General features: G+C 41.2%; 7 protein-coding genes and 2 long non-coding RNA genes across 9 annotated transcripts; 5 read left to right on the top strand and 4 right to left on the bottom strand.

Annotated features, from left to right (window-relative positions):
* Positions 1–13151: 13151 nt before the first annotated feature.
* LOC133626196 (uncharacterized) lies at positions 13152–34090 on the top strand. The gene is made up of 3 exons (XR_009819333.1): positions 13152–13270; positions 14101–14196; positions 33957–34090. It is a non-coding gene; the product is annotated as an uncharacterized LOC133626196 (long non-coding RNA).
* A 3205-nt stretch (positions 34091–37295) lies between these two features.
* On the top strand, positions 37296–43278 carry LOC133626221 (uncharacterized). Its single transcript, XR_009819374.1, has 4 exons — positions 37296–37416; positions 37953–38000; positions 40228–40401; positions 43199–43278. It is a non-coding gene; the product is annotated as an uncharacterized LOC133626221 (long non-coding RNA).
* A 1182-nt stretch (positions 43279–44460) lies between these two features.
* On the bottom strand, positions 44461–47822 carry LOC104552712 (pancreatic alpha-amylase). The gene is made up of 10 exons (XM_010205307.2): positions 47652–47822; positions 46992–47138; positions 46584–46781; positions 46130–46360; positions 45870–46003; positions 45662–45784; positions 45464–45563; positions 45137–45258; positions 44902–45027; positions 44461–44650 (listed from the first exon to the last, which is right to left on the bottom strand). The coding sequence occupies exons 1-10, from the start codon at positions 47820–47822 to the stop codon at positions 44461–44463; spliced, it is 1542 nt and encodes a 513-aa protein (XP_010203609.2).
* A 6242-nt stretch (positions 47823–54064) lies between these two features.
* Positions 54065–57432, bottom strand: LOC133626273 (cilia- and flagella-associated protein 144-like). The gene is made up of 4 exons (XM_062003948.1): positions 57300–57432; positions 56268–56327; positions 55369–55472; positions 54065–54338 (listed from the first exon to the last, which is right to left on the bottom strand). The coding sequence occupies exons 1-4, from the start codon at positions 57430–57432 to the stop codon at positions 54273–54275; spliced, it is 363 nt and encodes a 120-aa protein (XP_061859932.1). The 3' UTR covers positions 54065–54272.
* Positions 57431–59878, top strand: LOC133626276 (ATP-dependent DNA helicase PIF1-like). Its single transcript, XM_062003976.1, has 6 exons — positions 57431–57466; positions 57571–57696; positions 57784–57889; positions 57988–58113; positions 58210–58363; positions 59825–59878. The coding sequence occupies exons 1-6, from the start codon at positions 57431–57433 to the stop codon at positions 59835–59837; spliced, it is 561 nt and encodes a 186-aa protein (XP_061859960.1). The 3' UTR covers positions 59838–59878.
* Positions 59879–62562: 2684 nt separating this feature from the next.
* On the bottom strand, positions 62563–85426 carry CFAP57 (cilia and flagella associated protein 57). The gene is made up of 22 exons (XM_062003979.1): positions 85156–85426; positions 84762–85075; positions 82575–82861; positions 82239–82419; positions 81152–81304; positions 79952–80091; positions 79096–79261; positions 78696–78809; positions 77969–78181; positions 77217–77390; positions 75957–76118; positions 75336–75491; positions 73176–73269; positions 72274–72464; positions 71132–71305; positions 69864–70022; positions 69309–69452; positions 68030–68146; positions 66949–67083; positions 66723–66866; positions 63035–63161; positions 62563–62747 (listed from the first exon to the last, which is right to left on the bottom strand). Exons 1-22 carry the CDS (start codon positions 85424–85426, stop codon positions 62563–62565), a joined length of 3801 nt encoding a protein of 1266 aa, XP_061859963.1.
* On the top strand, positions 85409–90134 carry EBNA1BP2 (EBNA1 binding protein 2). The gene is made up of 9 exons (XM_062003773.1): positions 85409–85499; positions 85619–85702; positions 85957–86114; positions 86670–86793; positions 88163–88252; positions 88482–88557; positions 88815–88905; positions 89222–89384; positions 89722–90134. The coding sequence occupies exons 1-9, from the start codon at positions 85425–85427 to the stop codon at positions 89770–89772; spliced, it is 912 nt and encodes a 303-aa protein (XP_061859757.1). The 5' UTR covers positions 85409–85424; the 3' UTR covers positions 89773–90134.
* Positions 90135–90226: 92 nt separating this feature from the next.
* Positions 90227–93815, bottom strand: CFAP144 (cilia and flagella associated protein 144). The gene is made up of 4 exons (XM_062003774.1): positions 93683–93815; positions 92430–92489; positions 91531–91634; positions 90227–90500 (listed from the first exon to the last, which is right to left on the bottom strand). Exons 1-4 carry the CDS (start codon positions 93813–93815, stop codon positions 90435–90437), a joined length of 363 nt encoding a protein of 120 aa, XP_061859758.1. The 3' UTR covers positions 90227–90434.
* Positions 93816–94036: 221 nt separating this feature from the next.
* PIF1 (PIF1 5'-to-3' DNA helicase) lies at positions 94037–100560 on the top strand. The gene is given in 12 exon segments (XM_062003850.1): positions 94037–94516; positions 94604–94713; positions 94794–94933; positions 95030–95183; positions 95739–95853; positions 95926–96032; positions 96427–96566; positions 97240–97346; positions 98135–98222; positions 98819–98964; positions 99914–100105; positions 100510–100560. Coding segments are annotated over 12 exon segments (1830 nt in total).
* Positions 100561–134282: the final 33722 nt, after the last annotated feature.

A 134282-nucleotide genomic window follows, 5' to 3' on the forward strand; every position in this document is an offset into this window, starting at 1 on the left:
TTATTCATCCTCTCAACATGGGAGCTGCAGGCAGTAAGACAGTTGGAACAGTGAGCCACTCATTGGATAGAGCTATCTGACTGCAATTTCTAGTGCCAGCACTAGTGATCCTGTGTCATCCTGAGTATACAACTAGATTTGTTATTTAGAGGGTAAGATGTATGAATAAATGAGAGAGGTCTGAGTCTCAGGACCTATGTTCCAGTTTTCCCTTATCTTTTAACTTGCTGTTGTTGCTCAATTTGCTTTCTACAGAAAGACGTAAACTCAGAGTTTGTTGGACTTCTAAGGTGGTCAGATACAAGCTAATGGGGATAATGCCCATTCTCCTGAAACTTTAGTACCAATAGCTCAATTCTGCTGTGTGCTGGACTGAAGTACCATCCTTTGAATCTAACTCAGAATGATGAGATCATCTACATATGCAGAAAGATGATTGTGCAGTAATTATCTGTGGTTTTATTTGACTTCATAAAAATGAGAAAGGCAATATATTCTTAAGTAGTCTTTAGTTGTGATTAAAGATTATTTCACTGTTAACTCTTTGGTGGTTACCTTCCCTTTTTCTCCTTCCTCACTTTAATTCCATAGGCAACAGTATTTTAATTTTAATGTTGGTTTTTCCATCACAGACACTGGTGGGCTTTTTTCCAGAATTGTATCAAAATCATCATAAAGGTGGGGAAAAGTAAGTTTTTACATATATGCAAAATAAAACTGATGTTCTTTTTCTCCCTTACGTTAAGAACAAGATGAAGAAGGATTTCATAACATATCTAAACAATGCATGTTTTAGAGAGGGGGGGAACCCTCAGACTTTTCTGTTTACTGTGACTTTGAGATAATTAGTCTAATTCAGATTAAGTAACCAATAAATCAGACTGTCACTTGCTGTTTTGGGGAAATAAGGAATTAGGACACCCTTCTAATGAGTTAGAAGAAAACTCTCACTGTTTTTATGCCTCCAAGTCATCTTTACAAAGGAATAATTGTATTTGTCACCTTGTTGCTATTAGAAGATGAATTTATACGTAGGTTCAAAGCAATACTCTATAGTGCATGAGGATCTTTTTTAATGCTTTCCATGTTCTTGCCTAGAGATAGTGGTTATTACAGGAGGTCTCTTTTTTGTATATGCATTTCCTGAGAGAGTTTGTGATGAACAAAAATGAAGTAGAGTTAATACAATTACATTTTTTATTACTTGGGGTTAGCCAACTGGAAAACTGACTATCTTGCCTTAAACTGTTTTGCTGTTTCTATGTATCAGCACAATACTCTCAGGGATCTCTGTGGAATATGGCTTTTATTTAACAGGAAATACAACAGATAGCTGAGTGAGAGGTGGCACGTTGATTAGTAATTAGTCTTCTGAGGTGCTCAGCAGTTTCAAAGTTCACTGACACCAAAAGGTAGGATCTGGGCCAAAAAGAAAGGAAGCTGGTGCTGCCTTTGGCAAGATCCTGGTAACTCTGGAAGATGGAGAGCATTGGAGCATTAGAGAATTCGGCAGAGATGTTCCTCAGAAACACTGGACTAACCTAGTGTTAATACATCTACAGGATAGCTAAGGTGTTTTTATGATTGGCAGAGGGCATTTTGGGAGGTGGTTCAATCTGTACTAATGCTCAGTGTCTCTGTGGCATTGACTGAAAACAGCAGTAACTTATGGAAAGCAGTTGAGGTTAATGTTATGGTAATGGTGGAGGATAAGTTTGATGAGGAACACAACATGGATGCAACCATCAATCTGATATTCTTTTCTTAACGAGTAAAAGCCTCCAAAAGAGAGAAAAAAGGTGGCAAATTCACTGCCTTGTGTCACACAGGGGCATAGGAGATGGGATCTGCCTTCTCTCTCAAACTCTATGACAAAGTATAGCTTTAACTGCTCTGAAACTCAGGGGCTGTTTTTCATAGTAAGTGCACAGGCACTTACATATACTGATGTAAATCTGTTTGGCATGATTCCATCCTCATATTGACCTGAGTGAGAGTACAATGCAGTCAAGTAACTTACTTCAGGATAAAAAAGTAGAATCAGATCATAGTCGGGTTCCTGATCTGCTGTTACTGGGTTTTTGTCTCCCTTTTGATTTTGGATGCTTAAAAAGAGAGCAAATTACCATGCCTTCTCACTATGTTGCATCTTATCTAGCCAAATGGACTTGTGCAGAGGTAATGCACAAACTTAAAACAGATGATCACTTTTTTCTTGGAAATTGCCTCATTGTGAGCATCTCAGGATGCACATTTAACTGTCACAAAATCATTTATCTCTCATCTGCAATAGAAATTCTGTGGTACAGCCCTTTATCTTAGGATTAAAATTTCCTGCACAGGAAGGAGGTGAAACAAGATTTTCTTTCCCTGCCCTCAGATTCATTTGGTGAAGCCTCACTACTTCATATCATGTAGGGACTGATGACCCACCCTGAAAGTCCCCAGAGTCTCTTTACATTGCTTCTTGCAAAGACTGTGGGTCTATCCTGAGTGCTGCTGTGTTTCCTTCTGCCTCTGCTGTGTGGCTTATTTTATAGCAGCGATAATATAAAATATGATTGGGTAATAAGAATATTACCTATGGCTACCTCGAGATCAGCTACATTATTCATGAGACTTTGTGCCTCAAGTGGGATACTACACCAGAAAGAAAACAGTGAAATGTCAGATAAGAAAATTGAGTTATTCCTAGTTTATTCTGACAGGGATAGGGAAAAGTAAAGAAGGGGGAAAAGCAAACCCTCAAGACAGTGACTTTCATTTAAACCTTCTTGTGTGTAGCATCTTTTAAAGAGTGTGCATTTCTATTCAGCATGGTCACCAGCTCAAATGTTGCTGTTTACACACTTGGCTGTAGCGGTTCTGCTCAACTCTTACCTGTACACTGTCCTTTAAAGAAAAAAATATGTCTTGGAGACATTCTTTTTTAACAATAATCTCCTTGATCTGTCATTGCAGGTGGGGTTGAGAAAAAGTTAAGCTTTATGAAGTGTTGTGAGAAAACCTCACAAGCTTTAGGCAGTCCTGCAATTCCTTTGTGTGTTTCAAAATGTATTAAACAGGAAATAAATAGAAAAAAATTAATGCTGACCTTTAGATCATTTTTACCCAGAAAAAAACAAACTACAACAATTAGGCAACAGGTTACATTAATATTGTCTGTGCAGAAAGTCTTTATTAACAAATGCTGATATAGTATACAACATACATTTTCCCTGAAGAATGAAGTGTGTGTGATCTATCTATTAACAGATGCTTAAAGGTGACTCCATAAAACACTCACATTCAACTTTCTATGGATAGCTTCTTTTACTATAAATTGTGCCTGCATTTTCATTGCAAGCAGTGGCTGTTTAGGAGGAGAAATGCAACTCCCAGCATGAAAGGATTATTTTGCTAATCTTCCTTAAAGCTTCCCCCCAAGTATTCTATCAATATGGAGTCGCTGGTAGGAGACAACTTAAATAAACTTAACATAAATCCTTTTCTTCTAGAGCTGTGATTTGAAGTTGCACAGCATTCCACGGTCGTATGGAAGGGTATTTACTAGAACCGGGTTTATTCATTCTTTCATTTTACTGTCCCCTAAATCTAAGACCCAACAGGAACGATATTTCTCTGTAGCCGACCTGGCAAATATGGTTTTTATTACAGGAGATTCACATAGCTTTCAAATCCAATTAGACTCATGCCATCCTGCTGTGGCATGTATTAAAATTTAGCAAATGAATCTTATGGCATGACCTGCTATTCCTGCCACAGTATTCCTTCCTTTTATTAAAGAGGGTTTTTAGGGGTTGTTTTTTTTCAACCCGAGTTGTATTTTTTCTGTTTTCCTACAGTGGATTCTTTTAGGAAAGGGAAAAAGTGGAAAGACAGAAGGTGTATTCAGAGGCAATACTGTAAATGGTACAGTACATTGCACCTGTGATAACACAGATGACCCACTGCTTAATAAAAGGTAAAACCATTCCCAGGGCCCTGAACTAGCTGGCAAGAGAACCTGCAAGGCAAATAGTTTTGTAGGCAAAACAAAACAAGAGCAACACATCTCCACCCTCATTTTAGCTCTCACATGTGTATTGGACATCCATGTCTCATTCAGTAAAGGAAGTCACTGTCCCAAAGATATCCTGATTTCATGAAGGAAAAAAGACTTACTAACATTCTCCTTAGCAAAAGAGACCCGACGGATCACTGTAGCCAGAGTTGGACCTGACAGGTTCTTGGTGATTGACCAACTCTTCCTTTTGTTAAGTGTGAGAACTTTTTGTCTAGCACATCAGAATATGAACTGACACAGGCAGTATTTCATTCTGTGCAAAGTATCACAGGCTTTAAATCATCTTCCTCAAAAGTCCGTATTGAAAATAAAATAGGCACAAGTCAGGAGAGTAGGGGAGGAGAGGCATAGTAATCAAAGCATAAATAATCAGGATATTGACTATTAAAATTTATTATTAAAGCATGCTTTGTGAAATCTGTTACACCTTTAAAGGTGCTTTGCCCTGGTGAAGAGTTCTAGCCTGAGACATGGCATGTTTGGATGCAGCAGCATTAAAGCCCTATCATGCTCCAGTAAGTCCCACCATTTGACCTGCAAACTGCCCCAAGGCATAGCCAGAACAGGGGAAGTCTGAGCCATTTGTGCTGTCCCTCTGAATCCCTCTCTCATGAATCAGAGGATGGCTTCTCTGGGTGGCTTAGGGAAACAAAAGGTTCTCTGTGATTTCCCAAGGGTTGGCACTGGTGTAAGATAACAAAGTTTGTGCCTGCACAGTGATGTTCTTTTAACTGATCAGTTCATATGCCAGCTCTGGGATTCGGGAGCCAAACGCCTCCTTTGCCTCTGCCCTTCCCTTTGCTAAGCATCAGTATCTGAGGCTTGTACCTAGGTACTTTCTTCTTCAGATCTAGGACTGCAAAAGGAAATCCCACCAGATCTGGGAAGGACCAAAGATGTTTTAACACTTTGCTAAAGACTTTTCTGTTTGTAACAAAGCTTTCCAGATGGTGGTTTAGCTCTGTTTATCTATTATATGTTATTTTCACTCCTGCATTTTTAGTGCTTAATCTACTTTAACTTGTGTTGTTGTGGGATTCTTATATTGAGACCATGCTGTTTACTCATGCACTGAATTTGTCCCTGCAGCTGCAGTCTGAAAACCTTTTTGAGTTGTGGCTGTCTGACAGGAGCAGGCTGCATACACTGCTGCTCAAGAACGTTTTATGTCACATTTGCTTTAGTGAATGATCTGGTATCAGAGTGTACAGGAACTTTTTCTGTCACTTGTGTTATGGGTTTTTTTTTTTTTTTCAGAACATGGAGTTTGAACTGAATGTGTAGGGTTGGGTTTGTGTTAATTTGAGGTTTCTGTCTGGTTCCTTTGTGATGCTGTGGTTTGTATTACAACTTTGCTAATTCTTTATCCAGTCTATTCAGTTTCCAAGAGAATATGCCTGGAAAAAAATCATCCTACTTGCCCTCTGTGATACCTGTGCTTTCTTGCCAGTGACTCACTCAGCCACAGTTCTTATTCAGAACATGCAGTTTTAATAGAAATGCCAAAGGTAATGAGTTTATTTTAATGACTAAGTGCATTGGAAATCACAGAGTTGGATGCATTAGAAAGGAGTTGAGAGCTTGCCCCTGAAAACCTTTTGAAACTCCACCTTAAAAGCAAAACTATGACTGTGGGTATCTGTAGTAGGAACCCCTTTCATACCCTGAGGCAGCTAGTTTGTTATCTCTTTCCAGAGGTACCACAATATCAGACAATTTGCCTGCTTACAGCCTCTAATAGGCAAGTGGGTGGACAGGTAAAATAGATAGGGAAAGACTGCAGACTTTTTTTTCTCCTTCCTCCCTAAGTGGTCTTTGCTTCTCCTTTGGATGGATAATAACGTACTGTTCACTCTTGCTTAGGGATAAATACACAGTCAAAATCAACTTTCTGTCAGAAATGATGTGAACTAGTTGTTTTTTTACACAGATTCATCGATGGCACTTTTTCCAGCTGAACAAACGGTACTCTATCTAAATGTTCCTGTTTATGCTTTATTTACATGAGCTCCTTGCCGACAGGAGCAGTTATTAGCAAGGGATTCTTTTCCTCTTTCAGGATGGGAAAGGCTGTGTAAAGCTCAAGGCAGTTACAAAGGTGTGAGAAGCAGCAGGATGTATGCAGCCAGGCTCCCAGCTTGCTCTGCACAGGGCAGTCCCTCTGGAAGCAGGGCTCTCTGCCTGAAACACTCCTCCTTGAGCTATTGTCTTAAGGAGGAGTGAACTGACCGATGTATATCAAAGTTGGAAAGACCTCTAGAGTCACCTGCTCCAGCCTCTGAAAACAAAGGAGGCTGATGTGATCCTCACAGATGAATGCTTGCCTTGGAATCGGTGATCCTTTCTGACATATTACCTTCATTTTCTTTCAGTTTGTGCTGTTTAATCTGTATTTTCCCCTTTGATACTTCTGAGATGTTCCTATACTTCTACCTGCTTTCCCTGTGCTGCCAACGGTCCTCCCACGTCAACCTCCACCTTCTTTTTATTAATTCTTCTGAAGTACTCATAGGCTGTTATCATGTCAGCTTCTCTCTAGACAGGGCAAATTCAGCAGTTGATTTTCTTGCCTCATGACTCTTAATACAATAGTTGCTGTCTTCTGAACTTTGAGGAATTTTTTTTGTTTGCTGGCTGCCCTAGTTAAATCTTGTCTTTACTCTAAATCTACCACAATCTCCTCGTAGGGAATGCTCAGAGCAATGTCGGTGCATTCTTACCAGGGAAGACTGTGTAAAACATTATCTCTATTCCATGTATAATACTTTCCTACATGTTAGCCACAAGAACAGTAAATCAATGGGACAGCAGAAAAAACTAAATTTTAGAGAAGTCGAAGAAAAATCAAAGCACTGTGGAAACCAAAGAAAGATGAATCGGGAAAGAAAGATTTAAGAAATTCATAGATGGATGTACTATCTCCACAAGGCACTTTGGGTCATGCTCCTTTACTGATTACCAGCTCATCTTGAATGCAGGCAGCATTTTTACCCCAGTCTGCAGGGCACCTGACTCATACCACCATGCAGCAGAACACCCAGAGTGCCAGTTCCTCTGAAATGGGTTGTGCATCATGTTCTAAATCACAGTGTCTTCTGAGTGCAGGAAAAATAACATAAAACCAAGGTCCCATTTGAAGGAATTGGCTTCAGATTTGGTTTGGAGTTAAGAGTACATTGGTAGCAATGCAGTGCAAAGGAACATATAGCCGATCTCTGTTAAAATTGCTTTTAAACTGAGAAGATGGAAGGGTTGGTTTCTGTATACAGTATGTTTGCTTTCATTTTAATTGCAAATAATTTTGCATAATATGTGCTCAAGATTGTTTGAAACACATATACCAAACCTCATCATATTTTTCTCTCAATACATTGTGAAAAAATAAAAGGGGAGAAGGATATTCACTTAAAAACATAAAACTTTAATTAAAGGTGTCTATATGAGATGCATCTTTCTCCGGAATGTTATTCAATATTGCCACCTTCAGGCCAAAGTGCATTTCAGGAAATTTCTTCCACACAGAATCCTACCATTATGCACGTTTATAACTTTTAAACCATGCTATTTTTTTTCTTCTGAGAGCTGGGAGAGGGAGGGCTGGCAGTGGTAGCATTGTGAATTTGGAGAAGTTAAATTCCTTGAGCTTAATGAAAGAAAAGCAGAGGGAAAGAAGGCACCACAGTTAATATATTAAACCTATATAGTGTGTGGTTTCCGTTAACAAATCATCTGAGAGAATCAGAATTATGCTTGCTGGTCATCTGCAGCTAACTTTTCTATTGCCTTGTCTCTTGCAAAACTTCTCCCAAGATTTATCCCAAGATTTCCCCATTTCCTCCTATTCCTACCCTGGAAGTATAAATATTATTTGTAAAGTGAATAGAATTGGTTTGGTTGAAATTCAGATCACAGTTAAACCTTAATTTGTAAGAGAAATTCACTAATTTCTGGAGAGTCAATGAATTCTGCTGGAAACTTATGAAACAGTAATTAAACTGTGATCTTAATCTGTAGCAAAAGAGTCAAAGCTATTTGATTGTACCAAACAATTTCAGTCTCTCTTTAGGAGCTCAGTGAAAAAGAAAGAAAGAGATAAGTAAAAGCAACCCTTCTATCTAGGCACTTGAATTAACTAAAATTTGCTTTGTCCATGGTCTTGTCTCTGACAGTTTCTTCGGGTGCTAAGTAGGGAGATTGGTCCGTGGCAGGGAGTTATCGATTAAATGATGGCAGGATCCCATTTTCTGTGTATCCAGAGCCAAATCCTTTTGAAATATAGCATTACACAAACAATGCCTTCCACCCTGAGAAAAATGTCGTGCTGTTCAGTAACAACAATGGCAAACAGTCGCTTCGAACTGAGGCATAATGCTTCACTTCCCACTTAAATGGCTCTGCACTAGTGCACTAAAGAGCTGGCATTGCTCCCCACAGGTGGCTGCGTTGCAACGGATGGGTGAAGTGAGTATTTCATCTTTCAGCTGTAGTGAGTACTAAACATAACATAGGGCTCCTCTATTTCTACAGGCTATTAACCTTCCAAAACATTTGCCTCTGAGGCTAAACTTCACAGTACTTCAGCTCTTATTCCAAGAAATGTCTCTATTCAAAATCAAGGCGTTAAGTGAGCGTGAATTAAGTCCCCCTTGCAAGAAATGGTGAGCTATGCCAGAGCTAAGCAGGGAGGGAACCTTAAACAGCTTTCTGAACTCAGTCTTTCTCACAAGCAACATTTGTGGGTTTTAGTAAGTTTGAGCAAAACCTCTTCATCCTTTTTTTCTTGTGATGAGAGAATGGCCATAAAACACATATAACCTTAAAGAACTCCAGTCTGTAAAAGCATTTCAAAATATGGCACTTTATCAATAGTCTTTTGATCAGATTTACAAAACACAGCAGAAGTTCAGACTGCTGATGTCTCCAAAAGAAAATGGTAGATCTGCAAAGATTTATTGGCATCCTTGACATCAAACCCCTAGTTTGCTTCTGGGGAAATACAACCTTCATCCAGCTGACAACAGGACCACCTAAACAAATAGTTTAAACTTTATCCTGCAGATGGAAAGGGCTGTTCTCAATAAACAGCTGGGCTGACTAACCATAAGCACTTCAGAACCTTCAAGTGTGAGTACAATCCCAAGTGAACTTGGAAGGAGAAGCTCTACAGAGGAATGTATATATGTTACAGCTGGTCCGAAGAACATACTGTATACATCATATCCATAAAGTGTAGCACAAAACTTGCAGAGAAAGGTAATAGCTAAGCTCCAGTATCTCATTTTCATTCCCACTGCCATTTAGAAATGTGACTGAAGGGAAGATATTCTCTGGAGAATTATAACAAAAATGAAGGGTTGTAGCAGTTGGTGGTTAGTCAGAAATACTTTCCACATTAGAAAGAGGAAATAAAAGTTAAATTGGATACTAAAGGGAGGAAAGTACAGCCAGGAATACTTCAGCATTCAGCCACCGGCAAAGGGAGCTTAGCAGCCTTAACAACAGATTCTGATGTATTTAATCCATGGGATCTGTGGAATTACATATAGGAAGAGATGTCTTGACTGTTTTCTCAAATTAAATTGATTGAGGTCTGTGCATGATATTACGTGGATTTATTCTGGTTAGTTCTAAAACTGAATGTCTGTCTTCACAAGGGAGATTAAGAAACTCCATAACTTTTTTCTTTTTTTCCCCCCTTTTTGGGGGGATTGACCCATGGGTTTACCTCAGGGACACTGCAGCACTGTTCCTGCATCCATGGCAGCTCAGAAATTGGCATTGGAATTGGCTGCTGCCATGCACTTGAGAAGTTGCTGCAGTTCAATGTGGCTACATGGAGGCAGTTATAATACATTCATCGCAGTGGTATCTGAACACTGTATAATCTCCAAAGTGCTTGAGGATGAATGGCTTATATAATTGTGGAATATTATTACTGTATACTCTACTTAATTGGGACATACTGAATAGGGACAGCTGCTTTCCTAGGTCTATCTCCCTGGAAACTGATGGCAGCACATAGTAAGGACTGTTAGTTAATCAAGATAGTATCAGCATATGTTCTGAGTAAGAGGTTTCTGCTAAATAAAGTGTTGTTTAGCCAGGTGACAAATAGGTGTGAAATCCTTAACTGGTTTGGGTTGTTTTTTTAATATGCAAGTTTCCAAATAAAGCAGCAGCAGCATATTTTCCCAGATCCTTGTGTAGCTCACTCAAGTGTGGGCACAGCATCTCATCAACTGATACCATCCAGGAAACACTGTGTCACACTCCCCAGTCCTGGATCTGACCACTCCAAAACAACTCAGGTGCGCTTTCTGCTCAGGTTTCCCTAGTGAAAGACATTGAAGCTTTGGGAGAGCATGTTTCTCTCTTCAATAAGCTGTCTTGCATTTAACTTCTTCCTTGCCAGCTGCAATCATACTTGGGCCTGAGTAGACCTTCTCATGTCAATTCTGTAATTCTCCTCAGACCATCATTCAATGAAGTGCAAAGCAGGAGTTCTGCTAAATTAAACAGCAGGCTGTGGAAGAACTAACTTCCTTTTTAGTATTTAGAGACACTATGGCACATATGGAAGAGCTACTGCTCTCAGCATTAAACCATTTACTTGACTGCAATGTAACAGTCTATGAGTCCATGCATTTCTTCCATAATAATATTGATCTTCTCTCACCTGGCAAATCACATTTCACAGGAATGAAACACAAAGTCTTCGGTTTCTCTGTTAGACATATAATCGTGCTAGCAAGGGCGGCTAGCTGTGTCTTATTACAGCTGCTTGAAATGTACATTGTAACATTAAAATCATTCAAAGTGTGTTCTGATCCTGATTTCACAGAATTGCTGTAAAAGTTGAGTGTTTCCATGGTTTTCTTTTCATATCATCAGCAATTTCTGAACTCTGGAAAACTTGCTTTACTTCTCATATTTAAGTGAAAGACACTCTAAAAGCTCAGCAAACTCTATGATGTTATATTCTTCAGTTCTGAGCTGGAGTACAAAATTGTGGCTTGTCAACAAGACGTGGTGCCTTGTACATTATGTGATGTGTTTCTTGATACCTTGGCTGCTGAAATGATGTACAGAATCTCATCTGACTTAGACTGCCTGAAAATTAAAGCATCTAGTTTAAACTGGTTTCCAAAGTGCTCCCAGTTCTGTGCACAATTGTGTAAAAAGCCTGTTAACTGGAGTTCCAGGAAAGGTGAGGTGCAAGTCTCTTTCTGGAGGTACTTTTCTCTTTTTCCACTAACTTTGCCTGGAACTTTGCCTGGCATGCTTAGCCTAAACATTACCTCTTCCCTTTCTGAAACTCATTTTCTGGATCCTTATATTTAACTTCCATAACTCTTTTCATACTTTCTATTGTCTGCCTTCAAGCACAAAGTGCACTGGTTGTTGTTTCTCTTTGCAGTTTGTGTGGTTTTTATTCTCTATATTTCCTACTTTCTTCAGGTGTAAGTGAAGGCAAGACTGTGAAGGTCTGTTTCCAGTGCTCTGTACCCAGCAGGTACCTCTTTCCTGGATGAACAAGGTTATTCAGGTTGTTCAGTGCAGAAGTTCTCTGTGGAGCCATCTGGCTGCATTTCCTGGGACCAAAAAAGAGTCAGGGGTACTGCCTCAACAAAATTCTCAGCAGAGCTCATAGGACAGGCCATAAAAGTATTTCAGATGCAAATATTCTAGTCACAGTTTGCAGCTGTATGACCTAGAGGAGTACTTCTTGATTTAGAGATGTGAGAACAAAATGTAGCCCTATTGAACTTGGATGTTCCTAGGCTGTGAGAATGTCAATTATGAATAGTTTGGCCTTGGATAATTAGACAACAAACTTCTTGTTAACTACTAGTAGGAATAAATTCTTTGTGTGGTCTTAATTTATTGTGTTTCCCAGAGAATGTGAATCAGACTTGTGATTAGTTTTATTCTCTGTAATCACATTCAAATCATAGGATGAAATAAAGTGATGGCCGAGCCTAACGATGGACACGGATCAAGATGTTTTTTCTCTGTCGTGAAATGGAGTGTTATGAAAAGGTTTCCTTCCATTATTAGTTTAGGAAAGAGGAGTCAGGATGAAAAATAGAACAGAAAATAAAAGGAAAGTTATAGTTTGTACTAGGCAGAAAGATACCTTTTCAGCTCTTCTTAATTTGATAGGAAATATCTTTACCTTTCTCATCATCACCTTTCATTCCTGCTTCTCCTAGCTTATGTTAAAATATTTACTGAGGCTCTTTCCTAAAACCACAGCAGCTAAATCATATCAGTATGGGGTGAATTTGCAACAGAATTCTTGTAATTTATGCCCAGAGACTGGAAAGGATTGTGCATCATTATGCAAGTGGCATGTGTAACAGCCAGGCTAAACAGTGAAACAAAAAGGAAAAGAAAGGAAATCACTCATGGACATGCCTGCAAACTGATACAATAGTTCTCTCTGAAGTGATTCTGTCATATTGTGAAAATACATACCTAGACCATTTTAAAAGTTTTTGGTTTTTACTCAGCAGCCTGTAACAGCTCTGAAGGTTAAAGCTGTGTTTATTCAACAGACCAGCTCTGTATTTTTTGGTCTGCCACATAAATATGCATTTGAACAATTCTAAAAGGGCACATTTCACTCAATGGACCACAGTGGCTCCTCTGGAGCTTGTCATCTTGTATGATATTTTGTGGTATGTTGCAGTTCCAGTGTTAATACAGGCAGGCTCATCTCCATGGTCTGCTCTCTCAGCATGCTCTGAGGACTGATTCCCTTCTAACCACTCAGGTGCCTGCATGGGAAGGGGAATTGTTCCAAGCAGCATTAGCTATATGGTGCCAAGCTTCTGCCTCTCTTTTCAAAAAGACCTTCCTTCTGGAGGTAAGCAGGTCAGTAGGAACTAACGGCACTGTCCACATTTTACTGGAGGATCATAGAGTTAAACTAACATGAAAAAAATCCCAATTTCTTCCATTCCCTGGTACTCCCTGTGTGCTTCCTTCAGAAGGTTAGTTTTCTGGTGTATCTGTGAATGTCTAGATGACATTATCTTAATCACATGGAATTTACTGTCTTTTTAAAATTCTGCAGACAGTTGGCTTTGTCTTGCACTGATTCCTGTCAGCATCCCCCTGCAGAGGACCTGTATGTTTCTAGTGACCCAGAAGGGAAGGAGAAGCAAGCTGGAGTGTCCTGCAGAAGCCTGAGCTGAAAAGGTTTACTTCTTAAACCATAGCATCTTTTCAGATTGTGTGAGGAAGGAGCTGTTCTGTCAACAGCAGTCACTCCAGACTGCAAGGGGTTCCACCTGTGCCTAGCTTTCCTGCATAATGACAAAACCTGGGCTGCAGTTATATACCTCAAAGCCTGTGACAGGATGAGTATCCTGTATTAACTATGAAAATGCCTCCTCAGTTAAAATCTGCAGTACAATCTCAGGCCATGCTAGCTGTAAAAATGCTTCATATTGACACCTCTGCTCCTTCCTTTACTTTAGCGAAACAAAACTGATTAATTGTTGAATTGTTTTGGTTTTTGCCTCTTTTTGTCATCTTGGTTCTTCCAAAGCTACTGGCATTGCTGAGGCATTAACCTCAGTACGAGGGGAGTTTGCATATGCAAATGTTGCTCTCTTAATTAAAATCAGGGGCACTTGATTACACTGCTGAGCCCCAGAGCTGCAGATGTGTAAACAAAGGTTACATGCTCAGAAAGGAAATTTGAGCCCTAAGTCATGGGTTTTTGTAGCAGACTATTGTTAGTTTTTAGTCTGCTGTTAATGTGAAGCCCAATGCCAAATTAAATTCCTTATTCCTAGATTCAGCTACATGCCATTCCAGGAACACACGTTGTGGTTATTTTGTTTAGGTTTGGAACTGTTTTATTTCCATTTTGTATTTGCTCCTCTGACTTGAGACTCCCTTGCTTTCTGGTTGGTAGGAATAAAGCAGTTGAGAGCCAGGTATGGCTTAAAGAATGTGATGGGATGGCTACTAAAAATGATTTAACAGGAAAAATAAGCCATGGGTTTTCATTTATTTTTCAGTTGTCCTCCAGTATGTGACCTTAATCCTTCAAAATTCAGAGGATGCTGCACTTCTGCCTCCAGAAGCCATGAGGACTTTCACTGCTGGACCTCTAAGTATGATTTGGTGAAATGTTGTTTCTTGCCTACTCACATTCCTCAAAATGCTTGTTCCTGTCCTTGCACAGTGCTCTTTAAGCCTGCTCTGCTGTGTCACTGACACAACTGTCCTTCATAAATTCAATCATTCAAATGATCTGGTCAGAAGACACCAAACAAAGCCAGCAGAGCACCCCAGTACTATGTGCTTTCTCTAAAACAGGTAATTTCAGTCATCCAATTCCTAGCACAGTACCATAAACAGTGCTGGCATGATTGAGGGCCCTGCTGCAAGCCAAGGGACAAAAAAAGCTGGGGAAGGATAAGTTGAGAAGTAAGGATTTATTAGACTTGATATACCAGTATCATGAGTGTATTTTGCAAATGAACCCTCTCTGATAAAGGCAGTAGCATTGCATTTCCATTTTCCTCAGTGTTTCTAAGCACAAAACAGTGTAGCAGTGCAGAAGATTTGGTTTCCTTACAAACATGTGGCTTACTGGGCAGTCAAGTTCCTTTTTAATTTGTCAGTTACCTTTCAGTCTTAACAAATAAGACCAGTCCTGGAGATTATAAGATACTTGTACTGGTGTAGCTCCCAGAAACGCCCATCTTCCCAAAGTGTTGCCCTAGGAAGTCACATACATGGTGCAAAGTAGATGTGATGCTCTTTTATGTTATTTTGTTACACTTGCTTTGCAAGGCAAAAGTTATTAGTCAGTAGACAATGATTGTTGTTTTAGGTAAGAAACTGAGATTTTCTGAGGCCCTGTGTGATGTGCCCTGTTCATATTTGTAGAAAAGAATACTGCAGGGACTTATTTTTTCAACATTGATCTTAATTTGAATACTTTGAGGTCTTTTCTGCTCACTGTCTGATTGTCTGTGGGCTTTTGCTGACAAGAAAGATAGGTAACAGGATTCAGTGTCTGCACACATGATCCACCAGAAGTAGCAAAGGCTGATGTGTCACATTTCCAGTTTGCAGATTTCAGTGACTGGTTTCACTTAGGGATACGATTCAAGCCCTCTCTCCACACACAGCCTCTGATTGATGAGTAAGTAACTACGAAATGTGAGAAAGAAGTTGCCACAAATGTCACGGCATAACTGGCAGGGTCTAAGCTGGAGGCAGATCACAGCTACCCAAGTGCCTATCAGAGTATGGCCTTGGGTGAGATTTATCACCGTTAAGATAGAAAACGTTGATCAAACCACTTAGATTGAAGGTGTGTATTCTCCAACCCCACACACTGACCCCAGCATAACCAATGCCATTGCTGTACTCTGACCTGTAGCACAGACAGAGACTTCACGCCACCTGGAAAATGGATGTCTGCATTTTGTCTTCATTTTGCATGGTACTTAATACCCAGCCAAAGTAATGCCCAAACTAGATTATTAATTGAAAAGAATGCATTTCCTTAAGATGAACTAGAACCCAAACACAAAGGGCAAGTTTCTGTTATCAAGATAAAGTGTATTCTTCTGTCAGCTCCTGCATGCTTCACATTAATGTTAACGGCAGTTTCAGCCACACACTTGTACACCTCTCATTAACACTAATGGGCAGGACGTGCACATAGATCTCTGGTTAATACTGGTGGGAATTACATAGACATGCAATGCTCATTAACATTAATGAGGGTTCTCCTGTGGATACCTAATGATCGTTAATGGGAGTTACACACGTGTGTGTTTCCCATTAACATTAGTGGCACGTGCATCTCTCATTAATATTGATGGGAAATACAGGAAGCTGTACATCTCATTAATATTAGTGGGAGAGATGCACACACTGCAAGGAGAATGCTGCTCCTGCCATATCCTCAGTGAGGACAGTTTGAGCTGTTGTTAGTTCTGTTCCAAAGCAACCTGATTTTATGCTGTCTTTTGGTGAAATATCCAAGGTCTCTATGACTTTGGCCATAAGGCACAAGTCAGTTTCTTTCCCCCATGAATGAAGCATTTCTGAAAAAGCCTAGATGTCATTTTCCTTGGTACCAAACAGCATGTCATCTCTGAAGGTTTTTTTAAGCAAACATGTTTCTGAAGTGCTGCTATGCCAAAGAAAAGTCTGTCTATGCTTTTCAAAGCATAGGGGTGGCACACACCAGCTGCTCACAGGCACACAAAACTCGTTATTGTGATCGTAACTCCATTTTACATCACTCACTAATGCAGGATTGTGTTAAACTCTGACGTGTCTCTTGATGAATGGAATGGAGGCTAAAGGCTGTAGCTTCCCTTTGGTGTAAAAAAGGCAGAAATTTACTACTGTACTGAGCCTTTTATCCTTCTGATTACAAAGGGATGAAGCTTCAGCACCCCCTTCAAACATGCGTTCTCACGCCTGTCAAACTGCTTCCGTGGACTTTCCTGCAGGACTATATTTTAGATCTGCTTTTGAACACCTGCCATTGCTGTTGTGTAGTCAGAGTTTCATATGATGGGGCATCAGAGGGCTTTGCTCCTGGAGAGAAATTCCCCCTCTCTCCTCCACGGGACACCACTGCTTGGGTGGAAGAACCTGCAGCTCAGCAGCAGGAGGGCACATGATGTCCATGTGGTATGAACAGGGACAAGCAGATAGAGGTAAGGAAGAACATTGATCTCCCTATCAAGTTGCAAGTGTAGAGACAGGAGAAAGTGACTGATTCTGACCTAGGAATCAAGTGGTTTGTAATCACTTCTCACCTTCTTATCCCACCACAGGATTGATTCTTCTTTTGATATTCTTTGGCATGCCTGCCACCTTGTACCCAGGAATTACAACCTGCAGTGGGATCTCTAGATGCCACTGTAATGGCTTAGCTACAGCTGATGCTAACAATAACAGCCACATTAGATACAGGCTATTTCAAACAGAAAGCAATATATTTAGGTTTAAAAGTGCCCTTTGGTAAGATAGTCTTATTGTTTTTCTCATTACTGTACAGAATTAGAATATCCATTGTCCATGCAAATTAGTTACAAAAACCCAGTTTGCAAATAACAGATGAAAATTGAAGGATTCTGTTTGGCAACCACAACTGCACTCTGTGAGATTCCCAAGGGCTGGGGGAGGTGCAGGCTGCACCGTCCTGTGCCAGGAAGTCCCCTGCAGCACAGGAAAGCTTCAGCGCAGGGAGCAGCAGACTGTGTCACTGTGGCTGCTACTCCATTCCAGGAGAATTCCTTCCAGGCAGAGGGAGGGAGAGTCTAAGAGCTGTTGTAACTCCCACAAGAGCTGTGCAGACAAACTGCCCAGAGTGAGCCCTCCCCACCTGCCCTACCTCTGCCCCTGTGGCTGCATGTCTTGAGCACTCTTCTCTTGCATGCTGATTCCTCTTCATTACAGGGATGTAAGGGATGTTGTGGCTGCTTTCTTTACCAGCAGATGTTTTATTGCTAGGCCTCTTGACCCCAGCAGGGTGTATATGGGTCTTATATGTAATCTATTTCCATTCACATGAAAACTGACAGCAAATTTAGATACAGCAGTCATAAATGCATAAAACTCTTTATAAACACAAACACACACTCGGACCTATGCTTGCATAAGACACATACACACTTACCCACGCTCACATCCACCCAGCCTGGAAAGTCTAATGCAGGAAAGATAATTCTACTGCTAAAGGATGACAGATGTCAGAAGACATCAAGGAAAATCACAACAATAATATTCTGTCTGGCTACGGCCGCATTAAGGATTCTAATGTGTAACTACAGCTTTCACTTATAATTCAGAATTCAGCTGCTAAACAAACTAAATAATTTATCAAGTACAATATGTTCTAACTCTGCAGCTTGCAAACGCTTTAGCCATACCTTTGTTTCAAAGAGTCACCAAGTGGTGGAAATGTCAAGCTCTTCCTTAAAGTGCATCTTCCTCAATTCCCTTGATAGATAGTACTGATTTTTTTTTTCCTAAAGATGTTTTATTGTTTTTCTACTTTTCATCAGGGTGGGGTTGCCATGGCAATAAAGTAGGATGTCTTGCTGGATTTCACCTTTGCTGTCTTGCTTCATATGGTTTTCTCTCCTCAGAGCAAACATGGTGGATGCAATGCACATACAGATGTCTGATTTCAGATTTCTTTCTCAAGTGTGCTTGGCAGCTGCTCTCCTGAGACAGGCAAAGCAGCACTTCACATTCATCCTCCCGCTCTCTAATGGCTACCATCGTGTCTCCTCTGCTTTTTGAGCTCTCTTTTAAGATGGACAAAGCTTCTCATGAAAGACTTGGCTTCCAGTGTAAACAGAAACTTTTCTTTAAGCATTTCAATTAACTAAATGACCAAATCAATTCTTCTTCCCTCAAAGTTAGTTGTGGTTAAATAGTGAAATAGTAGGAGCTGGACACATCCATCCCAGCAATATGCCCAGGGCTGAGTCACAAGAAGGTTATGACGCTGCCTCTGAACTGGGTCTCTTGCTTCCTCTCTGTCAATTTTCACTGTCATCCTGATTTTCCCAGGTAGATTTGCAGGACCTCTCCCAGAAAAAAAAAAAGAGAAAAGGTTCAAAAGCTAAATGGCTCACCAGGATGAAGAGTTTTAACTTTACATACCTCTCCTACATCTTTCAAAAATAGATTACAAATCTGTCCTAATCCGTATCTGAATTTCACAGTGGTAGCATCTCAGGAATTGAGATGAAAAGGATAGTAAATGCAAACTTAAGTCACAGTCCTTCAATCTGAACCTTGAAGATCAGCTCTTCTCTCCTTGTGGAGTACCATCAGTAGGAAAAGCTGATATTTCAGGGTACGCTACTGAATAATGCATCCCATGAAAGCATCACTTACTGTCATCAGAATTTGAAACTCTCTGTTCCAGTAGCTGCATGTCACAAAAGAAATAAAAAAATACACAGCATTTTTAACATGATCTCTTTTTTTCCCCCTTTAGTGTTTGGATTTCTCTTTGCAGTTCAACCAAAGTAAAATGGTGATGTATGGCATGAAATCCTGCGCATTAGCCCTGATGCCTTTATTTGCTACTTTTCTATACTCTGCTTGTTAAAGGCCAAGCTGGGGAAATGTTTCCTGATTTCCAGGTCAAGGTCTTAAGCTCCGTTTTCCTTCTGTCTTACTCATTAGAGCTGCATTAAGCTTCCCTCTGATTTTACTAACTGTAAACAGAACACCAATGTCATTTTAAAACATCACTATAGTATTTGTTCTTCTGACTACGTAAGGATCTGACTGCCAATCTCACTTCTTCTTGAGCAGATGCTACTAGTATGATTATTATTCAAACACTGTAGCACCCAAGACACACGGGCATTATGGAGCTTCTCCTTTTAGTTAATGCCTTAGAAAACTTGCAGTCTGGGTAGAAGACAAAAAGCAAGATCTGGGTCTGAAGACAGAGGGGAAGAAGGGTGCAATGAGGCTGCATGGCTTTGCCTGCTAAGCAGCAATATCAGCACTTTGATATTATCTCTTACTTTTGGGGTGTTATGACAAAAGAAGAGATTGAAAGGGAACCTTCACAGATACTTGTGTAGCTGCCCCTTCAGGAGCTTGTTCATAGGATGTGGCAGAGCAAAGCACACAAAGTTATTTGTCTGCTGTTAGCCTGAGAGGTTGGCTTGTCAGATGAACGGCTGACAGGAATTGATTTCTTAATAAAGAACTCAGAAGACTTAAACAAACTTTTTTGTGATGTGGGAAAATTTAGTGCATGTTATTTTGCTGAACTGGAACTTCTGATTTCAGCCTGGTAGTGATGGCCTGTAAATGCAGATTTGCTGCTGTCATTGTGGCAAGGACTCTGTACTTTACTAGACAAAATTTGTTTACTGTTTCTGCCTCAAACTAGTACTTCCAAGCATGTTATGTCACAGCTACAGTGACAATCGTGGTTGTAGAGCAGTTGTGTCTCTCCATGTCTCTTTATCATTTCTATAATAGAAAAATGGAAGTTCAACCTGCATGAAGAGGTATCAGAACTGAGAACACAGTTCATTGCTTACCATATTTGCACTGAATGAAAGCAGAATTTAGTTTGTACCTTCAGTTGCATTATTTGAAACATCTCATGCTATTTCATTAAAAAAGTTTTATAGGCTCAGGGAGAGATGACTGAGCTGAAGTGCTGCAGCATGTTCTGGTGTGGTATTGCTGGTGTGTCAGCATGAGCTCTATCTATAGTTGATTCAAACAGAAAAACCCACGAGTCAGATGTCAGCTTTGTCACACATACAGCAGTCATGATGGTTGTAATATCACAGAGGTTCAGTCAGGTACTGCTGTATTCTCCCAACTCTGGATAACATCTATTTTTTGTTAAAAAAAAGAAAGATAGCTGCCTCAGATTGCCTTATTCTGAGCAGGAAAAGAAAGAATATCTACAGCTGAGAATGATTCCCAACTGCTGTTGGGAGAAAGAAGTTGTCATAGGCTCCACTGCTGTAGAATAAAGCTAACAAAGTGTAGCAATGCACCTGCGATTCTGCTCTTCCACATCAATGTGTCTTAAGGGTGACCAGATTGATGAAAAAAATGATAGTACTTCAAGCAGTCTTGCAGCCCACATAGTGAAATGTCTTACACTTTTCATATTTAATATTTCAGTAATGCTAACAATGGCAATGAATAGTTTGCAGATATTATAGCTTTCATGTAGTGAAGTTACTTACAGCTGTTATCTTTCTTTAAGCGGTGTATATGTGCATCATGCATTTATTTGGCCTCTATGTAAACAGGAGTATTAACAACTCTTGTCTAGGGTATGGGAATGACCTTTCTTAAGACAATAAATACTTAGTCACCCTTAAATTCACTTTCTACCCCTTCTGCTGAGATGTCCAGTGAGTCTGTTAATTGGTAGTGGTCACTCATGACAAGAGCAGCAGTAACTTGGGAAAAAGGGCAAGAACTGTGACCTCCTTCTTCCAGCAGCTACAAACTGCTGCCTGTTTAAGAGGATGATTCTGGCCCCTTTCTGCTGACCTATGCTGGTTTTAAATTGCTATCCTAAAAGTAAAAGCTTGTGCAAGGGCCATGTCAAACTTTAAATGTGTTTATTTTTAGGACCCTTGAGCAGAGGGCAAGCAGAGATGAGTAAGACTTTGAACCCAGGAGATTGCTGCTCTTCAACAAACAGTGACTATCTGACCTATAATTTCAGATAGATCATGATATCTTATTTCTTGTGGGTAGTGTAGTAACCACAGGTAGTCAAAAGAGGCAGAGGAGCTGTGATATTAACACAATTCATATGCTGATGAGCCAGAGATCTTTTGTTTAAAAACTGAATTACAGTTTATGCAACTGGCTGAGAACATTTCAATGCTGTCCATCAGTTGTGTGGTGCTCATAGTATTAACTGTTGTCTGTATTTCTGTACCTGAGTAATTCCCTTAAAAGGGATACAATAGTTGATAATCTTGAATAGTTTAGAAATTTGCTGGTATGTACTTGCAAATGCCTAAAAGTCTTGCCAAACAGAATCAGCCAGCAAATATCTCTTGTCTGGAAAATGGCTGAAATAAATTGAACAGTATCTGTGTGCATTTACTACTGCAACAGTATCAAACAGACCAGGGCTGACTGTTCTTGTTTAGATGCAATGCAGCTTAGAATAAGAAAGAAGAAAGTTTCCTTTCTGATAACCAGTACTGGGATGCGCAGGTCAGCCAGTGCTTTTGAGGCTCGTATTAGACCCACTCAGTGTGAATACAACACTGATGCCAATCTGCAGATTGAAATCTTGTTAGTTTTACAGTGGACTAAACCCACAGTTCTTGACAACTGCACTGCTCAACCTGAGAAAAAGTAGGACATAGTTCCCATGTTTAGAAACCTAGAAACTCGCTCTCTCTGAAAACAGAAACCAGTTTGTAGCAACAATAGACACCGAGAGATCAGGTGGATGTTGCACTGAGGGAAGTGGGCTGGTGGTTGGTAGGGCTGAGACAAAGCCTGCACTCCCTGAGCTTAAAAGGGCTCTTCCAGCTGAAATGATTCTAAGGTTCAGCTGAGCATCTCTGAGCAAACTCAGACAAACTCTTTAGTGACAAAGATTCAGCATTAGTGCAAATGTCACTAGTTATAAAGTAGTGAGGGGGAAAAAAGACATGCTGTATAGGTGAAATCTCAGCAGACTGATTCATTTCTTTTTTTCCATGAAGCATTAGCAAGGTTTTAAATAGCTGCAACCTGCATATTAAAAATGCCCATGTGTATAATACATGAATAAGGGCACCTTGGCTGAATACATTATGGAACAGAGCTGCCATCTTTACCCCTTCACAATCATACTTTTCCTTGCTTATGTGAATAGACAAGAATAGCGAGGAGCACGTTTCAAAAGTTAAATTAGATAGTGAATCTGTGGATTAAGACCCTGTTTTTTAAAAATAGTCATCACTCCATCAGTTTCTTTCCACTGCTTTCTCAAGTCAGACCATTTCTCTGTAGCTCTCCATTTAGACACAAAGCCTGGTAAATGATCGTGTTTTATCCACACACTGACTGGGGCTTTTTTGTGATTCATTTACCTGCTGCTCCAGCAAAGACGTAATCCCATCTTCATTTATGTACCTGGGAGACAATTCAAATACAGGAAAGGATGTGTGCTGCCAAAAGGAGGCTGCTACATCTGTGCTTGATAGATGTGAAGTGTGGCAAAAATCTCTCTGCAGCTGTTTGTATTTAGGATGAGAGGATATAATGATGCACTTGTAGGGCAGGAGTGACTCACTGAACATTTTAACAAGATATGTAGATGTTATGTTGTGCTGCTCAATAATATATATAGATATATAATTATTTTGATAAGCCATATATTCCTGGCCTCAGAGCCCATTTCAAGAAAGAGAGGCCCAGAAGTTTTGGATCAAAGTAGTTTGACTTTTTTCTTCCGAAGAGCTGATTCCCTGTGTAGCCTCTCTGTTGCAGCTCTCTGTGGAAAGACTGCTAATTCAGCTTTGTAAGGATGCACTCTCTCTAATGATGGAATTAAAAACCACAGTGGCAGGTTTGCTGGTAGAGGTGCCTCTTGTCTATGACATTGGTTTTTAGCTCTCAATTGAGTGGAACAATGTATAGCTCCAAGTGACAAAGCTTATGAATTGCTGTTATCAGTGAGAGCTTGCTGGGGAAATGGAGTGCATGTCTGCACTTCTATTTTATATTCCATGGAAATTAAAACCATTTTAGTGCAGGCCTTTACAGATATCTGAACTGCATTTTTTTTCCCATCTGACTCACATCTCTGTGAGTTATTTATAGCACTTTTGTACGCAGAGAGATTTTTTTTTTAGGCTATTTATGATTCTTGAGTGTACTTGGGTCCTCCTTTTTAACAGGAGTGGGGCATACAAGGGAAAAAGTTTCTTCTGGACAATGCTTTATGGGGGTAGAAATTACTATGGTGTCTAGAAAATGGAAATCGCTCCCCACAAAGTAAGGACAGGCTCTTACCTGTATTTATTGTATTTCTTCATAAGAAAGGAAGTTCAATTTGCCCCTTCTTGTGTGACTGTGACAAATCACACAATCTTGGCAACCCCAAGACTTGCAATGGCCTCAGAGCCAACTCAAAGTCGCAGGCTTCAGGCAGCAGTGGGATGAGCTGCCTCAGCCCTTCCTAGGCTGTGCTGGAGCAGGAGCTGGCAGGGGGCAGAGCAACAGAGATCATCAGCAACCCCGGCAGAGAGGATTTCGGCAATCTGCGTTGTACCTGGGAACAAACATTGGTGCTGCAGGTGTAAAACCAAAATATGCAACATCACAGAAATGGCAGAGCTGCTGTTTGCTTAAAGAAAAAAGAAAATCAGCAAAGGCACTGGCAAGTAAAGGACTCAGGGTTTATAGTTACCTCCAGTGGAGGTTTCACTGTCCTTGTGTTGTGCACCATCCTATTACACTAAGGGTATGAAATTAGATTTCCTTTCTTCTCCAGGACTATTTACAAGCTGCTCCCACGTGGACACACACTTCTAACTTGGAAAGGGCTGCCAAGTTGTGAAGATAAGAAAACAAACTGTTCAATTCCTGTTTAAAACCATCAGATAACAGTTATCAAAACCATTTTTTTTACTGACTGTCTTTTCAAGCCTGTGCTGAGATGAGGAGGGAGTGCAGTGTGAAAAAAACCCAAGGCCTTCATGACACCAGCCCTTCAGTAGGAAGGCTGGAAGGGTCTTTTCAGGACTTTATTTTGAAACACTTTATAAATAGAGATTAGAACAGACAAAAGAAAGGGGTGAGGCACCCTAAAACGAAAACATGAAACAATATTTAAATGACATGCGACTTTATTCTTGCCTAAAGGCATGTTGAGTTCATAGAGTCTCCCAAGGTATTTCACAGGCTGGTGGTGCACAACCTGCTTCCCTGACAGGTCATTACTGCATCTCATGCTGGGATCTGGTACACAGCAAGCTGCTGGGGCTTTACCTGCCTCAGTCTCTCTCCTGTAAATATAAGTCAAGGACTCCATCTGTGGAATCCCAAAGGTCCAGGCAGACTCACAAGACAACAGACAATTAATTTCCACTGCAGGACAGAGCTGTTGGAAAAAAGTTGTCTTGGATTCAGAGGGCTTATGGAGAAGTTCCTTGCAAGACCTACGTGTATAAGTTGGACAGATACGTGGGGCTGGCTTAGTGAGGTACTCTTTTCTGATTTCATGCAAAGTATCAGACTCTCAGTGACTAAAAGAAATACATTAGAAAGGGGGAGAGAGCTGAGCAGCAAATATAGGAGGGCTGAAGAGAAAACACGTAATAGGGATGCATTAGGATGAATGAAACTAAGGAAAAAAACACTTAATTAGTGGGATATGGTGAGAACACCCCTCACAGCTAGCAGAATGGCTCTTCTGTGGTGTGTGCTGTTTCTCAGGTAAGAAATGCAGTGGTTGATATGAGAGCTTTGCAAGGCTATTTGGAAATTTAGGCGTGGCTTCTCTGGACTCCCAGGAGGTGTCAGTAGCACTGCTGACACTGTGGAAGGTTCTGGGAAGAACTGTCCTCCTGTGAACCATCTTCCTCTGGCAAGAAACTGTCAGCTGACCCTGGCCCACATTCTGCCCACTCAAGTAGCAAAACAGTCATAGAGCAAAAATCCACAAGTACCTGGAGACTGAGGTGAGTTTGATGATTTAATCCCTTTATCAACTTTTGGAAGTTTGTTTGTGCCAACTGTTAGTGATTAAAATCTTTTTCATAGTAGCTGATGCATATTGAGAGCAGACTTGGACAGCAACCCAGTCAGATTTCCTGTTTGGAAACTGACACAGCTGGGAAAGTTTCAGATAGACAGGGATAGTGTGAAATATCATTTTGCTTCTGTACAATAAAATATTCAGCCTTCTGGAGGCAGGCAAATTGTTAAGGCTTGCAGGCATGATGGTTATTTAGATCTATTTGCATTTAGATTCAGAAACTGGAAAAATTAGTCTTCTGGCAGTATTGATACCCTCCTAAAACTAAAATGTCAGTTGGTAATAATAACAGACATATTCTCAAGGTGTGACCATGCAATGAGGAAAAAAAAACCCAAAACACTCAATTTTTATGCTAGATTAACAGAATTTTCCTTTTGACCAGTTAAAGTAATTCTTCAAATTCCCTGTGGTCTTCCTGAAGCTTTTCTGATTAATTGGACATTGAAATAACTTTTTGCATTTCAGTCAAAAAAACCCCACATCTACTTAAACATTAGAGAGGGAAGTGTAACCTGGGATCTCATTGTTCTGATTTTAAATATAAAGGAACATTTCTTATTATAGTGGAATAGAAAGTGTGTGAATCAATAAGTAGTGCTTCAGCATTAGCTGGCAGAATTGAGGGAGTGCAGCTGGGGATAAAAAATAGCTGAAGGCTGCCTTGTAGTTGTTACTAATGTACCTTGTGAAATCTTCACCTCTGTGCTTTTTCCTCCTTTCTTTCTTCTTTCTCAGAAACAGCCTCAGTAGGTTTATTGATTTGGTTTTACCTCACATTTTCAAATTGTAAAAGTAGTTGTGACTTCTGGTTTGAGCAGATGTCGTCACCTTGATGGTACTCACAGGCTCCCGTCACAGCTACTTGCTGTGTTTGGAAGAGTCCTCAGGTTATGGGGGCCCTGTTGGATGGGAATATCAGAAACCAAGATGATCTTGCTGAGCTTATTTGCAATACAGAATTCTACATCAGTGACTTTTTGAGAGCTTTATTCATAGTTTCGTCTTTGAATACTAGTGGTTCTAAACCAGTGGCGTGATAATATGACAAAGAGAAGACAGAGGGTGTGGAGGAAAATTATTTATCAATATGGATTAAGGAACAAGTGAAAGGGTCAATACACATTACATGAGGACATGACTAATCAATTCATGCTCCTTCTCTGTTTGATCTGCATTGCTGAGTTAAATCCTGCTCATTTGTGGATACAGAGGGCTCCTTTGCCACGCAGACAAGGCAGGAAAGGGTGGATGGCCTCGTGGGGATGGCCACTGGACTGCTAAAGGCTGACTTCCTTCTCTTGCTCACATGGTAGTAATGATCAGTAACTTAATGGAAGTAAATAGATGAAGAACTAATAATTCCAGAATAGGGATAAATTTAAGTGACCAGCAGGTAAATGTGTGTGTCATGGCAGGGAAGGAGGCTTCTCTGCCTCAACTTCCCTGTCCGTTAAGGGACTTGATTCAAGGTGTTTCTTGCCACCTAAAAATTTTTAAAACCACTCTATGGATCACACAAGTTTTATTTCAGGAGACTATTTCTAATTAGAAATGGTTCCTAGTTAGGGCACTTTCCTTCACACCCATTTACTTTTGTAATATCCCATTATTTCTGATTTCTGTATTTCATCATTCTCTCAGCCCACTCTCTTCAGCTTCTCAGCCACCGTGGTGACAGTTACCAAACCATCCGTGGTCAATGTACAGTTACATTGCATAATTCTCATAGATAATCCTCATCAGTCAAATTGTTCTGGTGTTTAAACATTAGCTTTGCTTTTGTGGTTTTTTTCTAAGCTCGGTCTCCCACCATCTATCCTTGCCCTCCATTTGTATCTTGTCAGCCAATTTTAAATCCATGAGACAGTGCTCGTTTCCAACCTAACTGAGATTGATTGGAAAAATAATCCAAATAGCCGTGTGTTACAGAATTGTGACCCCCACTGCAGTCACCCCATGTGCCGGTGTGTACGTCTGGGATCATCATTTTACTCGCTGCTGTTTATTGCCCATGCTTCTGCTGTCAGCTGCTTACTTTCCTTTAATAATAATAAAAAAGTCCCTCATTTCCATTATTTTCCATGGGATTGTAATGTGATTTACCAGATGATAATTTCCACAATTACTCTTTATTCATCTTCTAAAGTTCAGTGCCATCCAGCCATCTGGTGTCTCATTAGTTCTGCAAAAGGCCTAGTCTACAAAGAAAAAAAATTACTCACATGGCTAATTTTGAGTGTGTGAATCCTAATGATGCAAAGGAGACTGCTCATCTTTTTTTGAACCAGGCACATAGACAACTCTTGCAGGACCAACCCATAAAATACTTTCAAAAGATTTCTATGGTTGATGGTATAAAGTCATGAGCACAAACACCGCAGCACACTTCATACACAAGCTGGTGTTAAGGATTTCCATGTGTTTCTTTACTAGCTTTTTATCAATCACCCAGGCATCAAGTTTTTGACAATATGAAGAGCAGCATAAATCAGTTTTAAGCTGAAGCATGTTGATGGATGTATGCTTTCAGGAGATCCAGAATGAGATGCAAAGTCTTCATTTCTTGATTAACCATTTTGCTTTCTCTCTCCCTCATGATGCTAGAGACCCACATACCAGCACAGTCAGGTTAGAATCAGTGTGATCCATTCTTTGACAATCTACTTTAAATAGCAGATTTTTTTCTCTTAAATGCTTTGTCCTCACTGATACATGTATAAAACCCCATCTTATTTATCTTATATTCTATAACCATAATTCAGTTTCTCTGTCTAGAAAGGTGTTACTGCAAAGGAGCATCCCTTTTCCATACCCCTTTTTCTGACTATACCTGAGAAACACTTTTCAATTCGATAACACATTGCTCAGTAAAAACATCTACCCTATGCCTATTTTAGAGTGCCATTACTAAGGTGTGAAGCCTTTTGTGAAAGGCAGCTTGTTATTGTTATATGTCGTATATATCCTTCAAACACCTACTCTTTGAACTTGTGACTCATCAGTCTGGCATCTCAAATTCCCTTCTGCTAATTACAAAATACTGATCTTGCTCATTACCACCATAACAATAACAGCTAGTTAGGAAGAGAACCGCTGCTTCTCCTGGCAAACTGCAGTGTCTCATGTTTCATTGCTTTCTCACACTTAGCTAATGAAACCAGCTTGCACATAGCCCCTTTTCCACATGCCTCTGCAAAATCCTGAATGTTCTTTTGTAGGCTCCCGAATTAAAGACTGGCTGATGCGAAATATGCAGGATGAATGTTGCTTGCTCTTGTTAACTTCTGGAGCCTACCCCAGCTCTGAAATGCATTTAACTGTGCATTTTGTGAAGGGATTTATCTTTCTGAGTATGGATTAGTGAAACAAAGAGCAATGGGGGATGTGTTCTCAGGACCTGTGGTAAGTCTGCAAGTGAACTTCCTGAAACCTAGTAAATATCTTAATTGTGACACTGTCCTTCCTGGAAATGTAGAGCCTCTAAGCTACTTGCTAAGTGCTAGAAAATATTAATCAGAAAAGGTAGAGGCAAATTCCCCTGCCTACCTCTGCCTGATTTGAGACAGCAGGGAGTAGTTCTGGGCTACTTTAGCTGCTTTGATATTATTAATTTGTTACATGCGTTTTGATACAAGAACTGGTACTTCACCAACTGGGGAGAGAGGAACATCCCAAAGATAATTTGCTCAGGAGAAGTAGAGAGTGACCAAACTCTAGAGTTGGACTGTGTACAAACATAAAAAATCAGCAAATACTGCTTTGCCTAAAACATAACCAAATCACAACATATCCCCAGTGGGCTCTCTCAGATGAAGAGATTTGATTTCCAACATTATTTTCATTTAATCACAGTCCAGATGAGAAATTATTAACAAATTGAAAGTGTTTGTTTTAAATAACAATAGTAAATCCACTCTACAGACTTGGAAGTTTACATAGTTGACTGGCTGTGGAATAAACTCTTGAATGAACAACTTCCACAGGTCAGGAAAGAATTTGCATGTAAGCATCCTGATAAAAGAAAGCCACTTTTAGACGGCCTCTAGATTAAAAGCCCTGTGAATTCATTTTGGTTTTAGCATAACAACCCTGATAGACCAGCATGCTCCCTTGGATAAGAAAACAGAGCATCTCTAGAAAGAAGAGATTTTAGTGGAGCCAAGTCAGTTCAGGATCATTTAGTTCAAAATCTCCATGCAATTTCCTTTTATTTAAACCATTATTAAGAAATATCCTTCAGCTTATCACACGTGAAGCATAAGCTTCCGTTGGTATTAACTTTGACACTTGAGGGATTATATTAATTTTGGCGATAGTACCTGTTAGTGAGCATTTGATTGTCCTCATTGCAGAAGGATTTACTCTTGTTATTGATTTGTTGGCAAATATATTGGGTGGAAATCCCCTGGTATTGCTTGTAGCTGCGGATTCCAAACTTTATTGGATTTGTGTGCAATGTTCCTCTGTGTTTTAACTTGTGATCACTTTATAAAAAGAAGAACCCAAGAGAAAGGTGAAAAAACAAATGCTTGGTTTTATTTTGCTCAAAAGGAAAACTGCCTTGTTTTGCAATTGTTTTCCTGGTTGCTGATTGCATTAGTCTGGCTTTTGTCATGGCTATTCTTGAGACAGGCGAGGAGCTGAGAATCCCTTGCTACAGGAGCCAGCAAGAAATGAGCCATTACCTCTAATGGGCGAAAGGTCCATCATGGCAAATTTTGTATCAAGCAGAGGATAGAAATCAAATCCATGCACCCTTTGCTTGCTACAAATAAGTGTGTGGGCTGATGTGACTTCTTTTAGAGCACTGTTTTCCTCCTAAATAATTTTCCTGCATCCTTTAGGTAGGAGCTGATTACAACCAAGAATAAGCCAGATTGATCTCTTGCCACCCCAAGCCAGGCCCATGGGCACCCAGACAGCTCCTCCCCACTCACACACAGTATGGCAGGGGGCTGCCACTGCCTTGGGAGCAGGTACTGGCAGCCCTGGGAGTGTGCGCTGACAACAGTGAGTGGCTGGCATCCCCGTTCCCACACTGTGCCTTGCTCTGTGCTCCAGCAATCAATATATTCTTGGTCCTTGTTATGGAGTCCCCAGGAGAGGTAAGCTGATTTATCTTTATCTATTTTTTGCCAAGGCCAAATCCCTCTGCCCTTACACACCGAGATCTCTGGTTGAAATATCACAGAAATGTCACAAATCATAAATGCAGAATTGGGCCTCTAGGACACAAAATATCTCCTCTTTAGCTTTTCTTTAAGATTGATTCATAAAACTTGATCAGAATTAACAACAACGAGAAGAAAGGGAGTTTAATTAAACCCATATTGGGAAATGTCTAAAGAAATAAAGTGTTTCATTATGTTCTCTTATTATATCCTACAATATTCATGCAATTAAGGTTAGCACTCAAGTTATTTTTAAGATGTGGCATGAATAAGATAGCCTAAGTTATCATATGATTGCTCCAGCTGAGACATAATAGTTGAAAGTCATTTTTTTCAATAAAAATAACAGTGAACAGTGCTATTAATTCATGGTAATGATGCTACTGAGAGAAGTATATGACTTCCACTGCTGAATAATCAACAAAAGTAAATTAGCTTTAAGCAACAAAATGTGTGTGGATGTCTATGTCTGTGAGTGTAAATGACCTTGAGAATAAAGTATTGAGAAAAGCAAGTTAAATACAGTTTTAAGCATTGTAGGAAGAGTTGTTTAAGTTATGTATTTTGAAATGTAGTCTATGTGAATTCAAGACTCTGCAAGGCAAAATGAATTCTCATTCTCTTCTTACCTCTTTGCACTAAAATGCACAGATGTATATTTCTACCTCAAGCCTTTCTAAATTACAGCTCTATCACATGAAGACCTGTGGTTCCTAACACACTTAATTTTTGCTTCTAACTCAACAAAATCAGAATCAAAACATTAATTGTAATAAATCTGAAATTTCTTATCCTCCCCATTCAGCCCTCACTGCCTCTTTCAAGTGAGCTGTATTTAAAAAGAATTTATCTGCATTGTAGACATTTTTTATCAGCTTTTTCAAGCTGATTTCAAACATTCAACTTCTCCACATAGAAAGTTCTTCTTTAGCTGTATTTCTCTGTTAACTGGATTTCTTTTTTCTCTTGCTTTTCTGTGCCTCCTGCCTCCTGGAGGTACATGTTTTCCTGGACCTACCTGCTTTTCATTTCCAGTACATTCTTGCTATTTGGTTAAGTGTGTGCAATGCACATTTACCTGATTAAAGTCTTTAGTTGAAACCCTTCTTGTCATCTCTGAAAAAAAAAAAAACCCACGTTTTGCCTATTTTGCATCCATTTCTTACTTTTTTTTCCATATGCACTTGCTCTACTCACCCCCACTTCCTCAATGCTGCTTTGCATGTTTTCACATTGCTTTCCTTACAGCCCTTTATGTTGCTTCCACTTGAAGTCCCTCTCACCAGATCAGTAGATTGACAACTGTGCAGCATCTATACATATATATTTTTTTTCTCTATTAAACAGTCTTATATGTGAAATGTGTTGTTATGTGGAGAGAAGCTGCTGTGTTGTGAAGCTGATTGACACAAACTTTTACAGAAAAGAAATTCTAAAATACCTCATTTTGGAGATTTTGTGAGTTTCAGTGTGGAGTGCTTCAGCCTTCATAGCTGGAAAATTGGAACTACCTAATGAAGTGTTGATTATTTAATCTAAGAATATCCTCCAATAATGCCTCTTTCGTGTTTGTTTCTTTGTTTGAATATGGTAATTTCCCTAGGAAAATGTAGATAGAGATGCATAAAGTGTAATCACAGAGTTACTGAAATCTTGAGTTTTGTTTTAACTGGAAAGGAACTAGTACTTCTCCAACAGCTTATGTGCTGCAAATGTTCTGTCTGTGAATAGATATAAACAGAGTAGCTTTGTACCTAACATCAGAGGGGCCGTTGTGAAATGATTGTGTTGAGTTGGTGTACAACTGTTACTGACAATGGTTTTTGAAGCAAAATTTAGGGCACATGCATTTTGCACTTTCTAACTATAGCTGGGTGAAGAAGTGGTGCTTGGTAAGAGTCAAACTTCTTTTGGTGATTAATCGTGTGTTCTGCATTCAAGTGCCTGTGACTCGAGCTGTTGAAACTGTCTTCCCAGAGCAGAATAATGCTCCAGACTTTGACACAAACCTTGGACAATACTTCCAGGCTTTACAAATGGCCAAGTTTGAGGCAACACTAAATACCTTGTAATGGTCCTCACCTCAGAACTCCATTCCACTTATACTTTGTTGTGTATTTAGTCACTGTCTCTCAAATGTAGTAGGAAGCTTTTCATAAACTGATTTAGTGATTGTGGAACAACCCTTGGAATAGCATCGCACAGTGTAGCAAAGCTAACAGTTCAGAATTGAAAAGGAATTGAGATTGTGCTTGATTCACATCTTTTCAGTCCCCGTCAGTGTCTCAAAACCTTTTTTAATTTGACCTGTTAAGGCTTTGATTAGAGAAGTTCATATCCTAGGCTGAAAGACTGATTGTGGCTCCTGTGACTGTGGAAGGCAGGGCAATGATTACCATTGCAGATTTCTCCATTTCTCTAAAGTTTCTGACTCAGTCATTAAGATTGAGCTTAAAAGTGTCCATGCTCCTGAGAACCTTTCTGCTAAATGTAAGTTTCCATTCCTCTGATTTAGAAATTCGGCTGAATACTTATAAACACAAAGGTAGCCCTTAGGGAGCTCTGTCTGAAGTGTTCTCTGGATTATGCATTTTGCAAATGTGCACTAAACTTTTGAAGCTGGCATATCTTTGTAGGGCTCTTCAGCAGAAGTGCTGGATGTTCAAAGGGCTGGCAAATCTACTCACCTAACTCACATGTCTTCTGGTCTCCTGGTCAGTAATTCAGTAACATGTTGACAAATTCAATTTATAGTGCCATATTTTCTTTTATAAAAGACTCCTTCATCTTGGCAAAGATGTGGAAATTTGCTATTGACTTTTTAATAGATGTGATAAAAATTAGACAACTTCTGCCTTCATCAAGCATGCTGATGTAGAACCTTTGTTGAATCCCTTTTTGCCTGTCTTTAAGTCTCCTCTGTAAAGATTATGCACATAAAGAAACTCATACAATTACAAGCACACACACACATCCACTTTTCAGCCAATGTGTTGGGACCTCCAGAGGATGAAAGATACTCAAAAACAAAGACAATTCAACCCTTATTCTGGAAGGAGACCTTATTCTGGTCTCCTTCTACTCTGCCTTGTGTTTTTCTTCAAGGTCAAGTGTCTCCTGCTACTTCTCAAAACAAACACAAAAAATAAACCCTGTGCTTCAGTCCTCGTTGGCAGCACTAATGCTTTTTAATAGCAAATAAAAACAGAAACAAAAACATTTCTTGCCATAGTAGGGATCCTTTAACCTGAAAATCTTGTGAAGGAATGGCCTGGATTATATTTAAGATAGTATAAAGAAATACAAAGGCTCAAAATCTTTGTGCTTAGAGGCATAAATCATCTATGTTTTACTTTACTGCTTAAGTAAGAAGTGTCCTCACATCTAAAGAAGTTATCCTGTAATTTTCCCCCACGACCTTTTCTTGTACTTTCTGTAGGAGCTGGTCACTTTCAAAGACAGAATATTGGACAAGACATGTGGTGCTTCTGGTCTGGCACAGCAGATCCAATGCTCCAATTCAAGGCATCTCACGGTACAGCTGTTGTCCTTCCGTCCTGTATCCTGTTCCCCCTGTCACCCTCTGGTAAGGTATGGCAGTGACAAGTTACCTAGATGTATATAATGTGAAATGAAATATATTGCTTTTTTATTGCTTCTCTTTATTAATTTTTTATTTTAATGGCATGTCATCCTAAAATATATACTTGGAAATACTTTTGAAATAGCAAGTGTATTAGTCTACAGGGCACTTCATTATTTATTTATGCTTTCTTCCTACACTGTCATGCTACCAAAAATGCAGCAAACAGATTCTGATTTTTAGGAGAACTAAGTAATATCTCAGTGTAGAGTGACTAAAATCATCAATAACATCAGATATGATTCTCTTTTTTGAGATGTGTCCACCATTTTGGAAGACACATCTATGTACAGCCTGGTCCCCAGCGTGTTTCCCTTTTTGCACAGGAAAATTCTACAAGTTCTGCTAAATCCTTTCCTGTTCTGACCTTCCAATTCTCCACTGCTTCAGTAGATCCTGTTACATCCTGAGCTGTAGATAATTATGGTAAATTATGGTAAATCATGGCAGGTTATTTTGAAGTACTAAGGCTGTGCAGTTTTCTGTACACTTGATACTAAGAGCTGAATGTTCTCAGCCTGCTGCATACATGTCCTCCATCCCCATCTCATGGCATACAAGTTGAGAATTTGAGTTGGAGAGTGGCTAAGACAGCTCTTTGCCTAATCATCTCTACAGGCAGAATTCCACATAGGATGTGCAAACTTGTGAACAGGTGTGAATGCCTAATCAAAATGCTAGATATACAGGAGACAATTAAATTTCTAATACCTGTGTGGGGAACTGTTGCTTCTTTCTCAGGAAAACTTGAATTATGGTAGAGAAGTTACATTGAGATCAACTTTTTGCATTCATGAATAATGGATATTAATTGCTCCTGATGATAACTATGCATAACAATCTAGGCTAGAGCTGTACATCCACAACGCCTGAATGTTTGGACAAGCAGTGAGTATAAAAGATGGGTGCTTCTGCCACTTTATATCAGCTCTTTGAAAATAGTTCTATCTGCAAGAGTGGGATTGTGCAATTCAATAAATGAGACAGATGAGACCTACAGAAATAAGCAGGGTGAGATACTTGCTGTTGATTGTTTTGAACTTAATTGTTGTGTAATACAGTCAGTATCTCAGTGTCTAACGAGATTTTGGTTTTAAATGGTTTAAAATGTATTCTTAGGAGTTACTATTTTCTGGAAGTTCAGTAAGACTTTTCCATGAGAGTTGAGCTCAGTTCCAGTAAAACCAGGCATACTTAGGGCTAAGAAGTGCACTCTTACATTAATGTCAATAGCAGCTGTGCATGAGCATCCAAGGACAGACTTTTTTTCCTCAGGGTACGTTCTACTTTGATGTTCCTAGAATGCATAACCCCTTAAAGTTAATGGGAGTCACATGGTATAGTATGCCTCAAGGATAAAGGATTCACTTCGAAGTTCAATATAATAACACTCCTCTCCATAAGCCAGACCTGGGCACTCTCTTTACATTGCTGAAAAACATCCATTGGATGAGGCTCTGAACTACCAGTTTATGTAATTATTTGCATCTACCAGTGTAAACAGAAATAGGTATGTTGAGTTTGTCGTGGCAATTGGTAGACTAACAAGATTTTACTGCTCCATAACAAATCTTCAGTGTGGCAGATCAGCAGTTTACCGCCTCCAGCTGCCAGCTCCCTCACTGTCTGAGACAGGGGCTCAAATAGCAAGCAGGTACCCGCTGCAGGGAATTTCCCTCATGATTCTGGAGGCATGTGTGTGTCTAGGACTCCTCTTGCTGTTCTACAGTGTGCAGACAAGACTAGATATTCTGTATTTGTAACGTTATGTATGTGCTTAGAATAGAATTTCTTTATAATCCTTTCAGCAGCATATAAACATACACATGTGCTTATGCACATTTCTCAGGGTGTCCTTGTGCCTTTGATGAACTCTTTGCCTGCCTGAGACCACCTACCTCTTATTCTCATCACTTGTGAGGTTCTCCACCTCCCTTCTTTGAAATGCTGCTACATAAGCACTTTGTTGTGATTCTTTGTTTTACTATAAGAGACAATATCAATAACTATTTAATAACATGACCAAGCAGTGGCCCAGAAATGAGAATACGATGTTTCCCCTTGAGTATACACTATCATCTTGCTCTGAATGACACCTTTTGTCTGCAAAACATTGTACACTGATGAGGCAACACCACAGCAGCTTCCTTCATCTACTCTCTCTGCTGCCTGAAAGTGGCTGTAATTATTAACATGATAGCTAACCAACAAAAATAGCTGCCAGACACTATTTAATGTCCTCAAATATCTCTTCTCCAGAAACTGAAGACATGAAATGGAAAATGAACGTGCAAGGTGTTAACCAATTGCAATATGTTCATTCTTATCTCTCAGTGTTTGGTGTTGAAATCCAGCAGCGTTGTTCCACTTGAGCCTGAACCTGTTGTACAGTACTTGTTAAAAGGAGAATTAAAACAAACCCTGTGGATGCCACTAACTTGTGATTATCTTCATTGAAAGTACCCATCTTACACTGCAGTTGCAAACAAGTAGTGTGCATGCCATCTGCTGTCAGCTTTTTAGTGGAGTAAGCTTTATCTTTGAAACAGTATTGCCATCTTGTGGTTCTGAGAAGTTCTGTCATTCTGTTTATTTTTGCAACTTTTTTTTTCTTCAAAGTTGGTAAGAGTTCCTGAAATGCCAAGGCACAGACAACAGAGCCGGCACTGCTTCAGCTGTGAGACGTACACAGGAAAGAAATGCAACTATTTAATCAGTCTGTCCACGAGACAATTTCACTTCCTCCCACTGAAAGGAACAGGGTGGTTACTTAAGGTTTTTATTAGAAGGGTCACTGTGAGATACCTGTTTGTAAGAGCTTCTTGTTAATTATTGCCCACTTGTGAAATGCAGTTTGTTCCAGGCACATCCTTCAGCAAAAGTCTGTACCCTTCATCTGTGTCTCCTGGACCGCTCAGAGTCCACAAGGTCATCCATAGTCCAAAAAGAGACCTATACTATCTTAAGAATACTTTTATTAATGATAAGGACTCAGAAAAGTGTTCTGAATTCACAGTGGCAGAAGACCAATTTTATTTTATTTCTCAAAAAATGGTTGTTTTCTATGTTTTCACAGTGCTAGTGTTGAGGAAACACGCTCTGAGTCACTTGTGGACAATGTAATGTACCATTGTCACTGTTCTTAAAGGATGCTGTGTCAAGAGTTCAAGACATGCAGCTCATTTGGCAATGGACAGAACCACTCAGACTTCAAAAAGAGTGAATGCAATTAACCTCTTGGTCCAGAAGATTGAAGGTAAGATGCCTTTGTCACCTTAGGTGACAGGAAAGGCTCAAGCCTTTTTACTGTACCAGTCATTTGTCAGATAACTCCAGAGCTCTGCCTTGTCAGATGAGTTGCTGAGCACCTGATGTTACGTGGCTGTGACTTTAAAGAAAGGAAGGATTTTTTTTCTCTATCCCTTTTTTAATGAAAAATGTCAAGCTGCTGATTGTCTGCTCATACTTTTATAGAAAATAGCAAGCCTCATATCAGAACTACTTACATTCTTGGTATTAAATGCTCTGATGACCCAAGAGAGTGCCACTCATCGTGCCCAAAGCAAAGGCTTGCTGTACCTGAAGTCAAGGCCCTGTAAACAAACCTCCCTGAGGCTTTGCTCATTCCCGGTCATCTTGGAACTATTCTACCAGGCATAAAACCACTAGTTTTCAATATTCTGGAATTGAGTTTGTGTAGAAATCTGCTGAGGACAGAGCAGACAACATCTGTGAAAGTTCTTGCCCATGTATAGAGTAGATGAACTCATGAACTCGCTGTTTTGCTTTCAGGACACTGTTTCAAGTGAAGCCTGTGAACAAAGATTTCCTGTTTTGCAGGTAAGTTCCAGAGTCACTACATGGTCAGGGAAGAAAGTTTATTGACAAAGGGCTTTTCTTCATAAACCAAGGATTGTCTCCATGTTAAACTTTATCAAAGCTGTACACACCTGTGAAGTGCTTTTGATGAAGCAGTATCTTTCTATGAAACATCTATCTATAAACACTGTCTTTCCATGATAAACCATAAAGCAAATACATGAAGAGAAATTGAGATTTTTAACAATCTTTATATCATCTGATGGATGAAAACAAAACACATCATTCTTTCACTGTATTGACACTAGAAAAGAATTATCATGGATCAGGTCTCAGAGCACACTAACACATGACATACTGCACAACCTTTATACCTAGAACCAGATATTGGAGAGAAAGGATGGGGATTATTTATTCATTAATGCAGTGAACATCTGCCAAAATCTATCTAGTTATTTTACAATCTCCATTTCCACAAAGTTGACCATCTGCTCTGTCATCAGCAAAGATCTTGTTCTAAAAGCTAAATCAAAAGATCACCTGTCTTGTGCACCTTGTTCTCGCTTAATACAAACAAAATGTTAATGGTATCCATCTGTAGGGATGATGGTGACCTGAAGCAGGTACATGCTCATTGAGTCAAACTCAGCAGCTGGAGTTGCAGTAAGTAAGTAGAATGACAATTAAAATGTTTAGATTCTGTCAATAACTAAAAGGCATGAAATAACGTGTACTGCTTGAATCAGTCACTTCGTAACTGTAATGCAAAATCTTCAGATGCTTCTAAAATCCAGCGACACAGAACTTAAAATAAATATTAACCTTCCTTAAGGTGATGCTAAAGTCTCAAATGAAACTATTGAACTTATATTCTCTTTATATTTCAAGGTACACATTTAATAACACAGAAGGATTTTATCACTGCGTCAGTATAAAGTATAATGCAATAAACTGCCAAATTTGCATTTAATATGAGAAACTGAGAGGGTTTTTATGTTCTGGTTCTTAATATAATTGTTCAAACTACAGAGTAGCATATTCCATGTTTTGCTTTTTTCCTTGTTTCCCTCCCTGTCAAACTGAGGGAAAATAAGAGGAAGGTCTTAGAGCCTTTACATGATTTCAGTGCTGGCTTAGAGAAGAGGATATTATCATATTATTTGAGTGAGTTAATGGGCTTTTATGTTGCTTGTACAGCCATCACTGGCCTTGCAGAAATTTATTGTGTTAGTTTTACCAAGAAGGTGGAAGCTTTGCAGGACCATAAAGACTTGGATAAAGTGCTAAGGAAATTTGCCAGAACCAGTGATCATTAGGGACTGACCTCCTTGGCTGAGGCTGCTGAGGAGCTGCACTACTAGAACCACTGCAGCCCAGAACAGCTGAACCTGAGCCTCCAGACTGCTGACAACACTTACAATGTTTTGCCACTGTTGTCAAAACCCAAAGTTTCCTCTAATGATCAGACTGCAGCTAGCAGCACATTTTGGATGCTTAGCACTTGGCAGACAGGCAGCGTTTAAGCTACATGCTTATTTGCAATTCACTAGAATTGTTTCATCTAGCACATTCTGGGCACTAAGTATAGAACTATCAGCAGAAATTACATGACTTCATCAGTCTCTCTCAATACCAATTAGTGGTTATTTTCCAGAACAGTCCAATTTAGATTAAGCTAAGCTGTTACGTTATTAGTGCTTACATTATCCTGATGATCATGATCTGATTTCTTTAATTAGGCACATCAGCATGTCTGTGTAAGATTGCTGTTTTCTAGATAGTCTTTTCAACTTTTTTTGTTAGAGACTCATTAGCCTTACTGACACATCAGTGTGTATTCCAAGAAACACATAGTAGTTGGTCCTTGTCTCAGAGTTATATGTGGTCTTTGTGAAAGATGCTTTTTAATCAAACAAATAACAATTGCATTCAGTGAGAGGATGGGAAATTACAGGCAAAATTCTACTTATGCTTTACTACAAACAGGCTTAGGCTGTAGGCTATTAGAGATAACAGACTAAAGCATGATATTTACACATGATGAAAGCAAATTTACCTATGCCATGTCTCTTTCAAAATAGTCCTCACCACAGCACATTCACCAGGTCTGCCCACAGGCTGAGCTTTGCTGGGCACGGGAAGGGACCTGTGTAAAATAAAAGACCATTTGCTTTGTCTGAAGCAGAGTGAGGCAGAAATTCCAGATTTTGTTCAGGTAGCATTGTAATAATCTGATTTTTCTCTTCAGTTTTCTAGAGACTGGAGCCATGGCCAAGTGACAAAGCAGAGGGAGCTCCTGGTGTGCAAGGAGATCTGTGTGTGCTCCCTGGGACCTCAGCTCTGCCGAAGCAGCAGGGGATTCCCCAGGGCTCAGCCTGTCCTCAGCCTCTTCCCAAGGCACTGCAGTTAACTGATCAGCCAGGTAACACTGGGCAAAAAAGCCCTCTCATATAGTCAATGTACTCTCCAAGTAATTTTTTCTCCATACACAATGACTTGTTTGAATATATCAGGTGTCCAAATAGATGACATTAGCATACCATCTCTGAACAAAGCACTTCCTTCTGCATTAAGTTTTCCAGGTAATGGTAAAAAGTAATTCTGAAGGCATATAGTAAGTGTAATTGAAAGCATTCAGGGCACACCTGCAAATCCATCTAGGCTGTTGTAAACCATGCAAAACTACTTTCTTGGTGACAGTTTGTTGAGCATAAAAATGGAATCTGAAGAGCCTAAGGTATTTATTTCAATTCAATGAGAAGCTCAGCAAAGCTTCCAATTCAGTTACATCCTGTCTCCTGAACATACAGATGACGCCACCTATATTATGAAGATAGATACAATGCTGTCTATATACTATACACACATACTAGTAGTTAGAGTGAGATTGTATTTATCTTGCACAATTGAAATAATACTTTAAAAATTAGAGAGCAGTGAAATTGTGGTTTGGGTTTTGGTTTTTTTTTTTACACTGTCTCTGGTTTACTGCATATTGTTTCTAAAGTACAGCAGAACAGTTTAAAATGTGACCGTGACCTCAATGGCAGAACAAACGGCTATTCTAGAAGCTCTAGGTATCTGTTTTAGGAAATTTGTTCATTCCCACATATTAAAAGTTTGGGCTTTCCTAAGTATTTGTGAAGCTGTGTGGTATGGCTCCAAACTTAACAACAGGCAAAAGATGTCATGAATTTAAAGAGCATCTTTTTTTCCTCTTTTTATATACTGTAGCACTCAGAAAATTCAGTTCACATTTGAGATGTTGTCAGTTGGACATCCCACGCAGACTGAATTTCATGTAATCACTGTCATTATAGCAATAATTAAACATAGCTGTGAACAAAATACTTTTCTAATGACATGACACAAGGAGGGGTTTTTTGATGGCTTGTTTTTCTGAAAGCAGAATGCCTGTTATTTTTCAAGAATGATAGAAAAATGTATGGAACCAGAGACTGAAGAGGTGTTGCCAAGGTGCTTTACAGCAGCATGTTCCTAAAAAACTCCAAAGTGATTTTAATTAATAGAAGCACAAATGTTTCTTGAACAACTGAAAAATATCATCATGAGTTTGCAAATACTAATTAGTGGTCACTTTGTTCACATATAAACTAGATGAAGAGTGTTTCCTCAGAATTGCTTGAGGACAAAATTTGTCGCTTATAAAACACAGTTGTAAAATAAAACATTTATTAATTATCCATTTTCTGGTGGATGAAAAATGCCAATAAACTATCTTTGTTTCCAATCAGAAGGCTCCTTTCCAATAACAAAAGAATTGAGCTGTAGATTTTCTTGAGATTTTTACATTAGATCTACTCTTAATCTGGTTTGAAAATATTCTCTGTATTGCACAAGACTTTGAAGCACTGCTAAGAACATGGGAAGAAGAACATGAGATTATACATACAGTTAATCAAGTAGTCAAAAAGCAATAAAGTCATGAGAACAGACCATTGTGACATAATAATTGTCTCATTTTCACAAGATTAATTTCTTGACATTGAGTAGATGTTTATTTTTCATTGCTGTCCTTGGTGTTTAGATTGCAACTTTATCCAGCACTCTGATCGACTTACTGAACACCTGTTCCCCAAAACAAAGCACATTTTGTTGAAATCGATGTGACTAACACCTTGCCATTGAGGATATAAAATATTTTGCATTATTTAGCTTTCCATTTTAAAATGGGATACATACACACTTGAAAACCTTTTTGTCAAATACCTTCCATGAGGTTGCACCTGCAATTATTACAGGTCAGCTAACAAAGTTTGTATGTGTATAAATATCAGATCATGTGAGGCAAATAATCTACTGAATCCTGTATGATTAGAAAAATTCTATTATGAGATTTTTATGCCCATCTAGACAAAAACAAGGAAGGAAAAAATGGAAGTGGCTTTCATTTGGTGACAGTGAACTTACTTCTAATTCATTTGTACTAAACTGACATTCAGCATACACCCGGTTTCTTGACTCTTCAGGGGAAATATTGCCAGGAGAAAACAAAGCATAGTTTAAGGTCATTAAAGAGTAATGAACTATAACATACAAACATGAGTTTTACCTTACTGATAAAAAGAAATCTGCCCATGAAGTCCATTAGGCAATAGGATAGGTTTTCAGAAGCAGTCACTGATGCATCACAAAGCTACGTTCAAAGGAGATTAGATAAAGCACTTAAGAGATAAGTGGAGAGGATCATCTTGTAATTATAGAGCAACCAAAATTATCTTATTCGGCCTCTGATCTTTAAGTGTAGGATAAACAGAACATGGCATGAGATGCAATGAACAGAGAGCTACCTGGGACACCGGAAGATGAGCATTTTCCCAAAGCTAGCAGGCATGGAAAGAGCAATTGTATCGCAGCCATGAGTGGCAAGGTAGTTGCAGAAATTCAGGGCTAGATTACATGGGTTCCTTGTTTTAGAAAAAAAACACAGCCCTCCACAGTGAAGTTACATCACTTCTCCAGTTTGCCAGCTTTGTCGGGGGCTGCAGACTTGTTGAGACAAATCTCCAATCTCATGTGAGGTAAGAAAATGACTTGACTGGTTGTACAATGAGTTTATGATACTCAGTGCAACAAGAGAATATCAGCAGAGACAATATGTGACTTACCTCATGAAGAGAGGTAGAAGCATCATCCCACCATGTGGAAAACCAGGAAAGTGATTTTTATTGCAGCTATTTTGACTTCTTTTTTTGCAGATGGAGAGGTTTCTTAAGCAGAACTGCCATCTTCACTTCCCTTGGCAAGCAGCAGAGTGCTTATCTAGGGACCACAACGATTCTGATGGCGATGCTGGTGATGAATATGACAGCTATTTAATGTAAGAGATGGCTAATTTAAAAAAAAAAAATCTGTAGCAGCACATGCTGAAACAGATTCCAAGGAAAAACAGACAACTAAATCCAAATCCTCTGCTCATTGGTTTTTTCTGCTACATTTTCTTCTGCCTTGGATCATCTGAGGGCGCCTATCAAGAGGTGTCTTAACATCCCATTCCTCTTGCATAGCATGCATACAATCCTGACACCAGAATGTGGCAGTCTTATTGTCAGCACAAGGTCATTACTTCTAGTTTCACAGAGTAAATAGACAATTTGGTACAGGTTACAGCCCCATACAATTCTATCAATCACAGCTGTCATTTCTTTCCCCAGGTAAAATATGAAAGTCTTATCTTCAATACATAAACATGGTGCTTTCTGATCCACTTTAAGGCTTTAGCCTTGTCTTTTTGTTGTTTCAATCATCTGCAGTTCCTATCCATAGATACAGTTTGATGCTCTAGCCAAGCCCATCATATATGCTGCAACCCTTCACATGAGTTACCTCTCTCTTAAATTAAACAAATATAGAGAGAATTCTCTCTTCATGACTGCCTGAATCTAACACAGTCTCCCTGAGCTTTCCAGAGAACACAAAGGAAGATCTACTAGTACCAAAACAATAGCCTGTGTCAGAAGACGAAAAGCAAAACTGGTAACAGTGTGGCAAACTACATTAGAAGAGAGCAGAACAGAGGCCAGTTAGACCACCCATGCACTCTCTACCACCACAAAAAAGAAAAATCACCCTTAGAAGCACACCTGGAGTGTGCAGCTGAGCATACACACAGGGCTGCTTGGGGGGACGGAGGTGGGGGTGCAGGTCAGGCAGAGCAGCACTGCATTTAACTTATAGACTGTGGCTTTGGGTCTTGTTATCAATTTTTTTTCGTCATGTTATGTTGTGAGCAGGGAGGTGGAGTGCTACATTGCCTTAAAACCCAGCACTGCACTGACACCCTTTGTGATGTGATAAAGTCACAATCCCATTCAGTAAGGGAAAAAGCGTCACTCTTCTCTTTGATTGCCATTTTTATTCACCCAATACAGGCAAGCACCCGTCCTTGAACGCCACAAATCGCTTCTGGGCCAAGCGTTGACCGTACAGAACAATGGCACAACACTTTCAGCCGAGCTCTTTACAACTTGGCATTAACATGGATTGCAATAAATGGGTCTTCAGCACTGTTACTGATCTGGAAATGGGCCTTTCCATCCCCAGACACGGACACCTGTTTGCCAGTACATCTGTTGTTTTCCTTCTGTCCAGAGATAACGTCGCAGTAGGTACCCGCGGGCAGCCCAGTTTGCAGAGAGACGTTCAACTCCCTGTGTGAAAACAAGGGACTGCTCTTCAGCCTCTGTGTACAAAACAGAGCTTTGCAACCAGCTGGAGGCTGGTCTAAGCTGATGCTACTCCCTCCCTTGGAAGGGCAAGGCAAAGCGTCAGCTTCCTAAGCCCACCCCTCCCTGGGCCGGGGTGTCGCTCTGTGGCACACAGGACACTCCTCTTCCCGTCCTATTGCCGAGCAGGGATGTGACGCTTCCCCCTGGGGACACGGGCTCTCCCTCTGACTCACCAGTCATCGTTGTTGAAGACGATGAAGCCTTTATTGCCACGGCCAAATGCTACCTGGTTGCTGCCGTTGTCCCACCAGTTGGAGAAGGGCTGCCAGTCCACCACGTTGCGGAAGATCACCATGTTCCTGCCAAGGCCAGGGCCCACTGGCACTGCGGCTGCACAGTCTCCAGCACCACCACCAACCGCAGGCGCGGGCAACGGCTTCCACCAAGTGTCAAGCCACAACCTCCTACCTGATCTGGCGCCAGCGGTGCTCACAAACCCAGTCGTTGCCACAGGTTGTGTCTGCGTTGATAGTGACCGGCTTGATCGACCCATCCGAGTAACTTGGGGGGCCCATCCAGTCGTTCTCGTCCTGTTGTTAAACAGACAGCTTTACAGCTTCTTACTGAAAGCACAGACAGCCTGTGCGTGAGGAAAGGTCAGAGGGAGCATCCCATTTCCACCTGCGACACCCAGTGTGGCACACACAAACCACCTAACCCAGCCAAACGCTCTGCACTGCTGCTCTCTTCTCAGCCTCACTCAGCAGGAGGCCAGTTCCAGCATTCCAAGCTTACCTTGCCGTTGACAAAGTTTCTTGACCAGCGAAAACTCGACATGACGCGTGGGAACCCATAGGGATGAGCGAGCATGAAACCCACGGCCATTTTATAGAGCCTGGTCATCAGACACAGAGAGTCACAAGGTGTGGAAAGGGAAACTGTGACAGAGAAACCAAAGGCACAAGCATCCCCCACACAAGAGCAGCTCCTTACCTTGAGTCCCAGAAGGTCAGAATGGAAGCTCCACCGGCCCCGTGACCCCTCTGGTTGTCATGGTTGTCCACAAAGACCAGGGCTCTGTCGGCAGGCACAAAGCCCCAGCCTTCTCCCCAGTTCCTAGCCAAAAGAACAAACACTTGGAGCTCCCCTGTGCACTGCTGTCTCCAGCACATCTGCACAAGGCCAGCCCCTGCACCCTTACTTCAAGTAGGCCATTTTCTCGCCATTCCACTTGCGCAGCACCGTCCCCAGTTTGGCTCCGTACTTGAATTCTGTCACTCGGCCATTGCCAAAGTACTGGCTGCCCTGGACGGGCTCTCCACCCAGGTCAATTACCTGGAACACCAAGGAGAGAATGTGTGGTAAAGAGGAAGGAAGGTGCATTTCCCCTTTTCCTCTGAAGGGAGAAGGCAAAATAGAGAACAAAACTACAAACACCAAGGACAAAAATGCAAAGCTTACCTCCTGGTAAATGAAAGGCTTTGTTCCTGCAGGAAACCAGGCAGTATTTAGATTTTTCAGCTTGTCCAGAAATGCTTTGATGTCCCCAGGCCACATGTGCTTGGCAGCATCCAGCCGGAAGCCTGCGACGCCAATGTCGATGAGGTGGTTCAGGTACTCGGCGATCGTGGAGCGCACATAGTCCTTCCCAGTGGCCAGATCCAGGAGGCCAGTCACGCGGCAGTCCCGCACCTGGGCAAGGAAAGCAAACAAAACCAAACCCGAAAGACTGGAGTACTTCTCCTGTGCCTCTCATCACTGCTTCATTCACTTGTCACATGGCCAAGCACAGCATCGATGAGAAACTACCACCTTTGCTTTGCCTTATGGCAATGTTTGCACCGCAGCTTCAAGATTAAACACAAAGGGAAAAAAGAAAGGAAAAGGATTTCAGGCTTTTGCCAGAGAAGGTTACCTGATTTTCATCACCATAGTTTTCAACCTCTCCGCTTCCAGTGTGACATTTGCCATCATTGAAATCCCAGCCAGAGTAGGGCACAGCTGGAAAGCTCTCCTTCCCAGCATCAAAATAGCTGCCACAAGTGGAATGTGTGCCTGAGCCCCCCGCAGCCCCACACATGTGGTTGACAACAGCATCCACATAAATACGAACCTGCAAAAGAAATGAGTGCGTTCCAGTGTGTATTCTAACAACAGTGAGATAACAGGCAGAGCTTTCTCACCTCAGTATTTAGTCAACCCTTCTTTTCCCCCCTCCAGTTCATTCTCCATTCACACCTCCCTTGAAGACAGCAGCATTAACTTTCCTGAGCTGACCCAGCCCTCATTGCCAGAACAGACACAGGGTTCTCAAGGCACTTACTCCAACATTATTGCATCTCTTCACCATGTCTTTGAACTCATCTTCGTTTCCTGATCGAGTGCAGAGCTTGTAGCTGATGGGCTGGTATCTCTCCCACCAGGGTCTGTTGGGATTAGTAATGACGATGTTCTCATTCGGGGGTGAAACCTGCAGATGAAACCGTGTACTATGGTAAGGAATTGATTGCTTCTCTTTCAAGGCTTTAAGGGCAAAGTCTGCTCAGCACCACTGGCCTCAGAGGCAGGCTGGTGCCCAACCCCATTTGCCTCTCACAAGGCACAAGCTCAGCTCTGAGAGATGTCCCTTTTGCCGACTGGCAAGACACAGGTTTTCCTTTGTTCCTGTAGGCTGGCCAGATGCAGCATGGGCCTGCCTTCAGGGACAGCAGGACTCTTTCCAAAACAGAATGAAGGAGAAAACAGCTGGGCAAGGGCAGTGGTTCATAAGGAAGCATGCCCCTTTGCAACCAACCTGCTTGAGGCACAGACAGAGCCATGAGCCCTGCAGGCTCTAGGACTGCATCCAACAGCACTTCCTCCTTCCACCCTTCTTTTGCCAGCACCATTGCTCCTGGGAGCTGGCTGCCAGGTTGCCTTCAGGCATTCCGAGTTATTAACTGCACAACACCGTTTTCCTCCCTGCTTCCAGGGAACAACTCACCTGAACTCCTCCAAAGCCATTGGGAGCTAAGTAGCGCTCACACTCAAGAGCAATATCAGCCCAGCGCCATTCAAAGAGGTGGACAATGGATGTCGTGCCAGAGACAGTGTTGGGGTTGTACTGACCCCAGCAGAGCCCTGTGGTTGCCAGCAGGAGCAGGAGGCTTCGCATGGTGCCAGCAGTTCCAGCCTGCGGGCTCCCAGCTCCCAATTTATACTCCCGCAAGGTGACAAAGTTCCTCTTGCAGTTGCCCAAATTCCCACAGCCCAGTGCTATCAACCAGCTCTCGTTTGCATAGGCAGCTCCATATCACACTCCTGGTTTGTTTTGTCCCAGATTTCCCAACAGCTGAAGATAACACACCTTGTTGGAATGATTATACATGAGCCTGGGAGCACTGCACCCGAACTCAGAAGGGTACATTTTCAATCAGGTACACAGAAGTGCTTTCTCAAACTTAAGCCAAAACACAAGAAAGACCCTGAAAGGGGGCTCTAGAAAGCAAAAGGAGAGAATGGTGATGAAAAGACAACTGGAAATCAAACAGCTCTAGGGGAAGGAATGAGTCTGACAGCATCCAGAGGCATCCAGCTCTTGGGGTTGGTCTGAGTTTAAACCAGGGTAAACTTTCCTCACATGGTCATACAGAGCTCTGCCTGACTGAAAGGGATCAGAGCTGCAAGTGTTTTCCTCTGCAACAGATGCTCAGCCTAAGATTTCATCTCACTTGGAATGAGCAGTGATGATTCCTCTGAGTCAAGGAAGGAGATCCACAGTCAGATGCCAAGGGATACTGCAAGGAGAGCTTTAGCTACCTGACATAAAACTGACACTAAAGGCAGAGCTGTTGCCCAAGCCCCTTCACTCTTTTCCTACCATTTCCTCCTTCAAACTAATCTTCTAACTTTTGTTCAAGATTTAAATTCAGGTCATCGTTTGGAATTGAGGTCAAGGTGCCAGCAGCAAAGTTTCATGAATAAGCATGAATCATGTCAACGATAAAACAACACTGAGCATACAACCACAAAATCCTACATCTGATGAATAACTGGGAGGAAAACAAAAAGTTCACAAAGAAATGGCCCATCTACTCCCAGGGCAAAGCAAGCTCAGTGCAGCCTGTACCTGAACTGCCTCTAGTACACTTGCTTGTTTTTTTCCAGAAACCAGCCACGCCACTGAATATGTCACAGACATCCTTCTCTTTCCCAGAATTTGCCAAGGACAAAACACAGAAGCAGGGCCCATTTGCCCACCTGTTCGATTTCGTATCACAGACCTTATTAATAGACATTTTTCCACTACAAAAGGGAAACAGTAAAGTGCTGTCAATTACATTGCCTGTTCCTTAACAGGGAGGAACAAGAGAGAGAGGATTGCACCTGAGGATCACCAGTTCAATGAGAACAGACACTCCCTTCCACACCCCACAACTCCCCCACTTCCTTGCTATTGCCAAGAGCAACCTAAGGTGTCTGAGGTCAACTTGCACATCACCACTCCCTGGGGGCTTCCACCCTGTGTCAGTTCCCAGGGATAGCTGCTTTCTACTGGAAAACACAGCAATCAGCCAAGGCCAGGAAGGGCTCACCCTTGGTAGCCCGATGCAGTGGCTGCCCAGCCCACAGCAAGGGGACAGGGAGCCCTCACATGAGGGGCTGTTCAGCAGCTCAGTCTCAACAGCCTGCTGTTATAACCCCAGGGGGAAGCATTTCAGGTGCAGTTCCAAACACACCATCTGTTTTGGTACCCTAAAAAGGCTGGGTGCCTCACAAACTGGCTCTGATTGTCAGGGGACTTTCAGGGGAGGTGGAGCTTTAGGTAGAGGAGACATTGGAGGGGTTTGGCTTTGCTCGGAAATGCAAATTGTTCTAGTTCCTTGGATTCCCTAGGATCACTGGAAACCTGGTTGTGAGGAAGCAGAGAACGTGGGTTCTAGACCTTGACACGAGATCCTAAGGCTTGCAAGCTTTCCACTGTGGACCTAGAAAAGCAGGCCCTGTGTGGTCAGAGCAAAGCTCTGTCAGTTGAAAACACAATGCTGCACAGCACCAGCAACACCTTCCTAGCACTGCTGCAGCATCGATACACACACAAAACCTTCCAGTAAGTGACTAATAACTCCCCTCCGAGGGAAGAAGGCCCAGAGCAGACAGGCCAGAGGGACTAGCCCATAAAGCTCAGGGAGTAATGCAGACTGTGACTATCCACAGCTGTTGCAAAGAATGCTGACCTTATCTCAGCACAGAGGGCTGGAGGTGGCCTTTAGTTGAGATAAACAGCTCTGCCAGTTAAGTGCATCAGCTGGTAGTGTACCCGCTCAGTCAGGAGGTAATTAAGAGTGTGAAGGGCTCCCTGCTGTAACCAGACCAGCATGGTGAGGAGTGTGCACGTAGCTCAGCACAGAGATGAGAAAAGCTAACCAACCAACAAAAGATTCTCAAAGACAGTCATGGGCCTTAAGCTGGTTTCAACCCCCATATTCCCATTCAGTGCCTGGGGACACCCAGAGCCCCGATGGTGAGTGTATTCCAGACACTAGTAACTGAGCTCACGTAGACACAGACACTGTCACTGAACTGTGGACTGCAACTGTTACATTCAGCCAAGTGGAACTTACGTTTGTATTCTCATGGTAGTTTATTATTGGATCACTCTGCCAAGTCAGGAAAAGTGTCTACCATCAGCTATGTTCAAAGATGTAATTGTCATTGAATCACAGAATCTCAAGGGCTGGAAGGGACTCCAAAAGCTCATCCAGTGCAACCCCCCTGCCAGAGCAGGACCACCTAGAGTAGGTCATACAAGAACTCGTCCAGGTGGATTTGGAATGTCTCCAGGGAAGAAGACTCCACAGCCCATCTGGGCAGCCCCTTCCAGTGCTCCCTCACCTGAACAAGGAAGTTTTTCTTTGTATTTCTTTGGAACCCCTTCTGTTCCAGCTTGTCCCTGTTGCCCTTTGTCCTATCATTGGCCATCACTTGAGAACAGCCTGGCTCCACCCTCCTAACACCCATTCTTTATGGATTCTAAACATTAATGAGATCATCCCTCAGTCTCCTCGGAGCCACAGAGCCTCAGCTCCCTCAGCCTTTCATCCGAAGGGAGATGCTCTTTCTGAGAGGCGAGAAGTGCTGTGTCACCTTAAAACCCAGCACTGCACTGACACCACTAGTGACATGATAAAGTCACAGTCCCATTCAGCAAGGGAAAAAGAATCACTCTTTGATTGCTATTTTTATTCACCCGATACAGGCAAGCACTCGTCCTCGAACACCACAAATCGCTTCTGGGCCAAGCACTGACCATACAGAATAACGGCACACATTTTCAGCTGAGTTAGTTACAACCTGGCATCAACGTGGATTGCAATCAATGGGTCTTCAGCACTGTTACTGATCTGGAAATGGGCCTTTCCATCCCCAGACACAGACACCTGTTTGCCAGTACATCTGTTGTTTTCCTTCTGTCCAGAGATAACGTCGCAGTAGGTACCCGCGGGCAGCCCAGTTTGCAGAGAGACGTTCAACTCCCTGTGTGAAAACAAGGGACTGTTCTTCAGCCTCTGTGTACAAAATAGAGCTTTGCAACCAGCTGGAGGCTGGTCTAAGCTGATGCTACTCCCTCCCTTGGAAGGGCAAGGCAAAGCGTCAGCTTCCTGAGTCCACTCGTTGGCCCCCTGTGCCCTCGCTCTGGCTCCCCATGCCCAGTATGCCACAGAACATCCCAGGCTGTAGCATCGCTCTGTGGCACATGGGACACTCCCCTTACTCCAACGTTATTGCATCTCTTCACCATGTCTTTGAACTCATCTTCGTTTCCTGATCGAGTGCAGAGCTTGTAGCTGATGGGCTGGTATCTCTCCCACCAGGGTCTGTTGGGATTAGTAATGACGATGTTCTCATTCGGGGGTGAAACCTGCAGATGAAACCGTGTACTATGGCAAGGAATTGATTGCTTCTCTTTCAAGGCTTTAAGGGCAAAGTCTGCTCAGCACCACTGGCCTCAGCGGCAGGCTGGTGCCCAACCCCATTTGCCTCTCACAAGGCACAAGCTCAGCTCTGAGAGATGTCCCTTTTGCCGACTGGCAAGACACAGGTTTTCCTTTGTTCCTGTAGGCTGCCCAGATGCAGCATGGGCCTGCCTTCAGGGACAGCAGGACTCTTTCCAAAACCGGGTGAAGGGGAAAACAGCTGGACAAGGAGAAGGAGACTCCATACACTCCCTGGGCAACCCATGCCAGGGCTCCCTCACCTGAGCAGTGAGTTTTTCCTTACATTTAAATGGATCTTTTTGTGTTTCAGCTCATCCCATTACCCTTTGTCCTGTCACTAGATTCAACAGAAAAAAGAGATGCCTCTACCTCCTGACACCCATCATTTAGATATTTGTAAATATTAATGAGATCTCCCCTCAGTCTTCTCTTTTCTAGGCTAAACAGCCCCAGGTCCCGTAGCCTTTCCCCATAAGGAAGATGCTCCAGTCCCCTGATAATCAGCAGTTCCCTGTCTCTCTTGAGCTGAGGAGCCCAGAAGTGGACACAGGACTCCAGGTGAGGCCTGACCAAGGCAGAGTAGAGGGGGAGCAGAACCTTCCTTGACCTGCTGGCCACACTCTTCTTGATGCATCCCAGGATGCCATTGGCCTTCTTGGCCACGAGGGCACATTGCTGGCTCATATTTATTTTATTATCAATCAGACTCCCAGGTCTCTCTCTGCAGAGCTGCTCTCCAGCAGGTCAACCCCCAGCCTGTACTGGTGCATGGGGTTGTTCCTTTCCAGATGCAGGACTCTGCACTTGTTCTTGTTGAACTTCATGAGGTTCCTCTCTACCCAGCTCTCAAGCCAGTCGAGATCCCACTGAATGCAGCCTAGCCTCTGGTGAATCAGCCAGTCCTCCCAGTTTGGTGTCATCAGCCAACTTGCAAATGGCAATATTTAAGAAGATAAATGGCTAAAAGGGTACCTGACATAATACCACTCTCAGGCAATAGGGAACCTACTAAAACAACAGCAGATAAAAACAAGGATTCATGGCATTTTCTTATGAAAAAGGTGTCTTCAAAACTTGTTTTTTTTAATGATAATGTTGGTTGATAGAACTAATTATGTTGCCATAAGAGATTTATGCAAGGCATAATATTCAGTTTCTTTCAGTATAAAGTACCAGCCCCACAAAACTGAAACCTGCTAAGTAACAAAGTACAATGCTTACCAGTTTTCTGTATACAGATGCACTCAAGGAGTTGAAGTTGGCACCAATCACTAACTCAAGGCAAGATTCTCAGTACTCCACACTAAGACAAGTATGCCAACTGTGCTGAAAGTCACTGACTGGTGTGGGATGCACTAAGGTCTGAATTTGTTGGGCAAGAATAGTTGTTCTTTCAGTGCTTGTGCTGGGCTTTAAATGCAGCATGAGTTGGTGAGCTCAGGCAGCCTGCTCTGACACCATAATATTTTGTTGACGCCAACATGTTTAATTCAAGTCTTTAAACACAGACAAAATCTGACTGCTATACATATATCCCAGAGCTTGATCCTAAAAGCCACACAGGAAGAGGATAACTTCCAAGAATCTATTGCTAATTCCTGTCACCTCAATAAGAGGGAAGAGGTTTATGATGGCTGATGGGAGTCTGTCAGCAGATCCATGTACCATCTTGAGGGCTACCTGAGGAAAGTAATGTAGGTGATGATGCTGTTTGGTTGTTTTTCAGACCAAATGCCAAAAGACGATACAAGAATCAAAAGTTTGGGTTTGGTGGGAAGAAGGGCTCAAACTGGAACACAAAGGAGAGTTTTAATGATGTATCCAGCTTCCGATCAAAAGTGGCTCACAACAAAGGCCCAGGAAAAGGCAGAAAAAAGGCCCTCAATGTAAGTAAAATGTGGCATGCAAATGATCCTACTTGGCTAGGTAGCCAGTCCCTGATCTGGGAAAGCTGAGTACGTGATGGGTGCCTCCAGCATCTGGAAATGTCAGCGTCTGCCTTTGGGCATGACGTGTTTCTGCTGTCATCAAGCAGCTAACTGTGGAGCAAGCTCAAGGATTCCCGGTGGCAAGAAAGAAAGTCAGTGGAAACTAGTGCCTTATCATTAATTCCATCTTACTGTCCATTTTGTTGAAGGATTGTTTTCTAGTTGAACCTTCAATGTGTAAACGCATTAAATGGTTTGCACAGAACTATGTCTAATTCATGTTTAGCTGTGTTACGAGTGGTGCCTGAAAACTGCCCTTTGTTCCCTTCAATCTGGCAGCTTTTTTTGCAATGACATATGCTTGATGAACTTGAGTTCTGGGTTATGTTGCTGATATCAAAACAAGAAGTCTCAAGTCTGTCAAGATGTAAAAGTGTCTTTTACAATACTTATATAGATGGGTTTGGAAACAGCAGTGAGACAAATGCATCTACCTTGTACACTGGTTTATTTCTAGAACTGTTGTCAGGTTGCAAATCTGGAGGTTCTCTCTTCCCTTTCCTTGCTATCCTCTCTGTCCTAATAACAAGCAGGGCCTAAGACATTAGATGTCATTATGTGCTTCTAAGTTGTGTGGCTTGGCCACTCTCCTGCTGCAGGTTCTCAAGACTGCTCCTGCCCATGTCCCATGGCAGCTGTTTATTTAGTGATCTCCGTTCTGCGGTGGGGGAAGTGGAGTCTGCGATCGGTGCGATCCACAGGAACCTGGGAAAGAAAAATGATGAATAGTTATGTGCTTTAGTAGAGTTAGTAGCAGTAGTATTAGTCTCTCCCGAGAGGTGCTGAATTATGTCCTTGCTGCTGAGAAATGTCCAAGTGAAATGAGTAGGGTAGTACTTAATTGACAATATGCTGTTCACTGCTTCGTTAAGGTAGAACGCGGTGAAAAGGGAAAACATGAAGTATGAAAGCACTGAGAGTCCTGACTCCTTAAATTTAACAAATTTAATTGTCTCTTTCCCTACAGGCTAATCCTATCACTAGTATCTTAAGAGTGTAAAGCCCTGCTGGGATGCCTGTCTCTAGCCTTGTCATGAGGAACTAGTTTACCGGAAGTGTAATACGAAAAGCTGCAGAACACTGTTGTGTTTCCTTATTCGCCTTAGTTTTCTTTGTAAGGGGCCAAAATGAATCAGGCTCTCCTTTGCCTTTCTTGAAGTACCAATTACAAAGTCAGACATGATCACAGCTATTCAGATATAACTGATGTCTCGGCTTGTTAATAAGATTTCTTTTCCTCCTGTTGACTCACACTTTGCCAAATGGATCCTCACTGGTGTGTTCTGCCTCAGGTGTACTTAGCTGATTATTAATTTTATGGCTCTGCTGGCGATTTGTTTGGAAGATGCTATACAGCAGGGCATTTCTTTTCACAGTACTCAGGTATGTCACTTCACCTTGCTCACTGTGCCATCCCTCATGGCAGAATGCTGTAATAAAACAGCTGTGACTACGTATGTGGCACTTGGCAGTATGCTTGGGGTCGACTGTCATTGTAGATATTTTGCATGCAGGTTCCTCAGGGGAAGTCTACTGTTTCTGGGTCCACAAACATACCAGTGTGAAGTGTGCTCTTAGGTGTAAAGTTTAAAAACCTGCTGTCTGTGAACAGCTCTGCTCATTCTTAGTCATTCCTGTTTTCCCTATTGGTCACAAATTACTTTCTTGCATGAGTATCTTTTAGTGTGAACTTCTCTGAATCCTGAAAAGAGCCATCCTTAAACACCTTACTCACCAAAGGGGTTGTGTTCCAGCCAACTTCTTGGCTTTCAGTTTGTGGCTCTGAATATTTCTTTGTTGGCTCCAGTGCTGCATGGTGGATGAGATTCAGAAACTTGTCTGTTGGTTTAAGAGACACAAATAGAAGTTACAGAAAGCATGTTTAAAAACCAGTCACCTGTGGATGTGTGTTAGAGGAGACATCCTAATGCTGTCCAGGCAATAGCAAGAAAGCCAAGGTTGGAGGCCACTTCTGTTCTTCTCTGAACGATCTTGGAAGAGAATGCAGGGTGACATTTCTACAGAAATGAAGTTTCAGGACTTCCCTGCCTATATTGTCCTGTTAATTCTGCCATCCCTGTCTATTGAGCTGCAGCATCTTACTTTTCTTATACCACATCTAGTACCAACCAGAGCTCCACGTTAGCTTTCAACTTCCTCAGTTGCCTGACACCTGCTGCCTTTCCTTGCTTTAGTTTTCTTTGCTCCCTTAATCCTTGACTAGAGCAGGCCAACCTTAGCTGGCCATTAAGGTTTTTAGACAAAATGAGCATGTTGGAAATAAGGAAGCAGTTGCTGTGAGTTCCTGACTCGGCAGCTGTGTCAGCAGTTTACCGTGGTGCGGTGGGGAGGTAGAACCTGCAGTGACAGAGAAGTAGAATCTGCAGGCAACATCTGTGTGCAAAACACGTTTCTAAGGTGTTTTTTTGTTTTGCTCTTAGAGAGGTTTAGATTCTCAAGCAGAGAGAGTCCTTGCCCTACACTTCACAAAAATCATGGATGAGTGTAAGTTGCCTACAATGGCAGAGAGGCGTTTCCACCTATGTCATCTTTTAGACTAATGGGAATTTAAAACACCTTATTTATTAGTCATTTTCTTATGTGATTATCGCAAGCTGTTGAGATGTTTCTTACCATCTGCTGGCTCTTCTACAGCATCATGCCACGACATAGGCTTCCTGGCTATTGTGTGAACTGGAAAGAAAAGATACAGGTGAAGGACTTTAATGTGAATCACAACCAGGTAAGGATTACCTATCATTGCATGTGTTCTTTTTGATTATTCCCCAGTCTGGGCCCATCTACTTCACTGAAGCTGTAAAGGAAGAACATCATGTGAGCTGAATGAGTTGGGCAGGTCCAACTCATGTCCAGGTGGGTCTTGAAGATCTCCAAGGAAGGAGACTCCACACTCGCTGGGCAGCCTGTGCCAGGGCACCTTCACCTGAACCATTTAAGTGGAACTTTTTGCCTTCCAGCTTCATCCCATCACCCCTTGCCCTGTTGCTAGATACAATAGAAAAAAAGGGGTGTCCCAACCTCCTGCCACCCACCATTTGGATATTTGTAAATATTAATGAAATATTGCCTCAGTCTCCTCTTCTCCAGACTAAACAGCCCCGGTTTCCGCAGCCTTTCCTGGTATGAAAGATGTTCCAGTGCCCTGGCCATCTTGGTGGCCCTGCACTGGACTCTCTACAGAAGTTCTCTGTCCCTCTTGAGCTGAGGAGCCCAGAACTGGACACAGGACTCCAAATGAGGCCTCACGAGGGCAGAGCAGAGGAGAAGAACCTCCCTTGACCTGCTGGCCACACTCTTCTTGATGCTAAAGGCATCCAGGCTAAAAAGTGTAAAAAGCATAAAAGGCATCCAGGCTAAAAGCATGCTGAGGGCCCTTGTAGATGCTGCCTGCATTCACCACAGCAGTTCCAGCCCACCCCAGTGGTGGCCTGCAGAGGGACAACTTTCAGGAAATTATTATCCTTGGGTTGGGTTGTGGTTTACTGTAAAAACTAGACCTGAAAGAATCTATTCCTTCTCTGCCAGCAGGAGAGCAGAGCTGAGCGCTGCCGGGCCTTCCCTCCCTCCCGTCGGCAGCGCGGCTCGGGGCAACGCCCCCGTCGCCCTCAGCCCTTCACGCCGGTTCTCTGTGAGTGCGGGGCTCACCGCGGCGTAGCGGGTTCACGTCGAACCGCGTGTGCAGCGTCTGGCACTGCAGCTCCTTCCGCACCCGCTCGCAGAGGAGCCGGTCCAGCCGCACCGCGTCCAGCGGCTCCTTCTCCCCGCTGCGGGCGGCCATGGCCGCGCCGGGCGTCGCGGCGTGCCGTAGCCAGGCAACGCGTCACGTGGTCCTGCACGAGGCTGCTGATTGGCCCGGCTGGTGCTCCGGCCCCTCCCCTTCTGGGCGAGCCGTTCCCGCTGCCTATTGGCCGCCGAGTTAAAGCCCCTGGCTCCGGGGGCACAGGCCCTGCGGGGCGCGCTGGTGCTGCTGGGCCGCCGCGGGCTGCGCCAGCCCGTGCTGCGGGTGGTCGGCGGCGAGGCGCGGGGGGAGCGCCCGGCGGAGGTGAGTCCCTGGGCCGAGGACGGGGTTCTCGGCTGCCGGCCCCGCTGACCGGCCCTGCCCTCACACGCGCCGCTGCCCGTCCCGCAGGTGCCCCGCGCGGAGAGGCGGCCGTCGGCGAGGCTGTCTGCGGAGCAGGAGGCGGTGCTGGGCGCCGTGCGGAGCGGGAAGAGTGTCTTCTTCACTGGCTGTGCGGGTGAGGGGGACGGGACCGGACGGGATGGCATGGCATGGCTGTCACCGAGTAAAATCCTCGGGTCACGCCACTGACCTGCTACTTGTCCCTCTATTAAGGGACTGGGAAGTCGTTCCTGCTGAAGAAGATTGTGGGCTCGCTCCCTCCCAAGAGCACCTATGCAACAGCCAGCACTGGAGTGGCTGCTTGCCACATTGGTGGCACCACTCTTCATGCCTTTGCAGGTAATGGTCTGCCCAACAGCAAGGGGCTGGGAGCTCTCACTCCCTTCCCAAAGAGTCGGAAGCTTCCCAAAGCTTTGCTTTCTGCTCCCCTGCCAGGGATCGGCTCTGGGAAGGCACCGCTGGAACAGTGTATTCAGCTGGCAGAGAGGCCTGGCGTGCGGCAGCATTGGCTGGCCTGCCAGCACTTGATTATTGATGAGATCTCCATGGTGGATGGCAAATTCTTTGACAAGCTGGAGGCAGTGTCAAGGTCAGTGATTATCACGTGAAACAACTGACAGAAGTGAGTTTCTCTAAATTTAAAGGCAACCACTGGTGTAGGACTGGAAGGAAGCTTGAAAACATAACCAGTGTCTGGGCAGACCTTTATTCTGAGATGTTTGATCTCCTCCTCCTTCCCCAGCTGTGGCTCTTCTGGTTGCTGTTTCCACCTCTGGAGCCAACTGTTGCCTCTAGGGCTGAGTTCAGAATGTGGCTTTATTTATTCAGTGCCCATCAGCTCTCTCTGGCAGAGAGAGGCAGCTGTAGTATCACAGCTATCAAAGAATCCTACCAGGATTCTTTGACATCTGGGATGGGTAAGCAAAGCAAATGTAATGCCTTGCAATAGCATTGCTTGATTATTTGAGCTCTTTTGATGCAGCTGAGGATAATAGTGTTTTACCACAGCTGGTATATGCTTGAATGTACTGATAGACTAAGAAGTAACTGCTGAGACATGACTATGTCCAGCTTCTGGAGGCCATTCAAAACTTCCCCCCCTCTTTCAGGGCAGTCAGAAAACGGGATGAGCCTTTTGGAGGAATTCAGCTAATCATCTGTGGGGACTTCTTGCAGCTACCCCCAGTTTGCAAGGCTAATGAAGAAACCAAAGTCTCAAAGACATTCCTTAGTTTTATGTACTGAAAGGAAACATGATGTTGCAAGCTAGAGTTGGTGTGGAGGCAAGAGGCAGGATCTCTTAAGTAGTATATCCAGAGCAGCACTCAAACCTTCAGCAGCTACTGCTGATATGCAGCTCTTCCTGCAGCCGCTCTGCTCCTGGGGTGCAGGGCTCACTCACCCGTGTCAGATACTGCCTGCATGCCACAGCCCAGCTCTGTTCCTCACTCCTGCCTGGAACCAAGGTTTTTTCCTGCCTTTCCTTCCACCAGATTGAGCCAATGAGGGAGCTCACAGAGAAAATCTCTTCCCTTTCTCTAGCAACAGCCTGCCAAGAAACAGGTGCTCCCCTTCCCAGAGCAGCGCAGCCAGCAGGGTGGGTAGGCTGCAAGCCCTCACCTTTTGCCCAGGCAGGTGCATTCCCAGCAGGGTGGTGGCTCTGCAAACCTGCTGCTGGCCTTGGAGAGGGTGCAGAGCACTATCCCTCCCTCTCTCCCTGGGCAGGATCTGGCCATGCTCTGATCCTGGAGGGTGGCTCATTTCCTCCCAGATGAAGGTGAAGGAGTGCTGGAGACAGGGAGCAGCTCCCAGGCAGCAGGTGAGAGGGAGCCTGCAGCCAGGTTGGCAACACTAAGGAAGATTCGACACATTCAGCAATTCAATACCAAATTCAGTATTTGGTATTATGTAACATTAAATAAAATAGCTTTTTCACTACTGTATAGGCCAGAGCCATCTAGTTGCAGGACTGGATCTTTGTATGGCATTGTTCCAGGCAGGCACTTAAGTCAGGCAAAATGTCATTGCAGTACTGTCTCCATATCACCAGGCAGCTGCAGTAACCCACCTCCCTGCGAGACAGCAGAATCAGCAGAGACTACCAGGCTGCAGAAGAGCTGACTTCCTGGTAATCCAGTGGAAAGAAAAGGGTGACCATTTTGAGAGGAGTTAAGGAAGCAGAAAAGGTCTCATTTGAGGAGAACAGAAGAGAGTAGCCGTAATGCTGAAGTCAGCAGGGGAATGGGACTCCTAGACTCTGCATGCTCCCTCCTTTGTGGCTGGGCTTAAGGACAGCAGAGGGAACACTGCTGTGAGTCTGAGCAGATGGAAAATCTCCTGGGAGATGTAGGAAGAAGAAAATAAGGCTGAACAACAGCTTTTGCCTGACTAATGGAAAGGGAGGCTCAGTTATTAAGTTGCATGCTAGTCTTTTAGCAGGCTATGAGAGTTCAGGATATGCCAGTGTGATAAACACCGATTAGTGTGAGAGCTTCAGGAATTTGAGTACACTCTGGCAGATCTTTGGAAACTTGTGAAACATCATCTGTTAAGCGATTGTTGTCCTAAACATAAAACAACAAATGGAATATGGTGGATTTCTCTATACAAAACACCCTTGAACAATGAGCTTGCCACTACCCAGAAAAACCTTGTCCTTCAGTTCAAGGACAGGGAGCTGCTGGAGAGTGTTCAGTGCAGGGCCACAAAGATGATGACTGGAGTGGAGCATCTCCCTTATGACGAAAGGCTGAGGGAGCTGGAGCTCTTTAGCTTAGAGGAGACTGAGAGGTGACCTCATTAATGTTTACAAATACGTGGGTGTTTACAAAAGAGTGGGTGTCAGGAGGATGGAGTCAGGCTGTTCTCAATTATAGGCTGTTCTCAATGCCTGACTTGTAATATTCTCCCTTGCAAACAATACTTTAGCTGCCTCTTAGGCACTAAGATAAAGTTCAAAATCCTCTTGAAACTCATCTGTCAGCTGTCTACCCAGGCCTCATCCCACAAGCCTTGTATTGCCTTTAAGATCTTTCTAATGGTGGTGACACACGGGCATACTTTTAAGCTTATTAATCACCACTTAGAAATCATTCTTCACCTCTATATGCTGCTTCTTCTTAGTAGGACAAGGTTCTTCTGTTTCAGAAAGATTGATTCTATTTCTCTAAACCACATCTATTAAAGCAGTGGCTTCTACCACTCAATTTATTCTGGCAGAGGGAGAGGGGAAAGTTATACCACATGGGAGTCTTGCAAATTAAAATGAGTGTGCTCTGAAAACTTAAGAGGGAACTAGTTTCTAAAGTATTTGCTAATTACATTAATTACATCCTCTTTCTGTACAGGAAGTATCAAGATGATTACATGGGGGCAGGGGGGAGAAAGACAGGATGTTAAGCTAGCACATTAAGACACTGATTCCATCTTAGCTTCTTCCTTTTGTTCCTGTTAAACCTGTGCTTCACACAGGTTAGAACTGCAAAATGAAAAAAGATTGAGAAACTGAATTCCACATTCATGGACAAAGCACTCAAGTGAAGTAGTTGGCACAGGAGCTTGTGTGGAACCATCTGTTTTGTGATGGTGTTAGCCCCAAAATTAGTCTAATATCCCTAATGGTAATATAGCTCCAATGTTAGGCAGCCTGGGCACCACCATCTGTACAATACACACCAATGTATAATGCTTCTATGAGTATGTAGAAAGCACTTGTCTCTTCTCTACAATTCAGGATGGGGAATGAAAGCAGTAATGTACCAGCCGTTGGTACATAACACCATATAGTTCCATACTGAAGCAGTAGCTTAAGCTTGTGTATGAAGCATTCCTCAGTGATACACTACCATGCACTGTCAACAAAGAATGAAACATTTACTTTTCCCTTCCTCCCTCATTATAAATGAAATTAGTTCCTGTCTTTTTCTATACATGAGCACTTTGCAGAGTGACCTTTTAGGAGAATTTCACCAAAAAAAAATGAACTAAAGGGATTGCATGTGTTCGGAAAAAAAAAGACAAGCAAAGATTCATTTATCAAGGTTATAGGAGAGTTTTGACTTAAGGTTTGGACTTTATTCTGGATTTTGGAATCTGAAACTGGGCTGCTTTTTTTGTCCTGCTGCACTTATTGTAACAGATGAGACAACACAGGAGGTAGAGGCTTAAGCAAGGGCTCTAGCTGAGGTGTGCCTGACCATTAGTCAAAGGTTGCCCTCACAAGGTAATTGATTTTTAGTCTGTGAATGAGTACTCTTTGCAATAAAACCCACATGGGTCTTAGGTGCAGGCAGTCTTTTCTGTGGACACAAACAATTTAATTTGGAAAACAAAAGGCTGATGGTGATTTTTGCAGTACAATGGCACTAAATTAGAATTCTAGCAGAAAAGACTTACAGAGTGACCATCTCTTCTGAACTAGAGCACGTTATTTTTTTCAAGAGAAAGGTGCATACCTGCCTTAGCATGAAGGCACAACGAGCAGTCTTGTACTAACATACATTTATTTTCTCTTATCTCCTAGAACTCATAGAATGGGCAGATTCCAGGGAAGCAGAAGGAAGTGAAGGTTGCTGCCTTGTGTTCAGAGCAGTGAGTCGTGCACAAGTGCTTCTAGTGGAGGAGTATAGGATGATGGAAGTGTAATCTATATTGTTGCATTTCTGATCTTGCCAGGAGAATTTAATAATGTAAGGCATCCTCAGATCAGGTCACTGTTGCTGTATCTTGCAACAGAGGGAGAGGCGAAAGTTATACCACACGGGAGTCTTGCAAATTAAAATAGGTTCTCTACAGATTCAGCTTAGGAAGATTTCTAACTGAGAAAGGATGAACATCACGGTTTTGTCCTTTCTCCTCGATTTTGTATTGCAGGTATTGAATTTCTAGATGCTGCATTTCTATGATTTTCTCCCTTTCCTTCTCTGCATTCAACCTCAGGACAGCTGGGTTCAACAGCAGTTCATTGGAGGAAGCTAGAAGATAAAATCAGAGAGGACAGAGCAAAGTAACAAAGGTCCATGTTCCAGAATTCTTTAGCATAAACAAGGAAAGGCATCTTTCAGGGCTGAAGAAGTAGAACTAAATAGTAAGATTCTGCAGTATTTAGCAGCTTCTACAACTAACATTACAATACAACAGGTACCACCAAGCAGACAAGCTGCACTGATACAGAGACAGCAACAGAATTGTTCACCAAGGATAAAAAGGGCTTCTGGAATGAGTACTGATAATATAGAAAACATACAAGAGCACTAGTCACCTGTGTCTTGAACCGCTTGTTTCTTCTTGGTTAATCTCAGGGTTGATTGAAGGTTATGTACCTGGGTCCAGGCCTCCTTCAGGTCTTGCCGCAAGTAATTAATTTCCTTAATCAGATCTACATTTTGCTGCAAAGACAATATGTCCACTGAGCAAAAGCACAGGTGCTATTTGGCTCGGCAGTATGTATCTTTATATCATTGAGAAGGACACTGGACAGAATAGAATCAGTATCACAAGCAGAACATACAGGGCCATCAGTACAGTGCAGTTTCAGATAAGGCCAGAGTAGATGTGACAAAAATAACATGTCAGTGCTTAAACCATGTTAGCTCAAGTAAGCTAATATTTGTTTTGCTTTTCTGACTGCAGCTGCACTCCAAGGTATCATCTTCCTTGCCAATTCCACAGGGAAGCTCAAGTCCCTTCCTGGATTAATCCCATTAATTCAGATTTAATGTGAAGAATTCCCATTCCTCTCTCCTGTGAGTATTATTTCACTTTTCGTTTACCACTACCTGTCTGTTCTCTTCAATTGCCTGTATCTCCTTGCAGTTCCTCAAAGACTTCTTCATTAGTTCTGACAGACATCACTTTCCAACACCCCTTCCAAATTATTAAGAAATATATAAAGCATATGGAGACCTAAGATACCTACTGATAACATGCTGTTACAAGGAAAAGTTAGACATGTGCTCATCTTTTGTTGGGTTTTTTTCAGTCAGTTTTCAATCCTCCCACTTTCTTAATAGCCTATGCTGAAGGAGTTCTTAAAATACAAGTGAATGTACTTCACCTGTTGTTGCAATAGATTCAAAGACTTCAGCAAAACCAGGATGGGCTAATACTAGTGAAGGATGATAAAACTGTTGCTCATGATTCAGGAACACAAGCACCATTAACTGAATATTTCTGTTCTGAATTCAAGAGAAGTGGAATTGTATATTTGCCTCTTGGAAAAACAATAAAATACCTTTCACATTAACAGCTAGTGCAAATATCAAAATGCTGCCATCATATTTGAACAAAAAAAATGCAATAATTTCAGCTACTGGTGGTGGTTTTTTAGAGGTTTTGGAACACAGCACCATTCCAACACCTGGAACTTGATCGTAAAACACAGAAACATAGAATGGCAGGGGTTGGAAGGGAACTTTAGAGATCATCCAGTCCAACCCTCCTGCTAAAAACAAGTCCACTTAGATTACGTCACACAGGAACACGTCCAGGTAGGTTTTGAAAACATCCAGAGAAGGAGTCTCCACACCCTCCCTGGTATGCACTCAAGGAGTTGAAGTTTGCACCAATCATTAACTCAAGGCAAGATTCTCAGTACCCCACACAAGTATGACAAGTATTCCAACTGTGCTGAAAGTTACTGACTGGTGTGGGATGCACTAAGGTCTGAACTTGTTGGGCAAGAATAGTTGTTCTTTCAGTGCTTGTGCTGGGCTTTAAACACAGCATGAGTTGGTGAGCTCAGGCAGCCTGCTCTGACACCATAATATTTTGTTGACGCCAACATGTTTAATTCAAGTCTTTAAACACAGACAAAATCTGACTGCTATACATATATCCCAGAGCTTGACCCTAAAAGCCACACAGGAAGAGGATAACTTCCAAGAATCAGTCAAGGCAATTTTCTTTTGATGAGCTTTCAGGGTTAGGTCACAGCATTTCTGTTTAGATGTACTTCAGTCAGAAACACTTCAACAAGTTCACTCCAAGTAATTGATTTCTGCTATCAAATGACAGTCTTGCTTTTGGTCTATTAGACATAGTAACTTGTATGAGGCAATCTGGGCTATGTAGAATTGTCTTGTTTGGTTTAATAGGTGCTAGAAGGCTGTTGGTTGGCACTGATAATATTTTTCTGAAGAGACATGCTGTCCAGAGAGATTAGCCTTTAATCCAGTCTTTGCATTCTGACAGAAAGCCTGGACTGCAATGGAACGATCATGCAATGGAGTAAAATAAATGTTCGTGCCAAAAGTCATTGTAACAGGATGTTGTGGCAAAGTACCAGTTGTTTTTGAAAAGGGATTGATCAAATGCATGGAGGATGAGACCATCAGGTACAACTGTGTACAGTGCCTAGATCCAGTCTCTAGCCTAGGCAATCCCTACAGTGCTGGCTGACAGAGACAGGTAGGACATATTACAGAAAAGATTATTCTATACACGCTTCACTTCAAGCAGCATTATTTCAAGATTGTTCAGTGTGTCTGTTCCTATGTATCTAAATGACCATAGAAGCCATTATAAATACAGAAGGCAGGAGGGAAAACTAACAGTATAACAACAAGCAACTTGCCAGTTGGTAATAATAGAATTATCTTGACAGTTCTAATAATCTGTTGGAGCAGTCATGAAATATACCTGTGAGTAGTCACCCAGAGAGGAAAGCACAACTTTTAAAACGTAAGCACAACTGAGGAAGAATAGAAATACAAAACTAGAAGGCCATGAAGATGTCATTTATTTTTTCAAAGCAAGTCCTCACAGAAGTTTGTCTAAACTAGTCTTAAAAGCCCCCTGTGAAGGACTGAAAGAACATGATAATTCCTCCTGGCTGTAAAGTCTCATTAATCTACCAGACTTCAGAGAACTGCTTTTTCTTTGAAGCAACCAGTCTGGTTAGAACCTTTGATATCTTCATCTTCCAGATGTTTTATTAATTTGGTTTTAATAATCTTTCCATGTTAGGCTTACTGATCCAAGACATCAAGTATTTTCATTATGAGCACCATCTGTCACCTTATTCCAGCAAGGAAATTCTTCTGGAAATATTTTCTGAAGCCATCTCCTTTTGTGCCAGAGGAACTTAGGAGGGGACTGAGCTCTAATGATCCTGAAGAAGTATAATAGAGTAACAATAGAGAAAGGGCTAGTGAAAGGAAAAGGAAATGCTGACTGAGCAGAAGGAGATCATGGTAAGAAGAGACTGTAACAGAGCCACCCTCCCAGGATGTTTGGTGTGTGGCTTTAGATCCTCACTCCAGATGAAAACAAATTTAGTCTGTGACCCCAGCAGGCACAAGTTTACTTTGCCATGTAAGAGACAAAGATTCTGAGCAACAGATCTTGGTACAAATAGGCATATTCATCATGTGTTTCTGAACTTCCTCAAAAAAAAAAGTGTGTAAGAAGCAGAAAGTTCTTCTGAATTCAGACCGGTAGGTGTGGGACTATGTGCGAAAGAAAGTAGGTGTTTTTTTTTATTCTTCCTCCAAAATTACTTCCTAAACCTTACCTCACAGCAACTACAGCTTGGCATTCAGACAGCTGCAAATTGACTGTGATGGCAATTACAAATACTGTTTGAAATAAAAACAGAAGTCCATCTATTGCTTAAAAATATCTAGGCAGCAGAGATCCCCTATTTCCTTTCACTTTAGTGGGAGATAAACAAAAGTTTATCTTTGTTTAGCAAAAGTTAAACAAAACAGCAGCAATTTCTGACTTCAGAGATGTTGCTCTTTTTGTCTAGAAAACTATAGAATTTTAGTAGCTTGATGAATATGATCATTGAATGGAAGCACTTGAGAAACACTTAGGAATTCCTGGCAAGGCAGCAAACCAAACCTGTTTCAAAGTCCTAAGAAATCCTTGCAGTAAGGCTACTAAAGTCTACTTTGTGCAGCTGCTTCCTTTTTCCCTCTCCATACCACATGGCAAAGGCTTATTACCTGCACGATGTGCATGTAAGCAACTCGGTGGATTTCCTCATCCCTCACCACCTTCTTTTTTAAAGCTGCCAAGCTCCTCTCAAGATACTCTCGCTGTCTCATATACTCCTGCTGCAAATCTGTGTTTACCGCTTCAGTCTCCACCTGAGGGACACATCATGTTGCCTTAGTAATTACATTATTAGAGAAGTTAATCTGCAAGGAGAAGGAAAAGGTCCAGACTCACCAGATCTGACTGCTGCACATACTTGGTGTAGAGCTTACGGATCTCACTCTTCATTTTTTTTGAGTCTTGAATGAAGCCCACACAATTATGAAGATCCGTTTTAAATCGATTGAAGAGAGTTTCCATCTTTAGTTTCTGCAAGAATATTGTAGGTACATTCTTATTTGGCTCACCAGAGAACTCTTTCATATGCAATTTCCTAGAAAGTCTAGTGGAACTGGTAAAAGCTCTCATATACTTTACTTCCCCTTAATTAAAAAAAAAAGTAATTAAAACACTTGCTGGGGATATGAGCACATGTGGAATAGCAGTGGTAACTTTTAGCAATAATAGTAATACGAGATACTTGTATTAGGTAATGTCATCCAGAGATCTCATCTGAAAAGCAGTGGCTTATTATCATGAATGCTATCTCCTGCTATCCCTTTCTCAACAACTTACATTCTTATTTATAAACAACATGCAAACAGATAATGAGAGAAGCCAAAGGACAAAACACATACCAGACACAGGTACAATGTCATGATTTCACATTAAGATCGCCTTCTCATTCTCACTTGGTTTCTACTAGGTCCTTCTACCTGCTTCCTCAGTCCTGCACTGCCTGCTAATCTCCTTCACCTTCACTTGCAGTCCCTTTTCCTCCCTCATGTCCAGTGGGTTTGCTGCCAAGCACAAGGAGTCCTTGTCTTCTCCATTAGTAAGTCTACCCTTCATTTTATTCCACTAATGCCTACAGATCATAGTAGGTGGTAGCCTATGTGCTGCTCCTGTTTAGGCCGAGTGTTCCCAGATTTCAAGCTTGGGCAGGAAAGAGTAGTCAGTTAAGCATTTGCCTCACTGCTTTGTTAAACCCGGGAGAATATGTATTGATTGAACAACCTGACACATAAATTACTGGATTTTTTTTATAATCAACTCTAACTTTGTTGCAGGCTTGGAAACTTTGTCTCCACTGAGCAGACACTCTCCTCTTCCTTTGACACAATACCCCTCATGTACCTCTTTGCTCAGATTAATGTTTCTGCAGTGTTCTGTCCCCACAGACTTCACTATGTAGGACCTGCGCATTATCCCATACCTTCTTCCTTTCTCTGTGCATTTCACAATCGGTGGCCTTTAGTTTCTGTTGCAGTTGTGTGATGTTCAGCTTCAACTGTGTGTTCTCCTTGTGGAATCGTTCCAGCTCCCCCTCCATCTGAAAGGAAGCAGGAAGGGAAATCAGGACTAAAAGAAGACACAAAAAAACAACACAACAAGAAAACCAGAGACTGGAAACAGACTTGAGGGAGTAGATCCCCCTTCAGGCTAAATTATAACATAAGAAAGTCAATTTTACACCAACAGTGCCCTCTGTCAGACTATGTGGAAAACACCAAAATGTATATTCAACTCCCTTTTGAGTTACAGGTATTCAAGTGATGTGATGCCCCTCCATTTCCTTGAACTGGAGTTTTACTGTTCCATCTGAATAAAAATAATGTAAGATGGAAATTAATAGTCAATACTGGGAAAAAGTAAGTGAAACATTAGAAGAACCTGATATTGAAAAGAAACAAAAGCATTGAAAAGCTATGGGTACCCCTTTGTAGAACACAGGGGGAAAATAGCAATAAGGGTACTACAGCATTTATTGTCTGAGAGTGACCAGAAGAGAGAACAGGACTTTTCATCATGCTGGTCCGACATACATGCAAATTGTTCATTAGTTTGCATTTTATTTAAAAGGCTTTTATTTGGAATAAACAGATATGACAACTAGGTTGCTGTTTAGCTATGTCATCATAGTCCTAATTTGGCTGAACTGGAGACACATGTATGGAGAGATTACAGTAGGTTTCTATCATTAAGAAGTTGCCATAAGGAATTTGCTGCTGGTTAAGTATGAATACCTAGAAATTTTCCACAGATAAGCTGATGAACAGCAATTTGTTCATTTACCTACTCCCTAAATAGAGTTACATTTGTATAAATCCACAACTTTTCTGAGAGAAGTTCACTCTCTTTTGCTCCAGATCAGTCAAGATGTTGTCTTGCAAACTCTAGAGGGCATGTGGACGGGCACCACATAAGGAAGAGATCTGTTTTTAAGCAAAACCGATATTACTCAGTCTAGAATTAAATACTGAAACAAGAGCTTAAATAACTGTGTAAATCACTGGTAGCATGTGATAGAAAATTAAATAGAAGCTATTGTGTGCAAATATTTTTATTAGCTGTAAAGATATTGAATCAGTACTGTGTATCCTTGGAAGAAGTCAAGGATCAAACAGGGTGGAGTCCTTCATGGGACTTGCTGGGTCATCTTTGTATTCAGACAAAGGGTTTAGTGGTGGAAGCCAAATGTGAGTGTTACTCACCTCACGCATCTGCTCCTTCATTGTTTTAATATCATTTTCACATGACTCAGTTTGCTTCTTAAACTCTTCTATTCTGTAATCCTGTATAACCTTGAACTTTTCCAGTTCCTGATTTTTCTTTTTTAGGTCATAGATACTCTTCTCCTGAGAGAAATGAGTACAGAGATCTAAATCAGACACAGCACTCTCGAACAGACCCCTAGGACAAGGCACAAATATGGTAGAGGCAAAAACAGCAGTCACAGATCTAGTGGAAGACTGAACTTCAGTTGCACATCTACACAGACTGGGTGGAAAGAGAAGGGGCAAATAATGCAGACAGACATCTATAGATCCCAGAACAGGGAATAAGAGACTCAACATCCTCAACTTGGGCCCTCCAAGAAAAGCTTAAAAGGTCAACTAAAAACTAAAATCCGAAATTAAAGATTGCAAATTCTTGAAGTTAAAATTGTTTGCAGTTATGTGATATTGACACAACACAACACTGTTAAAATAAATATCTGAAATTAAGGGAAAGTGAATTTCATCTCAGCTAATTGTCCAGTTTCTCACTTTGTCTTGGATAGTGTCAGTTCTGTTCTGAATCTCTGTCTTCAGTGCCAAGATATCCCTCTCCAGTGACTTAATGATGCCTTGCAGCTTTTGCTGTTCCAGTTTCATTTCCTCAGTGTCCTTGTTTCGCTCCTTGAGGTCTTTCTGTAGGCTATTCAGCTAGAAACACAAACAACAACTTAAGAGTCTCCAAAGGCTCACAGTTCAGCCATCCTACTCTGTAAGATACCTCGTGGACAGTGTGGGATAAAGTGTATCAAAGTCATATGTAATGAAGTAACATCACAGCACTTAAATACCTCTAATTCAAAAAGGAGTTGAATATGCATGTTTGTATTTTCTGTGTGTTCTCACAGAATACTTACCAAACTACAAGGAAATAAAGGAATTTGTATCCAGAAGCAAGAAGGTTATGGATTATTATATCCAAGCATCAGCTTTGAATAACACTTAAGCCATGGAAAATAATTGTAAGGTCTTCACTTGTCATATATGTCTAAAGATATCAAAAGTAGGCTGGAAGGATGTCTAGTTTATAGCTCTTGGGTACCCTCAAAATCCCCACCTCAGTACTAAGATCTGTGAAGCCAAGAAAGTCAGAACCAAGGAATCATATGATGCTGGTCAAACTGTGAGGGCCCTCGAAGAAATTCCTGCTGTCTAAAAGACAACAGAACTGAAGACAGCGTCATGATAACAGAGGTTATGAGGAAAAGAACCTCTCTGTCTCCATATGGATGCTGAAGAAATTGCAAAGAAAATATATTCCTCTAATATCTGTAGGTAACTGTAATGCCCAGCCAGTAAAAGAGCTAAAAGGTTTTATGCCTTCTTAAAAATCCTAGTAAAATCAATAAAAAATGGTGATGTATACAAAACTCAAAGTGTTTATTGTATGGAAAGAAGCAGTAAAAATATTTTCTTCTAACAAAGCAATGTGTTAGACCTTGGGAAAAGGAGAAGGTTAATTTCTTTCCCATCAAAACAGGAACACTATTAGTATTTAAAACTATGTCAAAATGAAAGAAAGTGTACTTGAAAACACACCTCCTCTATCATCTAATCATATCAGCAATACAATCAGCACACTGCTTCTTCTACCCAAATACTCTTTAAACATTCAATCTAAGAAGGGGCTAGTTCTCATATGAAATTACACATTTTACAGACTAAATTAACAGCCTAAATTGACATGCCATTAATCATATTCAGTCCTTGACTATAAGTCTCCATGTGTGGGTCTGGTCCTATCACAGAATAAGAGATACCCTTTTATTCATGACTCCAATTTCTTCTTTCAGTTGCAGGTTTAATTCATTTTCTTCAAAGAGTCGTCTCTCATACTTGATTTGGATTTCCAGGATTTCTTTGTCTTCATCTTCTTCAATTTGTCTCTTAATTTCTTCATGTGCTTGAAGTTGCTGCCTTATACTTTCCTCTGCCTGCAGATAAAGAAAGCAAGTATTAGAGGAGACAACAGTAAGAGATCAGTAAAGAAGAGAAGAAATCTTTATTTTTATTTGTAACTGTGTTTTCCCTAGGAGGATCTATATTTAGTGGACTCTTCAATTGCAGCAATATCATTTCAGGTAACATAACTTCTTAGGAGATTAAAATAACTTCAATAAATATTAAGACATATATATAAAAATCTTCTTAAAAAACCCATTCTTCTTAGGGCTTGGATGCTTCACTTTGTAACCTGTTCCAATACTAACATGAGGAAACTTGTTCTGGCCGCAGAAAATACAAATATGAAAAACACTTGAGAAGATCTTTTAAAATTGCTGTTTCTGGTGCCTTAGGACCCTTTGCACCAGTCTTTGCTTGCCTCTCTTCTCACATTCATTCCTCGCATTCTTTCCAAATTGGCATTGCAACATAGGGCTGCAAACAGCAATGCTGATAGAATTTATTGACTTAAGATATGGAAATATCAGTTATCTGTCTGCCCTTTGTCAAGCCAAGTCTTTGACCTCAAAGCGCAGGAGTTTTTGAAGTACACAGGTTATTTCTCTCTGTTCCTCAAATTATGTAGGCAGGAACCACAGGGACTCTCTTCACTAAAACAAGGTGATTGAATCTCTCTTTCTTCAATTACAGCAAATGTATCATCTAACGCACATTAATAAACAGGAATTATTGGATCTAGGAGAAAGAGAAGTGAAGCTGAGAATGCCCAAATATATTAATCTTAGCAGGTTAATTACAAAACATTTGAAGCCTCAAAAAACTGGTTACTTAGCTGGGTTTTCCTCATTACTATTCTACCTGTCAACCTATTTCCCCAAGGTTACAAGCAGATTAGGATTTGTATGGAGGGAGCCAAACGCTCCTGTCCGAGGGAACATTTTATCACAGTTGGAGACAAATTTAGTCAATAATTCAAACTGCAATCCAAGCGTCCTACCTCTTTCAGCAAAACAGATTTCTCTTTAAGTTTTTCCTCATAGTATTCTGTTAGCTCCTTCACAGCCTTGCTTTTGCTTTCCTTCAAACTGTGCAATTGTTTCTCATATTCCTCCTGTATCCTCTGGGATTGCACTTCCAGCTCCTGGTATTTCTCATTTTCCAATAAGAGTTTCTGGTTACTGTCAGATTCTGTTAACAGGAAATATATGGAAGAGATAAAAATAATAGAAAAGAGAGATATATCCTATGAATCTACAATCATCAGTGTTTTACTCTCTACTGTCTTTTTGGTAGCTAGTTGCAATAAATTACACTAGAAGCACTTGATCACTTTCATCAGACCTACAGGGGCTTTAGACTCTGTGTCCATACAAAATTTTACACCCAAAAAAATATCTCTTGAGTTTTCTTCTCTTTCTTTCACCTACCAGTTCACTAATACTGACCGACTCAAAGTTGTCATTAATCTTTCCCTGTTGTGTCTCTGAATATTCTGCTATATCCCTGCTTGCTGCATTGGGATGGAATGCTGTTCTGTTCCAGCTTGAACAAGTCTAAAACCTACATCAAAATCTCCTACCCTGCCTTTATGACAAATTAATAACAACTAATTTAGCCATTCCCTGAGCTCGTGACAGAGCTGTATAAGCAGAGTGAGCTAAAAGATAAAGTAATTACTTATCTCAAAACCCAGACATCTAAGATATGGTGCCCATATGCATGGGCATGTGTGTGGTGTAGTAGTCAAATGCAGTTTAGTCAAATGTCTGGTCTGCAATATGTATATGACATACATGCATTTTCCTTTGTACTACAGTAATCCCTCCCTGTCACGTTACTTGCTATGAATCTAGCACATTTCCTTAAGATTGTAGTTAGAAACACTTGTTATAGTCTAACCTAGCTGTTGCAACTCGCTGGCCTGCTTATTCATCAGCTCAGACAGTTGAAAACGGTGTTGTAGCTCCTGTGTTTCTTTCTCTGACTGTAAAATCTGGAGGAAAAAAATAAGAAAAATCCATTTTAATTTGAAACTAGGCAAAGTAGAGTCCAATTGTTTGTGCTCTTGCCCGTGGTGGGGAAGGAATACACAACAGAATTTATGCTTAGCATCTCTCATGGAAATTCAGATGCCATATCACTAAGCCAAGCTTTCCCAGAGATTAGTTTGTTCCAACAAGTTACAAAACTATGGAAAGCTAAAGGAAAGTAGTAGACGGAGTTCATAAAATAGAGAGTACTGTATAATCCTAATCTAACAAGAAAAGTTTGTGCATTACAAAAGTCTCTACTTTGTCTGTGCCTGCTGGAGGGCAATTTGTAGTTCCACAAATTGTTGTACAGATGTTGAAATTCAACTTGCTTCCTGTCTCATAGCAACCTCGAGGTCCTAAAACACTGACATTTGCACAGAATGACATAAACCTTTGAAAAGTGAGTTTTGAATGCCATTTGCTTGGAATGTCCGGCTACCACTACAAGTGACTTCATTTTCTAAAAAAGCACAAAGAACTGGAACAAGAAATGGGTGAGAATTTTCCAAGAAAATTTGGGAATTGTACCGTAAGTACATTTTTTCAGTCTCTTCTCATAACAGCTGTATGGGCCTTGCATAAGCAGAAATACTCAATGTGCCTGATGGAAAGGTTAGCTTCAAGCCTGTCCAAATCTGTTGTTTAGTTTAATCTTAGCACATACTAATACTTGGACAGGAAGTACAACTTGCCTACCTAGAAAACTTTTATTCACCTTCAAAGGCATTTGCTTGCAAGCCTACAATCAACAAGCCTACAGAAGTTTTAATGTAGCTGAAGTTATTTTAGCTTCATAGTCAAGTGCTACCTAGGAGAAGACATGAAGAACTGCAGGAGAAAATCATCACTGGTAGAGGAATCTATAAGAATTTAAATGGCTTTTGTGTAAAAGGTCAAGCTGTATAGAAATGAGGAAAAATGGAAAGGTTAAAACTCAGGTTACTTAAGTGCAAAAACCATAATGAGAAAAGCTAAAGAATCTGAGGATCTACTTGAAGAAAACATAAAAATGAATCATTAAACTTCCTTAAAAGAAAAAAAAAATAAGAAAAAGCTGTCAGATCATTTACAGGGCTAAAAGACAAGTATAAATGGAGTGCTTGAAAATGACAGAACCATAAGATAATGAAAGTCGTAAGTAACTTTCATACTGGAATCCTTTATGTGGAGGCACACTGAAATATTGCTTGAAGGGATTACATACAGCTCAACAAAATAAGCAATAACAGATCACCAGGACAGGATAATATTCATCCAAAAGCTCTTTTTGAGCTGAAACATGAGGTTGACAGAGTTTAATAATGATATATAATGTCTCACTTTGAGCCATCTTGCTGCCAGAGAAATTGCTATTGGATCACTTGCCTTCTAACTCTAAAAACAGTCCAGAAATATATCAAATTACAGGTCAGAAATCTGGTGTGTGCACCAGACAGATAGACAGAATAGAATTAACAGACACAGATGAATAAGACACTGGGAAGAATTATCATGATTTCCCTGAAAGAGAAGTCCTGCTGCACAGCCACAGAAAAATCAATAAACTCATGAACAGAAGAAATCCAGGGAACATATTTTACTTCTGCTTTCAAAAAGCATACAAGACACCTCAAAAGACATTCTTTAAAAAGCTGAATGGGCAGTGATAAAGAATACAGCATTAAGAAGAATAATTGGTAGTTTCTACAGCAGCTGTAACCTTATGTGACTCAACTTTTGAGGCATGGTCCCATTTTGACTCAAGGGTGGTATAACTTACTGATCCTTGGTCTCAGGCAGCGTTTATTTCTGAAACTGTTTTTATGTGAAGATACTTACAGGCTACCTAGGAGCACTTCTGCATCCCCTTGTACTTACAAGATACCTGAGTAGCTTCATGCTTTACAAATATCAAGAACACCTTTATTGGAAAGGAGTGATTCCTTTTTCTGATGCTCAGTGGTATTCATACATATGTTATACAAGCTTGAATTCAACTCTTCAATGAAAGATGCCCTGGTACTCGGGTCTGCAATATAAATCATACCTCGTGCTTGGTTTTAAGTGAGCCTATTTCCTGAGAGAAATTCTCTTCTAATTCCTTTATTTTTTCATTGCAGTATATGTCCTTGAGACGTAGCTGGTAATCATTTTCTGTCTGTAGCTCTTTCACACGAATCTGCAGGTCTAGCATTGCCTGACCCTGTTAGGACATGTAAGACAAGACAGTATTAACAGATTATTTGCCATTAGCATCAGCTTGTTAAGGATGTTTTATTTACATGCATATATTTATGTAAGATAGTGTTTGCAGAGAATGTTCAGACAGACTAAGAAGTTCCAGAAGTAAGGTTCCTTTGTTACTGTACAAGATGGTTTATAGAAACCACCTTCAGACTTCTCTACCCTGTTAAAATTGCTTTCAAGATATTGGGGAAAGTATTAGAGTATTTGACTTCCCTCCGGTCTCACTGTTCATACAATGCAGTTTGATATTAAAAAGTGGTTGCATCTACTTGCTGTAACCTCTTTTTATGACAAAAGCCATGCAAGCCTTCTTAAGCAGAAGGCCATATAAGAACAGCTAATCACAAGCACCATGCAAATACAATTCATAAGCTGCACACTAGGAATCCTATGGTTCATGTTCACATGTTACTCCTCCTACCTTCTCTTCCATATCTGATCTCATGATCAGCACTTCCTCAGTGTACTTAACTTCCTTTTTCCATTTTGGTATCATACCTCCTTCATCACACACTTTCCAGATAAATATAGAGCCATCCTCTGAGGCAGTCAGCAGAAATAGGTCATCATTTGTTATAGACATCTTAGAAGAGAGATACAACAAAAAAAACCAGTAGAGACAAGGAAGAATGGAGACACAGTTTGATTTTATACCAATTTTTTATCCCACCCACATACTCCTTGTCATTTGTAACACAGCAAGTGAAAAATGGAAACAATAACAAAGCCTTTCTACCAACATTTTGATTATGTCTTCTACTCGTGGTCTACCTTTATTCAGACAACAGGAGGAAAGGAAAGGAAAGGAAAGGAAAGGAAAGGAAAGGAAAGGAAAGGAAAGGAAAGGAAAGGAAAGGAAAGGAAAGGAAAGGAAAGGAAAGGAAAGGAAAGGAAAGGAAAGGAAAGGAAAGGAAAGGAAAGGAAAGGAAAGGAAAGGAAAGGAAAGGGGAAACATGCGAAGACACCAGATCTGCTTCTGCTCTCAAAGCTATAGGAAGATTTTTAAAAATCTGGAATAGAAAAGACTTTCTAGATAGTTATAGCACAGGCTATTTATATCACAATTTCAAAGGTCTCTTGCTTTTTTTCTTTGAGTTGTTTGAGGATCAAATGTCTAAACATTTTCTTTTGAATCTGCAAATAAGCCCAACAAGAACTATCTAGTAATAACTGCTGTCACCTCCTCCAGACCTCCTGTGACTCCATGGCCTGGCACAAAGTACCTCAGATCTGACATGGCTTATGGGTGAGGTGAAAGTAGAGTTCCAACAATTGAAGTTCATAGCCTATTGTTGGGCTGTGCAGTTTTAAGTCAAGGTGCTCTATTTAATGGTGATTTATTAAGACAGAACACGTGGCTTCTTGAAAAGAAAGTGCACGTTTCTCCTTCCATTCTCACAAGAGGTTTTCAAGCCTGCATAATTTTCTCTTACTCTTTCCAGAAAGAGCTATGCCAAAGTTCTCCATCAGGGATATGGTGGTGGACATTGTTTAGCCAACAACAGCTTATTCAGTGACATCTGTTTCTAGAGGCAGGACTTCTATGAATGCTGTAATAGTCATTCTCCACATGCAGGCTCAACCTTAGTTTTAACATATTATACTGTGAAATGAGAGGGAGAATCAGCACTGAAGGAGATGTGCAATGGTATCACAGCAAAAAGAAAGGACTCTATGTTACCTTTGTAACAGCACCTGCATGGGCTCGATACTCGCTGAAATCCCTTGTCAAAGGTAACGGGTACTTCATAGCCCGAATTGTCCCCAGAGACGTACCAACAAATACCATGTGCCCAGAATGAGAAACAGCTACTGCAGTATAAACAACACCAAAAGCAGATACTTCATACTGGATCTAAAAAAAAAACCCAAACAAACCACTTCAGAAAACTTTCACATTACACTAAGTTCCCCAATACTATTTGATTACTTATTGCATGAGCAAACAATGCAGTTAAAAGAATCTATATGTCTATAGGAGTAAAGCCATGAACAGTGATTAGTATCAAGCTTTATAGATATGCACTCTTAAAACTTCAAGCCAAGTTCCTCACACTGATCACTTCTGAAAGATGTTATGGTTATCACATACAATTTACTACTTTCTGAACCAAAAAAAACCATTTAGCCTACAGTGGCAGATGGAATATACTTGTATTTCAGCAAAAGAGTTGACACAATATTGCCAAGTTATTTTGTTAGCTGGATTAGAAGATTTCTAGGTAAATCCAGATAAATTCACAAAACCACAAACCTACAATAAAATTTCAGGTTTCATGGCAAAAGATTTAAGAACACGAGAAAAGTGTCAGTAAATATCGCAGCTATCAAAAACTGGCTGATTCCTAATTGCCAAATGGATGGTAAGGAAATCAAAGCACTAGTCCCCTCCCCAGAGAACTTAATAAAATCCCAGGGTGACTGGTAGCTCACCGTAGACTCTGAAATTTCTTTGAGAGTTTGGTCAGATCCAACAGCAAAGATTGTTTTGGCATCAGAAGACAAAGCAATGCTGCTGTAGATGCAGGACTTGAGCACACACTCCGACTCCCTTTTACCTGTCAACAAGTTCCACTCATACACAGCACCATGTGTGTCACAGGAGACAAGTTTAGTATCATTTGTACTCCATTTAACTGCATGTATCTGGCAAAAGGAAAATACACCAAGGAGCACGATGTGTAGATTATAGACATACAGTGTAATTTTACTTGTAAATCCATGAGAACTTTGGAATCATACTTGTCTTACTTAAAACCCCCTAGATGTTTCTGAATTAATTCCATTTTAGCATTAAAAAAAAATCATTAAGAACTACTTTATCAGCACACTGTTGGGAAAAAGCTCATTTCAATAGCGAGTAGTACATTTTATTTTTCTAACTTCTTGCTGGGATATTTTTCCTGGTTGAGCTACCTGTCAATCATTAACCTTCAATTTAATTACAGACTTTTTAGATGTACCTAATGCACATGTACATTGACTTCTGACCAAAAAAAAAAAAAAGACTTTTGTATTTCTGTATGTAGTTTGGGGGCCTATTTGTGATCCAAAGTTGTACTTTACCTTTTCAAAATGCATCTTACCATGAAGTTCATACTGTAATGAGATCTATTCATTATTCATACTCCATGAGTTCCACTAGGATTTGTTTACTAACCTTCCCACTATGTCCTTTCAGATTATTAATATTCTCAAAGGTGATGCTGGAATAAATTTCAATCACATTTCCATTAACTGCAGCAAAAAGACCGCCTCTGTTACTGAATGAGCACTACAGAAAGAACATAACCACCCATTACTGAAGATGCAGCGGATAAAAACATTCATGCATTGAATTTCAATGACATGGTATAACATCAGAATGTTACACAAAAAGCAAAGTTCATGACATAATTAGCCTCTTACTACTTTCTTAATTGTTACTTTCCTCTGTAAAACTCAGTCTTAAATATCCTAAATCCTACTAGGATCTATTGGAGAGGTTTCTATCTTCTGTCATGTTCTTCACTACTTTGCTCCCTACAACTCCCCAATGTCGTTTTTGCATCACTCCTTACCTCTCTACAGTTTCTCACAGTCAACTCCTTGAAAACATGCATGTCCTCATACAGCAGATTTATAAATCGCAGTTTGTCAGCAAACCCAACCAAACAGAAAAGGCCAGTGGGATGAAGTGATACTGTGTATGCTTCCTCCCAATATTCCTTATACAGCTCCAAAGTGCTGAAAGAGAAAACCATTGTGCAGTGTGGAATAATACAAACCCCCTGTGCACACTTGACAGGATGTTATCTGGCCCGGCAAGGACACTTGCAGCTACAGTCTGATTCTGGCTTGTCCTCGAGGAAATGTGATATCATTCAGTTAAGAAATGATCCCACAGATGTTAAAAGAAAAAAAGGCAAATCTGAACTTTCTGGTTCACAGAGAAGGTGTGGAAGGTGCAAGGGCAAAGCCTTGTGTACTGTAATACAGTGAAGAAGGTAAATGAACCACTTATTGCAAACTTACGCAAACATCTCTCCTGAGATTTGTTTTTCTGCCCCTGTCCCTCTGTAAAACCTCAAAAGCTAGAATAATTTTGCTTAAGAACTGTGGCTATGAAGCAGGAGATTGAACAACAGTATCTTACACCAAAGCTGAATGAATCATTCCTGAAGATTTTTTTTTCCAAAGCACATGGGAAGTCTGACACAAAGATGGCTTAATAGAAAAGACTTTGATTCTTTTGGCACTGTTTTTAAAGGCATTGCATAGTCACATTCCCCAGATTATGTCAGTAAGACATTATTTACATCCACAGAAGAAATTTACCAGAACAATGCTCTCATTCATATGAGATTACTGCTATTGCCTGCTAAATACAATATACCAAAAAGTAAGAGGTAATAACAAAGACAAACAACTCCTTACTTTGTCTTGTAATTCCAGATGCGTACAGATCTATCCAGGGAACAAGTAGCAAGAATGGGTTTCCAAATACAGATGTCCAGACCAGTAATGGAAGCAGAATGCAATGGGAAATTCAGATACACAAAATAAGCTGTCTTCTCCTGTGAGATCATTAAAAAAAAAATCACAACTATTTCACAGCAGGCATAAGTCAGGTAAGAAATCTCTCACAGCTCTTTCCATGCAGTAATCAAATAGATTTGAGGAAACCTTCACTACACCAGTCTGAATATAGCAATGTTAAAAACATGACAATGTTAGAATTGGTTTTAACTCTAATAATCAAGAAAAATGATGCAAGGAAGATTTAAGCTTCCTAGTTCTCAGAGAATTATGTTATGCTCTCACTAGTGTCAGTCTCCAAAGAAATGCAAGTTAGATAAATAGATAAAACTGGACCTGGAGGAATTCAGTTAACACCTTCTTGTTGAACAGATAGTCAAAAAGAATCAAGTGCTGAGTGATAAGCAAGTTAACCAGGATGTTTAGCTAGTACATGCTGGAAGGGAAGCATCAATAAAATTTAGGCTGCATGAATAAAAAGCACCTGTAATTACAAAACCCCTTCCTGTAAAGATCGTTCCATATGCGTGTACACAGATGAGATATTTAACTCCCTGCAAGTCTATTTCATGATTATACATTTATCTCTTGTCTTTATATTATTTAACTCCTTCAGAGTAGAGATGTTTTTCATTATGTTTGTCTTTCACAAAGAGGTTTCACTTCTAACTAGGACTTCAACAGCTATTATTTCAGAGTAACATGAGAGTCCTGTGGCTATTCTAGCTTTATTATTCCATTAAAGTTTCTACATATTACAGTGGAGCATAAGTACTAGTTACATTTAAAATCTATCCATTAAAGCCTTACTTAAGTAGTTCAGCACTGACACGTACCCTTAAACAGTTTTAACACTGTCCTCTAGCATTCTGATGAATAACGTCAGGTATTCATATGGAGGGATGCTTGAGCAAGGGGCTACTTCAATGCAGCTCTCAGAGAAGCACACAGAGCACTTCATATCATAAGCTTAAAGGGTTGAGATGCTATCTGATGGATTTTATGAGAATGCATCACAGAAAGCAACACTGAATACTGTGTGCCATTACAATGTACCCCTTACTAGAGACGATGGCTGTGGAATAAGATTGTACTCACCTCTGTAAGACTGGTGGAGACCATAGTAAACATGTAAAGCTGATTTTTATCTGTGTTAACCACCATAGTTTCCTCAGAGGGGCTGAAGCATATCCATATAATATCCTGTCTGCTTGACTTTTTTGGCTCAGTGCTCAGCAGGTCCTGAGGAAGCTGCACAAGAAATTCATCCCATGGAGTATTTCAGGTCTCTGTGTTTTATATGTTCACTCACACACAAGCTTTAGCTGTAATGCCACTCTAATAAGCATATTCATAGTATCAGTAAGGCAACTTGGATATTTAATAGTATATAACTACTGCAAGGCAGTGAATAGAGGACAAGATAATATAACTGTATCCATAGCATTACAGCTGAAAGAAGTATCAGAGGACATTTCAGCAGTAATTTTAAGTCTATAAAAATTGTAGCAGAAAAAAAAATTATTAAAAAAAAAGACCTGTCAAATATCAGAAGGAAAATTGCCTGAAAACTGTGATCTCAGAATAAGAGTGTATCATTGAGGCTGATAACCATCTTACTACAGGGTCTCATGCATAGGGGAGATCTGACCTTTTAGGGCCCAGAGTAGGAAGGCTTGACCAGGTCATCAGAGTTAAATGTTCTTATCCAGAGATTGCAGTAAGTTAATACATACAGCTCAGTATAGAACAGTAATCTTACTAGATTACTTGACAGTAAGAGTGCACAAGACTCATGACAGCTTTAATAGATATCAGAGGGGAGAAAAACTTTACCATGCAAAAACACAAGAAGCCCAGTTCTTCAAAACTGATGTAGATTCCTCCTTTAGCTCCAGAAGTTTACATAAATAAAAGTTTCTTAAAGGTTTCCCTTCAGTTTAGTAGCTTGAAAGCACATTTTATGTGTGGGAACATGCAGAGCTGCCTTGCAAAAGGACATATGTTACTGACTTTCAGAGTGACCTCTGGCAATTCCTTTCAGCACCACCAGGACAGTTAGCTGATGCTTACAATGTAATTTAGAGATGTGCTAAAAATTATTAATGACTGAATCTGAAGCACCCTCACCCCTCTAAACATAGCTCTGCTGCATAATTGCTCGGAAAAGGTTTTTTCTCCTTACCCAGATTTCTTTACTCTCTTTGTAGACTTGCTTTTCCTTGGTCTTCTCAAACAGAAGAACAACTCCTGGGCTAGATGAACATGCAAAGCCTTTGGAATAAGCTGCAACTGCAGATATTTGAGGTAAAGAATCCTGTTGTGTACCACTATCTTCAGAAGCCAGTGCATAGGAGACAACAGAACTGCAAGCAGGAAATGCATAAAGACTTAAGAATAAAGAAGGACAAAACAAAACAAAAATACTTATCAGCAGCAATAACTGGACAAGAAGGAAATAAGTGAATGGCCTTCAACTATTCTGCATGAAACTATTAGCAACAGTATTTAACAGATTTACCTCTCAAATTCTTTTGTTGTTTCATCTTCTTCTAGTTCACTGGGGTTTTTTCTGTACTCTACACTTGTCTCCCAGTGCAGCTCTCCAGTTTCAAACAAGAAAAGTTTGCCTGTGTCAGTGCCACATATAACTTCCTCCTCAGACAGCCAGGCATGGCACAAGTAGTTTTGCGGCTTTCCCTTTTCTAAATTCATCTGCTTCAAAGTTCCTTCACTGTACTTAAAAAGTTTAAAAAAGCCATTTCCAGTGATACAAACCTGTGTATTGTCTTGAGGACTAAAGCTCACCTATGGAACAAAAGGGAGAGAAATTATTTTATACAACTATGTTCACAAAGAAACAAGTATTATCTATTCTGATGACTTTCAATACCAGAAGCAGGAAAACAAAGGAAGAAGGTTCATAGGAACACACAGAAATACAGAAGACACTAAGAAACAACCATCATAACTACATACTGCAGTTTCCCCCTTTCTGTGTATATCAATTTCACATGATGCTCCACTTTATTAAGCTAAGACACTATCTGAATTACAATGCAATATCAAAGTTGTGTCAGCCCTTCAGGATTAAATGACAAAACTAAGGCCAAAATACCTCTCTACTGCTGATTAGCAAGTTTTTTTGCAGTAGCAAGCGCCCTGAAAAGTGGGTCCATTCATTCTTTAAGGCTAGTAATAAATGCTGTAATTCTGTATTTCAGGCAAATTTTATCCATTATGTATATTAATTCACATAATTAGGTGTTTCACAGTATCATAGAATAGTAGGGGTTGGAAGAGACCTCTAGAGATCATCCAGTCCAAACCCCTGCTAAAGCAGGTTCCTCTCCATCAGGTCACATAGGAACATGTCCAGGTAGGTTTTGAAAGCCTCCAGAGAAGGAGCCTCCACACTATTCCTGGGCAGCCTGTGCCAGGGCTCACAGAATCATAGGCTCCCTCACCGCAAGACCAAACAAGTTTTTCCTTATGTGTAAGTGAATCTTTTTGTGGGGTTTTTTTTGTGTTCCAGCCTATGTCCATTGCCCCTAGTCCTGTTGCTGAATACTACAGAAAAAAGTGGCACCCTATTGTCCTGACATCCACCCTTTAGGTACTTGTAACCATTAATGAGGTTCCCCCCTCAGTCTTCTCTCTTTTCCAGGCTGAAAAGTCCCAGCTCCCGGAGCCTTTCTGCATGTGAAAGATGTTCTAGTCATTTGTAATGACTGATGTGAAATGAAAGATGTGCCAGATCACCTTGGCAGCCCTGAACTGGTGAATATTGGTGAAAACAGTGGAATAGCCACCTCAATACCCAACATGAAGGATAGCAGGGGTAGTCAGACCACATTTTTCATGCTTAAAGGAACTTTAGACAGCAATTGTCTTTACAATCACTCTCCCCTCTTTAGGAATTGAGCTCATGAAGTCAGTCATTCATCCAACCTCTGCTTATAGCTGTACCTCAGGAAAAAAAGGCAGCTAGGGTCCAACAAATCCATGTACAGGAAGCCTCTTACCTCTCTGCAAGAAAGAGATTATAAAAGGGCAACCAAAGCAGGATGCAGGAATTGTTTGAGTGCCATTAGCCTGCTCACTCTTCCTAGGCTACTCCTTTGATCTGCACATAAACAGTCTGCAGGAAGAAAAAGGTGCACAAGCACACTGAGAGTTTCCAAGATGTGTGTTATGCTTGTTGACCACAGCCAGCTTATTTAATGAGTGGTTCTGCAGATAAACAAGGGATATATTGCATACTCACTGGACCATTGTACTGGTCTGTACCATAGATCTTATGTAAGAGATACAGGCATGAGAATGTCCATTATGGGTCAAAGCAAAAATATATTTAGCCCAGTCTCCTACTGCTAGGGAAGGCCAACAGCAGATGGCAACAAAGGCCACAGCCACAGAAACTATACTAAATCTACAGTGTTCAGCTCTCTCCTGACTTGTCTGGGATAGAAGCCACATGGCCACAGAAATATGTACTGGGCACATATCCTGCAGACTCAACTGACATGCTATCGGCCACCCAGTGCTCACTAAACCAAAGTTTGATTCTTTTCTGCACCTTTTCGAAATAGCGCAATAGGCTCCCAAAGAGACAGTCAACTGAGCACCCCGGCAAGGCCAGGGCGGGCTGAACGGGCCCGGCTCCGGCAAGGTGGCCACGGAGCCTGTGAGCGGCCGCGGTCGTTACCTGGCAGACCCTGCTGCCCACGGCCTCGATGCGAACCGCAGCCATCAGCCGCTGCTTCTCCCACAGCCAGTAGGTGAGGTGCCCCTCGGGGGGGGCCATGGCGGCCGCCAGGTACCGGCAGTCGGGGGAGAAGGCCAGGGACACCGCCTCCCGCTCCGGCAGCTGGGCGGCCGCCAGCGTCCTCCGCCGCCGCTTCGGCACCGACAGCTCATAGACCGTTAGGATCGGCTGGTCCTCCACCACCTCCGAGGCGGCCAGGAACCGCCGATTGGGGCTGACGGCCAGCGCCTGCACGCCCCGGCTCTTCTCTGTGCCTGCGAGAAGGAGAGGGGTCAAGGCGGGCCGGGGCCGGGACCGGGTCAGGGTCAGGCAGGGGGCTCAGGGCCACAGCCACCTGGGATGAACTTGTGCCACTTCTGCTCCAGGTGGAGCCGGACGCAGCCCGCCCCCACCGCGTGCAGCACCACCTGGTCCTCCAAGAAGCAGACGCCGCCGGCGACCCGCGGCCGGCAGCCGAAGACAGCCACGGGCTGAGCCGCGGCCGCCGCTGCCGCCATGCTGATGCTGCCGCCGTTGCCGTGGCAACCGCGGCCCCGGCACCCGCGGAAGCGGCGGCGCGCGCACGCGGCCGGAAGTGGCGACGGCGGCAGCGGCAGCGGCAGCATGGCGCGGCGCGGGTCCCTCTCGGACTCCGGCTCCGACTCCGGCTCGGAGGATTCTTCTCTCTCGGACTCGGAGGTGAGCGAGTCCGTGGCCGCAGTGGTGGGGCCGGCGGTGAGGCTTCCCGCGGCAGCCGCGGATTCGGGCTCTCTGGTGTCTCCGCCGGGCGGCGCGGCCTGACCGTGCCCTCTCCACAGCTCCAGGAGGCCTTCTCGAGGGGCGCGCTGAAGCCGGGGCTTAACGTGGTGCTGGAGGAGCGGCCGAAGCGGCGCAACGACACGGTAAGCAGGACCAGCGGGGCGGGATAGCGCTGTCCCAGGGCGGGTGCAGGGCAGAGGAGCCCCTCCTGGGGCCTGGGCCATGGGGCAGGGCAGGGCAGGCCTCTCCTCCGGGTTTGCTGTGCTGCCTCGGTCACCTGGGGTGTCGTCCAGCGGCCTTGGAGGAGCCGGCGGCCGTGTGACCTGGGTGTTCGGCTGGGCCAGCCCTGGGGAGTTGGCGCCGTGCGGCGGTGTGCAGAGCTGTGCTCCTTTCCCAGGACGGCCTGAAGCAGTGCCTCGCCGAATTCAAGCAGCAGCTGGCATGGGTGGAAAGGCTGGATGTGACTTCGGGCCAAGTCGTGGACCCCGTCTCACAGAGTGCTTCTAACAAAGATGCGGTTGATCCTGAGAATGATTTCCAGAGAGAAATGAGCTTGTAAGTGTAAAAAAGGGAGATTTCTTGTGGAGTTGAGTTTGGCAGGTGTGCTGCAGACTGCCACACTGGCTGTCACCAGTATCACGTCACTCTTCAGCCATGTTTGATGGCTCTGAATGGTTTCCAAATTAACTATAAATTATTGCTAGTATATTGAACTTGTGTGACTGGAAGCAATTTCCCTTCAGCCTTTGCTGAAAAGCTTATTTGGAAAGTTCAGTGATTGCAGCACTATGACTTTAACACAGGATACAGATTTTTTCCTTGTGAATTTGTTTTACAGTTCTCTTGTTTGCCTCACCTTTTGTAATCCGCATATAAAACTGTAACTGGAAACTAGATAAAGGTACATACATGTATGTACGCCTTCATACTGTACTGATACCTAAATTGCTTTAGTAACACTGACTGCTTTAGGGCAGAGCAGGTTGCTGTAATTCTAGATCAATGCTTGTTACATCCCGTTATCAGCCAGCTGATGTGAGCAGAGTTTGTGTCAGGGCTGTGAGAGGCCTGGTATCCAGTGACAGAGCTGGTGCTGTGCTGTCTTCCTAGTTACCGGCAGGCTCAGGCAGCGGTGCTGGAAGCCCTACCTAAGCTGCGTAAGCTTCAAGTTCCCACTAGAAGGCCAGATGATTACTTTGCAGAGATGGCTAAATCAGACCAACAGATGCAGAAGGTATGTGCAATGAATAAAGGGCATTTTTCTCCCGTGTTACATATTAGTTTTAGGTAGTGTTGGGGATTAACTTTGAAGCGTGTTGTTTGAATACCTACCATCATCTCTTTGACAGGTGCCTGTGACAATGTTTGTGTTTGAAATTTTGTTTGTGGCAGGAAATTTCTTCCTGTTTAGGTGTTTCAGTGCAATGTGGGAATTTCCGTAACAGATTGGAACATAAAGTAGAAAAGCATGATTTATACTCTGTCCTGAATGTATTTAATATTAAAAATGGAGACCTTTTCTCCATATGAGTGACAGTGATGGTGAAGTTGGCTGTGTTTGTGCTCTGTGGCTTAAGACTTGCAGTCAACTGTGGCATTAACATGAGCTTTTTTCCTTATTTAACCCTTTTTCCCTGTTTATCCCTTATCACTCTTTGTGTATGCCTGTAGTGTTTTGGTTCTTTGTGATTTTAAACTGTGTTATTGAATTAATTTATTGGGGTAGTAAGTCAGATGTATGTAGGAAATAATTTCACAAACTTGCGTCTTGAATGTGGTCTTTGTTAAAAAATGGAACCCCAGTTGTTCTTTTAGTTTTGGGAAAAAAAAGACTACATTGTGTAAGTTAAGCAAATAAGAGCTGGAGTCTAATTTGGAGGTTCACCTATGACTTGGTCACTGTTTTGATAGAGAAGGTGAACTTGCTTCTGCAGGGGGGTAGGGCTAGATGATCTCTAAAGGTCCCTTCCAACCCCTACCATTCTATGATTCTATGACTAGTTAACTTGTGCTGAGGCTTAAATCAATTCAGCACATTACTATTACCTTCATTTGCCAGCTTCTGGTTGAAGAACAGACTTTTTACTTCCTAGTGGAGTCACAGAGTGAATTCAGAAGACTGGTGTTGGAATCTTTGTAATTTCTTGAAGTTTGGCATCCGTATAGAAATACTTGGGAATGAAAAAGATATTTTCTATTGCGTGGGAGGGTTGTTGACTCTCCTTCTGTGCTTTACTTTTAATAATGAGAAGAAAGATCCTAACAAGTCTTCCACATACATCCCAGTAGGCTGACAAGATACTCTTGTTTAGCAGTTCTCTTAGAGCCCATTAGAAGGCTTTGCCGTGTTTCTGTGTGAGTTTTGTCTTTTTAACCCAATTTTGTCTACAGATCAGTTCAGGAGTTCCTGTGGTCACTGTTCCAGCCTCAAGTTAAAAGAGTATTGTGCCTTATAAAGCATTATTTGATTGAAAATTGTTTTCATTTTTACACTCATTGATAGTTCATGTAACTATTGATTTCAGGACTGCACAGCAGTCATAAAAAATTCATATTTTCTTTTGAGTTACTGATAAATTTTGTTTTTTCTGTTCCCTAATAAGATTCGACAGAAGCTTAAGAGTAAACAGGAAGCAATGGAGAGGTCTGAGAGAGCGAAACAGCTCCGTGCAATGAGAAAATATGGCAAGAAGGTGAGGAGCTACAAAAAGGGCCTATCTATGACAAGAGTCCAGAGCCTGAGTGAAGAGCTTGGAAAATGAGGCCCCAGGAGGCTGGGGGGAATAGATGGAATCTGTCCAGCCTTCTGTCTAGCTGCTTTGAAGGAAGGCAGCAAAAGATGGGATATCTTAAAAACAACAAAAAGATGGAAATTGAGACACTGTACAAGAAACAATACTAACATTCTGCTTCTAATCTCAGGTGCAAACTGAGATTCTGCAGAGGAGACAGAAGGAGAAAAAGAATATGTTGAATGCAGTGAAGAAATACCAGAAAGGTAAAGTTAACTTCCCTGAGAGAGCAAAGGTGTAATGAGGATAGTGATATATGAGCAGCGTAAGGCAGTGTGGTCAGCCTGCACTGAAGGACAGTGAACTTGAAAGGCTACTGCTGTGCAGAATCAAATGCCAGTGTCAGTGAAAGTCTTCCCAAGTAGCTGTTCTTTGGTGAGAGTGACTTCTTGCTATTACTTGCTTATACTGAAAATGCTTGCTTTCCATTACGGTAGCTGAGCAACTGTCTTTGCTCTTGCAGGTCTCACTGACAAGCTGGATTTTCTAGATGAAGAGCAGGCATCATCTCAGGGGAACAAAAAAGGCACTGCAAGTCAACAGACAAAGAAGGGGTGAGACTAAAAAAAAAAAGATATTTAAATGCAGATTTTTTTTTTTTTCAATTGTCTTTTAGGAGATCATTTTGTAGAGGAAAGCTGTTCTAATTAATGTTGCTAAATTAAGACTGAGGTGGCTTTCTAACACTAGAAAGGAGAAAAACTGTGTCCACAATGGAACAGAATCTGAAGTGTGCTAATTTCTGTCACCTCAATAAGAGGGAAGAGGTTTATGATGGCTGATGGGAGTCTGTCAGCAGATCCATGTACCATCTTGAGGGCTACCTGAGAAAAGTAATGTAGGTGATGATGCTGTTTGGTTGTTTTTCAGACCAAATGCCAAAAGACGATACAAGAATCAGAAGTTTGGGTTTGGTGGGAAGAAGAAGGGCTCAAAGTGGAACACAAAGGAGAGTTTTAATGATGTATCCAGCTTCCGATCAAAAGTGGCTCACAACAAAGGCCCAGGAAAAGGCGGAAAAAAGGCCCTCAATGTAAGTAAAATGTGGCATGCAAATGATCCTGCTTGGCTAGGTAGCCAGTCCCTGATCTGGGAAAGCTGAGTACGTGATGGGTGCCTCCAGCATCTGGAAATGTCAGTGTCTGATTTTGGGAGCTGCACATAAAGAGACAGAGCTGAGGGCAGTGGTTTGGTGTCTGAGCAGGGAAGTGAGTTGGGCTTAGCAAATACCTGTGTTCAAAAACCTCCCTTTCCAGAGGTACTGATAAGTATCCCTTCCTTGATATACTCCAAAAGGTATAGAGCTAGACCAAAGATTGAAGACATGAAAATAAAAATTCGAATCCCTCTTTTTTTTTTTTTTTTTTCAGAAGAGACCTGGAAAGAGAGCAAGGCAGAAAATGAAAAGCCGAGCACGATAAGAGGACTGTGCTCCCCAGTTGGGGTTTTTCTGTTTCTTTGTATTACAAGACGTGTTTCTGCTGTCATCAAGCAGCTAACTGTGGAGCAATCTGGATGCTTCCCAAGGGCAAGAAAGAAAGTGGAAACTAGTGTCTTATCACTAATTCCATCTTACTGTCCATTTTGTTGAAGGATTGTTTTCTAGTTGAACCTTCAATGTGTAAACGCATTAAATGGTTTGCACAGAACTATGTCTAATTCATGTTTAGCTGTGTTACGAGTGGTGCCTGAAAACTGCCCTTTGTTCCCTTCATCCTGGCAGCTTTTTTTGCAGTGACATGTGCTTGGTGAACTTGAGTTCTGGGTTGTGTTGCTGATATCAAAACAAGAAGTCTCAAGTCTGTCAAGATGTAAAAGTGTCTTTTACAATACTTATATAGATGGGTTTGGAAACAGCAGTGAGACAAATGCATCTACCTTGTACACTGGTTTATTTCTAGAACTGTTGTCAGGTTGCAAATCTGGAGGTTCTCTCTTCCCTTTCCTTGCTATCTTCTCTGTCCTAATAACAAGCAGGGCCTAAGACATTAGATGCCATTATGTGCTTCTAAGTTGTGTGGCTTGGCCACTCTCCTACTGCAGGTTCTCAAGACTGCTCCTGCCCATGTCCCATGGCAGCTGTTTATTTAGTGATCTCCGTTCTGCGGTGGGGGAAGTGGAGTCTGCGATCGGTGCGATCCACAGGAACCTGGGAAAGAAAAATGATGAATAGTTATGTGCTTTAGTAGAGTTAGTAGCAGTAGTATTAGTCCCTCCCGAGAGGTGCTGAATTATGTCCTTGCTGCTGAGAAATGTCCAAGTGAAATGAGTAGGGTAGTACTTAATTGACAATATACTGTTCACTGCTTCGTTAAGGTAGAACGCGGTGAAAAGGGAAAACATGAAGTATGAAAGCACTGAGAGTCCTGACTCCTTAAATTTAACAAATTTAATTGTCTCTTTCCCTACAGGCTAATCCTATCACTAGTATCTTAAGAGTGTAAAGCCCTGCTGGGATGCCTGTCTCTAGCCTTGTCATGAGGAACTAGTTTACCTGAAGTGTAATACGAAAAGCTGCAGAACACTGTTGTGTTTCCTTATTCGCCTTAGTTTTCTTTGTAAGGGGCCAAAATGACTCAGGCTCTCCTTTGCCTTTCTTGAAGTACCAATTACAAAGTCAGACATGATCACAGCTATTCAGATATAACTGATGTCTCGGCTTGTTAATAAGATTTCTTTTCCTCCTGTTGACTCACACTTTGCCAAATGGATCCTCACTGGTGTGTTCTGCCTCAGGTGTACTTAGCTGATTATTAATTTTATGGCTCTGCTGGTGATTTGTTTGGAAGATGCTATACAGCAGGGCATTTCTTTTCACAGTACTCAGGTATGTCACTTCACCTTGCTCACTGTGCCATCCCTCATGGCAGAATGCTGTAATAAAACAGCTGTGACTATGTATGTGGCACTTGGCAGTATGCTTGGGGTCGACTGTCATTGTAGATATTTTGCATGCAGGTTCCTCAGGGGAAGTCTACTGTTTCTGGGTCCACAAACATACCAGTGTGAAGTGTGCTCTTAGGTGTAAAGTTTAAAAACCTGCTGTCTGTGAACAGCTCTGCTCATTCTTAGTCATTCCTGTTTTCCCTATTGGTCACAAATTACTTTCTTGCATGAGTATCTTTTAGTGTGAACTTCTCTGAATCCTGAAAAGAGCTGTCCTTAAACACCTTACTCACCAAAGGGGTTGTGTTCCAGCCAACTTCTTGGCTTTCAGTTTGTGGCTCTGAATATTTCTTTGTTGGCTCCAGTGCTGCATGGTGGATGAGATTCAGAAACTTGTCTGTTGGTTTAAGAGACACAAATACAAGTTACAGAAAGCATGTTTAAAAACCAGTCACCTGTGGATGTGTGTTAGAGGAGACATCCTAATGCTGTCCAGGCAATAGCAAGAAAGCCAAGGTTGGAGGCCACTTCTGTTCTTCTCTGAACGATCTTGGAAGAGAATGCAGAGTGACATTTCTACAGAAATGAAGTTTCAGGACTTCCCTGCCTATATTGTCCTGTTAATTCTGCCATCCCTGTCTATTGAGCTGCAGCATCTTACTTTTCTTATACCACATCTAGTACAAACCAGCGCTCCACGTTAGCTTTCAACTTCCTCAGTTGCCTGACACCTGCTGCCTTTCCTTGCTTTAGTTTTCTTTGCTCCCTTAATCCTTGACTAGAGCAGGCCAACCTTAGCTGGCCATTAAGGTTTTTAGACAAAATGAGCATGTTGGAAATAAGGAAGCAGTTGCTGTGAGTTCCTGACTCGGCAGCTGTGTCAGCAGTTTACCGTGGTGCGGTGGGGAGGTAGAACCTGCAGTGACAGAGAAGTAGAATCTGCAGGCAACATCTGTGTGCAAAACACGTTTCTAAGGTGTTTTTTTGTTTTGCTCTTAGAGAGGTTTAGATTCTCAAGCAGAGAGAGTCCTTGCCCTACACTTCACAAAAATCATGGATGAGTGTAAGTTGCCTACAATGGCAGAGAGGCGTTTCCACCTATGTCATCTTTTAGACTAATGGGAATTTAAAACACCTTATTTATTAGTCATTTTCTTATGTGATTATCGCAAGCTGTTGAGATGTTTCTTACCATCTGCTGGCTCTTCTACAGCATCATGCCACGACATAGGCTTCCTGGCTATTGTGTGAACTGGAAAGAAAAGATACAGGTGAAGGACTTTAATGTGAATCACAACCAGGTAAGGATTACCTATCATTGCATGTGTTCTTTTTGATTATTCCCCAGTCTGGGCCCATCTACTTCACTGAAGCTGTAAAGGAAGAACATCATGTGAGCTGAATGAGTTGGGCAGGTCCAACTCATGTCCAGGTGGGTCTTGAAGATCTCCAAGGAAGGAGACTCCACACTCGCTGGGCAGCCTGTGCCAGGGCACCTTCACCTGAACCATTTAAGTGGAACTTTTTGCCTTCCAGCTTCATCTCATCACCCCTTGCCCTGTTGCTAGATACAATAGAAAAAAAGGGGTGTCCCAACCTCCTGCCACCCACCATTTGGATATTTGCAAATATTAATGAGATATTGCCTCAGTCTCCTCTTCTCCAGACTAAACAGCCCCGGTTTCCGCAGCCTTTCCTCGTATGAAAGATGTTCCAGTGCCCTGGCCATCTTGGTGGCCCTGCACTGGACTCTCCAGAAGTTCTCTGTCCCTCTTGAGCTGAGGAGCCCAGAACTGGACACAGGACTCCAAATGAGGCCTCACGAGGGCAGAGCAGAGGAGAAGAACCTCCCTTGACCTGCTGGCCACACTCTGCTTGATGCTAAAGGCATCCAGGCTAAAAAGTGTAAAAAGCATAAAAGGCATCCAGGCTAAAAGCATGCTGAGGGCCCTTGTAGATGCTGCCTGCATTCACCACAGCAGTTCCAGCCCACCCCAGTGGTGGCCTGCAGAGGGACAACTTTCATGAAATTATTATCCTTGGGTTGGGTTGTGGTTTACTGTAAAAACTAGACCTGAAAGAATCTATTCCTTCTCTGCCGGCAGGAGATTATGGTATTTTGACTGTGAATGAGCAGGCAGAGATCAGCCCAGAGGCTAAAGAAACATTCTGTAGTGCTGGGGCTCTCTGCCCCCTCCTAACTCCCTGTTGTTCCCTCAGCATCTGTGGGTTTCATCTCCTCAATAGTTGCCTCACTCCATGTTTCTTAAGGCACCATTTAATCTGGGCCAAGGGCCTCTGCTGCCGTTCTTGGGTGCAGCGTCTTGTCCGAGACGCGCTGAGCGCTGCCGGGCCTTCCCTCCCTCCCGTCGGCAGCGCGGCTCGGGGCAACGCCCCCGTCGCCCTCAGCCCTTCACGCCGGTTCTCTGTGAGTGCGGGGCTCACCGCGGCGTAGCGGGTTCACGTCGAACCGCGTGTGCAGCGTCTGGCACTGCAGCTCCTTCCGCACCCGCTCGCAGAGGAGCCGGTCCAGCCGCACCGCGTCCAGCGGCTCCTTCTCCCCGCTGCGGGCGGCCATGGCCGCGCCGGACGCCGCGGCGTGCCGTAGCCTGGCAACGCGTCACGTGGTCCTGCACGAGGCTGCTGATTGGCCCGGCTGGCGCTCCGGCCCCTCCCCTTCTGGGCGAGCCGTTCCCGCTGTCTATTGGCCGCCGAGTTAAAGCCCCTGTCGCGGATTGGCGGCGGCTGCACGCGGCGGGTTTGAACGGTCGGTGGAGCGGCGGCAGCAGCCGCACCGTGATGGAGACGGCGGAGCTGCGCTGCACCGTGGCCGTGGAGCAGCCGCTGCCGGGGGCACAGGCCTTGCGGCGCCGCGTGATGCGGGGCGCGCTGGTGCTGCTGGGCCGCAACGAGCTGCGCCAGCCCGTGCTGCGCGTGGTCGGCGGCGGGGCGGCGGCGCCGACCCTGAACTTTGTGCTGGCCGGTGACGCCGTGCGGGTCTTCAAGCGATTCGCGGGCGAAGGGCGGGCGGCGGTGCGGCTGACGCCGGGCGGTACCCAGGTCTTGCTTTCCGACTGTCCCCCGGACGCGCTGCGCCGCTTCCTCCGCCTGCTGCGGCTCAAGGTCGCCGCCGGGCCCCGGGGCGCGCCGCGTGAAGTCCGCCTGCTGGACCGGCGTCCGGCGGCCTTCGCCGTCATCAGCCCGCTGCAGGAGCGAGACCTGCCGTGTGACCCCCGCCGTCCCCGCGGCGGCGAGGCGCGGGGGGAGCGCCCGGCGGAGGTGAGTCCCTGGGCCGAGGACGGGGTTCTCGGCTGCCGGCCCCGCTGACCGGCCCTGCCCTCACACGCGCCGCTGCCCGTCCCGCAGGTGCCCCGCGCGGAGAGGCGGCCGTCGGCGAGGCTGTCTGCGGAGCAGGAGGCGGTGCTGGGCGCCGTGCGGAGCGGGAAGAGTGTCTTCTTCACTGGCTGTGCGGGTGAGGGGGACGGGACCGGACGGGATGGCATGGCATGGCTGTCACCGAGTAAAATCCTCGGGTCACGCCACTGACCTGCTACTTGTCCCTCTATTAAGGGACTGGGAAGTCGTTCCTGCTGAAGAAGATTGTGGGCTCGCTCCCTCCCAAGAGCACCTATGCAACAGCCAGCACTGGAGTGGCTGCTTGCCACATTGGTGGCACCACTCTTCATGCCTTTGCAGGTAATGGTCTGCCCAACAGCAAGGGGCTGGGACCTCTCACTCCCTTCCCAAAGAGTCGGAAGCTTCCCAAAGCTTTGCTTTCTGCTCCCCTGCCAGGGATCGGCTCTGGGAAGGCACCGCTGGAACAGTGTATTCAGCTGGCAGAGAGGCCTGGCGTGCGGCAGCATTGGCTGGCCTGCCAGCACTTGATTATTGATGAGATCTCCATGGTGGATGGCAAATTCTTTGACAAGCTGGAGGCAGTGTCAAGGTCAGTGATTATCAGGTGAAACAACTGCTAGAAGTGAGTTTCTCTAAATTTACAGGCTGCTTCTTTGCTCTAGTTATGTGAAGTGGTTACAAGGCAACCACTGGCGTAGGACTGGAAGGAAGCTTGAAAACATAACCAGTGTCTGGGCAGACCTTTATTCTGAGATGTTTGATCTCCTCCTCCTTCCCCAGCTGTGGCTCTTCTGGTTGCTGTTTCCACCTCTGGAGCCAACTGTTGCCTCTAGGGCTGAGTTCAGAATGTGGCTTTATTTATTCAGTGCCCAGCAGCTCTCTGGCAGAGAGAAGCAGCTGTAGTATCACAGCTACCAAGAATCCTGCCAGAATTCTTTGACATCTGGGATGGGTAAGCAAAGCAAATGTAATGTCTTGCAATAGCATTGCTTGATTATTTGAGCTCTTTTGATGCAGCTGAGGATAATAGTGTTTTACCACAGCTGGTATATGCTTGAATATACTGATAGACTAAGAAGTAACTGCTGAGACGTGACTATGTCCAGTTCCTGTAGGACATTCAAAACTTCCCCCCCTCTTTCAGGGCAGTCAGAAAACGGGATGAGCCTTTTGGAGGAATTCAACTAATCATCTGTGGGGACTTCTTGCAGCTACCCCCAGTTTGCAAGGCTAACGAAGAAACCAAATTCTGCTTCCAGGTACAAAACTGTCCCTAAACTCACCCTCATACTCAAAATCTACCCCTCTCTTAAAATAGAGCTATTTGACAGGCAAAAAGCTGGAGGAAATGCATCCACATAAACATGGAGCTGACTGAAGTGCGCAGACAGACTGACCAGACCTTTATCTCACTTCTGAGTGCCATCCGTTTAGGAAGGTGAGGAGAAACTTGGTTCTCTGTAATCCCTGCTCCCCACTGATGGAGCAGAGGAAACAGCAGTTTGTCATTTCTCTGTGTTTTGTCATAAATGTGTGGCAGAGGGTTATAGCTATAAATGCTCTCGTTAACATCAGTGGGTTTCATATATGCTGCTCTGGTAAGGAAGGACTCTTTCTGGGGGTTCACTCTTTACGATTTCAGTGGATCCCAAGCTGGCAGTGTTCATACTGGCACACACTTGCACTGCTCTCCAATTTTGTTTAGTTATCTTTCTCTGTCCTCTCTACAGGCCTTGGGCTTACACAGCCTTATCTGGCTGAGTGGACGTTGCTGGTGCTCAAGACCTTTACCTGATCATTTTGAATAATAATCTCCTTTTTCCTGTTACCAGGTGCCCAGAGGAAGTCACCAGACAGCTGCTGCAGACTGCTACTAACAGGTCTGAGCGTGACGGGATCTTGGCTACACGGCTCTGCACCCATAAAGATGATGTAGAAATAACTAATGAAAGACGCTTGCAAGAGCTATCAGGTAAACTCCTTGCAGGAAACTGCTGGCTTTGAGGGCTGAGCTCTGAATGGATGTGATGGGGATACTGTGGTGTCAGGAGGAACTGGTGTTCTGTCATGCACAGCAGCACCAATTCAAAATGTGTGTGTTGGAGTCACACTGCCTGGGGAAAAACACAGATTGTTGCTTTACAGTCTGCACTGTTAATTCTTGGTGTGTAAGAGACAGTGAACTCCTTGCCTCCTGCAAGATATGATGAGTTAGTTACTGCTCCCATACCCTCGCTGTTTTTTTCCATAGCATTTCAGAAATGCTATGCTCTATCCAGCCATAACTTTAATTAAGGGCTGCTTCATGTCTAGCCCTCAGATTCTTTTTTAGTCCTCTTTTGGAGATCTGGTGTTGGTGGTAAGTGAAACTGGTCATATGCTCAAAATGATGACTGCTCAGATCTTATTTACTGCTGGCCTTTGATTCATGAGCCTTCTTATGTTCCAGGAGTTATGTTGGGAAGGGAGGCAATAGCAAGCTTTCTGCTGGTAGATGTGACAAGATTTGTCTGAAGATGTCCTACCAGTAGAACAGAATAGATATTAAAAGAGAAATTGCTGTTAAAAATAAATGCTGAGCCTCCAACAGTGCTGTGGAATATGCTCAATGGTTGCAGTTTGTCACCCCTTTCTTTTCTCAATAGGAGAAGTTCACGCTTTTGACGCTTTGGACAGTGACCCAATGTTAGTGAAGTTAATTGATGCTCAGTGTCCTGTTGGTGGTAGAGTTGAGCTAAAGCTTGGAGCTCAGGTAGGTGTGTGGATGTACCTTTATGAAAGACCAGCAGATCAAATGGTGTAAGAAAAATAAAGGAATATCAGATAAATGTATAGAAAGTAGATTCTATATAGAATGGCTTTGCCAGGCTAACAGAAGGCTCTACCCCCATCTTTGTATCCTTTCTGCTTGGAATTTTATCTAGACAGATAATTGGTTTGTTTTGAGTGCAGGCTCATGTCTTATGGGCAGTGGTTACTGCTGTGACTTTGATACACATTTTCAATGAGATTTAGAAGCTTCCAGTTAGCAGAGAGCACAGGCAGGCCTTATCTGCAGTCTCAGCTCCAGATAGGGCAGCCCTCACAACTTGTAAGGGTATGTTACAACTTGCCAAACTTACAGGACTGAGCACCTTGCTGTGAGCTGTCAGAGTGGAAAAGATGCAGGATTGTGCTTAGCAGCAGCATTATTTGTCATGGGAGTTTGGTCCTTAGGTATATTATTATACAAGGTCCAGAGTATATTATATGTATAGGTCTGGTGTTTGGGGAAGGGGAATCTCTTCCCTGGATCTGAGCTCACTGTTGTGGATAGAGGCAGCTTAAGTGCTGTGGAATTATGTAGTTGAGAATCCTAGGAAGGAAAAGCTGTGAAATATTTTCTATCAAAATCAAGACAGTTTTTACCCTGCAATAGGGTGACGTGACTGTGGCCATATCAGCCTGCTGAGCTTATGTTTCCTGGCTAGAAGCTTAGCTGCAGGTGGCTGAACAGGCTGTAAAACCGGTGCACTAAGAGATGTTTCTTTTTCTCTGTAGGTGATGCTAGCTAAGAATCTAGATGTGTCTCAAGGGCTGGTGAATGGGGCTCGAGGAGTTGTTGTAGGATTTGAAAGTGAACAGAAGGGTAAGTAAGATTTTTGGTCTTTTGTTGAAGGAAGAGAAAAAAATTCTTTGATGGCTGATGACTTGTTAATTTTGTTTACTGTTTGGTAAGAATAATTTGAAGGAAAGCAGGGAGGAAGTGTTCCTTCAGTGAGAGGCTTGAGGCTCTCGAACTGTGATGTCATGCACTGCATCAACTGTAGCTATCTGTAGGGCCTCTTATGTTTGCTTTTCTTTATTCTCTAGATGTATATACTCATTTACTTTCCTGTCTGTTCTGTTGAAGCAAATCTTGGTGGTTTTTGTTTGTCTTTTATGAAAACAATGTTCTGCTACCTACAATGTGTATTTCTCTCTACATCTCAACAGCTAAATTACCAGAGTTTAATTCTACTTAAGTAGGTCTCAAACATCATTTCAGGACATCCTGTTTGTTGTGTGTGAGTTTAGTGTTTTAGATGAGTTTGTTTTGGTGTGGGATTTTCTTTTTTAATACAGCCCCAAAATTAATGAGATTGATATGGGGAAGGAGGAAAAAAAAAAGGTTCTTAGTCTGTTGGCTTCCTGGCTGCTGAGTGTCAGGAATACATCCCTGTTTCTCTCCTCCCCTTGCTGCAGGGTTACCTAAAGTGAGATTTCTCTGCGGAGTCACACAGGTCATCAAAATGGAGAAATGGGTCTTCAAAGGACTGTCAGGAGTTCATCTGAGTCGTCAACAGCTGCCTTTAAAACTAGCATGGGCCATTTCCATTCACAAGAGTCAAGTGAGTGTTCTTATACAGCTATGTACAGACTTTTGCACCATCATAAGACTTATTTCCTGGTCACCATACATTGTTGGTAAAACAGGAGGGAAAACTGAAAGGCCCGTGTTGGGGGATACCTCTAGTATACGTGTGTCTAACTGCAGAGAAGGCAGCACCTCTTCTTGTCTTGTGATGCTTGTCTGTAGGGTCAAGGATGGGCTAGCAACACTGCTAGAGTTTCCATAATGTGCTACTATCTGCATAGTTGATGTTAGACTAAAGAGCAGCATTATGTACCTGCTATGGGCTGATCTGGGCAGTGTTTCAGCTTTAGTGTACCTGAGAAAGCTGCAGGAGTCACAGCTGTGCTCTTTGGGCTGGACTGCTCCTTTGGTGGTGTGTGGTAAGTTTTTTTTTTCAACGTAACCAATACAGTTCCTACCTTTCCAGGGGACTTCATACACTTTGACAAATACTTGTCTTAGTATTAGAACTGTGAGTATGTTCCCACACCACTGCTTAAACCAGGCCACATTGTAAATTCTGCCGCCTCCTGAGATGCATCTTGGTGCAGACAGGGCTTGGCAGGCCTGACCCAAAATGTCTTAGATGGTCTGCCTGAGAGTGGTGGCTGCTCCAGTTAATGATAAGGAGTAAAAAACAGGATTTCTTTCCATGCTGTGTTGATTATATGACATTTGTGGAGTTTCACACAAAAAGAGGCTTGCTGGAGTGAGTTAGTAAACCCAACTGTCTGTGAGCAGTTTCATGACAGTGGAAAACAGTCCTTTTCTTTATACTGATTCCCATCTTTTAATCAGTTACATAGTCAAATAAGTTTTCATCTTTTTTTCATACACCAAGGACGGTACCTTTGATAGACTCACAGGACAGATCAGTGTTGATACAGTACAGTGTACTTTTTTGTTAGTTTGTACTGTAACAATCTTCTCTGTGTCTTTGATAGGGCATGTCTTTAGATTGTGTGGAAATCTCCCTGTCTCGAGTCTTTGAAAGTGGGCAGGCTTATGTAGCCCTTTCCCGAGCCCATAGCCTTGCAGGTCTCCGTGTTCTGGATTTTGATCCGAAAGTAGTGAGAGCTGATCCTTCTGTGTTGCAGTTCTACAGACACCTGAGACGTCATCAACTTCTAACCCAGGTAAAGGAAAATCCTGTGCTAGTCTTGTGCAACCAAAATGAGATCACAGAATCTTAAGGGTTGGAAAGGACTTTGGAAGATCATCCAGTCCAACATCCCTTCCAGAGCAGGGCCATGTTTGTGCTGAGATGCTATTTTCTTTTTCATAAGCAAGGTCATTCAAAATAAAACTTGTAGTGGCAGGAAAGATGAAACTGCAGAGAGGGAATGTAGTGGGGCAGCTCTGGGTGGCAAAATATTTACTGTATTATTTGGATTGTATAACACTGCCTGTCGCTGTGGAGGAAAGGATTGCTTGGGATTCCTTGATCCTCCTCTTAACAGTAAGGACTGAAGGGGAAGTGGGCACACAAGAGATCCCTTCCATTGTGGTTTGTTTTGTTTTTTTTCTCCTCTCTTCCCAGGATTCACTGCACACCCATTCAGGTTCTGACGAGAAAGAGAATTGGAAATGAAGCTGAGAATGCCCTTCTGGCCTCTGTGAGGCATCAACAGACTGCTGAGTTGCAGCAAGCTTGCACTGAGTATATTTTGTAACACGAAAGAACTCATAGGAATTTTTTTTTAGATGTTTTTTTTGCTTCATCCATCTGACTCTGGATGTGTAGAGGTATCTCTGTCTTGTGCCTCTGAAATCTGGGAAGCTTCTGTAGCCCCTTTCTGGGCCCACAGTCTTGAATACTTCTGTGTCACAGATGCAACTCTAGCAAACAAAACAGCAGAATAAGAACATTCTTGAGGGGCCTTCCTATGTTTCTGTCCTGTCTGGCTGGTTGCATTTTATTTTCCACATGTATGTAGATTGAAACTTGTGCCTCTTTCTTCAAGTATATCATGGTTGAGAGATGGAAGATGTCCTCTTTGCCAGGATGGATTGGGCCTGTTCACAATAGCTACTGACAGAAGGGAAAGCAATGCTAAGGATGTGGAATATATGCTTGATTCTACTCTAAGCCAGGAGCTGGGTTATCACTTTAAAGTGTGTGGGGGTGTTCTTGCCTTACTGATGCATGACACCATGAGGCTTTGCATAATTTCCTCCACAAGCAGAACTGTAAGAGTTCTACATAGCCTGTTATTAATAAAAAGGCTATTTATCAACATCTATTGCATACAATAAGATGATGTGATTTAATTTTTTTTTAACCTTCCAACATGAGCTGGTGCTGTTTAAAAATAGGAGGAATTCCTACATCTTATACCCATAATTAGGGAACCACAAGAACTCATGAAGATCCATTACCCAATTAGCAAGAAAGGAGTGAGAGGAGGTGGGTGCTGCTGGGAGCTTCTCTTGTTTAAATGCATGAGGCTTGCTCAAATGGGAGCAAGTTTCTGCTGGATACAACACATCTGACTAATAAGGTGGAAGTTGAATGGGAAATGGGGAATAATGACCAAGGACATGTGAAATGAGCTGTAATTTCACCTGTTTCAGCAAAAGCAGAAATGAGCGTAACTAATCTACTGTCTTTTTGAAGCCTTAATAAAGGAGAATCTTTGGTCTTTGTATTTTTGCTCCTTGCTTAAAGCTTAAGTGACTAGTATATTTTCAGATGTTTAACATGCAGGAATAATGTGAAAAATCAACATCCAGCTGGAATTCATCTCCTGCAGGGAAATGTCTCTGTAACAAAGCCTCTGCAGTTTGAGCAAGTTGAAGGCCATTTCTTTTCAAGTGAGGTTTGTGTGTGTTTTCTGGGCTTAAGGAGCAGAGTACTGGACTAAGTGCTGGTAGAAGACAGAAGTGTGATAATTATTTGGAGGTGTTTAAAAAGGAATTTTTAATAGCATATTGTTTTTTTTCAAAGAAGTCAGAGAGGGTGAAGATGGAAGTACCTGAAGCTGTGGCTGGAGCCTGTGGGCAGTGAGAACCTTCCCTTCAAATCGGAGGCTGTTCCTAGCACTACCTCTGTTCTTTCAGACCCTGCATATCTGTGAATTTACTAGTTTTCAAACACTACCTTCCACTTATTTGGGTTGGACTTCAGCTGCTGTCCACCTTGTCGAGGAACTGAAACATGACCTTCCTGTGTTCACAGCCCTGGGAAGGAGGGTGCTGACATGCCCAAGCATCATTGCTGATGTGGATGAACATTGAACATTCCTTGACCTGCAGCTTCCAGAGCCTCCACCAGACCTAGGAGAGGGCCTGACTCCATTGTAGTCCTGCACTCACAGGAGATCTGCTGCAGGTGTGCATACCCAGGCTGCAGGCTCTGTTCCCAGGGGACTGGGTGATAGTACACAGTTGGGGTGACTATGAGCACAGGACTGCTCAGGTTCAGCTGTTTACTCCTGTGGTGGCACACGTGGAGTACAGGTGTAGCAGGCTGGCCCCAGCCATTCCTTGGACAAGTCTTGTTGCCTCAGCTGCACATCAGCCCTACTCTGCTGTGTGTCCCCATCACACACCACTCTTGTCCTTTCCTCATGCTGCTGTTCTGTGGTGAGTGCCATGGCTGAGCTGCTGTGCTGAGCCACTCATACTTCCTACCTTGTTCCATCTGGACCTTAACATTTGTCCTCTGTTTGTTATGAGTTGAGGTTTTTGCTTCTGTTGACCTTACGCTACAGGCTATCTGCTGATATCTTCCCTTCATGCCCTGGTGTAGGTGGCCAGAGGCTGTGGGCGCTCAAATTGTCAGGGGCAAGGCTGTCTCAGCAACTGAGGGAGCCCAAGGGGTGTAACCTAACAGCCCTTATAATTTGTTCAGTGGGCTGGGATGAGGCCATTTTGCACTCATGTTTTAGAAATGGGGTGCTGCAGTATGAGAGCTTTGTATTGCATCAAATGTTGAAGTATGGGGTCTGAAATGCTTGAAGTGTTACAGTGAATTTTACTGTGGGGGTAGACAGGTAGGAAGAACGTGCCAGGCACTTCCAGGCATATGCAATACATTGGTTTATTGATAGTATATAAGAGTAATGAGATAATGAAGATTCAAATCTTTTAACGTGCCTTAAGTTCCTTTTATCTTAGTGACAAGATAACTTCAAGTGTTAGAGGGTTGATTATGTACAATGCAAATAAACATGCAATTGTGATCTTGTGAAGTAACTCCATTGCAGCTTTCATGGGTTTAGAGGCTGAAATATTTGATTGATTGGGAGTTCTTTGGTGCCAATTTGAGATAAAACCCTAAAGAGAAATTAATGCTGGAAAGGGTGATAAATATTTCAAGTTAGTATTAAATGTAAATGAAATATTGTTGTTGCCTTCTTGGAGGTGGAGCAGTGGGAACAGAACAGCAGTGTCTTTTGAAGGTTTCAGCTGTCCTGAGGCCAAAAGGGATCTATCTGTGTAAATGTTGGATGTTCTGACTTCCAGCTAAACCATATGTAGGAACGAGGGCTGAGGCTGAAGACTGCTATTGAAATCCTAAAAGAAGCAATCAGGACAAATCTGAGCTGCCAGGTTATGTCCTGGCTTCCTTGCAGTCAGGATTGTATGAGGCATTTTTTTAACAGAATAATGCATCCTTATGTATGAAGTCAAAATCTTATTGTACAATAAAGGTACCATCTTCCAAATAGTCCTTGACATGTTAATTGTTCTCAGAGAGGGACATTAATTAGTCTGTAGCTAGAACCCAGTACACCAACACAGGATTTAAAAAAATTCAACTTTTTAAAGTGCATTGACTGTATTGGAGGAACAGAGCCATCCATCCTCTCTTTATTAAAAGAAGAATCTGAAGACCAAGCATCTTTTTACGTGAGGCCACCACAAGGCATTTTCAGCATGTCTGGTGATGCTTTCACCTCCTGAAGCATGATAGTTTTAGCAGATTGGATTATTTTAGGGACAAGTCACGTGGCTTGTGACAGAGCAAGTACACATGTGTTTTTTCTCAGCTTCTGCAACCTCTAGCTCGTGATTTTTCCCAATTGGAATCAGCTGTGTAAGGGGGGCAGCCCCAACCTCTCGTCACAGAAATTCCAGCCAACACCTGGGCAGAGGTCCTTGATACACCAAGTGTGTCAGCTTCCTTTAAAATTGCTTCTCTAACCTCTCCTGTCAATGCTTGTAATGTTTTTGGGGTTAGATATGCTGAGAGACAGAGGTGAATCTTCAGGTGTTGTGGTAAGTAAAAAGGGAAATGAGTGGTGAAGGATCTGCCATTGCTGTGTGATGTTTGGGGGGTGGAAGTAGGAGGTGATCTGCAGTACAGCTGGAGTCCAGCAAAAGTGAGAGACATGCCAAGAGGACAATGCAGTGGATAGCTGGGGTTTCGTTCTTATGCTACAATGAATATGAGGAAATTATTAGTTTTTCTCCATATTCACAAACTGAAGAAAAAGTATTTATACACGGCTCTTACCTTAACTGCAGCTGTAGTTAAATGAATTAAGCTACGAGTTTGATTCATAATTGGTATTTCTGTTACCACAAAGTACAGCCATTCTCTTTTCAAATACATTAAGCCATAAGAAACTGTTTTATGTGAGCTAAAGCTTCATAATACATTTATGTGTTATTGGAAGCATAATTCACATGCAGAGTGTTATTAGAACCTCACTAGCTTCCAGTTTAAATCTTTGTACAGTGATTTAACTCTCTTCTCATTCTTTCGTGACATTTTCATAGTAATTAAACACAAATGTGTCCTTACAGTCTGTAGCCAGAAGTCCTGTGGTATGCAGGAAAGGCAGCAATAGTCCTGTTGGTCTCAGATTCTGTAATAAGATTGTGTCCATGAATTAGATCTTCCTATCCAGAATTGCTCTGAATAGATCAAACAAATGCTACTCTTAAGTAATGGAAATACAATGCATTATAGGCTATGCTGTGAATGCTAATAATGTAATTTTTCTCAGATATTAAAAGCTTCTCACTTTGCATTATGCCCCTCCGTGACATGCAATTGTCTTCTGCTGCTGAATCTAAGCAGCTCTATTATTAGTATGAGGAAAGACCTGAATTATTAGAGATTGCATTTGGATGTGTAAAACCTTTCTCTCACTGTTTCCTGTATGATTATTTTATGCTTTTTTTCTGTTACAGATTACAAGGATATTGGATGGAATTTTTTAGCTAAGCTACTGGTTAGTATGCATTTTATGAAATCTGGTTATACAAGCCAAATAAGTCAATAAGAAGTAAACTTCTTCACTTATAGTTATTGAATACTACACCATCTGAATTTATTTTTTTTTTCCTTAAATCTGTCACGGTGTTGATACTGGAGGTTGAAAGACGTGACACATACCTATGAGAGGCCTTCTGGCATAGCAGCTGAAATGGTACCACCTGCCTATGTGTGAGCAACTGAATTAAGCCCATAATGTTCCAAATGTAACACAACACATTTTTACAAAATTGTTTCTTACAATCTTTCTGCAGGAAGGTAGAACTATAATAGAGATGCCTCTCTCAGAAATTTGATTAAGCTTTCATTATTTATTTTTGTCATATGAAGTATGACAATTTAGCTTTTTTCCTCTTATTTCTTAAAAGATATGGTTTTTATCAACAAGTAGATGTTGTAGTAGTGTGGCCAGCACATCAAAGGAGGTTCTTCTCCCCCTCTACTCTGCCCTGGTGAGGCCTCATCTGGAGTCCTGTGTCCAGTTCTGGGCTCCTCAGCTCAAGAGGGACAGAGAACTTCCAGAGAGTCCAGTGCAGGGCCACCAAGATGACCAGGGGACTGGAACATCTTTCATACGAGGAAAGGCTGCAGCAACTGGGGCTGTTTAGTCTGGAGAAGAGGAGACTGAGGGGAGATCTTATTAACACTTAAAAATATGTAAAGGGTGGGTGTCAGGAGGTTGGGACATCCCTTTTTTCTATCGTATCTAGCAACAGCACAAGGGGTAATGGGATAAAACTGGAACACAAAAAGTTCCACTTAAATATAAGGAGAAACTATTTCCCTGTTCAGGTGAGGGAGCCCTGGCACAGGCTGCCCAGAGGGGTTGTGAAGTCTCCTTCCTTGGAGGTCTTCAAGACCTGCCTGGACATGTTCCTATGTGACCTGATCTAGGTGAACCTGCTTCTGTAGGCAAGATGGACTAGATGATCTCTGAAGGGTCCCTTCCAACCCCTACCATTCTATGAATATGTATATGAATCACACCTTCCATCTACTCTTCCCAAAGCACTAGGTTGTAACAGTTTTCTGTAGATGCATAATATTATTCTTTTTCTTTTTTTTCTTTCCAAATTATTATTAACACCCTGAGAATTATAGGGGGATTTGCCAGTCTTTCAGTTGAGGGTTGGGAATTAGTTTAGGTGTTCAAAAATTTTGGATCCTGTTTACTTATTGAAAGATCTGTGGTTCCTTATCATCACATATCAGAGAGAATATAATGTATTTTGCAGATGATGCTAGACATTAAAGTAAAAACATAAGTAAAGCTTCTTAAGATTATTCCAGTAGCTAATGATTCACAAAAATAAGGCAACACATATCTTTTAATATCTCCAGATGAATGCTGGACAGACTTATTTAATACAATTTATTAGACAGAAAAGCATTTATGTGGATTAATATAAGAATAATTTGGTTTAAAAACTAGCTTTTAGAATTTGTAATTTGTCTTGGAAGTTGTACGTAATGATCATCTTGATTTTCAAGATGTTCTGTGAAAACATTCCAGGTAAGCTACCTTCATGAATAGTGGGACACTTTGTAATAAAATATTTGAACATAATACCAGGCATTTTCAACTGACACTTTGCAATACAAAGTAAATTTTTAAAATACATCTTGAATCTTGAGCAGTGAGCTAGTATTTAATTGCCAGAATTTCAATGCATAATGCATTAGGCAGAGAGCTGTTACCAGAATAAATTTAATATTAAGGAAGTTTTGAAATAGTTTGGTTTTTACATGTTTTCTCTCCAGGTGAAAGAGACCTTACAATAACTTAAACCACCATTTCACTTGTGATAGTACCAAGCTATGGCTAGTTTAACATAAAATTCAAACTGAAAATTAAACACATTAGATGATTCAGGTCAAAATGCCAAACTTTCATAAAATGTTGTCCTTTTGTCTTCATTAGGTATAGACATTGCTGTCAGCTAAACTTCTGTAAAAACATTATGCATCTCCTCTAAAAAGAAAGAAAAATTACTCGGTGTACAATTTCAAGTTCATGTTGGAGATAGAATATTACTTCTGACAGATTGCTGAGTAGTCTGTTGTGCACTCTTGGATCTCAAAAAAGTACAAGGTCAAAAAGTTTGTTTCTGATGACCTGTTTATTTTACTAGAAATATTGTCAAAAGAAATCATAATCAGATTTTTACCCTTGTCTTGGTAGTTTTATGAATGGCCTCCATAAAATATAATGCACCAGAAACATCAGGCAGAAGTTAGAAGGGTAATGTTTATTCTACAGTTCTATAAGGCATAGATCATATTACAATTTTTGGGATCAAGAGAGTAATATGAAAAAGAAGTATGAACCTCTTGACAATGTCAGCTATAGGTTTCAGGTGTTCTTAAACAAGGAGAGGAGTGTGTGTGCAAAAAAAAACCCAAACCAAACAACAAAAACCTTTCTGGCCATCAGTGTGACTCGAAAGGCACTTCGCTGTCAATGGAAATATTGACTAGTGAGAATATCAGGCGTGAAGACTGTACTTGATATTGCTTTTCCAGCAGCAGAAGGAGGCCCCTGAAGAAAGAATTCAGCACTGTAACAAATTAACAGCTCTAAGCAGGATGCTGAGTGCAGGACATCAAACTAAAGTGAAATCTTTGTGAATACGTGAAGATGAAGAGAGCATATGACATTTGAAGGACTTAGTCTAGAGCCAGAGAAATTGAATTATTGGGAATACATCCACTTTGAGACATGCAGACAAAGCAGATTCAGAATAGGTATCAAGTATATTTCCAAATTCCATACACATGTGGGCCTTTGTGATAGTGAAGAGAACTAGTACTGTCAAAAAGATCTGAAAGAGCAGGGGAAGTATCAAGAAGTACCAGTGCTATCCTTTAGCCCCGTCTTACTGTGGGATGATTAGAAGTGTGGCAATAGAGGTGGTGATGCCTGGGAAGGAGGACTAGGAGCAGTACTGAGGCAACACCAGTTCAGTAGAGCTTGCAGTGCTTTGATGGCCACAGAATGGATATAATCTGAAATCAAAAAGGAGCTGGTGACTGGGTTTTCTGCTGCAGAATGAGTTTGTCAGTTCACCTCAGGGCATCAGATGGACATCAGAAGCCACTAGGAAGCATTACGGGGAAGCTAGTGTTGAAGGCATATGAACTGTTGTTAGGTGAATTCCAGTCCAATAGGATGATGTTAAGGTACTTCCCCCAAAAGTCATGACTAGGAGCACGTATATTACATGTGCTGTCCAGGATGCTGTGTAGACAGCTTTTCGTAACAGATGAAAATCTACCAATAGGCTTCAGTGTAGCTTTTTCAAATCATACTTTTATAGAATTGGTTGGAAAAGACCTTTAAGATCAAGTCCAACCACCACCCTAATACTGCTAAGATCACTACTCAACCAGTGTCTCTCAGCACTTCATCTATGTGTCTGTTAAATATCTCCAGGGATGGTGACTCTACCGCTTACCTGGGCAGCCTGTTCCAGTGTTTAACAGCCCACTCTGAAAAAGTTCTTCCTAATCTCCAAACCAAAACCTCCCCTGGTTCAGCTTGAAGCCACTTTCTCTTGTCCTGTTATTCATTACTTGGGAGAAGAGACTGATCCTCCACCTCACTACAACCTCTCTTCACCTCCTGTTGCCACTCAGCAGAACAAAGGATGTTATCAGCAGACCATCCCTCAAATACTGGTATGCTGCCCCCAGGCTTATCTCTGATAAGCTTGGTTTTGCACTTTTTCCCCTTCAAATCCAGTTTAAAGCTCTCTCAATGAGCCCTACTAACTCTTGTCCCATACCCCTTTTCCCCTTTGTGACAGGTGTATCCATTTTTTTCAAGTACGTTTTGCTACAATGGACTTTAAAGCGGGGTAAGGGTGATATTTCCAGGACATGTAAGAATTGACAAAAGACAGGTGCTACATGTAGGTGAAGAAAATAGAAGATATTATGATGATATGTCCACAGGCTGATTGTGTATTAATAGCTTTCAGTCCTAACAAATGCAAAAAGCCATTAAAAAAACTTGATAAAACTTACCCAAAGGGAAGAGGTAATAATTAGTATGGGGCCTAAACAGAGGGAATGATATTGTGAAGGAAACGAGCTTAGATTCTGCAATGCTCCCTTTTCTTCAAAAGGATCTAGGTTATTTTGCAAGTATGGTGCCCTTTCATTTCAGAGCACAGTTGATGGAACACATTTTGTCTTCTTAGTTCATAAAGAACTCATCTTGATGTTGCTGAAATATTTGCTGTCAGTCAAGGGGGAATTCTTTGCTTAGCATGCTAACAGGGGAGATAACAATTTTATATCTGCTTTGTTTGCTTTCTCTAGGGTTTGGGTGGAGAGTCCTTGTCTATTTTGGAGTTCCAATCAGAGATGTGTCTGTATCTCAAGGAGGATTTACTTGTGCTAAGCCCCCATACCAGTATGCTCTCTACAGTGAAAAGAAAGCTGCACTTTTTTACAATATTTGGTTTTTGCATTTTCTAGCAATTAAGGGGAAGAACTGTTACTTAAATATTTTGATAGAAAATGCTGCCCAGGGAATACACTATTCTATTATTAACCCATCTCTTCCTTTGGAGGGAAGAGAAGTTTATCTGATGTTGTTGAACACTTCAAACTGAAACAACTGCTGTTTATTCATTTCTTAAAAAGAGTAGGATTTTTTTCTGACTCTAAAACATGCAGTTTCATTAAAAAGAAGATAATTGATGATAAACACAAGGGGAGAGGGCACATTTTGATCTTATGTGCTGTGTGACATACCAGCAGAAGAAAGCTGCATTGCCTACTATAGTTGCATAAACCTTGATAGCTGTTATTTTCTATCAAATAAGATTTTAAAAAAAATCAGTTCTACAACTTACAAGCAGTATCGAGGCTTAATTGTTTCCTTATGCTCCATTCTACAAAGATGCTAAACATTAAAAATCAATTAGCTACTACTGTGCCAGACTGTTCCTTAATATGGAGTGTCTGCTGTGCTTTAATATTTGCTTTGAACAGGTATTTTCACAGAGCTAACTCATAATACCTTACAGTCTCAGAGCACTTCCAAATAAACATTTTGATACTTAGGCCGTTGACTGCCTCTTGGAGCTCCTTTGTGAAAGGTTTCCTTCATAACCTCTCAGGGAATATGACATGCATCTGGACCTGTACAGATGCCAGTGTGAAACAAGTCATGTGGAATGCCTGAAGGGTGTAATAAATACTGCATGCAATGCAAATTCTGTTGACATAGATATCCGAGAGATGGTGGAATTCTTATGTATTTGAAGGACTTTGTATGGAAATGAACTACTACCAGTGCTGCAGGCATTGCCATATTGCATCAGACAATCAGATTTGATTTCTTGCCCTCAGCAATGCCTACTCTTTTATCATTTAGTTATCCGGAGAATGAAGGACTATCCTTCTATGAATATGCCCATCTAAGTCACTCGGAGAGAAGGGATACTTGTTCAGGGAAGAGGGGTGTATTCCTTGTTGATTTTTGGTTTTGCAAGATGTAGCCTCTTTCCCTGAAGGATAAGAGTAGTGTATTCTTGAAACACATACATCGACACAGCTATGACAAGTCTAATTTCTGCACTTCAATAAGAAAAAGGCCAAAAAAAGTAGAAAGAATAAAAAGGCAGGAAAAAAAAAAACCTGCACATATTTTGTTGGAAGAACTTTCTACCTGATCCATTTTAAATTTATTTTAGTTTATCACATATTTTTCCCTGTACACCAGCAGAAGAGGAGCATAATTTCCTTATCACATTTCATTTTCAATGCATCGGTTATTTATGGCTCAATGATAGGTAAATACCTCCTGAAGCATCAATGTGAGTTTTGCACAAGTGTTTGCATACAGTTTTATGATCTACAGTAAATATTAATCACCTGCAAACTTTAATGGCACCACAGTTCTCTTTTGTCCTAGAGAAAGCTATTTATTTAAGTATCTTTACTTATGTATCTTTACTTATAGTCCATTTCATCCAAATTTATATCAAAGCATGTGAGAAGCTATATGGACAAGAATTAGACTACCAGAATAATTTTTTTTTTCTTGCAGTTTTCACTAACAGCTGTTTGAAAATGGTAATAGCCAGTGAAAATAAGGAAAGACATGTGGAACTTAAGGACCACTAAATACACCATTGATTAAATTCATAACAATGTCTTGTTCGGGAAAGCTTACTCAGCCAGCTGCAGAAAAGAGGAAAAGCCAAAGATTTCCATTCTGGCTGTATTTTCAGTACGGAAATTTTGTGCGTTTCATTCTCAGGTTTCAGCAGTATGTTTACACTGATGTGTTATTGGGATCTGTATTATTTAAAGCCTGTCCTGGAGAGAAACTCACAACACATTTTCACAGAAATCATCCCTGCAGTGGAAACTCAAATGCAGCTTATTTGCATAAATACAGGCAAAACTCAAGACATCTATGTGTAACAGCAGGAGTAGCTTTAAAATAACATATTCACAAACTGATCAGTTCTGATAATAACTGATTGACTAGCATTAATGTATAACACAGGAAAGCAATTATATATACATACTCATCCCCTCTGCACAGAACCAAAGATGTTATTCGTCTGCAGTGTATAAGACTTGATTAGACATAAGATAAGAGGAACTATTTAATTGGGACTTTAGCACACTATAAATTTTTCACAATGTTTGGGATTCAGTGACTAGGGAGCCATTAAAGATTATCTTTCCTGAAGGACCTGAAAACTGCATGTCTTGTTGACTTACTTTCCTCTAAATCTTTTCTTCTGAATGTCCTATTTACCTTTTGGAATCTCCCTGTTTTTCTCTCTGTCCAGTCTTTCACTGGAAGTTTATCTTGGAGATTTTTCTCCTAAGTTAAATACCTTGCCTCCATCTCTTTCTCTAGCCAGATGAAAGCTTCTACTCATCTAAAGGCATTTTAGGCTGTATTGACTTGTGCCTTTTACTCTCTACAATACACTCCCTTGCAGTCAGAAGGCAGCTACAATCAAGGAGGCATTGGGAGTTTGCTGATTGAAAGGTTTACAATGTGGGTCATGCTAAAAAAACATAAATGTTTTATGTGGATGTCCAGTGATTTTTATAGGTTCTGAGAACACCTCACTTTCTAGATGTTTATGGCCCAGCTTTTCTTATTAAGTGATAGAAAAGGTGGGAAACACTCTTATATTTAAGAAATCAGAAGAACTACAAACTAGTTGTCTCTCACAATTTCAGGTTTTGCATCCAGGATACTTTGTTATTGTTGCATACTGGTTATGGTCCAGTTCACTCAGACTATCTCTGCATTTCCAGAAGCACAAAAAAACCCAGAGAAAGAGCAGCAGAGTAGAGCTTAGGGCAATACCTGCTCTTCCATGATCTTGAGAATGGGTAAAGGAAAAGCTAAAAAAGAGGCTAAGCACTGAATCTCTGCAGTCTGACAAAATAATCTGAAATATATGGCTTCATTTTCACATGTTTGCGGAGGCTGTTGATTCAGTACTGAGCCTGCAGTTTGACACGACTAGGAACATGCTAATTTATAAACTGAAAGTGCTGGTAATTTTTTGTTAGTGTTTGATATACAAGTATTCAGTTCCTCCTTCATGATTACCAAAAATAACAAGCTTTATTCACATTTTCTTTTTGGTTCCTTGGGAAAAGAGTAGAGGGTGGCACATTTTTAGTATTTAGTAAATGTTTAATATTTCAATACTGTATATAATGCATAATGACTATAACTAGGATAGCCTTGATAGAGCTGTAGCTGTCAGTGAGTGAGGCAGTTACGAAGTGAGGGCAGAGAAATACTCCTGAAATACTCCCAGCCCTGAAATGCTACTGCACTTCTTACCACTTCTTTCCTTCTCACAAATACCTGTTGCTCATGGATTCTTAGAGTGCAGAGTTTGATGCCTTTCTGAGGAATGAGACACAGAGAAGATGATTTTGTTGACTTCAACTTGTTTTCCCAAAATGCTTGACTCTTACTGACAGTCATTGCCTTCTATTCTTCACTGGTAGGTTTTCTGTGCCTCAGGAGAGTCTTTAAATCAAAGAACCTGATCTTCTGACGTGCTGATCTACCATTCCACTTGGCTTCAGTCGGCATTGTGAGTGCTCAGCACTACTGAAAATCAGTCTCCAGGTGTGTAACTGGTAACATATGTTCTTTGTTAGTACTGGCTCTGGCTCACTTGTGTTGATTTGCTGCTTTAGGAGCTTTGAAGTTTCTTAGGTCAGTGAATCACAATTGATTTCCCATTGGAGTTTATGATTGTACGGGAAAAGCTTTGTCTTGTGAGAGACAAAGGGAAAGGATATACTGAGTTTGAGTTCCCAGTTGTTTTACCCTTCTCTTTCAGTTACCTTCTAAGTCAGTGAAAGGTAACTTTTACTTCTGAAGGGTAAAAGTCAGCTGTTAGGCAGAATAGATGAAGTGCTTTAAATTTTGTTTCCATGATTTCATGAATCACTCACCACTAGTATTTGTACAGGCTTATTGAATTTGAATTCAAAGGACTGATTGTGTTCACTTAGCTAGATCACCATCATATGTGACCTGTAACCTCAGGCTAAACAAGACACTTTCTAAACCGTATTTGCTTAATTGTGTAACTGCTCATATGAACAAAGGCCTAATATGTCAAGAGTATCTCTGCAGTTCTGTGGTCACATAGTGAGGTGAAATGAGCTGAAAATTATCTGTACGATTAAGCTTCCTGAGTCAGGTACACAAGATTCATAGGAAAGCTTATTTGAGAAATTTCTTTGAGAAATTGCTTCTTTGCAATTCATGATACTGAGCTTCTGTCTCTGTTCAGACTGGTAAGTGGAGATAGCTGAAGGTACTGGCTGTAGCTATCTCTACTTGTTCCTAGAGGCCAGCATATCTCAGAAATCTGGAAATTCAGTGAAGGAACAAGTGTTATGGTATAAAAGGTTTTCTTACCAAATGGCCAAAAAAGAGGATGATACTGATGAGAGCAGAGGGCACTCAAGCATTATCATTTTACAAGGATTTTTTGAACTGATATGTACTTTCAGGTAAACTGCCAATAACACAAAATATGAGAATATAGCAGGGCATGGCTAGCCTTCCTAAGGTTCTTGTGAGCAGGCTGTTTGTGAGGCATGCCAGTGAAGTATGCTTGTCTGCCCGTCTTGGCTATATTCCCTTGCACCATTGTTTCTGCAAGAATTGTTTTGTCATGCCACATAACCACAGTATTTCTATCACATAGCACAGAGAATGTAAACTAATGGGATTTTACATTCTCTCAATATGGTGCTACTGAAATGGGAAGACCACAGTGAAATAGCAGTGAAGCAACTGTTTGTAGCTGTATAAAAGAGATGGTGGGATGTATAATAGCTATAATGATTATCTGCTTAGCATACACTAATGTAATTCATTCTCTTAACTTTGTCCTTGATGAAGGCAGGTTAAATGATGTTGCAAACATTGCTCAGAGAGAGAGATGGCACTGCAGTCCTCTAGCTGTGAATGCCAGTAAGGACAAACAGTGTATGTAGAAGCTGAGAAAGAAATCCAACCTTTAATTGCTATCTTATCCTTGATATTTATTTATTTCAGCTGAGAGAAATGCCTTCTAACTGAATCAAGAAAACTTCAGAGTGGAATAAAACCAGCATGGACTCAAGTAAGTACATAAGAGGTGACTCGAGGTTCCTACATTAGAGAAACATATTAGAAAAAAATTGCTCCATTTCTGCTCCCCTCTTAATCTCCCGAAACATATTTTATTAACACTAGAAGGGCTTTCTATAGTAGTATCATGTGACCTGTGATTACCTTTTGGAAGAAAAAGCTACAGAAAACTCAAGCCACAATCTAAAATTGATGCCTCAAGTACAACGATCAGACTATTTCTTTTCCTCCATGATTGTTTGTAGTGGTAATGGTAAAAAAACCCCATGGCACTCCCAAAGTAATTAATGTCATTAATATGCTATAAAACAATTAATTAAGCTTTGCCAGGAGAGACATCTCTGTGTTTTTTGCCTCCCACATTTTTCCCTTTTGCAGTCAAATTTTCAGACTGGCAGATCTTGAAGACAATTTGCATGAAAGAATTTGGGAAAGATTCTCTTATTGAGCAGGTACATCTGGCAGAGAGAGTGAAAAAGTTTTTATATTTATATTTCTACTTACATTTTAGCTATTGCATGAACCAAAATAAGGTGAGTTAGGGGTTAGTCTGCAGTATGGCTGACTCCCCGGTGATTTTCTGTGGGTGATCTCATGGTTATGATCAGCATTCAGCACAACAAATGCAGCCCCAGATGTGCCAACCCTGACTAGAACCTGACCCTTCCTCTATATGACAGGAACCAGGTAGGTTTGTTGAATATACCCTAAATGATTCACTTACAGAGGACATTTCCCTCCTGTGTGGTTGAAGCATCTTATTATCTTTACAGTGTGGCAAGTAAGAGAGTGAGGTGGCTTTGCTATGTACACCAAAGTTGCCTTTGCTAAACTTGGGCAGTTTCTGAACTGGAATTCGAAAGTCTCTCACAGTATCTCTAGGAAAGTGGTCAGCTGATGGCACCATCAACCTAATTACCTAAAGTAGATTCCAATTATCCACCTTGATTTTCTAGCACCTGCTTCAAAATTAAAGGTGAAATGAGACACCAAATGCAATCTCAGCAGTAAGCAATAAGTGGGAATGCATTTGAGTTATGTAAATCTGATATGATGGAAAGAAGAAGCCAATGGACGCAGAGAGACAGGAAAGGAAAAGAGATCCTGGTTGGAGGAAGTGACACAAATGAGCTGCTTGTGCCAAATCCTCAGATTAACTCTAACTGGAACAGATGACAGATTGCACAAAATTAAGGCCTAGAGCCACACAGGTACATATCTGATCCTGGTTGTACAACACGAGTCACATGCCTAAATACTTTTGAAAATCTGGTCTCAAAAATGCTTAAATGTTTACAGCTCTTGTAGAATGTGTAAGCCTCCCATGGCAACTGAAGAAGTGAACAGGTAGGATGCCACAAATACATTGGCTTTAGCAAAACAGCTGCAGAATAGAAGCTCTGGCCAAGTTAGTCACAGCTGCCTTGTGACCACCCAGGAAAGGGTGGGGTGCTTTCTTTACTACTAAATGCTTAACAGGAAGGTTGACCTTCATGTCCAAGTACAGCTTCAATGCAGGTAAGAGAGCTGCTTTTTAAGGAGATGGTTTTTCATGGTCTTCTCCTTAGAGGGTTAGCATTAAGGAGTTGCAAATTTGTCTAATGGTAGAGAAGTGTGGAAGGAGTAGGATGCACTTGTTAAAATTGGCTCACAAATTGAGTTGCATTGATGAGATGTTATTAGTAGAGTATCTGTTTTCAAAACATAATACGTGCAGTGCTGGCTTTCTAATACTAGCTCTTTGAAATATGTTTACCTGTGTGGGCTTTGCTGTCTCTAAAGCAAGCCTAGTGCTTCATGATACCTGCATGTTCAGGATGGTGAATGCATGCTGTATTTATTTCCTTTTTTGGAATGATTTTTATTCTTCCTACTAATAGAATTCTCTTTGTTTTAAATTATTGAACTAATGTGGACCTTGAAATGTTATGAGGAATAGTTTAAATATTTGTGTAGTGCTTGCTTTGAAGATGTAGAATACTATTTAAATTCTAAGATTTAAATATGGACTGTGAAGAGAGTGCTGCTGATTGAGTTTTCAGAGGCAGTATGTTAGATAACACCGAGCCTGTTATTTAAAGGTAAAATGAACGCCATGGAAAATTCTTCCAAAGTATGAAAAGTAGAGAAAACTTCTTAATGAATTTGTAGGAAATAATGTGCCTGTTTATTTTCTGGATACTTAAAAACCTCTAGGGCTCATTATGAATTAGTAGACTTGTATGGACTATGTAAGGGATTGTGATGAGAACAGTGGGCAAAGCCCATCATTTGTCCTGGGACTCTCTCTTGTGTCAATACTGCTGCCAGGAGTAACTGATTCTTTGTAGTTTTTTTGTTGTTTTAAATTTTGATTCAGATATGCAAAACAATGGAATAAACAAAAAACCCCTTTATTATGTGCACTACAGCTCAGAAGACAAGGAAATATAACAGATAGACCTTAGATTGAAGGGTTGGAATTTTTTCCTCTGAGTCAAATACTGTTCTGTAGAACTCCATAGCTTGGGTTAAGGCATTCTGCTAAATACATTGTTAAGATTCATAACAAAAATCCCAACTTTTTTCAGGGGGGAATCCAAGTATATAGATTTTGATGTCTTATGTGGTAGGCACAAAACTCATGCTGCAAATTTCCTTCATTAATAAATAATTATATTGGGAAGTTAATAGTGTATGTACATAAAGATTGTTGTCTTTCCAGTTTTTCCCTTTAAACAGTGACCATTTAAAAGTCTGCCTGAATAATAGTATTGATGACTCTTTGGCAGATTGTGCAATATATATGTAAAATGTTTCCTCTGTTAGCTTCTTATGCAGATACATTTCAGAAGATTAAAAGCTTTAAATATGAAATACCTTTTTCTGACTTGAGTGGAGCACTTTTTTTGGGGTACTTGTCTGATATGCGACACATTTTTCAAACTATCTTAGTGACAGTTTATATCAGTTTGATTCTGTGATTTACTATTTCAGCGTAAAGATGGAAGGAAATCTATTTTTTGTTTGTTTCAGCAGGAAGCTTTGTCTCACATAACAGTATTTTACTACACTTCATCTGACATAGAATAGTCCTTGGCACTCATTCTGAGCAAGATGCTGTAAGGATGGTTCAGAGGAAAGGGAAAAATATATTCTCAAAGGGAACAGCACTTCAAAAGTGAATGAAAAGGCAATGCATAGTTGTTTAGAATTTCTGTCTCCTTTTCCTTTACCTTTCCCAAGAGATTTTACAAACATATTTTGATAGAACATACTTACCAGTACTGTGAAACACAGAATGCTTGTACCTTGCCAAAAATGTGATGTAATAAGCACAGAAGCTGTCAGTAACAAGATGTATTTTCTATTCTGGGAGACTCCTTAAATCATGAAATGGAGTAAAAATCTAAATTTTTGATTCAATGCAGCCCTGGGCATAATTTAAGCATGATTTTTGCTGATTAGCTAGAAAAACAGATTCAACCTGTGACAGTGTGCTGGATTTGGACAATATGTAGCTGATGTAAGAGTGTTGTTGCATGAAAACATCCAGGGATGGCTAGCTCTGTTGGACAGCATTATATTGGCTAGTAAAGCCAGGTATTGAAATAAGGAGAACTATGCACAGCATGTACATATTTTGTACTTGGTAAGCTGATCCTTGATCTTTATATGTTGGATATTTTTCCTACAATCACACTCGCCCTTAGTTTCACTGCAAGGTTTTTGTTTGAAGTTACAAGTCAACATAGATGATCTAACTTGCTCTGCACTTGGCAGGTAGATAGGTATGTCTTTTATGAGGTTTCATCAAGGGGTATCTAAAAAGGATGGTCAATATTAGTTCATTATATGCATAAATTTGTTCAGAAAGTGGTTGAAACAGACTTCTCTATGGCCTGGAGCAATGACAGAAGACTGTTGTGGTAGACAGACAACAGTGCAATTGTGGGGTTTTTTTTTTTCCCCGAAGTCTTGACTGATATTGATTACTTGAGTATTTGAGTGCTTTCCAGACTTTGAGTGACTTCTATGCCACAGGTGTTTCTTTGCCAGCTGAAGCCAAAAATAAAAGCTCCTATTGGAAGCACTTGGAGGAGGAGGAGAACACTGTCCAAGCCTGCTTGATGCATGTAGGTGACTTTGAAACATATCCTAGCTTAGCTTTTCAGAGTAAAGTGAATAGATTTCAAACTGCTTGATAATTCAAAAGTCTGCAGAAACACTCAGCCACCTTAATTTGCTACAAAGATCACAATAGATTTGAGGAGGATGTGAATTTGATTTCTTTTGTTCCTTTGCTTATTCTGACGCAAGCTACTGTTGTTTACTCTCCAGCATCACGTTACATGATAAGCAGCAGACAACGCTGTGCTATTTAATTGCTGCACGTGAATTTTAGTCTTCTGCATTCACATTAATGTGGTTAGGCAATTAATTACCTCTGTCTGCAGTCACATCACAGTTTGCAGACTAGGAGCTAGCCTTGGTTTTCTACAGGTATACAACAATATAGAATGCAATGCAACTGTTTGTAATCCTGGGTGTGAAGTAGTCTATAAATTGCTTTACTGATGGACGACCCTCAGTTAAAAAGAAGGTGTTAAAGTAGAAGTCAAATCAAGTTGGCAATAGCTTTTATAGACTTCAAGGATAATCAGCCTTCAACTTCAGAGATTTAGCTGAAAGTGCTGGTACAGAGTCACGGGAAGTTTGAGGGCTGCCAACCTATGCTAACAGAGGTGGTCAGGATGTAAATGAAGCAGTTCACATAACTGACAACAATGTAACAGCAGTAGTGAAAACTAGTGACCTCGCATGTTCTACTGCTCAGGGCAGAGCTAGGCCAGAGTATTTTTGACCTATACTGTTCTTGAGACATGAAAATTAGTTTGCATTTGTATTACTATGTTTCCCAGGAAAGATGACAAAGAGAGAATTTGTTTCAAGAATTAACAATTCTAGTGAAGGAATTCACTCTTCTCCAAGGAATTAGCTATATGTACATGATGAACTGTTACCACACCAAGGACTGTGGGCAATGGTGGTTACAAAGTCAAACTGATGTAATAAGAGAAACTCAAAGAATTTGGAAAAGTTAAATGGAAAATGTGTGGAAACAATATGAATGTCTCCTTAGTGACAGGAAGCAGGCTAAAGCATTACAAAGGGGTGGTATCTTCTTCCTGCTCATCTTGCATCGTGTCTGGCTAGTCACAGACAATAGTATTGGCATGTTTTGTACTCCCCCCAACTCTGCAGAAAAGGTGGTCATCCTTATGAAATTCAAGGATCCCATGTGAAGCATGACACTGACCGCTGAAGGTTTTTACTTTAAGCACATCCATTCTTATCTGTGGTTTATTGTCTAATAATTGTGGATATTTTAGTGGACAACATTACCTGTTTCCAACCGTTAACAGAAGTGGGAAATTCAGGTGTACTTCATTCCAACAAGAAATAGTATACTGGTTCTTGGTCCACGTTCAATGTGCTACTGGTATTTGCTCTAGGATACCTAATATCTATTTTTCATTTTTTCCTTTTCTTCTTTAGACTGATTTTGAAGTTAAATAAGACAGGCCTACATGATCCTTCTCATTTCAGCGTGTCCCAGATAGTATTTACTTTATGATCTTTTACCTATATAACATAACATGGTCAATGCCATCAAATGCCTATGATTCTTATAAAGATAAAGTGATTGGGCCAGAGGTAATGTAAGAATATAAATGCAATGTCTGATTTAATTAATACAATCATCTAGATTTGCAAACCATTTGAAAATTAAAACATACATAGTGTTTGGATAAATCAGGCTGAGTTCACAGCTTCTACGCTATCAGAATGCTGCACTTAAGATGAGTATAAAGGAAAAGGAGAGTAGCAAGGTTACACAGGGCAAGTTAGAAAGCTCTGACTTGGAAAAGTAATTCAATCTTCTCACCCAGAGCATCTCTGTTAAGCAGAAGCTATGAATTGCACTGTTGTAGTTCTGAATGGTATAAAAGAACTGCAGTGAGCTGTTGTACCCAACCAAATACCATGAAGGGGAAGGGAGGTCAGTGTTTGTGCTTGGGTGCCTCTTGAATTTGTCACTTTAAAAGTGTACGTTGGTGGAATGCTGCTGTATGCACACTTCTAAGCAAAAGTCCTCGGTGGGAACTGGAGGCTTGATGCTAACAAGTTTATTCTCCAATGTTATTTTATGTTTCATTGACCTTTTCTGAAATCATGATGAAAATGTACTACTTTTTTTCCATGACAGTGGTTTGCCTTTGAACCCATAGGAAGGCAGCTGTGGCTGTAGGAATTTGGGTTATACTATGTCTAAAAGCACGAAATAACCATGTCACAAATGATCTGCCTTAGAGGTCGCTAATGCCAGTCTCTAGAATTGTTCTTGTGCTTTGTTATTGCCAGAGTGCTGTTTGACTGCAAATTCTGTTTATTATGCTTTCAGGGAGGTTCCTTCTCTCCTACTTCCAAACAGAAACTAATCTAAGTGTTCACTATTTAAGTTCTTACTTTATTAGGTAACTAAGCCATTAAAAATATGAATACTATAAAATGATTTTGAAGGCTAACATGAAGAAATTTCGATGTTCACAGCCATAGAAAAGAAGCTAATAATAGGAGCTTTTTATGTACATCTGTGAGTGTATGTGTGCACACAAACACACACATTTATATATCCACACTGATGTTTAATCATGTTGTAGGTCATTCAATAAGATCAATTCTTTTGGATCCTGCTCTACTTATGAGTTGCAATGTCCATGTAAGAATATCTGACTTGAAATTTTCTGATCCAAGGTGAACAAAGAAATGCTTTTAGCTTGTCATGACATGCACCTAGTAGTGTTTCTGTTATGTGATTGTGTCCCATGAACTTCAAATTTCAAGATATTTTTCATTAAAAAAAACCCTAAAGCTTTACAGCATATTTTCTCTCATAGTTCTCTTACTGTTTGCAGAACTACACTAGTTGCACTGTTGTGCAGATGTCAAGTTTCAGAGCTTTTAGTGTTTCTTCCATGTACTGTGTAGCCACAGGAAGCCTGTTCAGTAACTGCACTATGCTCCGAATATTTCATAGCTGACAAAAACCTGTTATAATGCCACTTCATTTTTATTTACAATTATTTTCCTGTCTCTTTACAGATGACAGATGGGGTTTTAACAGTGATTCTGTTATGGTTTCTTTCTTGTTCTCTTAAATCTGTGTACCAAACTTTTTACTTTTTAAATGGTACTGAGTCTTGTGAAGCAGATCATCATCCTGGTCATATTGCCATGGTTCTGCTAAAAGCTTAATAGTAAAATGCATTCTACTTACTTCCCAAAGTAGACGAAGAGACAGTTATGCAGCAGTGCTGGCTGATAACAGTCTACTAGAACTAAGAATAACAGACATTTAGACCAACTTTTTTTTTTTGTATTTGTAGCTATTATATCCCATTCCCCAATGCCTTTATGTCTATTTTACATCCAATTTTCTATCTATCTGCTAAGGTTGTATTTTATATATAATATATATCATATATCTGAGCATTAAACATTTAACTGGCTTTCAGTGTATGCTCTTCTCTTACATACAAACTGTCATCTAGTGAATTATTGTTCAACAGCACTGTCGCATTAGGAGGGGACAGAGTGGTCTGACAGAAAATAAACTCCCTTGCATTCTAACTCCGCTCATCAAGGTGGGAGGTTAGGTGTGGCTAGCTTTAAATTCTGAGTGATGCCCAGTTTGCCACAATCAGTCCAGTCATGTTCACCTTCTGTGAACTATCACGATACTGAATATACTGATGGTGGGCTGCACTTCCAGTCCAGTCATGCTCATGAACTATCACGGCCACGCTCTATGCTTTGGTTGTTTTCAATGAGAAAGTGTGATGACTGGATACTCAGTGCAGTTCTATTAATGCAACAGATATACAGGTTCTGACAGATTGCTGGAGATAATGACTGTGCAAAAAAAGTACGTGCAAAAATATATATGTGAGTGATACAGCATACAAAGTTATAGACAATACAACCTGGCTATGAAAGGTTAAAGGGTAACTCTCTAGAGAGATTTCTAAGTTTCTCAGAGAAGCACTTAGTTGTCCCAAGCACCAAGGTGTCCCAAGGAGGGGGGGAAGAAAGCCTCAGTCCATTGGCTGATTCCAGGAGCCAGAGGCAGACTGTGATGGAGCTTCCCTTGACTCGTCACAATGGTGTCTTCCCCTAATATCCTCTCTTTTTACCTTCAAGGTGAAGTTTGAGTGACTCCAGTCATAAATACCTTCATTATGATTGGTGTAAAATTCTCTTGCCCTGCATTTAAAGCTATAGTTTACAAAAAATTCAGGGCACAGACTCAATGAGAAGTGGTTGCACCTTGGAGGCAGGTAGCCTTCGGGATGGAGGTGTGTGTTTTGGTATGATAATAACATTACAATGAGCAAAGTTCACACAAAGGACAGCATTTTGTCAAGATTTGACAGACCATTGGCTCAGGGTACCAAAAGTGCTGCTTATCAGTTCTAGAGGACCATCTAATTCCAGTAGATCATCACAGAGGCTGACTGCAGAGTCTCCACTCTGTTCCACCCTCTGTGGTATTTTGCAGGAAATTGCTGTGTAGTGGATTCCTCACATACCAGCAGCAGCTGGATCCACCCTGAAAGCCTCTTTGATTTTATACTTTTCCTTAATTGGTGAACAATGCTATATTTTTAATATAAGTTTTTTCCATTATCCCAGTTCTCTCCATAATTCCTGTGAGTGCTTCCCTGCCTTAAGGTTTTCTTCCTGATCCACACTTTGTTTGCTATCCACTTTTTCAATCTTCACTTTTGTTCTTCTGTAGTCTGTTAGATTCAGTGAATTAATTCTCTGTTCTAGTTATGCTCTTCACTTGGGATGTGAGCTTTGCTTATTTTTTGTTTAAAACCTTTTGTTGTAATTCTAATGATTTGTGGCATTTTAAGCAAGTCTAAACAATCACTGTCCTGTCCCTGCAGCCTTTACTCTATGTTCCTGCCTTCCCCTTATATGTGTGTGCAAAAACACACACACACACACTTTCTCCTTCACTAGCAGTAGCACTCATGCAACCAGATGCCAGCTCCTGGAGTCGATCTCCTGAAAATTAATCCTGAAGTAGAAAGAGTTTAGATTACTTCAAGCTTTAACAGACCCACAGTTTTATTGTCCCCATAAAAACCTGTAATGAAGTTGGTTCATCTTGTAGTATGGGAAGACAATTTCAAGCAGTTTGTCAGTCCACTGTATCTGTGGCTGAAGAAAGCTATTTACAGAAAATACACCTTTTGGATAGAAAATTGATTTTTTTTTTCTGTTTTTTTTTTTTTTTTTTTTTTCCCAAAACACAAATCTTCCTCCTCTTCAGTTCAAATGTGCCAGACTTTGGTACGTGGTGCAGCTGCTCTTTCAAGTATCTTTCATTTCTGCAGTTCTATGTTCTTTACATTAACCTCCAAGAGCTTTCCAGCACCTTTTTTGTGTCTGCAGGACTTTAATCCATACATACTGTTCTCAATTGAAAAGCAAATTCTCCCTTTCTGGTTTTGCATATGTACAGGAACACCTCCCTTCTGACACTGTGGAAACATAGGAGAGTTAGCACCTTCACTGCTTACCCTGTGCTATTGTCTCTTCCCCCAGCAATGTTCAGCAGCAGAGTTCCATGTTTTACTGCTGAAGTTACCAAGTGGCACGGTGGAGAATGAATGCCACCCAAACAGCGGACCAGGCAGAAGCTGTTGCTACTTTTATTGATGGGATTACCTGAGTTCAGGAGCCCTCTCTGTCTTTGAAGTGTATATGAAGTGAAGATGTCTTCTATTGTGAAGGTGTCTGCCAGAACAGAGGGAACAGTTCTACTAGTCCATGGGACAGTTGGCAGCTGTACATTGGTCATCCCAGCTCAGGGTGTGCCTGGATCCCAGAGCAGGCTATCACCAGCTTGATGTTGTAGAGGAAGAAGATGAACTGTGTGGTTCACTTTCACTGTTAATCTTTGCACTTTGTATAATGACAAGTAGATATGGCTTGGGTCAGCAGTATGTGTTCCCAGGGGGTTTTTGTTTTTAAAAATACCTCTATACTTCTTTAAAATGTTTTTATTTATAACTAATTGTTGGCAGTACTATGTGCAAGAAACAGGAAACAATTATGTCTAGATGTCAAGGATAATCCCAAAGAATTTTCATGAAAACTGAGTACACTGAGGCTAAAGCAGAACAATCTCTTAAGGAGTGGGGGTGCGTGTATTTGTTTGCTGCTGAAGTGACTCTCATGATGACAGTGGAATTAAGAGCTTTTTGTAGTAACCAATGCTGCCCACTACATATTTAGTAAAACTATTGACCCTTACACCAAGTATCATCTTTGCCACCATTGCCTGAATTGCTTTATGATGCTGTTCAGGAAACTAGTTTGCACCTTGAATAGTACTTCTTTACAGATATATCTTGAATAGTTAGTCACAGGTAACAGGCAACAACACAGGTTTGGCATAGAAGATGGTTAAATAACCCTTCCTTATGAGAATTCTGTGCTAGCAGTGTGAACTGCTGGCTTGATCTGTCATTTACCTCACAAAGAGACATATGCTTACTATGAAAGAGGTGGGTGACTGACCAACTGGTAGAGTTTATTTTTTTTAATGTGTACATTTTTTTTCCCCCCTGTGCTTTTGGAATCAAATGTTCCCATAGTGACACTACAGCCTGAAATGAGAGCCGAAAGAGCTGATGTAAATCTGAGCTCTAGGAGATATTTTTTGTGATTTCATTAGATGCAGTATAATCGGCCACTACAACTGGTGTCCTGTGTTTCTAAACTGGTTGAGAACTGATACTGACTTCTGTAAGAAGTCACATCACTTTATAGCATGTTTAGCAACTTCTTGAGCAGTTATTGGTGTTTTCTTTCTCAGTGGAATTAATCATGATAGTGTTTACTTGCATTTCAGACACAATTAGGAAACTTTTTGACTAATATTGGGATATATGAATTTAGACCATTCCTGTAGATTCATGTTTTGTTTGAGAATATTTTCCTGTTATTCTCACACGCAATCGAAAATTCCTGTGTGGTTTCAGAAGCAAACTGCAGATGTGTCTGAAACACTTAAGCAAATACCTCCTGAAGATGGAAAATAAATGAATATAGAAAAGACTTAAAGCTTTATGTTTTCATCTGTGTCATGATGAGATCTGGGCATTAAAAACCTTGTCTCTCAGTCCTATCTCAGGCTCTTTCTCTCAGACTTGCAGATCCCTGATAAAGTTTCATTTTGCCCCTCGGAAGTTCACCACTTCTATGAACTGTAGCATGGAAACAGTAAAGCAGAAAGACTGGCTTTTACTTTAGAGCGTTGCCTGCTTTCCAGCTGAAATTTCCTCTGACAAGCCATCTCCCCTCGCTGTAACATGATTACTATTTTCCAGCAGTTATTTTTCTGGTTACATTAATATCATACTACATGGGCAATCTCTAATGCTATTCTAACTTTTCTGTGGTCAGTTATCTTTGCTATTGTTTTGAGCTGGTTCGGGCAGAGGGAAGTGTGGATGAAGAACAGGAGTGTGAGGAAGAATCTCTCTGCAGCCATTCTCAAGATGACACAGAATAGCATCGTTAAAAATCCAAAAGCTTTGTTCAAAGTAAAGCAGAGCTACTGTCTGAAATGTATATAAAGCTAAATTCTCCTACTCCTCCAGTGAACTTATTTTGTGTCAGAGTGTTTGTTTTGTTTGATAAGAAAAGCTTCAAGCAATGCAAATAATAGCCTTCTTCTGAAACTCAGATATAAATAAACTGGGCACACTGTAGAAATGTAACCATCACTAAAATCTCAAATGGGATTAAGCTGATGCTTTGAAAATTCACAAATTTGCTTTCACTTTCCCAGGCCTTATGTTTGGGAGGCTATGTTAAAGGAGAATATCACTTTAGAAAAAGTTTCCATTTCTGTTTACGAAAGCAGAATTCAACAGAAAGAAATCTGTCAGCTCTTTGCCCAGCCCTGATGCCTTTACCTTTCTTAAACAGAGCTGCTTCCCCTTGGAGGAACTGCTGATGCTTCACTTTGGAGGATTTAAAAATAGTAACTGGGGAAAGGAAGGAAATACTCTCAAAGTTGCAATAGGAGTAATTTCCTGTTTGAATGCATTTTTTCTGTATTCCCTGCACGCCGCCCCCCCTGCCCCCTCCCCCACTATTATCCCAAGATCTTTAGTCCTGGTTGAAACCTTATCAATGTTGCAGCCCTTACACTATAGCAACAACAGCAACTGAGTGTGATTCATGGAAGGGAGATGTGATGGCAAAGACTAATATCCTTCTTGATTTTTCCTAAAGGAGAACTCTTTACTAGTTGCTGTTATATTAGCCTAAGATTTTTTGTTTTTATAGGACTGCAGCAATGTGCAGTTCTCTTTATTCTTGTCAGGTGAAAGTAGATTAATATTAAACTTACAAAGCAAACTGTTCTAGAATACAAAGGATATGACAGAACTAGGATGTAAAAAGCCTCAGTTCTTGGCACTTCTGAGCCAGTTACCTCTCAGTTGTTCGTGACCTCTCCTAACAGCCAGGTTTAGATCTTCCTTCTAAGGAAAACTCTATAAAGATTGTGATATATACCAAGAAGGACATAAATAGGCTTGTGATGTAATCAGATATGAAGATCACAGTAGATAGTACAGACTGCTTTCATCTAGGTCCAGATGCACAGATGCTTTGTAGTTAGAGCTAATACGAAGTTTTACTGATCAAGATAACATCCCTTGTAAAGGACGTCCTGGAATAAATATATGGACTCAGGACAGGCACGTTAATGAAGTTTTTAAAGAACAGGCAAACTTGGTAGAGAGAAGCAAGGTTGATATATCATTAACTGAACTATCTTAAAAATCAAACTCACATGTCAAAAAGACCACCAAGCACCAAGTTGATTTATGCCTAGATTACAGAGACATTGTCTAAGGTAGAATGACCGTAATCAATAGCTTCAGAGTGTGAACCTGGTTACTTTGTATAGTTAAGGCATGCCTTGCCAAGGACTGTGTTCTTGACGGACTACAGATGGATAAGGATGGAACCTCCTGCCCCACAATGCACCAGAGTCTGAATGATGGCCTGCTTATTTACATGCTAGGTGAAGGACTCACTAAATAGAGTAACAATGTATATTATCCAATGTTTTATGTATAAATACAGCACGGGAGGTACAGTTGGATGGTATTGGCTTTATGGATTTAATCCCCAGCATCTCTGCACAGACACAAATAAAGCAATATCTTCAATCTATGTGAAAATTGACTCATTACACACCAGGCAGAAATCTGCTTTTTGGACAATATTGGGAAGAATCAAGAGCATCTGGCCATTTCTAATGTGTAGCAGCCACTTCTGGAATGATACTTTATTAAGGGAATTAAAGGATAGGATTAGTCCAACACACTTAATTCTTCCTCTACCTCAAATCCAAAATTATGCACCTCTATTTTAAGAGTCTTATACTGCAAAAGATAACTTTATTTCAGATGAATAAAATGGAGGAACTGTATTTACAGATGATTGTTGCATTTAGCCTTGTGTAAAAAAAAAAAAAAAATCTAGGCTATTCATGTTCTCTGACAATTTCTGCTTGCAGGTGGACTCCAGAATTTAAATTGAACCATCTCTTAAAATCCTTAATTTACATTGTCCTGACAACTCCTTGCTTCCATGACTGCTATACAAAATGTCTAAATAGGCATAAAGTCAATCTTAGCTTCTAGGCTATATTTTCTTCAGAGTCAATGAAATCTTGTTCTGTACTTTCTCCAAATGCTGTTGTAAATTTTATTAAAATGGAAAGTCAGACACAGGAAGTTTATCTCCAACTATATAAAGCATTTTCTTTATCATGTACTGCAACGTTTAAAGAGACAACTGAGCTATGGGAGACTTCTGTCACATCTTGATAAGGAAAATCCTAGAAGGCTTTTGGAAATAAGAAAAATGTTAAAACTGTGTTATGGTGTGCATGATAAATCACAGGTTATTTTTAACGTTGATATTTTCTCATAGATTAATGAAAATATATCATTTTATTGAGATTAACACAAAGTTTAGTAATAAGTCTGTACGGGGAAAATGAAATGAGTGTTACTCACCTGAGGATGATTAAAATCATGCCTTTTCCAAATAGTTTTCTATTGAAAATGTCTCTGTAATTATTTTATTCCCTCCTTAGTGTTCCCATACAACATCTAAAAATGGCTGCTTTTGTGTGAGCTGTTGGTTTCTGAGGAGTGGTATCTGGGATTTTCCTGGAAGTTAGAAAACTGAGCGCTGCTGTAACAAGACATGGAATTTGTACATCTGACTTCTGGGATGCTAAAATAAAAATAGCATTAAATAAAAACTAGGCATTCAGAAGTTTAAATTGCCAAGCCGTTTGATGAAATTAAGACTGCAGAAGAAGTCAATCTCCTAAACATTATGCATAGTTTTAAGTAGCATAATCAATAACATGTTATTTTGTTCTAATGCTTCTGACTTGTCTATATGCACAAGTTGTCCAGACATGGGTGGAGAACAGATGTTTAATATTCTATTTGCTCCTCCTTGCCCAAGTGTGGCCCTATGCTGTGTGTTACTTCATGGCAGTGAAAGCATTTCCTGAAGACAAGATGCCTAATTTCCTAATGGACACTATTATGCTATTCACTGTAATATGACATATCCACATTAAATGTTATTACTGTTTTATAGGAAAGAAGGTGAGTCACAGGAAAAGATGGTTGAAGTGTCCATTTATCCTGTTGTTCAATATAGGGTGTCTAAGAATTATTTTTTTCAGAGAACATTATATATCAATTAGTATGCTAAAAACTTGATGCCTGTTGCCTTCAGTGGCAACTGCAAGTACCCAGGGCATTGGTGAATAAATCCTTATGGTTTAAAATTGTGAGCCCAGAAAATTAAGGCAAATGTAATTAATGCCTAGTTATTAATTCAGACAGCATTGCAGAGGATTTGTTAGAGATAAGTTCAGAATTCAGCTCTTCACAGCTGCTTTCAATGATTTAAATGATCAGACTACTGCAGTTTTTCCTTAAAATTGTTTCCCATTTACTATATTGTTTTTATTTTTTCCACTGAAGCAGTGATCCTGTAGGAAACAACACACTCATGTAATGTTGATTTACTACCATCTTTTGCAAGCTCCATCTTATGAATGGGGAAAGGGAGGAAAAATGGGGGAGGAAACTCCACCCCAGAACACCCATTCCTCATCCACTCCACTGCCCAACCCGGAAAACACAGCCCCTAAATTTCCTGTAGGGGAAAAAAAAAACCTGTGTGATTATGTCACTTAAAAATTCTGAGATCTATATTCCCACTTTTAAAAAAATTCTTCTGTTCAAATACCCAGCTTCAATTGCTTTTTGCAATAATATCATTTGTGTTTATTTTTTGTGTTTGGAACCTTAAAGCTATAAAGTCAAGGTTGTTGACTATTCTAACATGACAATATCCAAAAACTCTCTAAAACATTGAGCACCTTAGACCCCCTTTTTATCTTCTAGTTCAGTAATAGAAGCATAGAATACTGTCAGAGGCAAGCTTATTGTCATTATAAACTTGTAATGCTGTGCCTGTTAATTAAAAACATTGCATGGGATATATTTTGTTAGAAGTCTGATATGACAGCAACCCGATTTTTCAGAATCTATAAAGGACTTTTTCTTGAGAATACAAGGTTATAGTTTGAAATGAACTCTTCAAAGTACAGCAATGTTTTGCCACTGGCAATTTTCATGGGTGAAAGTAGCTTTAATAACAAGGTAGACATCTTTTTCCCTTTAGATCCAGTGGAGCAAAGTCTTTTGACGTTAGGACACAGCATGATGGCTAGCTAGTGTCTGTAAAAGCCTCAAGAAGGATGGGTTTAATGGAGGAGCAGGGTATGAGTTTATTTGGATTCAGAGGAGTAAAGCTCATGCCTCAAGATATGTAAGCAGCTTTCACCATTTTTGTTTCTCAGGCTGTGTCTAAGAAGCCTTTAAATATGTCAAGAAGGGAATTTCACTGAGAATGTTAATGGAAGGAGTAGAGTTGGGTTTCAGTATGATAGTTGGATGGATTTAATAACTTGTGACTCAAGTACAGAACGAGATTTAAAATATATATAGGAATATATGGGTTCTAGTGACTTTATGACTGTCTCTGTAAATCTCTCCATATGACACCACTGTTAACAAGAAAATGCTACTTAGTTTTCCAGTATATACATAGTCCTTTTTTTGCTGCATGTCTAACCATTGGGGAACATAGCTGAACAAAATATATACAAGTGAAAAACAAAATGTATGAAACACTTTTTTTGTTCCTAAAATTACTATCATTGTGTTACAGATCCATTTATAGCATGCTAAACAAGGCTAAATACATAATGCCTAATGAAACAAGACCACAGGTTACACTTGGTGCTAGTTTATATCCTGTGCATGCCACTAGCCTTGGCAGAGCTGGTGCAGGTGATAAATTGTTGTGGAATTGGACTCTTTATGATTACACTTTCCTGGTTTTCTATTGAAAGTCTGTAACTACAAAAAACTCTCTAAAACCTGAGACTGATATTATATATATATATATATATATATATATATATATATATATATATAAAAATATCAAAAAAATCCTTTGATTGCTTTTGTCTTGCTGATAGCCTCTATTCTAGACTCTGTCCTGGCTGCCATGCTGCTCCCTCTGTATCTTAAGAAGATATGGGGCCGAGAAGCTGTTGTTCCTGGTGGCATGGCACATTCCCCTGGCTTTCTATTGATGGCAGGGCAGAGACTGTTCAACAGTGGCTGCTGCAGTCCCTGCCCTGACCCCTGTGCTGCCAGCCAGAGCAGTGGAAAGCCTCCAAGAACCCTCAGAGGATGTTGACAATGTTGAGGTCCACACAGTGCCTAAAAGAATAATGTATGGGACATTGAGTAGGCAAGGTGAGTGCCAGGGGCTTTCTCTCCCCTATCTGCCTATTTTCCAGCCTGTGGAGACAGGTTCCTGTTTTTCTCACAACTTTGCTCCTCCCTGGCAAAAATAGGATTCTTGAGTTCCTACCTCATTCCCAGAATATAGATGGATTGATTTATTTGCTTACTTTTGCTGGAGGGAAAATCTTTTTTTTTTTTCCACACCAAGATAGGATTTTGGGATTTGGAATTTTTTGATGGTATGATGTGCAGCAGGATGTTGCTGAGCAAGATGGCTCAGGTCTGGCACTGCTGGGGCAAGAAAAGCTACACGAGAGTGGTCAGAAAAAACGCACATCCCCTGGTGCCGCTCTCCTCCAATTATTTCACTCTTGCATTAAATAAAACTGTCTTTACTGCCATGCTTTTAAAGTTTTCAGTCTCTGCTTCTGCAGTTGAGGAGAAACCATTCTTCAAAGTTGAAATGCTGGATTTCAATTTTCTGTTCCAATTTAGGGCCTTCAATACCGTGAGTGAAGTCATTGCTGCTTCCCTTTCCTAAGCTCCTTTTATGTGAACAGCTGTATTCTCCAAGATAAAATCTCATTAGAGGATAAATTGACATGGATGTATCCAAGTGTGAAATAATGTTTTTGTGATGTTAGAATTATATGTTATAAAAATAGTGGGAGTGCAAGGCATCGATTATAGGACCAAAGAATGTAAAAAGTTAATAGTGGAAAAACCAAGTATATCCTTGGCTCAGGAACTTGCAAGAAATGCCTATCAACCAACCACATTCTCTAGCCAGCAACATTACCTATATACGACAGTGAGTTTTCAAACATATCATTTAGCTTTTCAATGCCCTTCAGAATATTACTGGTAGGTTTTGTTCTCCTGGAAACTGCAGTAAGTTTTACATTTGTTTGTCTTACTGTTTTTATAGAGGCAAAACACCTGGTGGAATATGCACACATAGCACTCTTCAGAGTTGCTTAGTCTGTTTTAATTAGAGGAAAGCTGCTTGGGGAGGGGAACAGTGTTCTCTGAGCACGTGTTTTTTTGGCTGCTTTTTAAATTCCATTTGTTCTGTTAAATCTATAAATAACATCTCACACACACTTTTCCATCAATATAAAATACTCTGTAGTTCAGTGTGAAATGATTACTATTTAATAAGCAATGTGAAAACCAGACACCTGAAGTTCTCAGATGAGTTTGGATTGAGAATAAAATGATAACATTCTGAAAAGATGATTGATTTGTAAAGTTTGCATAGTTTTGCTTCCAGGAACTTCTACAGACCTCTGTGTTTTAATCTCTGAATAGTCATGTGTTTAAAAATATAGCAATTTTAAAATTTTCTTTTAAATTGTAAATATTTATTGACAACAATATGTGATTTATATAAAAGGTATATACTGCAGATATAGGACAGACTATATACTTTATATCCTCTAGATACAGAATAACATAGTGTTTACCTATTCAACGATTTCTCTTATGTTAGAGAATAATGGAAATTCTTTTTCCTGAAACTGTTAGATCTGGCCAACACTTTATCATTTTTTTAAAGAATGTTTTGGAATGGATTTGAGTGTTTGCATGTGTATATTAGAAAGGGATGGTGGAGGGGGGAAGAGGGGGCTCAAGAACATACACAGTCTGAAAGTGCTGTGTGGCTATGCTAAATTGTTACCATCGCAGTGAATAATAGCAGGGTGATGAATTGAATCTCTAATAGCATTAATGTTGCTGAGCAGTCCTTGTCTGTTGCCAGTAAAACATGCAAAAGTATTCCACAGCTAAAGCTTTTAATTTAAAAAAAAAAAAATGCTGCATGGTTGTGCCTCAGCTGAATAAAACACAATGGATTGTGCTGAGAAGGAAGCTGGGAAGAGCAGTACATATAGTTCTCTTTCACTATGTGTTTGTGGCATACTTGTTTTAAGCTGTAAGGATTTTTCTGAAAAGTAAAGGTAGAATTCAGGATGTATCAAGGCCCATGTGACTCCAAAGTGTAGCAGGAGTTCACCTCTGAAATGAAGCACACTAGCTTGATTTTAAACTTTCGTCTTACCTGAAAAATCAGGTTTGTGACAGGCTTATATTAAAACTACATATAACATTTGGAGAACCTGATAAGATTTCCTGTTCAGATCATAGTCCACTCTCTGTCTGTAATCTCATCTTCTGCATCTGTCATGCCATTGGGCTACTGAGTAGCTAATGGTGAGTTACATGAAGTGAGGAAAAATTGATACAGAAGGTTGTGAAAATGAGATGTCTGGATAACAGTAGAGCAGATCTGTTACTCCACCACTGACTCAGGTTGCACCTGAAGGATGAGGAATGCCATCTTTTGTCATCCTTGTCTGATCAAGTAAAGGTAAAAATATTTTCTTTGATTTTGGTTCATTTTCACTAGATGAGATAATGTCTGA

This window comes from Colius striatus, chromosome 10 (genome assembly GCF_028858725.1).
Source record: "Colius striatus isolate bColStr4 chromosome 10, bColStr4.1.hap1, whole genome shotgun sequence".
Taxonomy (NCBI): domain Eukaryota; kingdom Metazoa; phylum Chordata; class Aves; order Coliiformes; family Coliidae; genus Colius; species Colius striatus.

Excerpts from the sequence above, each read along its gene's own strand:
- LOC104552712 (XM_010205307.2), bottom strand. The coding sequence starts at position 47,822 with ATGCGAAGCCTCCTGCTCCTGCTGGCAACCACAGGGCTCTGCTGGGGT. Across the intron at positions 46,361-46,583 it reads ACTATGGTGATGAAAATCAG|GTGCGGGACTGCCGCGTGAC; the intron begins GTAACCTTCTCT and ends TTCCTTGCCCAG. Across the intron at positions 45,028-45,136 it reads CACCGCTGGCGCCAGATCAG|GAACATGGTGATCTTCCGCA; the intron begins GTAGGAGGTTGT and ends TGGCCTTGGCAG.
- LOC133626276 (XM_062003976.1), top strand. The coding sequence starts at position 57,431 with ATGGCCGCGCCGGGCGTCGCGGCGTGCCGTAGCCAG. Across the intron at positions 57,890-57,987 it reads CTTCTTCACTGGCTGTGCGG|GGACTGGGAAGTCGTTCCTG; the intron begins GTGAGGGGGACG and ends CCCTCTATTAAG. Across the intron at positions 58,114-58,209 it reads CACTCTTCATGCCTTTGCAG|GGATCGGCTCTGGGAAGGCA; the intron begins GTAATGGTCTGC and ends CTCCCCTGCCAG.
- LOC133626273 (XM_062003948.1), bottom strand. The coding sequence starts at position 57,432 with ATGGCCGCCCGCAGCGGGGAGAAGGAGCCGCTGGACGCGGTGCGGCTG. Across the intron at positions 56,328-57,299 it reads CGTGAACCCGCTACGCCGCG|TTCACACAATAGCCAGGAAG; the intron begins GTGAGCCCCGCA and ends TTTTCTTTCCAG. Across the intron at positions 55,473-56,267 it reads TGTAGAAGAGCCAGCAGATG|ACAAGTTTCTGAATCTCATC; the intron begins GTAAGAAACATC and ends TTAAACCAACAG.
- EBNA1BP2 (XM_062003773.1), top strand. The coding sequence starts at position 85,425 with ATGGCGCGGCGCGGGTCCCTCTCGGACTCCGGCTCCGACTCCGGCTCG. Across the intron at positions 85,500-85,618 it reads CTTCTCTCTCGGACTCGGAG|CTCCAGGAGGCCTTCTCGAG; the intron begins GTGAGCGAGTCC and ends CCCTCTCCACAG. Across the intron at positions 88,558-88,814 it reads AGTGAAGAAATACCAGAAAG|GTCTCACTGACAAGCTGGAT; the intron begins GTAAAGTTAACT and ends TTGCTCTTGCAG.
- CFAP57 (XM_062003979.1), bottom strand. The coding sequence starts at position 85,426 with ATGCTGCCGCTGCCGCTGCCGCCGTCGCCACTTCCGGCCGCGTGCGCG. Across the intron at positions 79,262-79,951 it reads ATCTGGAATTACAAGACAAA|CACTTTGGAGCTGTATAAGG; the intron begins GTAAGGAGTTGT and ends TTTCTCTTTCAG. Across the intron at positions 73,270-75,335 it reads CACTTAAAACCAAGCACGAG|ATTTTACAGTCAGAGAAAGA; the intron begins GTATGATTTATA and ends TTTTTCCTCCAG.
- CFAP144 (XM_062003774.1), bottom strand. The coding sequence starts at position 93,815 with ATGGCCGCCCGCAGCGGGGAGAAGGAGCCGCTGGACGCGGTGCGGCTG. Across the intron at positions 92,490-93,682 it reads CGTGAACCCGCTACGCCGCG|TTCACACAATAGCCAGGAAG; the intron begins GTGAGCCCCGCA and ends TTTTCTTTCCAG. Across the intron at positions 90,501-91,530 it reads GCTGGAACACAACCCCTTTG|GTTCCTGTGGATCGCACCGA; the intron begins GTGAGTAAGGTG and ends TTTCTTTCCCAG.